At 47.0% G+C, this 144,179-nt stretch overlaps 1 protein-coding gene across 2 annotated transcripts; it reads left to right on the plus strand.

Annotated features, from left to right (window-relative positions):
* Nucleotides 1–772: 772 nt before the first annotated feature.
* Nucleotides 773–110,919, plus strand: SH3GL1 (SH3 domain containing GRB2 like 1, endophilin A2). 2 transcript variants are annotated; one of them, XM_086947069.1, is made up of 10 exons: nucleotides 773–1,027; nucleotides 75,898–75,966; nucleotides 76,508–76,580; nucleotides 77,354–77,497; nucleotides 78,476–78,609; nucleotides 86,157–86,315; nucleotides 87,116–87,219; nucleotides 88,692–88,816; nucleotides 97,306–97,359; nucleotides 106,576–110,919. In XM_086947069.1, exons 1-10 carry the CDS (start codon nucleotides 983–985, stop codon nucleotides 106,770–106,772), a joined length of 1,104 nt encoding a protein of 367 aa, XP_086803195.1. In that variant the 5' UTR covers nucleotides 773–982; the 3' UTR covers nucleotides 106,773–110,919. The 2 variants fall into 2 exon arrangements, with proteins under 2 accessions (XP_086803195.1, XP_086803196.1); XM_086947070.1 differs by lacking the exon at nucleotides 97,306–97,359 and having other exon boundaries at nucleotides 784–1,027.
* The last annotated feature ends 33,260 nt before the right edge of the window (nucleotides 110,920–144,179 follow it).

The following is a 144,179-nucleotide window of genomic DNA, read 5'->3' on the forward strand; positions in this document are numbered from 1 at the left end:
TAACTTCGTTCTTTGAAGAAGAGGAAGGACTATGACATCACCAGTATTATATGGACTATCGGACTGTTATGTGATTCGACTGTTGGTGGCCATGGTTACTCCTAGTGTTCAAGGGAGTTATAGTTTCAGTGATGTGTATTTTACTTTATCTTTGAACGTGCTGTTAATAAAGAGTGAAGAAAGTAATGCATCATCCTCGCCTCTGCCTCCTTAATAGAATTGAAACTTTCCTTCATGTGAACAAGTACATTTTTAATTTCTGATTAATTTTATTGGTGGTGACACAGCAAAATGTGTGGCTGTGTGCATGCACCCCCAGATCTCAGTGACACATGCAAAGCGAGGGTGAGTGGATAGGTCTGAATTATCCATGCAGAGCTCCAAAATGACCCAGTTCCATGTGTAAGTAGGTCATCCAGTCCTGACTTTATTTTTGTATTGCATACTGGGCATCGTAGTCCTTTTCAACCAGTTTAAAGGCACTCAAATAAAGTTCGTCGACAGGATGTACTTTTCAGTCACGGAACTGGGGTCGCTTTGGTCCCACGGCTTGTCGTGGCTGGTACATGTCGCTAATACAGCCGCAGAGCTCTAGCAGATCAGACTAATGTCTCTCATCTACCATCCCTGCCTGGCTCGAACATGGCGTATGACGTAACTTCCCTGCCTGTCCTCAATATGGGACTCGGTGAAGACACTGCACAGGATGTGACCTGGACTGTCAGTCCTCCGAGGCCCGCCCCCCAGTTCCTGACAGCCGCCGGAAGTGTGTGGTTGCCATGTAACTTCCTGAGAGGCGGGAGCGGGGCGGAGCGTTGCTTGTGTGTCCGTCCGTCCGGGGCTGTGTCTGTCGGTCCTGTCCGTGCCCCCCTCCCGTGATCTGTCCGTGCCCCCCAGTGCCGTGTGTGGGCCCCCCTCTCTTGTTTGTGACCCCCTGTCTCTGTTCTGCGGCCCCGGGTGTGCCCGGCTTAGGGAAGGCAGGATGTCGGTGGCCGGGTTTAAGAAACAGTTTTATAAAGCCAGCCAGGTAAGCAATGGGGCAGATGGCGCGGGGGTGCCATCCCTGGGGCAGAGGGGCTGGCATGCGGGCTGGAGGGGAATGCTCGCGAGCATGGGAGGCAGGCTGGGAGAGGGGGTGCCAGCAGGGGAGCAGACTCGGGCATCACGGAGGGGACTGCCGTAATGGGGTACAGGAAGGGGCATTCGTAGGGACAGATGTTATGAAATGGCAAGTGCGTCCAGCACGAAGATGAGACTGGACATCAGGAGGACGTATTGTGGGGCTGAGGGTGTCAGCATAAAATCAGCGGCCGGGGGCATCGCATGGGAAAAAGGCTCGGGGTGGGCAGGTCACCACCTTAGTGACAGTGTAGTGTATTGTATCTTGTATCTTGGTTACTGATAGTTCTATTCTAGCTATTCTATTTAGTGTGCACATGCCTGTGCATGTGCTCAGAATGTATTTATGTATTGGTTTAAATGTGGAGTCGCCTTCTGATGCCAGGTGTCCGTTGTGGAGTCAGTTACCGCTTGGACTCCTGGCTGACGAGACGCTCCTCCTGTGATTGGAAACCTACAATAAACTTATACTTGGAATTCATTCCTCTCTCAAGAGTTTCTTTAAAGACTTTCTGTCCTCTACATATTGGCGACGATCGGGATTTTGTTTCCATCACCGACCCCACGCAAAGGAATTTATTTTGGCTAATTTTTTACTTCGTCGAAATTGGATTACTTTGGTGTTCTGACCCAACGATTCATGGAATTTATGTTTCGTGTGGATTAATTGGTCGAGTTTTTGTTGAGGAGGAGCGGATTTGTGACTGTTTTCTCGACATTGCGTTTCATTGGAACGTGAATCGCAACTTGAAGATAACCAGCTGAATGTTAAAAGTCTCCTACAAAACTTTAAACTTGTGGTTGAAGTTTAAGTCGTTCTGAAGCTACAAAATCTGATTTTTCAAGGAGTGCTTTTGAATTACGCGCTTACCGGCCTGTTTGGAACTCCGGCATCGCGTCCTGGAGCGTTGGCAACGCGCCCTTCTCTTCGAACTTCCACTCGCACTTGCTGAGTCTTGGAACTCTGGGGCATCAACGTACTCGTCACGACGCTCACGTCATGACGCTACACACGGCGGACATCTTGGAGAAGTAAGATACCTCACCAGACACGTCACGACGCTCTCGTCTCGACGCTACACACGGCGGACATATTAGTGAAGTCGGAAGCTTCAGCTGGTGATGTTGGAATTTTATCGGCGTTTGTAGCGTCTGACTTTTCTTCGTGTGATCTCGGCGATTCACACGCCTTTCTTCAAGCGTTTATCTACCTGTTTTTGAAGCTGTATTTAAGCGGTATTCAAACTGTTCTGTAAATTTTAACGAAATTTTCTCTTGCAGCAAATTCGTTTTTACAGGTTTCATGTTTATTTGTGTTAAAGTTTTCACGCATTTATAACGTATTTGCATATTACCTGGGTACATATCTTGCTATTGTCATTGTATATTTTGTTTTAGCAATATGGCCTCGGTTAGGGAGGTCACACAACCCCCTCCTTTTCTTGAGAAACCTGGGAAGCCTACTTTACTATGGTCTGAGTGGTTTGGCTTATTTGAGAATCACATTTTGGCGATTGATGCTTCTGACTATTCGCCTCCTAGGAAGTTTGCTCTTCTTTTTGGCAGTCTTGGGTTGGCTGCGCAACGTATTTTTAAGAGTTTGGTACCCATTCCCCCTCCTGCTGCTCATTCAGGGGATAGTGAATGGAATGTTTACATAGAGGCTATCGCCAGGTTGAAAAAGCAATTTGAAGAATCTCCTAACATCATGCTGGAGAGGCACAATTTTTATAAAAGAAGACAAAAGGAGGACGAAAAAATTGACGAATATATTTCTGCACTGAGAGTATTAGCTATCACCTGTGATTTTGGTCCTTTACTTGACAATTATATCCGCGATCAATTTGTGTTTAATTGTTCTTCCACTAAAGTAAAGGAAAGAATTCTTAGTTGCAAGAATCCCTCACTATCCGAGGTTATTGACCTTAGCCTAAGTATCGAAAGGTCAGTAACCTCTACTAAGGCAATGGCGTTGGATACTGTTACTAAGGTTAATTTTATTTCGGATGATGTGTCTGAAGATGGTGTATATGCTGTTACTAATAAAGAAGCTAAAGAAAAGTGGCAAGCAAGTAGATCTAGTGGTAATACAAATAAGCAAAATTCTTGTTTTAGATGCGGGTCCAAATTCCACATTGGGAATTTTAAAGGGTGTCCTGCCATGAATAAACGTTGTGTTTTGTGTAAAAAAATAGGTCACTTTCAAAAGGTGTGCAGATTTCAGAAGAAATCTGTTAAAGTCAACTATGTGGATATGAATGACTGTTGTGACACCTTTGATAATCTAATGTTAATGGTTGAGTGTGATGATTCTGAACCTATTAAGGGACCTTTGTGTGAAGCTGTAATTGACAATATTAAATTACAGGTAATGGCTGATTCTGGAGCTCCCATTACTATACTTAGGGACTCTACATTTTTTGATAAATGGGGAAGGAATGTGAAGTTAAGTCAGTCGGATGTCAATTCTAAGGCTTTCGGGGAGAAAGATATTGACATGTTAGGTTTTTTCTTAACTAGCGTAGAGGTCCTGGGAAGGTCCATTATTACAAAAGTCTACGTGGCTATTAAAGGGAAAGATATCGTGGGTTGGAAAGACCTCGCCAAAATGGGCCTATATCTTGTCCCGGGAGATGAGAACCCAATTAAAGTACGTGACTTTCCCATTTGCTTTGTTGAGGAGGTAAAAATCGATAGAACTGAATTGCTAAATGAATTTAAAGATGTGTTCAGTAATAAAATTGGTTTGGTGACTGGCGCAGAACACAAGATTAGACTCATTCCCGGGGCATCACCCGTTTTTCATAAGGTTCGCCCAGTTCCCCTTAGTGTCAGGGCAGAACTTAAAAAGATGTTGGAGGATCTTGTTAGAGACAAGATTATAGAACCTTCAGAATCCTCCCAATGGGTTGCGCCCATCGTCGTAGCACGCAAGAAAAATAATGAGATTAGGCTATGCGCGGACCTCAGGGGTCTCAATAAAAACATCAAAATCGATTGTCACCCTCTCCCCAAAATTCAGGAGCTGTTAGCGAATCTGGGTGGCGCTAGGTGGTTTTCTTTGCTGGACTTAAAATCCGCTTACCACCAGATTCCCTTGTCCAAGGATTCTCAAGAGTTAACAACCTTTGTGACCCCGTTTGGTGCTTTTAAGTTTCTGAGGCTCCCATTCGGGTTAGCTTCAGCAGCTAGCGTTTTCCAAAGGTTGATGGACTCTTTGTTCGGGGATCTGATGGGGGTTCAAGCATATTTAGATGACATTTTGGTCTTTGCTAAGACAATGGAGGAACACAATGTGCTACTTAAAAAGGTTTTGTCCATTCTTGGCAGTAGGGGTATGACAGTCAGGGAGGACAAATGCAAGTTTGGAGTGTCTGAGTTAGAGTATTTGGGCCATTCTATTTCAAAGTCAGGCATTAGACCTAAGTTTTCTGTCGTTAGGGCGTTAATGGAAGCCAAACCTCCATGTGATAAGGACACTTTACGTTCGTTTCTGGGCCTAGCCGAGTACTATGCCAGATTTGTCGAAGGGTACGCTCAGGTCGTGGAGCCTCTGAGACTGCTTTTGAAGAAAGGTCAAAAGTTTGTTTGGTCAAAAGAGTTGGATGAGACTTTTGCTAAAATCAAGGACTTAATTGTCTCTGCACGTGCTCTCCAGGCGTTTAGAGATGATTCTATGTGCGTTATTGCAGTTGATGCAAGCATGAAAGGGCTTGGTGCAGTGTTGTGTCAACAGGTAGAAGGTAAAGAGCACACGGTAGCTTTTGCTTCTAGATCTTTGAAGGACTTTGAAAAGCACTACAGCACGATTGAAAGGGAGGCGTTGGCCTGTGTGTGGGCGGCCCAAAAGTTTAAAATGTATATCTGGGGTCGCAAGTTTATTATGCTATCTGATCACAAACCACTTTCGTTTATTTTCAGCAAAGTTTCTGGTACCAATAGTCTTTCGCCTAGGCTGACTAGATTGGTTTCTAAACTGCAAGAATTCAATTTTGAATTGAGGCACATCACAGGAGGTAAAAATTTCAGGGCAGATTGCTTGTCCAGGATGTTGATGGACAGGGATGATGAGGATGACTTGGTGGAGGAGGATGTGGAATGTGTCTCTTTGGTGGATGCTGTGGAGGAGTGGAGTTCAGCCATTTCTGAAAAGGATTGGAATGAAGCTAGTGAGTTGGATGGTGTTTTGTCACAGGCCTTGGAGTTTTCGGCTAAAACTTGGCCAGATGTTAGGAATCTGTCGGGGGACCTCAAGAATTTTGCTCAGGTGGCAGAGGAGCTCTCAGTCAAAGATGGGGTTTTGTTAAGGGGTGATAAGTTCGTTCCTCCCAGTGGTTTAAGGAACATGATTATCAAATTAGCACACGAGGGTCACCTTGGTGTGACCAAGACTTGTATGAGAATCAAAGCTCATTATTGGTGGCCAGGTATTGACTCACAGGTTAGAGCTACGGTGGACAGTTGTGAAGAATGTCTTTTGTCTGATAAGCATTGGAAGACTCACCAGGCCCCTTTACAACCTTCTCAATTTCCGGGGATGGCTTGGGAGAAGGTGGCTTTAGATTTCTCTGGCCCATATAAAGTTCTTCCGGAAGGGAAGAGGTACCTTATCCTAGCGATGGATTATTTTTCTAAATGGATGTATTATAGGTTTGTAGAGGCTCCAGATTCAAGTAATACCATTTCTTTCCTTGAGAGACTGTTCTTGTTGGAAGGGGCCCCTCGCACCTTGGTGACTGACAACGGGACCCATTTTGTCTCTGACAAGATGTGTAGATTTTTGAAATCACATGATGTGAAGCAATTGAAAGTGGCACTTTATTCGCCTTCATCGAATGGTCTGGTGGAGCGGGGCAATAAAGTTTTGAAAGAGGGAATTCAGACAGCCATAGCTTCTGGTGTGGATGTTTTTAAATTTTTGGAAAAGAAAATCTGGAACTATAACGTATCACCGCATTGTACAACTCAAGTGTCCCCTTTTCAATTGTTGCGGGGAAGGGAATTTCATTCTCCTTTGTTTCCGGCTTGGTTAAGGAAAGTGGAGGGTGTTCAAGTGTCTCCTGTTAGTGAGGATCTGGACCTTGCGGTCAAGCGGAAACAGGCTGTTATGAAGGAAAATTTTGACAGGTCAAAGGGTGTAAAGGAGGTTCAAATGTTGGTGGGAGATTGGGTTATGATCAAGAAACCCTATAAGGTCGCAAAAGGCTTATCCATGTTTTCAAGTCCCGTCCAGATTCTTAAAGTCAGTAAGAATGCAGTTTTTCTGGGGGACAAGGGTTGGTGGAACGTTAGACAGCTGGCAAAGCTGACTGCAGATCAAGCTGCCCTTATCTCTAGGAGGAAAAATTTATCCATTCAAGAGGGTTGCGATTGGTCTCATTGGCTCCAGCCAAAAATGGTTCAAGTTTGTGATGAACTCCCCTCTGCTACACCTGTTATTTCTAATGTTCCCTCCCCTGTTCTGGATTCTGTAGTTTCCCCTGCTGTTCCGTCTTGCAGTCGTAGTGGTCGCATTAGAAGACCTCCTGCAAGATACAACGAGTTTATTTCCTTTTAGTTTTGGGTTTCTTTGTTTTTCTGGTTCTGTATAAGGGGGAAGGTAATGTAGTGTATTGTATCTTGTATCTTGGTTACTGATAGTTCTATTCTAGCTATTCTATTTAGTGTGCACATGCCTGTGCATGTGCTCAGAATGTATTTATGTATTGGTTTAAATGTGGAGTCGCCTTCTGATGCCAGGTGTCCGTTGTGGAGTCAGTTACCGCTTGGACTCCTGGCTGACGAGACGCTCCTCCTGTGATTGGAAACCTACAATAAACTTATACTTGGAATTCATTCCTCTCTCAAGAGTTTCTTTAAAGACTTTCTGTCCTCTACAGACAGCATCTGGGATTATGCCTGAATAAAGGCCTCAAGTCACTGGAGGTGGCAAGGCACTAAATGTATCTAGACAGCTGTGGCCAGCTGTCTGATGTGGTTTTAAAAAGACAAGTGTGTATCTGGCCTTCAATCGAAATATCTTATGAGTCGCTCAACAGGTGATGTATCAACGTATGACCACCTTTCTGGATGCCGCTTCTTTTAAATTTGAGGACATGTATTTTTTTTATCAGTTTCACTTTCCATGCATTCGACTAAGTGGGTGCACTGAGTGGCATTCACTAAATGTATACACTTCGATTTAATAAAGGAAACTGTGACGGCGTTGGCATAATCAAGGCAATAGGCACATTTATTTTATTGTCATCCTCCTAAATGTTTGTAGTAGTACAGTTAGATGCGAGCAAACCTTCTAGTCCACTAATCTATATTTGTTGTTACTATAGCGTGCATTCTGATCAGAATCACTTCAACCCGTTACTAGGTTCAGGAAAACGATCCACTTTAAGTTAAAGTGGTTTATCCAGAACGGCACAGTTTGGCCAAGTGTGAAGCTGGTAGTTCAGTGCAGGTTCCCAAGTTACAAAGCCAGCTACTAAGGCAGATTTTTTTTTCCATGTGTCTAGGTTTACAGGAAATAGCGATGCTTTGTGGATAGTTTGTCCCCCGAGGGCTTCCTTGCTGCACTCTGTCAACAAAGCCGGTTGGCAGTGTATAGAAATCACTTCCTAAATCTACTTTAGTATGCGAAGGGGAATTTTGTCTAAACGAGTTGGCTAAACCGTATGTGAATCAATTGTGAAATGGGGCAAAGCGGGCAAAAAAGAAAATGAGTATCTGTAACTTTAGTACACATCACACTACTTGGATTAAGCGGGCGTCACTTCGTTATTCACAGTACAAACATGAGTCTAGAGGCCACAGTCGTGTCAGTAAACTAGAAAAGCCTGTGTAACGTCATTATGACACCGACGTGTAGCTGTCCTGCTATCCTTCGACTCGTTATCTCTTTATTAGTCTGTTGGATTTAAATGCATTATTACAGTAGAAGCAATAAGACATGTTTTGAGGTGATGTATGCCTGTAATGCATTAGACTAGAGGGTCTCTCTTTTCGTTAACAGGAGTCTGAATACGTATCAATGTTTACAAAGCGGCATTATGGTGGAGGGAGGGAAGGAGAGAGAAAGGGGCAGTTGCTCTTCAGTGGTACCCGGAGCCTTTCTTTGCTCACCCACTTATATTGTTCACCAGCGTGTAGAGACATAGGTTGTTGAGCGCCCGGGTAGGTGGAGAAGAGGAGGTCGAATGGTATCATGACTGGGTCCTTAGGAATAAGGCTTGGTGGGTGGACAGAGGAAGTTGGTCGGCGCCAGCCTTGGATGGGGGCTTGTATCCATATCCAGATATGAGAAGCTGAGGTGGGCTGACAAGAAGGTGGCACGGGGTAATGGCAAGGAATAGGGCTGGCCTGAAAGCATCGTCTATAATGGGGTCAAAGCAATGCCCAGCATTTTGCAGTGGGTGTGTTTAGTACCTTGTTGAGGTGGAGGTTAAGGGTGATGCCAGGATAAGTCAGTAGCTGAAGTGGGCGTTGGTATGGAAGATGCTCTTTAGTATACTGTTGGCACATGGACTGCACAAGCGTGCTTTTGAGTGGAGACGTGAAACTTCTTTATGATGCGATTGTTTGGAAATCAGAATCCAAGAGAATGTTTAATAGAGGTGGGATGCAGCAGCATAAACCGTAGCTTGATAGGCATGTGCCAGGTAGTTGTGGTGGCTTTGTCCTGGAGGCAGATGTGGTGGACAGCCTACACCAGGGTAGCCTGAAAAGGCCAATAGCCACGTTTCATATAGACTGGTGCGGTGAACATTTGGACTTGTGCCGCTTGGGCACAAGAATGGGTTCAGCTCTTTTCTTAAAAGAAAGTGAGCTGAAAATATATATTTTTTTCTATTTTATCTATTTAAAGCTCAAACAAAAGTTAATTCCATTGTCGCTTTGTGAATCTGTTCGGCCGTCAGTAATGCTATCTTTTAAGTTCCTCTAGTGAGCCTTTTCTCAAACATTAATAATTGAGTGCACACTGGTTCATGAACCTTTGGGTTCTTCAGCAAAGTCACGTTTTTTTATCTGAAAAGCAGCCGAGCAACCTGACATCGTATTTAGTGCTTCCTCTTTCTGGCTTATTGAATGCCTCTATTTAGCGTGGTGTCAGTCCTCCACAGTTCTGGTCGTTAATACAATTCATTCCTATAGTTTGCGTTTAATGAATTATAATCAGTGACATTATTATTGTGTGGTCTTGATAGTACATTCATTAGTTTATTTAGGAACTCAATGTGCTGCCTGTCATAAGAATGGCATAGTAAACATCACTTATTTTTTTAGTGGAACATTAGCATGCCTTCGCATATCTTGGAATTTAAAGGAAGAACATCAAAATACGTGCCTGCAATTATTTCATTCATGTCTATATGTCCCTTAGTTTTTAGAGTTGACATTTAGTCCAGGGACTTTTCAGATGGGTACATGTGGTTTAACAAGGCAGCAATTTGCCTTTGAAGATAGAATGTGGTCAAGTTGCAAAACCAGTATTAGATTTCTTATGTTCTGCTTTTATGGTCATCAACATTATGATCATGTCTGCATACCATATTCATTCTTTCTAAATCTACCCTAAATGTTAACATGTTTCGGTCGCTGAATATTTTTAAGCTTCCGAGCCTTCTTAGCAACAAGATGATCATTTGCTTGCCATTGTACTATTGTCTTTTTATATCCATTCCCCAAAAATATGAACTGTGTTAAATAGTTTTTTTAAAATGGAGGACATGCTTCGATAAACACTGTTCACAAATCTTCATAGATATGCTGGTGTGGTGCTGTGCTGGTCTTTACAGCAGAATCTAAAACTGTAGTTGGGTCTCACTGCAGGTGGTTTGTTTATTCGGTTTAATGCCAGAAACCGGTCCTGGGAAGACATAGCTTGGCAGTTTGGGCTGGACTGTTCCCATGAGGCACAGGGTCAGACTGATTTGCATATGGCCATGTCTGAACTGGGGTGGCAGAGTGGGCTAAAGAATGGTGATGGATTAAACCCAGATCAGTTGACTGGGGGTGAGTGTTTGTATTGTCAACGCTCCGTCCATCATTCCCTTTTGGTTTTTCTTTGTTCGCCCTAAGTTGGCAGGGTATGCTCAGACGTGAGTCCCTTGCTCACTTTGCCACTGGATTCAAGCAAGCCCGGCTGAAGACGGCTGTAATGCCAGAAACCGGTCCTGGGAAGCTTGATTCCGGTCCAGGTAAGACATGGCTTGGCAGTTTGGGCTGGACTGTTCCCATGAGGCACAGGGTCAGACTGATTTGCATATGGCCATGTCTGAACTGGGGTGGCGGAGTGAGCTAAAGAACGGTGATGGATTAAACCCAGATCAGTTGACTGGGGGTGAGTGTTTGTATTGTCAACGCTCCGTCCATCATTCCCTTTTGGTTTTTCTTTATTCGGTTTTACATCCACAGATGCATGCTAAATCCCCCCCCCCCCCTCCCCCCCCCAAAAAAAACTCCTCTCAATATATTCCTATAATCCTGCATGGAAAATTGGCCTTGACATATACTTTGTAGTAGTGAAGTAGTGTGGCTCACTGGTTAGAGGCGGCAGACCCGAGAGCAGAGGACGGCCCGGGACTAGGGTTCGATTCCCGGCGCGGCAGGTTTCTGGACCAGGGTCAGCGGACTCGATAATTCTCTCGCCTCGGTGCCCACTCTGATCAGCGATCACACTCGGCAACTCTGGGCATTAGCTTGCCTCATCTTCACTAACGGCCCCACCAGACCGCCGGGGATGCCTGGTCTCACCCTGGAGATACCCATTAAGGGACCATCTCTCAGGGAAGCCAGGAAGGTATTCGCAGCGGTCGAAGCGCCTTGGGACCCTCCGGGTAAGTAGTGCGCTATATAAATGCCTATACATTACTTTAAAATGTTCCTTCTTTATTTGTTTTGAATGGCCTTCTTCTTCCCTTTCACCTTCCTCATGCTTCCTGAGTATTAGTACATGCCTGACTGCCTTAACTCGCTATCTTTGAATCCACATCCCTGCAACCAAACAATATATTCATTCCATCATTCCGTTATAGGTTTGGGCTGTGTCAAGATGGCTCGGCAAGTTAAGCCCTCGTTGTTGACATTGCATGTGATCGGTGTAGTCGGAGCTTCAAACCCAGCATACTTCATCCTTCTGAAGTTGGCGAACTAAGTGCTGTCAAATCTGCTTGTTCCTTCAAGTATGAAAACCCAGTAGTTATCTTAGAAAGGCATGGAGGTTTAATTAAATAGGGTAGGCGCTACTTATTCATACGACTTCCAAAGCTTGTGGAGTGTGTTTTAGTTACAGCTTTTTAAAGAGAGGTGGCATGCTGTGGAACATTTACTGCAGATTGCAGAGGTGAATGTAAATGTTCAGGTTTGAGGTTAACCGCTGTATTTCTACATGCCTTCCTCATTTGTGCATACAGAAATTGAGTCAGAGTGACTTCTAGAGAATTGCCCAGGCTCACACAGTTGGTCATGTGGCCTAGCTGGGACTAAGCCATTGCGCATTTGGCACTGTAGCCTCACAGCCACATATTGGAGAACTTGTTAATGTTGCACTTATCAGTGCTTTTGGTTACCCATCCAGTGTTGATTTTGTGGTACTGAGTGAGACCCACAGAGGTTCCTCTGTCTGCCTGATCCAATTGGTCATCAGATCAATATTTGTGTGTGTGTGTGGGGGGGGTTTGGTCTACGAATAACAAGAACCGGATACTGATACTAGTGAGATATACGCCTGACCTAGCCCCGGCCCCGCAGCTCTCTGTACGGTTTCCACCGGAAGGACGGTCTCCCATGCTGCTGTAATATAGACAGTTCATTGTATGTGTCAGGAGCGCACCGAGCCGCGCCAACGTGCCTGGCCTTCACGATAAGCAGCAGGCACGGCTGCCAGGGGTTGCAAGAGGCCCCATCTGCCGCCTTCCGGCCACCTCCTGCCTTTCCCTCCTAAACATCTGTCTCCCCTCCCCCAGCCGGACATCCACACGGGAGGCAGCCAGGCCAGCGGCGTGGACTCATTCAAGCGCTGTCACGTGAGGCGTTGCCACATTCCTTTTTTTCCAGCCTCCATTCCCGCGCTCGTGGGTGGATTTCTCGAACGCTGAACCCGCAGCCCTCCAGGGATTCTTGAGCTGATGAGATAGCTCAGCGGGTTGAGGCCCGCGTGTAGTCTGCATGGCTTTTGCCGAGATCCGACTCGGGCTGACTCAGCTCTTTTGACGCCTATAAGCTCGCAGCGAGTTTGTAAGGCATTTGGGGCTGCGGTGCTCGACGTATGCATGGGAAAGTAATTGATGCTGTTATTATTAAAAGCTCCCTGACTTAGGTATTCTCTTCATGGAGACGGATCTCAGCTGCCTCTCACCTGTCAGTAAATGCCTGAACTCTGAGCCGGTGAAGAAACTGGATCAACATTGTAGCCCATGGGGATACGTTTTTACAGACTGGACTGCGTAAAAGCCAACTTAAGACACCTCAAAGTCATTAGGCATGATAGTGGCATTTAAACAGGGAATGGGAACTGTGATCGAAATTCGCCAGCTAAGCAGAGAAATCTGTTTTTCTTCCTTTCCGTGCATAACACTGCATTCTTTGTTAGTTCTTGAGCAAGAGTCCGCAGATCCAGTCGAGAGTTTGGGGCGGTGTGAATTATCTGTACGGGTTCTTACTCAATCTTGCTATCATGGCACATCCATCCGTTGTTGCCACTGTAGGCCAATCCTGGTCAGATACCCTTGCCCGCTACATCCCCAGACACCCTGCCAAGTTGAGACTCGCTCTGCTGTGTCAAGTTTTTCTCTTTTTCTTTTGCTGTGTAAGCCTCTGTAAGAAAGTCACAGGCCTTCCAAGAAGTAACACAATCTGAGAACATTCATTACTTTCTCTCCTCAGAAACACATCGAAAGTCGTTGGATGCATTTTGCAGAGCCTTGGTGGAGACACAAAGCATTGGGGGCATCACCAGCGGCTGTTGATTTGTGGGGGATCTTCTGTTTGATGAAATAAAAACATTTAGGAAACTGAATGTCATTTAAGAAGTCTCACAACTTAGGTTGTAAGCCTGTGTTGTGTAGTAAATACTCAGGACAGCAGGCTGGTGAAGACCATGTCATTTTACAAAAATTATTTCTATAATGTTACTTACGTGTAGCTTTTTAGCCAGCACTCCTTATCCTTTGGCCTTTCGTTGTGTCATTCACATGTTTGTACGCCCGCTACAGCATCCCGCTTGGGGTAGTTGGCCAGCCCACTTCAGTAATTGGCTTGGTCAACTTTACATTCTGCTTTTTCACAGGGAGCACCTTCAAACACAATATAACTCCATTCTGCGCCACGGTGTGGCTTTTGAAACCTCGAAACATTTGTGCTTTTATCCAGCGTGTTCTCTATTGGTGGGAGGACCACAGACCCCCCCCACAGTACCATTTTACAAAAGCCATGACAAATCAAGCATTGACAAAATGCCAAATGGCTGTTAGCCGACGCCAGACCTATTGGCTTTGCCAGTGCTTGTTTACTCCTGTGTTTGCCTTGCTGGTAATTTTTCTATTGGGGTAGGAGGCTGCATGAATCATCTAATGGTGGGAGCTGGTTCAGTCTCTCCTTTGGTCATTACGGATGGTCTCTGCCTAAGAGATGGATTCCTGTTACAAACCTGGCCCGCATCCTTAGAGGAATGGGTTAACTGCCTCTTAGGACGCGCTATCCTAGGACCTAGTGCCTAAATGTCTATTAAAATAGGCAACACTGTGCAATTTCCAATTTTTATTAGGCAATTAGTTGGTGCTAAATAGGCCATTGACACCTAGGCAAGATCACCTGGAGCTTATCCTGAAATCTTTGCCAAATATTGTTTTCAGACTTGCATTGCTTTCTCACTAACTTACACAAACAATGTCAAACCTAGACAGCGTACAAGCTCTTTATAAACCACATCCAACAAATCGCTAGCAAAATAGTCTCTCCAGTTCCATAGTAGGCCTTCCCAGCTTTGCGGACAAGGGTGCCCATATAATTAATGATTTATGATGTAGTAAGAATCGTGACTGCTGCTACAAAAATGCAAATATTATAGCATATTTTCGGCCTCCCGTTGATCACCATAGGTTGGAGCAATGCGACCCCATCAGTTTTCAGAATCTCATTCATTCCCTTTCAATTTCACCCTGAACCACTGAAACAATTCTAATGGAACCCAGTGGGCAGGGGGGATATCGCAGTCACGTTCTGGATTGTACTGCCTCTTTAGTGCTAATTGTTTATATATTAATTAGTTTGCTTGAGTACAGCACATCACCTGTCACACGCTTCCAAGCGATGCCGTTATTCTGGTTTCTGTAATTTGGAAGGAAGGATACGTTTGTCAGTTCAGTGGCGACTAAGCCTCAGTCTGGAATCCTTCATTAACGCTCTCTGTTTGCGTAGGAGTTGGTTGTAGACAAGCCTGAACAGTTCAGCTTTAAGGTTGTTTGTTGAGCGAATATCCTGTGGTTCGGCCCACAGGTTGGGTTTAAAGCATTCCTCCCCAAGGGTTCTGCCTGTGCAGCAAGTTTCAGACATTTAAAGACTTGTTGGGTGAGGTAGGGGGTGTGCCATTGATGAATGAAATGCTGAGAGGTGGATTTGTAGATCCACCACTATCGGCCCCCTGTAGATTGCCTCAACTCTCGACTGTCCTTCTACACCCCCTCCCGCCAACTTCGCTCTTCCAGCCAAGCCTTCGCCACTGTACCTCGCATCAACAAGACCACCATGGGAGGCAGATCCTTTTCTTACCTGGCTGCCAAAACATGGAACTCACTCCCCGCTTACCTTCGCCTCACCCAGAATCACCTAGCGTTCAGAAAGCAGCTTAAAACGTGGATATTTGACAAATAATCCTCCTCCCCTTCCTAAGCGCCTTGAAACCCTCTGGGTATGTAGTGCGCTATACAAATTTTAGGACTTGACTTGACTTGACAGAGAGACATTTCAGTAATTTCAGGTCCATGCTGCCTCGGGTTCAAGCACCATCTTTTCCACCTTGTTTTGGTGCTTATGTAGTCTGCTGAGGAGTTTCTTAAGGAGCGCAGTATAAATGATGTTACAGTAGTCCAATCGTGTTACGAGGGGTCTCACCGCTCCATTCCTGTTGTGAATTAGGTGCAGCAGAAGGATATTCTGAACGATAGATCCTCGGATGTATCTGCTTGATAATTGACGCGGGGAGAGAAGGGAAGCTGACAGTCCAGTGGGACTCTGAGGGTCTTCACTTGGTGGATGGTCAGAGGTTATTCTCTTCTATTGGGCGATATGAGTCTTATCTGCCCGCACTGCGATCTCAGTCTTGGCTGTAGTTAATGCCCATGCTGCTGCCTTTCACCTTTGTTATTACACAGTCCTGGTGTCGGAAGTTGTTGGCTGTGGCCACATCCTTGATCACTGGCTGCTACTTAGTCATTTCATGTGTCACCCGCACGTCCGGGGAAAAGATGTAGTAATTTCCCAAAACTTTTACCAGAAGCGCCGAAACATGTTGTGTGGTCAATGAATTATTTGAGCATTGAAACAATTTCTGTAAAACATTGATCCCATCAAGTCTTCAAGCCGCATCTCTGCGCAATAAGCTGCTGTTTCTATAGGCATACATAAGCATATGGATTATTGGTGCCTAAGAAAGTTTTGCGATGCACTATTAATAAGCAGATCATTTTTAAATGTTAAGTATTCGCTGTTGACATGATATTATTTGAGGATATAAAGTCTATATATAAACTATGCTTTTCATATTGTAAATGTGTGGAAGGACCAAAACAACACAGCTTTCGAAATCTTGAGTAGTTTAACTAATGGAATAAGATCTACTGATATTATCTTTAGTCTTGCAACGCCCAGCTCTACTTTAAAATAGAAGCAGGGTCAGGATGTCACCAACAGTGGCTGATTGCCTGATAAGATCTCGGTTACAGATACTGAGGGAATTACTATACCTTGAGACCAACATGGCATTATTTTGGTTGGACTTTTAGATCCGAATCCCCTAGAATATGCTGACCCTCCTAATTGCTACATCCTAAAGCAGAAATCACAGGAGCTTTGCGATATATATTATAAAGTTAGCAAAGAATCGGTGTATTTAATATCAAATTGTACTTTTTATAAGCAATTAAAAAATCTTTCTTTGGCTAGCGGGTATCAGTTGTTGACCAAAGACCACGTTTTGAATAACCTCCTTAAGGTTTTAGAGGATGTATACATGAACTTTGGTGATTACCAGTCTAGTGGCTCATAGTTTTGTTTGGCAAGTCAATTTTCGGAACTTTTGAAAATGTTATGTAGCTCAAAACTTAATGCTTCAAGTATTTCTAAATTTGACCTGCATCAACGTGTCTTGGTGATGCAGCCTGACATGAAGCTTAGTTAAATTAATGTAGGCCATTAAGCTACCACTGAAAAAAGTCCTCTTTTGAAACGTTAAGAATTACTGTTTGAGAAACAAACTTTTTTTCACAATAACATATTTTTTTGGGTAAAACGACGGTGTCCCGTGTTTCCAATTTATTTTATGCTGGTTCGCTGCCCTGGAAAAGAATCCACCCCAGAATGAGCGAAATTTGGCACCAATGTTAAAAAAACTAAATTGAGGCAAATCCCCAGTTCCAGTGTTTTCTTTGCCATCTCAGCGCTCTGCTTCAGTACATATGAAACAGGATGAATTATGTTGCCAGCTGGTGATGACTAAAAGTTTGCAGAATATCGTATCAGCCTTTTTTAACAGCACTTTATTGTGCTTGGTCAAGGCTGACTCATCCACAAATCCTTAAGTTCACAAAGTTCTCTAAAATATACATATTCTAAAGTGAGCGTTTCTTTCATAATCTAATACACAGTTGATGTTGACCTCAAAACGGAAATAGTGTGTCAAGAGCACTGCTGGTTTCCTTCCCGTTATTGCTGTATCCTCTGACCATGTTAAACCGAACGGTTGGGGCCGAGGACAGGAAAGGACATGGGTATGTTCTGTGATCCTACCTGCGTCAACATGTTTTCGTTGGAGAGGGTACAGCCTGTTGTGCTGTTTCATGACTATACTGTGGACTGGTGTTGCTAGACTGTTGATGGCAGTGGCTTGGAAAGGCCTCACTCATAGGGGTGGGATGGTAGCATCTTCGCCTGTCGCATCTTTAGCTGTATCTCAAAAGATGCCACCTTGCTGGATACGTTTTGGCATAGTGGACCAAAATAGACTTGTGGACTTACAGTGAGCGATTGGGGTGACTTAACCAGCCCACAGTTTAGAGCCAAAACGCATCTGGAAAATGGCCTGTTCCTCAGTCGGGCTAGCTGCATTCTGTTTTCAGCCTTGCTTTTATTAAAAAACCCAATTTTGAAAAATGACGCGCATTTTACTAAAATTAAAAAAAGTAATCCATGCCAACAATCTATAAACTGAACAAAATGTACTAAGTTGAGGGGAATGTTATTAGCTGATTGTACGAGTTTGCAAGATTAGTAATCAGTGGGGTGAAGAGTGCGGAAGATCCTTGCATTTATAATTTAAGGGAAAGAAGACTGAGTAGTCATTAGGGATTTAACCATACTTAGAAATATTTCATTGCAATTACGTGTATTTAATGTAAGCTTTTGTAATGCTACCCTAAAACCAGGAGCGCCAAATTATGAATTCCATGTTGTAGCTTGCAGCAAACTTTAAAAGCGAAACAACGTTAGTCCGTCATGTGAACGGGATCCGATTAAGACTTTCAGATTTGATTTTCACTTTTCCTCTCTTGCTAACATAAACTGTCTCTACCTGCTTTCTACAACTCTAAATTCATTGCTTAAGGAAGACCAGTTGGCTGGGGTAGGCCAGTGTCTGGTGCTACATCTACTTTTTATCCCTCATGAAGCAGTGTGTACCTGAGGAGTGGTGAGGTATGCTTGTTTTACCTATTTCCTCCTCCTCAGATGCCTAGATTTTCTACTTGGACCGGTATAATGATGGTTTATGAAGACCGTCTTTCTGGTCCCTTGCAGAATGACGTAACCTTTATTTCAAAGATGAGCTCCAGCTGAAGATTTTTTTGTAATTCTGAACATCTTCAACCATCTGTTGGTGATTTAGTGAAGTAGGCGCTTTGAGGACACGTCCTGGTTTCATTAGGACACACGCTCCCGCCGTTTCATGTCCTTGTGTTTTATTTTTACCAAGCGTCTTCCTAGTATAGACAAACTCCTCCTTCTGATCCTGTTGCATGCTGTAGCTGTGTAACCGTGCAGTGCCTCTTTGCAAACGTCATCGCTCTTCGCTTGTGACGTTAAACTTCAAATGCACTTCTTTCACTTCAGAGCGATCTTGGCTGTCTGAGCCAACACACCGTATCCAAGTGCAAATAGTAGGGTCATGGATAGGAATCTTTCAACTTCTTCTCAAAACTAAGGTGGTACTCGGTGTAAGGGGGTCGGTGCCAGTCTTGCTCAAAAAGGACAGTTTGCATGGATTGGTTCTAGCTTGTCCTTTCTTTGGCTTTTTCACTCTTTGGCGACCGGGGTGCATCTTTTTCATTTTCCCTAAATGGCTAAGGGAACTGGGAATTATGCACTTTTATAAACCAAGGTAGGTGTTATTCGTGAATCAGTTATTTGTTGGGGCCACTGCTGGTTTAATAGGGGATGTCTTGTGCGAGGCTGCACGGGGGCCAACCCTTGAAGATAGCACTTTGGCCTTACCACAGAAACCAGCAATGCCCCAAGACCCACAAGCAGATGCAGTGCCTGTTCTATTTTATAAGTAGCATAATATCGACCCGTGATTTGTATCACATCAAAAAAACACACCGAGCTACCTGAAGGTCTTTGCCTAAGGAGCTCTGCTATTCCCTGACTGAGTGGTACTCCTTTCATCAGCTGCATGATGATACAAGCATCTCCAGGGCATGGATTTCTATCTGTGATCTTGGGGATCTGTGCAGACCTTTGCAGCTCAGTCCTTTAGACGGTGAGCCGCCTTAATGACTCGTGGGGGTGGGTGGATCCTGGAGATGTCAGCCTTGGCCTGCTCTCCATCAGAAGATTGTTAGGATTAACCCACACTGCCCTGCCCCAGTTAGGAGCCTCTGATGGAATGGCCCCCACTGAATCCCTCGCCTCTGCTCTTCTCTCAGTCCACATTTCATTTTCCCTCCGCGGATTCTGCCCTTGTTTGGAGAGAGAGAGAGAGAGAGAGAGAGAGAGAGAGAGAGAACGGAAGGCTCCCTGTCTCCTCTCCTGCTGTAAATGCTGATTACTCATTTCACAGGCAGAGCTTGCAGTCTGGAAAGAATATTTCTGTTGGCTCCCTCTCCGCAGCTCTGCTCACTTTGCTCCACTTGCACTTCTTCTCAGCCATTAGGCACCATGCCTTGTAGGAGAGCCGGGTCCCAGTCAAGTGCATTTGGGCTAAAATACAGGCCAGGAAGTTGCCTTCCCATCCCATCAGATCCCATCAGCTTTTTCCCAACACCAGCAGCTAAGGGCAAGTTAATCAAAAGGAGGTGTTTTCTAGTTTATTCAGCTATCTGGTTGAGCTGATACTGCTGAGCATAGAGCGCGATTCGTGCGTTGTCCTTCAAAGAAAAGTTTATTTTATCTAGAACGGCTTTCTCGTGGGTCTGCATTTTGGGAAATGCAACCTTTTGATACATCCTGGTATTCTGTCCTGCCCAAAACCGGCCGATTGCCTTTTTGTTCACGAGGCAACAAAATGAAACTTCTGTGTTTATCAGCTGTGTGTCTTCATCTTTCTATCATTCTTTTCTGTCAATTTGCCATTTCAAGAATTTAGCATGTTGCCACCCTTAGGGTTTTTGGGGACGGTTGGGGTGAGAGGAGAGACATACAGCTGCTCTGTTTCTTTCTCATTTTCTGATATCAAACCTCCCCTCCCCCCCCCCCCCCCCCTCCCCCACACACACACACTCTCCCTCCACTGCCTGTGGGTTGGCCAGTGTAGAAAGAATGAAAGCATGGACTTGGAATTGCTACAAACAGTGTTGTTATTCATAAGTATTTTAATACATTATTTAAAAAAAAGTATTGAATAAAGAAAACCTATCTGTGTCAGAATGTGGCTTATAACATTTTGGCAGTTAGTAACAAAATCCACGGTCCGTGTTAAAAACCAGCCTTTGTGGCAGATTTGGCACCCAAAAGCAACCTTGATGCTTGTGCAACATAGCTCGCTTTGTGTGTCTATTTTCGAGGTTCTCTGACCAAAGTTTAGCTTGCGAGGCACTCTTCCAATGTTGTGGCTTCCAGACATTTCCACCCCAGATTATGGCCTGATGTGTCCTCCAAATAATCTTGAGCAGTGTTGGTTATGACGCCTTTGCTTAACCCTGTCTGTCCTGCAAGGGTTCCCTCTAATTTGCTTATCGTCCCAGCTTTCAAAGCTAATCGCCCCAGCTTCCTTCTCAGAAAATGGGATCAGGGACTTACGCTGCCATGGAAGACCATCACCCGAGAAAGATGCCCTCATTTGAACCAGCACGCTGAAAGCTGATTTTAATTGTGCTTAAGTCCTGTCGGTCTAAGAAAATGAAGAAAAATGTATGTAGGTACTTAGAAATGAGCTTCTTGCTGCTGGCCGAAACAAGGGGAGGGGAGTCGATAACCTTCTGAAAGCCTAGCCAACTATTCCGATCACTGAGCTACATGGAGCTACTTGATATTGTTGCAGGAGGCAGATATTCTGTGCACTGAACTACACTGAGAGATTGATCTGTACACTTTGAGACGGTTAATCTATGCACAGAGCAGCTTGAGCAAGCGGGCGGAGACAGATCATCTGTGCACTGAGAAGCTTGATTTAGCTGCTGGAAACGTATGTTCTGTGCACTAAGCTGCACAGTGAAGTTTGATCTATCTGCAGGAGACAGACATTCTGTGCACTGACCTACACTGAGAACCTTGATCTAGCTGCAAGACACCGATCTATGCACTGTTCTGCGCTGGGAGCCCAGCTCTAGCTGCTGGGGAAGATGTTCTGTACACTGAGCTGCACGGAGAACCTTGGTCTAGCTGCTGCAGACAGGCATTATGTGTACTGACCTGCACTGAGAACCTTGCTCTAGCTGCAGGAGACAGATCTATGTACTGTTCTGCACTGGGAGCCCTGCTCTAGCTGCTGGTGAAGAAGCTCTGTGCACTGAGCTGCACAGAGAAGTTTGATCTAAGCTGCTGGAGTCAGTTAATCAATGCAATGAGCTTCATAGAGTTTCTTGACATACTAGCTGGAGGTAGATATACTGTGCATTTAGTTGCACAGCATGATATATCTTCCGAAAATAGATCACTTTATGCAATGAGTTGGGCAGAGCAACTTGATGTAGCTGCTGAAGACATATATTCTGTGCACTGAGCTGCACAAAGAAGCTTTACATATCTGCTGGAGATAGCTACTAAACATATACCGGTGTACTTTCCGAAATGTACGGATAGTACACTTGTCAATCTGTATTCTAGATACTGGTGAAAGTGAGGCGGGTGAGGCCGCACTTGGATTTAGCATCCAAAGACCCCACAGGCACATCAGATGGCTATAATCCAACCTTAAAATCCTTTGGGTGCACTGATGGTTTACAGAATGGTGAAAACTAGTTTGGGATATCGTTTGATTATCATTGCAGGATTTGTCGGAAATCCACAAAAAGACAGCATAGAACATACTGACAATACAGCCGCACTGTTTTAGACTAGGTGGGCCGTCTGTTAATCGCTTAGCACAAAATTCCTCATCCTAGCACAAACACATCTTGCAAAGGCCTATCATTAGTAACAATGTGGCCAGTATGATCGCCATTGGCTGAGGATTTTGAAACATTGGAAAGTGGTCACATTTCCTCTTTACAAATGGCTTTCACCACACCCCTGCTTACATTGGCACAGTAGCATGTGAGAACGTTTGGAGAAATTTCAGAGAGGAGCTAATTACTTGACTTGTATCATGCACAGCAACTCTGAAGAGTGTCCCGGGGCCCAGCACAGGTCAGATGTGATAAAAGGTCTTGGCATTTTAATCCTACACAAAAAAGCCAGGTTTTCAGCCTTTAAAAAACAAGCACTGGCGTTGCCAATAGGTCTCGCAGTAGGAAAGTTTGAGCTATTGGTTTTCTAAATGACATTTTATTTTTTTGTTTTGTGATTTACAATGCCCATACTTTTAACTTTTCGCATTAGGAAAGTTTGAGCGATTGGTATTGTAAATGACACTTTTTTAATTTATGTGTTGGTTTTGAAAATAGCAAAATTAATAGCTTTGTCAGTTACAATGTCAATAGTTTTAACTTTCGCAAATGTGACACCTATAGCATTTGTAATGCAATGTGTGTTGTATTTACGTGACTTAGATGTATTGATATTACAAATAACAATGGCTTTTAATTTTGTAAATAATTAATACTTAAATAAAAGTTATTGTAATTTATAATGGCAATAGCTTAAACGTTTGTAAATAATTTTTGTGAAGATTATGTTCAGTGTATTTTATTGTGACGAAAATCCAAGAACATTGCATTTGCACCTACACACACATATGTGTTGTAGCACTGAGTGGTGTGAGGGTGAGGGGGTGTGAGGGTGAGTGGGTGTGTGAGTGTGTGAGGGTGAGTGAGGGGGTGTGAGGGTGAGAGTGTGTGAGGGTGAGAGGGTTGTGAGGGGGGGGTGAGGATGAGGGTGAGTGAGGGTGAAGGGGTGTGAGGGTGGGTGAGGGTGTGACTGTGGGTGAGGGTGAGGGTTTGTGAGGGTGAGAGGATGTGAGGGTGTGATAAATAAAAAAAATATAAAATAAAATACATTTGTATGCGCTTGCACAATGGCAATACAAAAATGCTCAATGCATAATGGCACGTTTGCATAAAGCATAAAGTAAAGTCAGACATCAGCGAAGTAGCCATCTTTAAAGACAAAAGTATAGCCTTCTGATAAACGTAGTAACAACCAAAACATGCAGTTTTAGGAGGAGGCCTGTAGGTCTACCCAACCTGAGCACAGTATGGACACACATAGCAGAGAATTTAGAATCTGTCAGCGGACCACATGCCAATGAACTCCTCTTAACGTTAAAAAGCACAACAATAGTGCCCACATATAAAGTAAAACCCTCATTGCTCACAAAAACTCCCTCTCTTTTAATACACAACCCATCAACCACTGTATAATATTGTGGTGATGTGTAGTTTCAACAACTACAAAATGTGGCATAATTGGTATGCATATGCTATTATTAGACCCCAATAAGCCAAATTTTTTTGGTTATAGGCAATCATACCTACAGAGCCTATTAACTGCCCATAAAAATGCCTGTAAATTAGCCATAATACTGCAAGACATTTTGCAGCCCACTTTCAATGAGCACCAGGGTGTGTGCAGTGGACAAACTACACACCTCCATTGTGCACAACCACGCAAGACCAGCCTTGGTCAAGACGAGTGCTATGAACAACAAAGCTACTGTTATCCCTGAAAATTGGAAAGAACAAAAGATGGTGCTATGCTTAAGGAAATCGGCAAAAAATGAGCGTGCACTCACCTAACCGTCGGTACCTCGGGCGGTCATCCAAGCCGTCAAGGGGGTACCGATCTGTGGTATTTGCGATGTTTATAAGGTGTCAAAGTCCTCAATACTGCCTTCTCCCACTTCCTCATTGTCTCGAAAGCTGCGCGAGATCACGAGCGTGATCACGCGAGAAACTACTACCGATCCCTAAGGCTCATGGGAAATGTAGTTCCTTCGTTCTTGCTTCATCAAAATAAGCTTTTACCAAATATATGGAAGCCACCTGATAGGGAGAAAAGATGTACAATGACTATTATTAGAAGGTCGCAAGCCTACAGAAGAATTATTCAAAAATCGCCCCGGAATAAACAAAGCGGACCTGATCTCGAACAAAGTCTCGCTAGACCACGCGAGAAACTACTGAGAATGCCCAGAGTGTTGGGGCATGTAGTTTATTCAGTAGAATGTATTCAAATCTCAAATGGTAGTAAAGTAAACAGAACGCCAGAAACTGAAAGTACGGCCGGAATGCCCAGAGTGTTGGGGCATGTAGTTTATTCAGTAGAATGTATTCAAATCTCAAATGGTAGTAAAGTAAACAGAACGCCAGAAACTGAAAGTACGGCCGGCCACCGGCCATCCATGAATAATTAGGGGAGGAGAAGCCGCAGAGCACACGCTGGGAGAAGCCCTTTGATGTGGTGGCGGGCGTGAAAAAATGCAATTAGGAGGGAGGGAGGGAGGCTGATGCGCGTGCTTGTTTGGTCACGTGATTCACGTGAACTCGAAGAAAACCGCACCAAAAAGCCCTTGGTTTCACGAGTATTTTGAGCACTTGAATTCTCTCCATTTCCCATTCCTTCGGAATGGAAAAGGCGAGACCTAAAAACACTGCAACGTTGCTTACTGCGCAGAGCTCAAAAGGAAGCTTATTCCCTGCTGCTGGTACTAGATGCGCAAGTGACCTACCTCCCAGTCTAACACTCTGAATTCTGGGAGTCACTGCTAGCAAAATATTGGCAGACCTCAGGAGTCTTGGCGGGGTTCGTTCTAATGTAGACTGCACCGGCCTAGTAAAGTGCCCCGTGAACTAGCACTATTGCCTTGAACAAGATTTAAAAGTATGATCTGACTGCACATTTCCTTCTAATATAAAGCTCTTTATTGGCAGATGACCTGTCTGCGGCGAGCCCAAAGTGGTTCAGATTCCTGTAGTTGTTGAGTCATGAAGTCTTTGTTTGACAAGATCATGTCTACATGTTTGCAGTTGAGGTTGGATGCCAACCAACCTCTAGTTGTGACCAAAACTATCTTGATGGCTTGACCCCCTGCCAGAGAGTTTCTGATTTTTGAAAACTTTGGGTGTAAATGCTACATGGACGACACTCTTGGTTCTCATTTTCTAGACATTACAATGCAGATAGCCTGACTGCGCCCCAGCAGGGCCTGGCAATCTCAGCAGCCAGTGCACTGATCCACTGCGCTACCTCATCCGCTGTTGATTCACCTAAGGATATTGCTCCTTGGCATTCTTGGCAAACAGCCCATGTTGCAAGGGGAGACTTGCCATACAGTCTAAACAGGCTTTCCAGCAGAGCCAAGAGAGATTTCCTGGAGGCAATCTGTATAATTTGACACAGTATTGTAGTTTAGGGAAGTAGATTTTCAGTACAGAAAACTAGCTCATTGGCACCTAATACATAACTGAGCTTGGTTCTTGTCAGAGAGGGAAGTCTCATGTGATTACCCTCATTTATGGAGAAAGGATATCTGCTTTTCATTTCACATCAGGAAACATTTTGGTCACCAATTTGCACTAGACAAAGCCCTTCATGGTACTGAAGGGCACATTCAGAGAGGGACGTGTTCCCTGGCTGCAAGGACCAGCTTTTTTCGTGGTTTCATTATTTTTATTCTCCAGTTTTATTTGAAGTGCGTTGACGTAGCTTGGCATTGGGCAGCTGTACTAATCAACAGTAATTCGTGGTAGTTGAGAATAAAAAAAAATATAAACTCCATGTAAAAGTAAACATTTTTCAAAGGAAAATTAAGATTAAGTCAGGAGACAAAGTCGAAAAACATTAATTAAACCATACATATTAATGGAGAGGAGCTAAAGCATGCACCAATTCCCTCCGTAACAACCACATTGTATCCTGCCTTCTCTTTGAACATATATCTGTCTTCAGTAACCGGCCCTTCCTCTGCACCCCTGATCCGGTTACCAGTTTGTGGGACCTTCATCTCCTTCTAATGTATGAAAATGTTCCTGTGAGCCAGTGACAAAGAGCAGTAAACTTAAATCTCTTCTTGAGTTTCTGGTTTTTCTTGAATCCTCAAGATATGAGCATCTATCTTTTCAACTAAGTCACCCACCACTTCAGTCATCCTGTTTAAAATGTCTTCCCAGTAGTGCTCAACCACTGCACAATGCTGCACGACCTTCGTAAAGTCAGCTATTGGCACAACATACGCGCTCCAGTCATCGTCTCACTGGCACATCACTCCACGAAGAGTCTGCCTTCATGGCTCTTTAGTGTATAGACTGGCTGTGTGTTACCAATTGCTCCTTCGTCTAGACAGGCAACGACTGGACTCAAGTGCCTGCCACGGAAAGCCAGGTCACTTTTTCCTACCTGCGTTCGCCAATTCAGCATAAACTTGGAATTGACTCCATTGCAGTCTTAAGGGTTTCTGAGTTGCACAAAAATTGAAAGAAGATTCCTTTATTGTTCTTATTTCAGCACATCCACCCTGAATCCAGTGGGTAAGCATCGCTTTGGTCAGGAACTCATAAATATGCTGCAATCCCCAAAAAGGCTCAGCAGTGTTAAAAACCATTTTCCTGCCTGAATTTGGCCGATGCTTTTCATCATGAACATCCCAGGCATTGAGCCCTCTCACCCATCTTTCTCCTTACTGCCAATGTCCCTGCAGCCCGCCTGTTCTTTTGGGTCTACACAAGTTCTGACCATATCTTTTTACATTGACTAGAACGTGATAGGCATTCATGACTTGTGCATACATCAAACTTACCAAAGTAGCATTATAATTTTGCTCCTTACCAGGAAAGTCAAGAGCTCCTTACATACTCTAAAGTGAAATAGCTACGAATTGCAATTTCTCACAGTTAATTCAGAGCACATGTATTTACCTTCCCACTCAGAGAATTCTTAGAACACAAACAACATTTCAGGTCTTTTTTACCAAGATAGTATTCAGGAAAAAAATGGAATGGGAGAAAGAGTGTGGCGTGCACACGTTTCCTTTATAGTTAAAAGATTCTTTGTAGCCTCCTGGTGCGAAAGACTTACTAATTGGCCACTTGTGAACTTTCAGAATAAGCTAAGAATTGAACTTTTTGATCTCCAGATAATGGGTTTCTTGACAACGTAGCAGAGATTTTTAGATTGACCCTACCAGCCAACGCAAGCAGCCTGTTGGGTACAACAAATTGTGACCTTACGGGTAACTTATAGCCTGCCCATTGCTTATCCTTGGTTGTCTTTGTCACGCTCATTTACTTGCTTCTTATTCGATGGCCTGCCTCTAATTTTGTTTGCCCTTCCTCTAGATCAGTCTCTTTGAAATCCTTTTGATTCTCTGATTTGTATCCTTCCACTACTCGCATCAAGAAACTACCTTTTATACATTTGGCACTCCATCAGGCACATGTGTTTTCGAACTGTCTCCCTGGTGTGCTGTTTCACCTTTCAAATTTCCCCTTGCTCTGTGTTGCATGCCATTCCTCCCAGGTGATCTGTACAAGGATAGCAACAGGGATAGTTTTGCTGGAACTCGCATAAGAAGCTGGCAAATTAGTGTGACAGGAAAGCCAACCACTGGTAAGCAATGGGCATGCTTTAAGCCCCATTATTTTCCTTAATATGTCTCGCAACAGATAGTACAAGCCCTGCCTAGTAGGCAAGACCTAAAAATGTTGCATGTGGAAGTCATTTAGAAGAACCTTGTGCTATCTAGTGGTTAGGAGCACTGCATTGTAGGATTTTGCGATTTGATGGCACCGCCCATAAACTGGGAGCCACTAATAACGCTTTGTGTATTCCACCCAACCAATTAGAATTCTGAGTTGAGTATCTTCATGTCACAAAGCATCCACTAGCTACAGCATTGACGATGTGAGATTTAACCCAATTTTTAGGTAGATTCTACAAGACTGCACAAGCGCTATCTGTTGCGAGGCATTCGGCATTGTGTGACTTACCATGAACATAAAGAGGCTTGGAACCTGCCCATTGTCTACCATTGGTTGACTTTCCTTGTTGCTCTCTTTTGCTTAATTCTTATTCACGTCCCAGCTTGTCCATCTTATATGTGTCCCTCCATGGAGTATTATTGCCTTTTTAAATGTGTGCGTTTTTCTGGTGTCAGGAACTATTATTTGTTTTTTTTTAACCACTCACCGAAAGTGCATGTGGTTTGGAGCGGTCTCCTTTGTGTACTTCTCTCCCCTCTCGTGGTGCTGCCTATCCTTGCGTGCTACTTCTTGCCACCCTCCCTGTTGTGCTCACCAGTGAGCTTCTTCATGTTGCTTTAGGGTCCCCCCGCTCTCCTAGATGTTGCTTCCGTGACACCAATCTTCTCCCATGTTGCTTCTGATCGTCCCTTTTTGCTTCGTCTCCTCTCCTTCCCTCATGTTCCACTTCCACCATGCTTCAGCTCCCATCTCCTGCTTTACAAAATATGAAAAAACCTGTCTTTGCACTTTTTTCAGGTCGAGCCTAGGCAGCTTGCATATGCATTCAGTCAACATGCTGTAGCGACTTCTGTGGGCTTTCCCCACGCCCATCACTTTAATTCGTTCGTTGGCTTGCCTTTTAAAATTCCTTTGGTAAATGATTTACGTTTGTCCCGCCTTTTGGCTGTTGTGTTTCCGCCCTGGAGACTGACCCTGTTACATGGATTATTGCACGGTCGGCCACATAGGTTAGTGTTGGCGCACTACTTTTTCTTTTGCCTCGGCTTCTTGCGTTAGTTTCCTGCTCGTGATCTGAGCTCTGCTCCATATCTTGGAGCACCGCCTATGTCATGCTTTTCATTCGCCCGTTGTCTGTTTTGCCTTTAGCCCCTCCTTAGGCTGTCCGTGTCGTTAATTACCTGTTGTTGACCACCTCACTTCCTCACTCCTCCTCCCCTTCCTGGCTGTGTGGTGTTTTTTCTTTATTTACTAAATGTTTTTTTTAATAAGAGACGCACCAACATCCACATTGATCTCCTGTCTCCACGGTGTGATAGTGAGGGGGCGGCAGCTGCTGGAGGTCTCACACGTTCCTCCTGATGCAGAGCTCACACAAAGACAGGGAGCAGAGAAAAGTGCGTTCACCTGACAGTGCACATTCACTTCACAATGGCAAGTGTGGGGACATTCACAACTGTATCCCTTGAGCCGGGAGCCTATGGTCTGGCAGGCAACAAACAGCAATGGCTGCTTTTGTGAAAACCCTTCTACATAGTCCAGCACTCTGTGTCTGCATGCAACAACATCGCAGAATATTCTGACGGAGGTAGGGCTGTCATGGACGCCTCCTCAGAGGCGAAATGTCATTCCTGACATCACAAACGGCTCGTTCCCTATTTATTTCGTAATAATATAATTGGTCTGGCAGATCCCCACGCTCGCAGATCCCCACCACCTTCCGAAGAGCGGGTTAGTGTACCTGCCTGTGATTATTAGGAGCATCTCTTTGCATTTCTTGGGTCCGGTTTCCATACTCATGGCCTCTGGATCCGCTAGAGATCCATCTTTTACTCGCAGGCATTTTAGCTTCCAATGGTTTAACCCTCACACCTGACAGATAGCAGCTCAGCAGATGTGTCGCACCACAAACTGCACTCCTATCATCATCATCATCATCATCTGGCCCGGCCCCCCATACTCTTCTCATAGGAGACTGCCAGTCTGAAGCTGTTCAATGACTCCTCTACTGCCTCAAATCCTGAACTAGAATGACAACAGAATCACTTTGGTAGCCCGCAGGTTATATAGGTAGGAGGGGAGTGAGGGAGTTAGTTTGGGGCCTCCAAGTCACTCCACAGCCAGCTAGTAGAAAGGCATTGTGTTTTTCACACACATTACACCCTTGGAAATTGATAGGTGAAAGGCGGATGATGGTTAAAAAAACGCTTCTGTATTTTATCCTCACACTAAACACAGATGCCTACATCTGGTTAAATCTTGTGTTTCTGGAGGTCTGTTGTGCTTCTGGAATAACTTACGATGTGTGAGCAGCACCATCTCAAAATAGTGGTATATTATACAGAAACGCATTTTGCAAGTCCAGTCTGGTTAAAAGCACATGAAGAAAACCAGAATATGACGAGGATGTTAGCAAAATCTAATTATTATAATAATAGTAACAGGCCACTAGAATTATGCAGCAGGGTTGGGCAAAATTATGTGGCAGGTTTGACTAAATTGTGCCAAGTTATGCTGCATAATGGTGCACATTTTATGGTTTTATTACTTATTTGTTTTACATTTTTACACTAGTTAAGTGTCTGGGAATTGGTTGCACCTCATTAGTACCAGTTTAACACCCAAATAAAGCAATAAGCAACAAAAAGGTAACCAGTCAACCTTTGCAAATGGCATTCCATTCACAATTCCACTGCCCCCTCTTCTCTCTGTATGCCTGCTTACACATGCTACCTTCCTGTACCTCCTTGTGCTGTGCATTGCCTCAAATCTCGCCTCCCCCTTGCCGCTTCCTCTTGTACGCTCTCTCACCTCTCACCCACTTTCTGCCTTTCTAATATTGGTTAATTTCAGGTCTTCGAGCACAGCTTCTTTCTCGTGACTTTTCAAGGTTTCCGTCCCTTAAACTAGTGCTCTCCTTCTGTTCATGGGGTGTCTTTTACGTACACAGGCGGTCCCTCTTTATGCGTCTGTGGCCTGCTCTCCCCTTCTTTCTCACACACTCTTTCTACTTCTCTGTTTGGAGTTACTTTATCTCTTCCTGCACATACTAGCTATCCCTCTCTAGCTTCCTTTGTGTCTTGTTCTGTGCAGCTCTCACCCCTATTTCCATGCAACATGATTCCACTACACACCACACAAATCCACCCCACACAATTCCACAACTGACCATCCCAATACAGCCCACATAATTCCACTCCACACAGCCACTCCACTCCAAATCAAAGCACATGGGTAAAAGATATTGTCATTTACAATGCCATTGGCTCCAACTCTCAACTGCAAGACCGATTGCATTGCAAATGCTTGTTATTGGCAGGTACCAATGAGACTTAGATTGGTAACTGAAAAAAAGTGCCTGCCTTAATTTGTAGGTGTGCCCATGCGTGGTGCAAGCACATACATAATGACACGGGCATTTGCGTAAATGTTTTTTTGTTTGTTTTACTTTAGCTGTTGCTACATAGCGTCTTGGATGCTGTGTAGTGTGGCTAACAATCATTGTCAAAGGAGCTCATGGTCGCAAAGGTGAGACCAATTGGCTATGCCAATGCTTTTTACTCTTCCTTGTGGTTTACATGGCTGTAGGGCCTTTGAAAGGTAAGCCAGCTGGAAGAGGTCTCACTAGGAGAGGTTGACATGCTAATATGGTGCGTTTTCTATCGCACCGTTCAAAACACTCCTGGAGGGAAGTAAAAGGACCCAGAAAATGTCACAGTGCATGCAAATCATCTTGCACACAGGCAATCAGTCACACCGCATATAATTTGCAAATACCACATCAATAGTGGTAGTTGGAGTTAGCAAAATGGCGCTGAAGCAGTAACTGATTGAATATGATTGAGCTGAACAAATTCTAAACTACAGTGACGTTCCCATGGGTTAAATGATCCTTGGTTGTAAAATAACTTTCTTTTCTGCATGGAAGGAATGCAAATCCCTTGCCGCTTGCTACGCTTCATTAGTTCTACTTCTACAGCGGTTCAGCATGGCTGCCTGGATGTGCTGGGTTGAAATGCAGGTTATTGAAATCCTTTGCAAGGGAGTCATCAATAATACTCCATAATATCAGATGCAGCTGCTGATGAACACATTGTAATTTCCTTATAATCTATTATTTGCGCGTCACTTGTTGTTATTCTGGTGTTATTAAGAGAAGGAGTCGTGTACACTGGATTCCAGGGCATGCCAGCAGACATCCCTGTGTCTATCTTTAATTGAATTCTCTCTTAGGGGCACTAGTTTGGGCCCCTCCTTCAAGGGTTGTGCAGACAGTTGGTAACCCCTCAGCATGATGTCTCTCTCTCTCTCCCCTCCAATCACAACATGGATTCCCCCTCCTTCCCTTTACAGTACAAGAGCTCCCGTCATCACAGCTCTGTGCCACCCTTCTGCTCCTGCCGTCTCAAAATTGCATTCATTAGTGCATGTTATTTTTCTCTGTACACTTCTGTGCTCAGAGCAAGTATGTGTGTTTGTTTTTTTTTTTTTTTGTACTTGTATAGCGCACAGCTACCCGCAGTGGGTTTCCCGGCGCTTGTACGAATACCGCAAGGGAACCCTTCCTGGCTTTCCCTGTGAAGTGTCCACTCCTGGGCACCCCCATGGTGCAGACCAGGCACCCCTCGCGTTGTGGGGGCCGTTGTGGAGACTAAGCAAGCTATTGCCCAGAGTTGCAGCGTGGGAACCATGATCAGAATAGGCACTGAGGCAAGAATATCTGGTATGGGGAATTAATGAGCCCAAGACCCGCCGGGGCAGGAATCGAACCCTGGTCCCTGCCCAGGGCTCTGCATCGAGGTCTGCCTGCTCTAACCATTGAGCCACACTTCTCCACTGTAACATTTATACTGCACGGAGGTGATGACGCTCCTGTGTGTGGTACTCCTCCATCTGGGGAACCAATATATCTTAAGCTACTTCCTGTAGACTGGAAGGTTTCAGGGATCATGGAAGCTGGTTCATGGTAGTGGCCAATTACTGGAAGGCAGTGGCAGCTGTTGTGATCGTGGAGATCCAGGCGATGTAAATGTGTTTGTATTTATATAGCGCCTTCTACCCAGAGGTCTCGTAGCGCTGTATTCATACCGCTGTGGAACCCTTCCTGGCTTTCCTGTGAGATGTCCACTCCTGGGCACCCCCAAGGAGAAGCCAGGCATCCCAGCGCTGGGCAATAGCTTGCTTAATCTCCACAACGGCCCCAACAGCGCTGGGATGCCTGGCTTCACATTGGTATGTCAATACCATGTAGGGACCTTACAAAATCTCTGTTCATTGTCCAGACAACACGAGCTGCCCTGTTTCCCTTGATTCCTTGTTAATTTAGGCTATAAAGAAGTCTCCTGTAATGTTCTGGGCATCATTTCTTGTAGTCACTGTGCATGGGCGAGGCAGGCAAAGTGATTTCTGTTGTCTCCAAATCCATTGTATGGCCAGTGACCAGCACATAGAGAACCACCATTTCTGGTGGGTATTTTCATTAGGCATTTGGACACGTAAAAAATATACTTGTCTTTATTAGATTTACCTCTCCACTGTGACTGTTATTTGAAGCCAAGGTTTGTTTCCAGTACATGGGCAGAGATAGCCGGGATGGTAGAATATGCACTATATCACAATTGAGTTCAGGCCTTCTATACACAGGTTAGCCAGGCCCAATCCCAAACATGGATGCTTTTCAAGTAGTAGATCTACAAGTCAGGCTCCAGAAGTACCTTGCCGTGTATCAGATTCAGCAGGGTCAGCCATGTGTTGTCAGTGGACTGCAGAGAGAGTTTGTCTTAGACCACCTTCGAAGAGTCTGCTGTGGGTTTCAAAAAGTGGTATAGTGCAGGAATTAATCTCAAACCTTGATCCTTTACCTTATTCAGAGTTAGAACCTTAGGAGTGAGGCAGGCATTTTAGTTGCCGAAATCCTTAAGCTATGGTTCAGATGTTTATTTTTCAATAATCTTCTTTTTATTGGGTACAACGTTCTGGATAAAACAATGGTTGTAGTTCAATAAAATATTGAAAAATCCCATTCTTGTCCCCATTCCAGCATAGAAACGTCCAGTCACTTACTGTAAATGGGGGAAATGATTAAAATTCAGTTCACCGCTCCTGCAGGACCTGGCCGCCTGCCCCACCCTTACCCCGCGGTGGCGCTTGCCGCCGAGTATCCTCCGTGACCCAGCTGACGTGGATAGCATACGTGCCGCCATTGATTCTTACTTTGCCAATAACGATATCCCGGAAACGCCGTTTCCCGTGGTGTGGGATGCCTTCAAGGCCACGATACGCGGGCACATCACCTCTCTCTCGATGGCGCGGGAAGCTCGACATCTTGAAGACACTCTCTCAAAGGACATAAAATTATCTGACAAACAGGATCAGGAGCAACCCTCGCATACATCCCGGCGGCAGTTGGCGAACCTCTGGGGACAGCTCCGCCTCTTGCGCACTAATAAAGCATAAACCTCCCTACCAGCACTGAAACAGAGGTACTTCGAAGGGGGAGATAAGGTGGGTAGGCTACTGGCGAGACGTTTGCGAGCGCGGGCGGCCATGTCCCATATAGCTAATATACAGTTATCGAATGGAGCCAGGGTTACCACGGAGCGGGCCAAATGCGAAGCTTTCCGGGCATACTATTCTGCCCTCTACACAGCAGAGGAACAATCGCCGGATCTCCTAACAGAAGTGCTGGACAGATACACTTGGATCCCCACATGCCTGGTCTGGTGGATCCGGACCAAGTTGGCTTCATCCGCAATCGCCAGGGGGCAGATAATGTACGAAGAATTTCACACTTGGTGGGGAAGGCACACCACTGGAACATCACGGCCTGCCTCCTATCGCTTGACGCGGAGAAGGCATTCGACCGGGTGGATTGGGGTTTCCTCCGGGCAGTGCTGCAGAGAGTTGGGTTAGGGCATAAAATGGTGTCTATGATCATGGCGCCATATCTTGCCCTACAGGCACGGATTAGAATGAACGGGCAACTTACGGAACCTTTTACTATTTATCGGGGTACCAGACAGGGTTGCTCCCTGTCCCCGCTATTTGCCCTAGTGGTAGAGCCCCTGGTGGAGCTAATCAGGCAGGCACCAGACATACATGGCATCTCTCTTGGGGGCAGACAGAGCAAGGTGGCGCTCTTTGCAGACGATGTCATCCTCACGCTCTCACGCCCTCGGGAGTCTCTCCCAGCCCTGCATTCCCTGTGGCAGACCTTCGAGCGGGCCTCCTGTCTCAAAATGAATCATGACAAATCCTAGGCGCTTAATCTCACGATTCCACAGGAGGAGATACCGCTTCTAGAGGCTCTCGCCCCTTATCAATGGGCCACTGGTCACATTCTGTATCTGAGTCTGCAGTTGACTCCCTCCCTGGACACGGGGTCCCAGGCGAACTGGAGAGAGTGTAAGAGGGCTGTTCTCGAGGAGCTGAGGGGATGGAAACCCTTGGTGATGTCCTGGCTGGGCAGACCTAATGCCATTAAGATGTCGGCACTCCCCTGGCGTAGACCGCGGTTTTCTCACAAGATTCTCATGCTACAGCTGGACAGGAGGGCTGGCTTGTCCCAACCTCATGGATTACTACTGGGCTTCCCATCTCCGCTTTGCGACGGAATGGACAACAACTGAGAGTGAAAAGGTTTCTCTACACATGGATAGAATGGTAACTGGGCGTACCATTTGCGACCTCACCTGGCTCCACCGAGAGGCACGCTCCCGAAGTGCCTATATGGCGCTGCCCACCAAAACGGTCCTGAATATCTGGGACAGGGTGGCGGTGCACAGAGGCCTCACAACATTCCCCTCCATGCATACCCCCATTGAAGGGAATCCATTATTCCCTCCAGCCTATCGCACGCAAACATTTACCAAGTGGGCGCAAGGGGGATGCAGAGTGATTGGCGATCTATTTGAGGGAGGCGCTCTCAAAACGTTCGCTCAGTGTAGAAGAAGAGTTTTGACTCCCAGTTGCGGCAGGGCTGCAGTACGCACAGCTGCGGCATTGGGTCTCCTCGGCAGAGATGCATCAGGCGGCTACCCGCCCATTTACTCCCTTTGAGCGGCGGTCCACTCCTTTGATGGCTTGAAGGGCCTGGTTTCTCGGATCTATCCGATCCTGCAGCATCCCCTGGAAAAGCCTTCCCACCCATACCAACGTCAATGGCAGATGGCGTCCGCTATGGAAATCACTCCTCCACAGTGGAGTCACCTATGGCTAGATATCCCCAATGTCTATCGCAGCGCGCCACTGCAAGAGAATGCTTATAAAGTCATGACGCAATGGTACTATACGACCACACGCTTATATAAGATGTTCCCTGCGGCTCTCCCCCTGTGTTGGAGGTGTTCGACTGCGCCTGGAGATTTTGTACACATTTGGTAGGCCTGCCCACTACTGACCCTGTTCTGGAAGGAGGTCCTCAGCCATATTAAAGGGGTGTTGAGCTTCCCCCTGCCTGAAGCCAAAAGCATGATTATTTTGGGCATTAAACCTGCCAACCTGAAGGCACTCGCCCGCAGCGATTGGATTCTAGCGCTTCAGATGCTCGGAGCTGCTAAACAGCTGATAGCGATATACTGGAAGAAAGCAGAGCCCCCTCCAATTGCTGCTTGGTATGTGCGCTTATGGCAGGTTCTTACTATGGAGCTCTTTACAGTGCGGCTGCAAGCACGAGATACTCGTTTTAAAGCTGTCTGGCAACCTCTGATTAAATACCTTTGCGTGATAGAACGTGCACGTTACATGCCCACTAAGCTTAGAGCGCTGTGACTTTTTGAAGATGCTATACTCCCGCCTGCTCCTGACAGATTGCTTCCGCAGGTAGAACCCCTAGTAGCGCAACCCCCCCCATGTGGACGACAGGGCCTGCAAGGGGCTTTAACGCTGTATTCCCTCCTCCTGCACATGCCACTTACTCTGACTCCTACTTTTTTAGGTTTTGCCTGGCGATCCACTGCGCAGCAGCATTCGCGCAGGCGACAACTTTTGTTTACCAGTATGGGGCTTTGTCCCGTCCCTCTGTTCCATTGGCTAGCTCCATAAATGGAGGCTAGCCTTTGGAACAGAGATGCGTCACTCATTCCCCGAGCAGATTCCAGGGCGTTCCGGTGATTTTTTTTTTTCGCTCTCCGCCCCTTTGTGATCGTCATTGAGGCGGTGGGCGGATGTATTTTTTTTTTTTTTTTCTTGGCATGTTTTGGCCATTTTCGACGTGTCTTTGGAAGGGGTGGGCTGTGCACTGAGGCCGCTGGCCGATGTCGGACGAGCTTCAGACGGCAGGAGTCACTGCAGCGGGGGGTGTACCTCTGTCCTTGCCTGGCCTCTACTTCTGTGACTCTCCCTTGTCTGTGGATGACTGAGCTTGTTTATGTTGTCGTGTTCGTGGCTGCAGTGAGTTTGTTACAGTTTCTGAGATATACGCAAACACGGATGGAAAATGCTCAGCATTTTAAAGTCCTATCTATCCGCCGTTAAATAACACGCTGTAGTGTTGGACGGCCTCTAGCTCAAACAAGCACTGGCGTTGCCAATAGGTCTCGCATTAGGAAAGTTTGAGCTATTGGTATTGTAAATGACAATTTTTTTTATTTATGTGTTGGTTTTGAAAATAGCGAAATTAATAGCTTTGTCATTTACAATGCCAATAGTTTTAACTTTCGCAAATGTGACACCTATAGCATTTGTAATGCAATATGTGTTGTATTTACGTGACTTAGATGTATTGATAATACAAATAACAATGGCTTTTAATTTTTTTAAATAATTATTACTTAAATAAAAGTTATTGTAATTTATGATGGCAATAGCTTAAACTTTTGTAAATAACTTTTGTGAAGATTATGTTCAGTGTATTTACGCTATAATGTTTCGATTCGTGCAAAATCAGGGACATACAAAGTGAAAAATAATCCTCATTTGACTAGACTTGGGGCCACTTGGATAGTCAAATGAATAAAAAGGCTGGTGTTACACACGCAAAGGGGGCAGCGTGCCTGTGTTCCTTCTGTGAGGCCAACGGATCATAGATTGTTTTCCCTGCACGTGAAATATGTCAATAGTTCACTTGTGCCAGTCATGAAGAGCACAAGTGCACTCCTGTATGTGTGACATTTCTGACTATTTTAGGACCCTAAAGCTAAACGAATGGCTTGGGTAGCAGTTATTGGTCTTTTTTTAAAATGTTTTTCGAATTAATAGACGGGGTGCATGGGGAGTGGGAAAATGGGCACGGAAAGGGATTAAGGAGGGGGAACACACGCAGGTGAGGAGGAACACGCGCATGGGAGGGGTAGAAGGGGTGCATGTGAGCGCGACACGTGCATGGGAGGGGAACACACACTTGGGTGGGGAGCATGTCTCGGGAGGGGTAGACGAGGTGCACACGAGGGTCATATACGCAGATAGCACAAGTACATCCGGAACATCAGCAGTGCAAGCTTGTCCGTGAAGAATACTTGGGCAGAGCAGAGGCAACAGGAACGGTAGTGCACATTTGATTTCCCACAGAAAACTACAGCAGAACGCGATGCCGCAGTGTATCTATCCATATAACATATAACGTAACATTACGTTCCTGCTTATAAAAGTTTGCCTTAGTAGGGGAATAATGACAGCCTAGCTTTAAACATCCACACAGGGCAGTCTCCTACGAATGCGTCTTTGTAAAAGGAGAAACACAGAAAGGGAATGCGGAGAATGAAGGGAGGTGGGTGGGAGCATTGTGAACATGAACAGCGGGTGGGCGGTGGGGGGAAAGCAACAAAAATGTAAACAAGCGCAGCATGTGAAAGTGAAAGCGGCTGCGTTTGTAGCAACAATACACACAATTTAATCAAATATGTATTGCTATCTGTGGTGAAAGGCTGGTTGGGCTGGGTGCACTCTATTACATGTTACGATGCTGTTTATAAAAGTATGCCTTAGTGGGGGACTGCGGGAAACTAAAAGTACGGCCGGCCACCGGCCAGCCATGAATAATTAGGGAAGGAGAAGCCGCAGAGCAAACGCTGGGAGAAGCCCTTTGATGTGGTGGCGGCCGTGAAAAAAAGCAATTAGGAGGGAGGGAGGGAGTCTGAAAACCGCACCAAAAAACCTGTGGTTTCACGAGTATTTTGAGCACTTGAATTCTCGCTCCGCTCAATGCGCATGCGCATTGATAGGTCGCGAGACCTAAAAAATCAGAAGGGGTTAAATCCATACAGTGAGCTACAATTTCGTCACGCAAACGTGAAGGTGGGCGTGTTATTACAGACCCTTAGCGTGATCGCCAAGGAGGAGCGCATTCTATGCATACATTGTGTATGTGGTTTTAGAAGGCGCTTCTTTTTTTGTGATCAATGAGCGCCTTGGCATATCGTTGATTGCTTTGCGTGTATGTTTTGACCTCGTTCCTGCACTGTGCGGTATGTGGCTGAAATTTGAATTGGGTGTCTTGTTTCCAGCCCCACAACGTGCCTAAGAATCAGTGTGATACGATCATGTCGATGTTTTTCTTTCCGTTGTTGTCCTGCTCATTGCCAGTGTTGCTCCCTCCTGTTATCTGTACTGCTGCTTCCCTCCCTTGCTCCCTCCCACCCTCCCGTTGTCCATGCTGCAGCTTCCCCCTCCCACCATCCCGTTGTCCATGCTGCAGCTTCCCCCCTCCCACCCTTCCGTTGTCCATGCTGCAGCTTCCCCCCTCCCACCCTTCCGTTGTCCATGTTGCAGCTTCCCCCTCCCACCATCCTGTTGTCCATGCTGCAACTTCCCTCCTCCCACCCTCCCGTTGTCCATGCTACAGCTTAGCGTCCCTCCCACCCTTCCGTTGTCCATGCTGATGCTTCCCTCCCTTACACCCTACTTTAGTCCATGCTGCTGCTTAAATCCCCCCACCCTCCCGTTTGCTCGTTCCCGCTCCCCCCTCCCGCTGTCAATGTGCCCGTTCCTGCCCCCCTCCCGCTGTCCGTGTGCCCGATCCCGCCCCCCCTCCTGCTGTCCGTGTCTCCTGGATGTGCAGTTGACTGCAGTTCACAGCACTTGCCTGGCCCAGTGCTGCTTCCCTCCCTTGCTCCCTCCCACCCTCCAGTGGTCCATGCTGCTGCTTCCCCCATTCCTGCTTTCCCTCCCTCCCACCCTCCCGTTGTCCATGCTACAGCTTCCCCCTCCCACCATCCTGTTGCGTGTATGTTTTGGCCTCGTTCCTGCACTGTGCGGTATGTGTCTGAAATTTGAATCGGGTGTCTCGTTTCCAGCCCCACAACGTGCCGACAAATCTGTGTGATACAATCATTTTTTTTTTTTTTTTTTTAAATAATTTTTATTGCAGTCATGCCTGTACAGGCTCATACATGTGCAAGTAGTTTCATGAAAATGAGCAGATACACAATATTAATCGGTGGTCAGTACACAGCCGTTATGCCCACAACCCGGGGGTCGGGCGGCGATGATATCTCTGCTCTCACATGCCCGACGTCCAGATCAAAGGAGTAATCGGTCTCCGGATCGTGTGCATGACTACTTTTACAGTCCTACTTAACTTATGCGCTAACCCCCAACTCCCCCCCCTGCGCAAAACCCTAGAACTCCCTCCCCTTATCCCACCCCATTCACCACCACCCATCTAAAGCACTCATAGCGATCGTCCCTGGAGTACCAGTGCCTGTCCTCCTGTGTACCTGATGCTCTCGGGGTCTCAGCTAGTCTCTGTCTCCCTTCCTGCCTCGGGGGCCTCTTCCTCCTCATCTGCCTCGTTGTCCCGGAGTGCCTGTACCATTACTTCCCAAGAGGTCGCCGTGTCTGCCGCTGTCTGGCTAGGGGACCTGCGCGCAATCTGGTATCTATATGAGCTGTCAGCCGCCGCCCACTTCAAGAATTCCTGCCGCCACCTCCGCGGAGTCGGCCCCAACCTCGCCTTCCAGTTCCTAGTGATCTCCCTCTTAGCCACCATCAGTCCCATATCAATGAACTTGCTCGTGAGTTTGTTTTTGGGGGTATGGGGAAACCAGTGCAGGATGCATTCCGCTGGTCCATAGTCTATGGCCCTTTCAGTTACCTCGTTCAGCACCATCCCTATTTCCTGCCAATAACTCCGCAGGGCCGGGCACGCCCACAGCATGTGCACTAATTCGGCCCCCTCATCTAGGCATCGGGGACAGGACGCTGTTTCCGCACCAAAATATCGCCTGATTCTACCCGGGGTCATATATGCCCTATGTAATATGTAGTAGTGGATTAGTTGGAATCTAGCGTTTCTTGTGCTGTTGCGGGCCCTTCGGACCAGCTGTGCCCATGTCGTGTCTGGCATGTCCTTACCCAGATCCGCCTCCCACTTGGCTTTCAGAGATGCAAGAGGAGGAATGTTCTCTCTTAACATCCGATTGTAAAGGCATGTTACTGCCTTGAGTGTTCCCGCCGCCATCATAGTGTACTGACACGCTGCCGCCGTCTCAGGCTCCTCAAGCCCCGTGCCCCAGTGGGCCTGCATTGCCCTGGTTACCGCCGCGTGAAGCAAAAACCCCCCTCTTGGGATGTCAAAGCGCTCCATTAACTCCTGAAACGGGAGCAGCGCGCCGTTTTCGTACAGGTCCCCCACTACTTGTACTCCCGCTTCTTCCCAGCCTTGCAGACGTGACCAGTCCCCGCCATGCGGTAGGGCTGTTAACATGCCCAGAGGGATCTCCGGTGCGTACGGGCGCCGAATTCCGGCTCTCGTCTGCGCCCGGTTCCAGCATTGGCGGTACGTGCGCTGCTCCAGCGATAAGTCCCTATTGTCCAGCCGCTGTTGGAGAGTGATATAAGCCAGGACGTGCCTGGGCGTTCCCCGCAAGATGTCATCCTCCGGACCCCGAAACACCCTTGCCACCTCCTGCGTGAAGACCTGCAGTTGGGCCGCTAGGTAATAAAGCTCGAAGTCTGGGACCGCTAATCCCCCCTCATCTTTCGGGCGAGAGAGCGTGGCTAGCGCCACTCTACACCGACCCGCTCCCCAAATGAAAGTCGTGATCAGAGATTTAAGTAGTCTAAAGAAGGAGCCAGGTAGCCAGATCGGGAGCGTCCGGAAATAATATAATAATCTTGGCAGTGCAACCATTTTCAGCAAGGAAATCCGGCCAGCCACCGATAGCGGCAATGTGGCCCAGAAGGTCATGCAGCCCCTCAAGCCACGCACACAGCGCCCCAGGTTGCCCTCTAGCAAGTCTTCCGTCTTATGGTAAATTTGGACCCCCAGGTACTTAATACAGGCAGGCCCCCAAGCTACTTCCGAGCGGTGGTGTGGCTGGGCAGCGCCCTCCCGCAGAGGGAACAAGCACGTCTTGGGCCAGTTAACTTTCAGGCCCGACATCTCTCCGAAACTCTCTAGCAGCGCTTCCGCTCCCTGCAAGTCCTCAACGCCGTCCTGGAGGAATAGCAGTAGATCATCGGCATACAGCGAGATGAAATGTTGCCCGTCTCGGGCCTGCACTCCACGGAAGTGCCGCCCAGTCCGGGCCTGAGCCGCCAGCGGTTCTATAGCCAGTGCAAATAGCAACGGCGAGAGAGAGCAACCCTGTCGAGTGCCTCGTTCAACCGGGTATCGGTGGGACACCGTTGAGCCCACCCGTACTCTCGCTATTGCCTCCGCATAAAGGACCTTCGTCCAATGAATATAGCCGGTCCCCAGCCCGAACCGTTCCATTACTGCATAGAGGTAGTCCCACTCCAGACTGTCGAAGGCTTTTTCGATGTCAACCGAAAGGATCAGTTCCGTCCCAGCTCCACTGCGCAATCCATCCATGAGGCGGACAAGCCTTCTGATGTTGATTGTGGTGTTGCGCGTTGGTATAAAGCCATTCTGGTCCTCGTGCACGAGGTCCGTCATATGTGGCAGGAGCCTCGCTGCTAATATGGAGCTCAGGATCTTATAGTCTGTAGTGAGCATGGAGAGTGGACGATAGGACGCCGGGTCACTACTCTCCCTACCGGGCTTCAGCAGTGGGACCACCAATGCCTCCCGCATTGACTGCGGTAAGTGGCCCGCTGCCTTGGCCTCTTTATAGACGGTCAACAGTCTTGGGGCCAGGATATCTAGATACTTGCCATAGAATTCTATGGGGAGCCCGTCTATTCCCGGCGACTTGTTTCGCGCCATGCGTCGCACCGCCGACCTGATCTCCCCTAACTCAATGTCCGAGCCCAGGTCGTTCGCCTGCTCTGCCTCTAGCCGTCGCAATGGTAGACCCGTCAAGAAGGGTTCTGCTAGACCCGGCCGGTCTCCTGGGGCACTCTTATATAGGCCCTCGTAATACTCCCGGAAGCCGTCAACTATGCCCAACTGAGTGTGCTGTACTACACCCGACGTACCCCTCAGTTGGAGTATGGGAGTGTACCGTCTAGTGGGGTTCGAAAGCCACGCCAGAAGCGTGCCCGCCTTGTCGCCGTCCACATGGGAACGCAGCACATACCTCTTGAAGTCAAAGGCTCGAAGCCTCTCCACCTCGACTGCCACCGCCTCCCTAGCTGCACAGAGTGTCTCCTGAAGTTCAGGGTGTCCGGGCCGTTCCCTTTCCGCTTCTCTCAGCCTAGTATCCGCCTTACCCAGATCGCCCAGCAACACTTTTCGCACCCCTACATAGTCTTTGATGCAGATACCCCTCACCACTACCTTAAAGGCGTTCCATTCCATCGCCCTGGAGGACGCCGTCCCTTCATTTACCGCGAAATATGAGGCCACCCCCTCCGCCAGGGCCGCCTCGAATAGGGGGTCTTCTAAGGTCTCAGGCCGTAGTTTCCAGATCGGGATCCTGGGTTTCTCCGCCACCCAAGCCAGCCGGATCAGGAGTGGATTATGGTCAGAGATCGTTCTCGACAGGTACTCCGATCCCGTGACGCATGGGAGCACCCCCCGGGAGCAGAGTATCGCGTCCAATCGGACATGCAAGTCGTGCAGTCCGGAGAAGAATGAGTAATCTCGGTCCGCCGGGTGTTGCCCTCTCCAGACATCCGTCAGTTCCCAACTCTCTTGCCACTCCCTCCTACCTCTAGATAGCCTGTGTACCGGGGAATCGTGTAGGGGGGGATGGGACCTATCCAGCAAGGGGTCCGCAATGGAATTGAAGTCACCCCCCAGCAGGACCGGGCCCGCCAGTGCGTGTGCCAGCGTTCCAGATAGTGCCGTGAGGAAGGCCAGCTGGTCCGAATTCGGGGCATAAATGCTAGCTAAGACCACATCTCTACCTCCCAGCTTCCCTTCCGCCACCACATACCTCCCTTCCTGGTCCACCCATTGGCGCGTGAGCTGGAAAGGTGTGCCTGCTCTAATCCAGATTAGTACCCCCCTAGCATATGCAGAGTAGCTAGTATGAAAAATCTGTCCCCGCCACCTTCGCTGCAGCGCTGCCCCCTCCTGCCGTGTAAGATGCGTCTCCTGCAGCATGGCGATGTGCACTCCCCTCCGCACTAAATAGGCATGTACCTTGTGCCTGCGCTGCATGGTGTGTAGGCCCCGCACATTCCAGGTAATACAGTTCAAGTTATTCACATTAGCCATTGTCCCAGCGATCTGGTCGACACAGTTCCTCCAGTTCCCGCCCTTCAATGGTGGTGGTGTCCCCCCTTAACAAAACAAAACAAATCAGCAGGCCTACCCGTGGTGTACCCAGGGTCAATGACTTCAACAAGGTTAAACAATCCCCAACTGTGGAACCCCCCCCCTCCCCCAGAACAGGCCCCAATACCAAGATATCAGTCCCCATCCAAACTCCCACACCTGAATGACCCAGGTCCTAACTACACAGCCGTAGCCGTGGGTGCCTTAAGGGCCTACGGAGTGCGGCCTCGGCCAGAGGGGGGCTACGCCGCCCAGCTCCTCGCTCCCTCCCCAATTCCCCATGTCCTTCCTGCCACGAGTGCCCCGGTGTGCCCCGGCGCCCGCTACAGACCCAGGCATGTGTCTCCCTCCCAGCTTTCCAAACATTACCCATAGTCTTCTGCCAGCAGTTCAGACATTCAGGATCTCGTCCGCCGTCTGCGGTGTCACCAGCGGCCCTCCAGTCCGATGAATCCCAGAAAGGTCCGATTCTGAGCCTGAAGCCGATAGAAGAGTGTCCGAGTCCATGGCCCCCCCAGAACCGGGGCCCTCCGCTCGACTCAGCTTTCCCACTTCCAGTAGTGCGGCCTGCCGTTCTGCCTCAGTCTGGGAGGCCGTCGGTCCCATCTTCCCCTGCCCTCGTTTCCTCAGCCTCCTCGACTTCCGCTGCCGCTGCGGCGATCGCTCTCGCTCCTTCTCCCGCTCCTCCTGTGCTCTGGCGCCGTCCGTCCCAGCTTTGTATGTCTCCCACCAGTCCCAGGCCTCTGCTGATGTGTTAAAGAAGCTCGCCTTGTCGTCCACCACCACTCGGAGCCTGGTTGGGAAAAGCAACGAGTAGGCTATCCCCTCATTCCGCAGTTCCTTTTTGATGGTAAGGAAGGAGGCCCGCTGCTTCTGTGTCTCGAAGGTGAAATCCGGAAAAAGCGTGACCCTGCTGTTCGCAATCTGGAAGGGGCCATCCTCCCGAGCTTTCCGCAGGAGCAAGTCTCTATCCTTGTGATGAAGCAACTTGGCTATGATCGGTCTGGGTGGAAGTCCGGGCTTGGGAGGCCCCGAGGGGACTCTATGCGCACGCTCCAGTGTGAAGAATGACGAGAGCCCTTCCGGCGCCACCACCGTTTTCAGCCATTCCTCCATGTAGGCAACCATGTCCCTCGCCCCCTCCGTCTCCGGTACGCCTACGATCCGTACATTGCTGCGCCGGCTTCTATTTTCCGCGTCCTCCGCCCGCCTTTCCAGGGTGCGTATGCGGTCCAGGGCGTCCGTTAGCTTCCCCTCCATCACCTTGTGAGCCGGCGCCAGGTCCTTGATCACCGTTTCAGCGTCCTTGACCCTGTCTTTCAATTTATCGTGATCCACCCGGAGCAAGCCCAGTCCCGACGCCACTTGCGCAATATCGTTGTGGAGTGCGTCTCGAGTGGCCGTAATGGCTTCCAGTATCCGGTCCTGTAACCGCTGCAGGTCCGTCTGCCCGGTGGGGCCTCCCTCCGCCGCTTCAGATGGCACTGCCTCCTCCGCCTTGGTCCTCGGCTTCCCCATTGTGGCTGACTTCGTCCTGTTCGGCCTGCCCGGTTGGCTGAGAACCCCCCGGGTCACGGCCTCGCGGCCTGTCTCTGTGCGCTATGGGGTCGCGCTTTCTCAGATGTCGCACCCCAGCAGTGGCGCCTGTCGTGGTTCTCGGCCCCCCGGGGGCCGTGGATGATTTTACTCTCTTCCCTCGGGCCTCAGCCACGTGGCCGGCTCCTGTGCGCCACGGGATCCCACTGCTCTGCTGCGGCTCTCCAGAAGCGGCGCCTGCTGTGCAGCCCGCCCCCCGGGGGGGCTATGGTGTATCGTCTTCCTTCACCTGGGCTAGCGGCGCAAGTGTGGCGCGCTATCGGGAGTTTGGCGCCGCCGGGGGACCTCCGCTGGCCTGTAGGGCGTCTCCGCTATGCCTCCAACCACCAATCGCACTTTCGTGGCGGGGGGCGACGAGAAAAAGGAGGCGGGGGCGGGGGGGGCCCGGGCCGTGCTGCAGTAGGTCCCGTTCCTCGTGGCCCACCTCTCAGGGCTGCCCCTGCTCACCCGCCATCAAGTTCGGTGCCCAGGGCTGGGCCGTAGTCCGTCGCTCCGCTCTCCTGGCTAATGGAGCCGCCTGGGAGCTCCGCTTGCAGTGGCGTACCTGGCGGCCCTTTCTTCTAGCGGTCGCCGCGCACCGCAGCCGAGGGTCAAGGAGCTCCTTCCGTTGCGGGGGGTATCGCCGTCGGGATCGTCCGAGACGGCGGCCGCGCCCCCACCGTGTGCTCCGGGTGTGAGGACCGCAGCGCAGCCCTCGGTCAGTTAAGGCTCCGTCGCGGCCGCCATCTTGCTCGCCGCCGTCCCTCCCTTCACTTAGGCGGTCGCCGCGATCGGCGGCCGATCTCGGCGCTGCAGTGCCGCCAGCAGCTCCGATCTCGCCCAGCCAGTCTCCCTCAGGTCCGCAACCGGCTCCGGGGCATTTGCGGGCACCCTGGCCCCGTTTTCAGGAGTATTGAGGGGAAAGAGGCACGGAGCTCTGGGCTCACGCCGCCATCTCCCTCGGCGCTCAAGCCACGCCCCCCTCCTGTGTGATACAATCATGTTGATGTTTTTCTTTCCGTCGTTGTGCTGCTCATTGTCCGTGTTGCTCTCTCCTGTTGTCTGTACTGCTGCTTCCCTCCCTTGCTCCCTCCCACCCTCCCGTGGTCCATGCTGCTGCTTCCCTCATTACTTCTTTCCCTCCCTCCCACCCTCCCGTTGTCCATGTTGCAGCTTCCCCCTCCCACCATCCTGTTGTCCATGCTGCAGCTTCCCCCCCTCCCACCTTTCCGTTGTCCATGCTACTGCTTAGCGTCCCTGCCACCCTTCTGTTGTCCATGCTGATGCTTCCCTCCCTTACACCCTACTGTAGTCCATGCTGCTGCTTAAATCCCCCCACCCTCCCATGTACTCGTTCCCGCTCCCCCCTCCCGCTGTCCGTGTCTCCTGGATGTGCAGTGGATTGCAATTCACAGCACTTGCCTGGCCCAGTGTACTGTAGTGATGACTGTGTATGGTGGGTGACAGCTGGCTGTGTAATTGGACTATAGGTGACAGCTGTACTGTGGACGGGCGGGTAAGTGTGCTGCTTATGATGATTGATTGTGCACTGTTGGAAGCTGGTTGGGAACAGTTACTGTAGGCAACTCCTAGTCGTACATTTTACAGGTGACCGCTGGCTATGCGGTGTACTAGGAGTGACAGCTGATTGTGCACCATTAGTGACATATGTCTGCACAGTGGTTGTCATCCAGCTGTGCATACTATGATATGGGTGACACATGGATGTACATAAACTAAAGTAACAACTGCTTGCAATGTACAGTGCATAGCAGGTTCCTGTGCAAAAATAGTAACAACTGGTTGTGCACCGCGTAGAAAATTTAGCAAGAGCAGGCTGTAGTTTGCTGTAAGTCACACCTGGATTTGCGTGTATCATGTATGACAATTAGATTTCGTCAGTTTGCGACAGATAGCAAGCAGTTTACTGTATGTGGTTGCATTCTGTTTTGTACTCTAGGTTGATGTGTGATGCCCCGTGGCTGTAAGCTGAGTGCTCAGTATGACACAGATGTCAGCGTGCTCAGAAAAGTATTGTGGTTGGCAGCTAGGTTTTTGTTTTCCAGCTGGTGGAGCTGATTTTGCACCGTGTATCATGGGTGACGGGCCTGGGCATGCAGTGTGTTTTGGTATAAAGCTTCATGTTTAGGGTATAGTTGTTGAACTGCACATCATAGGCTACATAGGTGGGTGCTTGCAGTGTATTTTGGTGACATAGGTCTGCTCAGTATAGGTCACATAGCAGAGTGCTTACAATATGTGAACGAGCTAGGTTGAATATATATGTACAAAATAAGCATGCATTCTTTACAGTGTGCAGCTGCCTTCAAATGTGTACTCATAAAAGAGCGTTGGTGCACAGTCCTCAACTTATTTTCTGAACTGTGTGTGTTGGGGCTCTGTGTGCGTTGGGGCTCTGTGTGCGTTGGGGCTCTGTGTGTGTTGGGGCTCTGTGTGCGTTGGGGCTCTGGTGTGCGTTGGGGCTCTGGTGTGCGTTGGGGCTCTGGTGTGCGTTGGGGCTCTGGTGTGCGTTGGGGCTCTGTCTGTGTGGCTAGCTTTTTTTTGTAGGTGGATCTATGTGTGGGTGGCTTTGTGTGTGTGAGGGTGGCTCTCTGTGTGTGTGCGTGCAAATGCAATAGGTCTCGCATTTGCGAGAGATTAAGCTATTGCATTGTAAATGACAATGCCATTTATTTATCTGTTTTCAAAACCAACACATACATAAAAAATTTGTAATTTACAATGCCAATAGCTCTAACTTTTACAAAGGCGAAACCAATGCATTGTAAATGCTTGTTTCATTTCTCATCTATCTTCTCTTCTGGCATCTCTTGATCTTTGTTTGCCCTTTTAGGGCCTCTTGCCCGTGAATTCAAGTTCTGGTTTCCTAGAGGTTGTGTCCATTCCTGCTCCACTTCGAGATAGCACAATCTAATGCACTACGCGGCCGGCCCCACAGGGGTTGTAGGCTGTGTTGAAACTTGTCCCTTGTGTTGCATTTCCTGTGAAACAACTGAACCGCTTGCAAACGCGGCCGGCCCTGTATAGGGTTGTAGGCTTAACGCTGTGTACATTTAGACCTGTGCTTTGTTCCCCTCCCTATTTTCTTTACCTTTCTTTTCCCCCTAAAGTTGGAAAAAAAAAGAGACTTTGAAACAAAAAATTCAGTTCACCGTTCCGAACACACGGACGCGCGAGATTATGTCTGTTCAAAGCTTAAAAAGTGGCCATTACAGTTGCAATAACAGGTCTTCTTGGGTGTGCAAATGCTATATTAAAATGGAGCTTCTTAATGTTGGGATTATCCTGTTCCCAAGTTTCACTATTTTGGTTTAAGGAGCTACAGTAAAGACAGATTGATTTGGCCAGAATCACATAGTCTGTTTAAACTGTGAAGCTGTGATTAAAACAACGAACTTCAGTTTTGACAACAGACATCTTAGCCTAAAGCCACAGATCAGTCTTCAAAGCTACCGCTCAATGTGAGGAGGACAGTTCAGTCCTTAAACGTTTCCTCCCCCATTATTCATAAGTGTGCTGGGCTTGATGCCTCTGAGACAGAGGTCCTCTGAATTCCCCCTAGTATCTCTTCCTCAGCACCTCTTAAATGGCCATCCTGTATTGGTTTACTACTGCATCCGTTTCAGATAGTATGCAGATAGGGAGGGGTTCTCTTCAGCTCCACTCTGTTTATGATCCAGCAGGTGAAACATTTCCCAAAAATGTAATTTGCTGTCATCCCATGGGTGCTACATTTCGTCCATCCTACCCCGTAGATAGTTCTTGTCCAGCAGTGTTCATCTCCAGAATTGACTATTGCAGAGGTTTTCATGCAGCAGGAATCATTGACAGGATAATGGTCAAGCTTCAAAAAGTACAAAAACAGGCGGCCCAAATGAGGTGTCCCCTCTTATGTCGCTTCTATGGCTTTTGAACGAGCAGGGTCATTTCAAACCCCTTTACTCATGCATAAGGCCTTCCTTGGCTGACTGCTTTATTCTCTTTCTCCACCCTGATGACACCTTACTTGCCAACAGATGTATGAGGTGGCCCTCCTAAGACAAGCTCTTCGCACACTTGGCGAGACACCCATCTTCTGTGTCCATGGCTCCTTCTCTGGGACATTTGAATCCTCCTCTTTGGCTTGCTTGCACTGTTCCTTACGCTTCTGCTTGTGAGAACTTTGTCGTTTAATAGTGATTACTTGAGGAGCACTTTGTGTAAAAACAGATCTCAATTTATCGTGTTAACAATAAGTACAAATCCTCTTGACGCAAAACAAATTCTTCCAAATAAAGGTACCTACAATAGTTAACTGACGTGGGGCGGACTCAGACAGGAACAATCCCTGAATTGCACAACCTGCTATCCTACACTGGCTCTTGCAAGACGTGCACAACTCCTTTGCAGGTGTGTTTCTACAGGGACCGTGTACTCTGAAAGGAATGAAGAGGGGCATGTGGCATCCTTAAGCAGCAACTTCTGCCTTTTTGAGGCAGTTTTTCCCTTAAAGCTTTCAATCTGAATGTAATGCTTTTATCCATCTTTTTCATCAGGTATTGTTAGGGCCACTGGAATTATGCGGCAACCGAGGGCCAAATTTATGCAGTAGGGTTGAGTAAATTATGTGGCAAGAAAAGGCAAATTATGCAGCATAACGCGCCACGTTTTGTAATAGTATTACTTCATTATTTTGACATTTTTTAACTATGTAGACTATCTGGATATAGGTTGTACCTCATTAGTATCAGTGTACCACCTAAATATAGCAATAAGCAACCGAAGGGTGACCAGTCCAGCTTTGCGAAGTGCCTTCCATTGTGTGGCAACATTTATCGTTGCATTTTTAGTAACTTTTGAACCTTTCGAACTAGAAACAATTTTTGGGTTAAAATTTGCTGATAATGCAGCAGATGATGGATAGCGTGGCAAATGCAGCACATCTGTAATTGTGCGAAAATCACCATGGCCGCACAAACTCATAATTCCAGTGGCCCTGGGTATTATGACTTTAACTCAAAGGCTTGGGCTTGGCTGATACAGAAACCAGGCCCTTGCGGCGCACCGGGGGATTGCCCGGTGCCCGCAACGGCCAGTCCGGGCCTGACAGAAACTACTTAACTGAAATCTGACCAGCCCATACCAGGTGAGATCTAGCATTGCTACCTCCACCCAGGAGTCTCGTCAATCAACAGGGGGGTCCCTGCATCCTCCTGTTACACGGTACCTTACGGTCAGTAGCAGCTGTTCCCAGATTTGATTTGGCTTCCAGCACACTCTCTTAAAAGGACGCCATGTCCTTGAGTATCATTAAAAGATACATTGTAGATAACTAAGCAGTTTTATTCGAAGCAGTGCTTTCCTCTATGTACATGCGCACAACTGAACCCAGTCACTTTCACTCTCTTCCTAACCTGAGCCCAAAAATGGACATGAATCGAGCCAAGAAATCTATCACTCGGCTACTATAGATCGTGGCTGGAAGGTGAAACTAGCTCTTAGTTTTCTTGGCTGATTGGATGGTGGGGGTTTCTAAGACAATGCTGCATGCAGAAACCCTGGTGTACCAGCAGAAAACTACGTGGATTTTGAGTTTTGCAGCTTTGTCTCCTCTAGAGAAATGCAGAATTCTCGTCCCACAAGCAGGATTTTGAGTTTGATAGTGTCCTGGAGTTGGCCTCCAAGGGAGGACTGGCTAACCTGTTTAATATTTGACTCTGCTGGCTGTTCCAAGGCACTTGGCGTTGAATGCTTGCAAATTATGTCTCCCACATGCTCCATCGTGTCTACTGCCTGCTTCTTTTCTCTTTTGCGGATCAGGCAAAGTTTTCCTACCCATTTAGCATTAAGCTGTGGGTACTCAGTTACTCCCAGGTTGATAACCTGCCAACGTCTCAGGAGTCAGACTGTTCAAGTTCAGAGACATCAGTGCCTGATGCTGCCTTTGTCACAGAGAGCACAGCCCAGGTTTCTGCCACATATCCTGGACAATGACCTGAGCTCAGTATGATATTCCACGCGCAACCTGAATTAATTTATAATTTACAGAGGCTTCTGTTACATTAACATCATCACCTAGAGGTTATTTTGGACCTCGGTAGCATTGTGATCGAAACTGTGAGCATAGATACAGGGAGATGCGTATTACTTAGTTTAATGCTTGTATTAAAAACTCAGTTTTTAGGGGTTTCTAAATCGAATAGTGTTTCTGTCCTGAGAGTAGGTTTCATTTTGTGCTAGAGTTAGGGAGGTTTAAACTCCCAAACCTATTCCTCCATGTTTTAGGTTAGCTTCTGTAAGTTTCATATAAACCTCCTGCTCCAGAGGAGATATGGGAGCTGTTTACAGAGTATTGATGTGTAAAGCACTGCAACAGACCGGGATCCCCTTTACCAAAAATGTACAAGTACTGTTTGGAGTCTTTAATAGACTAAGATGGAAGCCAATATAGAAAATGGGTAAACGTCGATTTTACAGAGTACATATGAAGGGGGCGGAGAGAGATTGGTCTTAGTTTAAGTAGATGATAAAGAAGGATTTTAAGTTTCACCTGCGTGTGATGTCTGTTGCGAGACGTACTGTTCGCTTACAGTGGGTTCGAGTCCGCCCATTGCTTAGCATTGGTTGCCTTCATTGTCACTCTAATGTGCTTGCTTTGTATTTATTTGCTTGGGTGGGTTTTCATTCCTCTTCATGTGTTTGTTACTCCCCCGGAGCGTGGATGCATTACTAGTGTCTTTCCACTGTTCATTTTTAGGTGCTCCTCTTTTCTTTTTGTTTAAGCTCAGGAGTACATGCATGTTCCAGCTTCTCTTCCCGATCCGCACTCTTTGTTGCCCTCTGTCGTTCTCCCTGTCTGCTTCCAATGCTCTTGGGCACCTTTACCTTTCCTTTCCACTGCTCCACGTTGCTCTCTCCCCATTGGTTTGCTTCCCTCCTGCAGTCCTGTTGCTTCCCCCATCTTTTGTGCTCTATGAATCCACATCCTCGCCCTCTGTATTGCTTCTACCTACCCTCCATTGCCTTCCACGTTGCTGTCTATCGCCTGGATCTTCAGCCTTTGTGCTCGACTCCCAGAGAAGATGAGTGCCTTAGGTTCCGCTTGTCATGGAAGGAAATGACCTGCATGACTTTTTGATAACACTTCGTCAGGGAACCAATACTGTGGCTCCATTTCTCAAAAGGCGCTTTGGCTCCAAGAGCCCTGAGACCAACAATCCATGACCTTGGGTTTCATGGTGGACGAGTTCCGGGCCTCTGCTTTCTTTCACTGAAGTTCACTGCTATTCCCACTGTGACGGAACACTAGCGGTGGTCCTTCCGTCCCAGAGTCGCTGCTCAGTGGGTGCTCCTTTCTGGGGCATATGTTTTATATTTGATTTCAAGGACTTCACAGTTGTGTAACATCAAAACTTTTAGGTCTTGCCTGACTGTCCGCTTTTAGCCTTCTTTAGTGCATCACAGTGCATTAAGTGGCCAGCACTGACCAGCATTTAGTTGCCTCTTTGTACATTTTCCTCTACTGCATACAAAAGTATCACACAACACCTGACACATGCCTAAAACAAGCCAGGCCTGTTGACTTTGAGTGTGTATTAGTATTTTGATATAAATGAGTAACAATGATTTTATTCTAAATAATTCACATTGGTAATTGCAAGAGGCTGTAGATTGAATCAGCATGTAATCGGAACACTTTTGTAGAACAGTGCCTCACACAGCTCCAAAACTCTCAGTCATGCCCCATTATAAACACGCTCTTACAACCAGAACTCACCTGGACCACAAAACTAAGCTCAGCAAGCATGGGCAAACTCAATAGCTCATCCTTTTAAAGCTGAGACCTCTTGGCCTTGCCAATGCTTAGTAAAGTGAATTCTAGTTACTATACAAAATTGCATTAAAGCAAATGGTTCCCAAATGTTTACAATGGCAAAGTCTTTACTTATGTATATGCAGTAACATATTGCTAAAAACCATTGATAAAGCCAATCGTTCCAAAAGGCGAGATCTATTGGCTTTGCTAATGCATGTTTCAGGCATTTCTTGATTGCGAGAAGAATGAGGTTAGTTATATCATCAATGGGCCGAGAGTTCCAAGCAGATGTCACTTCTCCAGAAAAGGATTTTTCTGTGTACAAAAATTTTTATCGCAAGGAATTTCAGCTGTAGGAGCGTCCTAATTATTATGTCTTGAGCCACCAGGCATGGCGATATAATTAGTTAAATACGTCGGTACCTTGAGATATAAGGCTTAATGTGAGGCAACAAAGTTTTACTACCTCTTCCTGCTGCATATAAATTCAGGGTAGATTGGGGCAAGTCTAACACATGAGTTTACGAGGAGAGGAGGTTGCTAAAATAGCTTTCCTGAAGTCTAGTCTGGTGATGACTTGGTCTTGAGGGGCACTTTGCATGAGATTATATACTTAACCCTTTTCAGTGCTTGCAGGAATAGATAGTAGAAAAGACTGAGAGATGATATCTCGTTGGACAGTTATTGTACATACCTTGGACATTTGCCCCAATAGGCTTTGGGAATTGTGCTTATAACTTAGACGATTCGTTTTGTTCCCACAGGGACCAGCAAAGATCTTTCAGTGCTAGTTACAAATGACCTTCTGTTGCTGTGTTAGAGGGAGGTGGTCGCCTCATTCTGCAACTCCTTGTGAACTGCCAGTGAGTTTCTTGGCCAGGCTTGTGCATATGATGTTGTATTAAAGGATTGGTTTCAGAACATTTGTTGCATAAACCAGGTGTCCTGAGAGCCTCTCCACTGAGGTGCAGGGTGCTAGCGATTCCTCCTTTCACAGCCCCTCTTGCCTGCTTCTTTGAAGAGTCGCTTCAGCACTGCAGCCCATCTCATCACTTCCAGACTCCCTTCATGTAGCCAACTCTCCCTGGCCACAGCTCCCACTGACCTTATATCCATTTGTTGTGGTTGGGGAAACCTCATAAAACAATCTATTTAGAGTGTCGGAACAACATGGATTGTTGTAGATGCATTTGTGGTATTTTTAGAGTGAAAGAAAGCGGGGGAGGTTTGTGTGGCAGTACAGAGACCATCTAAACCATATGTGAAAGCCGATTTAGTGACAGACTACCTGCCAAGAGACCGTGCTGTATTTAATATAGTGCAGATATTGCTCTAGGAGCAGCAGAGCCCTTCCAGAGCACACTGTTTTGGAAGGTGACGGGCATAGGACAGGAGGATGTGTGGGGTTCAACAGAGTCTCGGTTGCAGAAACCAGGCTGTTAAAGAGGAAGAGTACCCCCTACTTGTTTCTAATATGGTGTTTCATACTGCACAGGCCGTTCCTACGCGCAGCAGATGACCTGTTTTAACAATTTCCCAATTTATTGGTATGTTGAACTTACAAGATTCATAAGGGTAGAAGGCTGCAGAGGACTTGCTGAAGTTCAAACTCTTGACTGCCGATCACAGAAGATGACGGCAAGGGTTTAATTCACTGATACATCCTACACGATTGAATATTGACATGCATCCCGTCACTCTGCATGGGTGATGACAAAAATTAAACCAAGGAGTATGCACCTGGTTTCTCAGGAGCTTAGTAGATTTTGGATGAGGGTGTCAAGTCCGTAATTTATGATTTATTTCAAATTTTGTGTTCAGCAGACCGTTTTGGATAACAACCGAGCAGTCAGTACTGTTCGAAGCGCTTTCCTTCAAATTCATTGGCACTGTGCCTATGTAATTGTGTTGAGATTTTGAAGTAGGCAGCTTATGCAGGTCATCTTTAAATAGTTGTTTTCGAGGTTGGCTTTGGCAATTCAGCACCACACCTCGAATGCTCCGAGATTTTAGGATGGAGACTTTTGGTCTCTCTTTACTTAGCTATTCTTTACTGCCAGCAGCTATTCTGCCACTCACCTAGATACTGTTAAGGCCTGTCCCTCACGTGAACTTAAAACATCGTGAGAGAGTTGTTTGGCAGCCATACTTCATGTGAACTGATTGAGGTGAGAGTCTGACGACAGTCTTCCTTCACATAAGTTGATGAAGGTAGGCGAGTTTGGTGGCATGCCTTGGGCAACCTAACGAATGTAGGTGGAAGTGTATGATGAAGATGTTTGGGTTTCTGTACGTGAACCTATTGATTTGGAAGAGCTTGATCCCGGGTTCTCTCCTGATCAAGTGATTGAGGTGGGAGAGTTTGATGACTGGGGATCTGCATGTTAACCTATGAGATGAAGGAGTTGGGTGACAGAGTTCCTGAAGCTTCCTTCTCATAAACTGAGGTTAGCTAATCTAATGATCAGGTTCCTGCACATGAAGTAAGTGAGATGCAAGTGTTTGGTGTTATGATCTGCCTGTTGAGCTATGCATGTGCTACAGTTTGATGGCCTCTTTGCACATGAACTGGGTAAGCTATTGAGCAGACATTTCCGCCCTGCTTCTGCATACAGCTGCAAATCCTGCACTAGGATTGCAGCGGTGAAATATGATGGGTCTGTAAAGAACGAAAGCACAGGAATATTGTTGGCTTTGTCCCCAGATTCCATTCCGACTACTCAATTCTTGTATCTGTTAATGATAAACAGAGTCCAGGCCCAGTGCCTTGCTCGTGGACGACGTGTGCTGCTGATCATAACTTACTCAGCCAGTTCTTGGTGCACCTCTTCCACACCCTCACGCCAGACTTAACACAATCTTCGAGATCACTGTTATGCTTGCTAAACCCCCTCTTGATCACCTTGTTTTTGGATTACTCCTCTCATGCTCTTCCACTAAGCATGATCATCATGGCCTGCCATGCACTTCCACTTTCCTTAGCAATTTCACACCAATGAATCTTTTCCACTTTGTTTATTCTCGTTCAGGTTTTATTCTGTTAGCTATTCACATGGTTCCCAAGTTGTAGGATTGTAGGACCCCAGAAGTTCTTGGTCAAAGACCCGGTGTCACATTAGTTTTCTTTTCTGCCAGTGAAAGAGCATCATCTAATCATGGCTGTTTTTCAATAGGGCTCTTCTCATAGACCAGGGGCCAGTCAGGCCTTTTTATGTTGCACCCAGAGCTCAAGGAGGACGGGTGGTGGGGGGAAGGATTAGCTTGTTCTACGCCCTCAATCTTTTTTGTGCCTGGTATGAGTGCTATTCATATTTATTGTCCTGTCTCCTGCCACTCATTATTTTTTATGTACGCCTTTCCTTTTGAATGCCGCGAGGGACTTCCTTTATATGGTACATCGCTTGATTTGAGTTCGATTACTTAAGCATGAAACACACTAATTCTGCTTTGCCTTGTTTTTTTTGTTATGTTTTGACTTTAAGCCCTAAAAAGACATGTTAGTACAAAACACAAATCAACTGTAGCAAATGCAAAGCAAACTAAAAGTAAAATTGAACTTGCAGAACTGTAAGTGTGTGCCTCTATCTTTTTCTAAAAAAACAATTGACTCCCGCTCTTTGACTTAGTCTTAAAGATAACGGGGAGTAGAGCCATAGCGCAGACAAACAAACCTTCTCTGCGTGTTGGGCCTTCATCCATTAGAGAGCCGTAAGACGCATTGCATCTTTACATCTTGAGTTCTTCTCAGACCGCGGAGCGATGCAGACCTACTTAGGAGAGTTACCCTACAATTCTGGTAGTTTGTGTGCTCATCCTTATTTCTTTATTTACAAAGCACTGTATTAACTGAAGTGTGGCAAAACCACCAGGGCTTTCTTTGACAAAAACGACAGCGTTCTAACAGAGGTCTATAAAGTGAAAGTTTCTTGATTGTCAATGAGAGGTTCCATTACACCCCTATTATTAAGGTTAGTTCTGATGATTCCATGCTAGAAGTTGCTGAACGGAGAGGGATCCATCACCTTCTGGTTAGCTCCCAGGATAGAGTCGTTATAAACTCTGGCGTCCACTGACCTGTGGTGAGATTTACACTTGGAGACCATCAGTCGGATTTGTTTGATGTCGTGACTACTGTACATTTCATTTTTAAAATAACCAGAATGGACTTTGGTGGTTGCAGAGGGTTTCTCGAAAACCCCATAAAAGAAAGTTGAAACAAACTGGTGGGACGTGTCCCCGATTATCAAGCTAAAGGTTACACAGAGCCTTACTCTTGCTTGTAGTGCTGAAAATTCTTATCTGTAAAGGTAGTATTACCTAGAGTGTTTTAGGGTATTGGAAGTTGCACCTTGCAGATTAGAAACAGTGCATCGACAAACTACCAGGAAATTGGCAGTTACTCAATAAGGACAAGGATTTTTAGTAATTGAAATGTATATAACTTGTTAATAGGAAACATGTAATTCCTTCCCTCTTAGACAGTTGGTTGCTGCTTTCTTTCCTCTGTTGAGTCAGCATCCCATGCTAGGCTGCCCACGTTGCACTCACTCCAGCTGATGTGATACTTTTTGGAGAAAGTCATCCCATTCGCCAAGCTCCTTCCTTTTCTCTCTCACTACCTCTCTTCCTTTCTCCTGTGCCCTGTTTGATCTCATCTGTTGTTTTTCAGAACTTTAAGGTGACCGTAGAAGTGTGGTAATGTGCTGTGCAAATAATCACAATAGGTGTTGTGATGGTAGTCTTGCAGTAACTTGTTTAGCAGGTGGCCAGCTCACTTTACCTCAACACTCTGTTTAACCTTCATAGTGGTGCACACGGACATCCTGCTTTTCAGGCGATATCCCTTAAACTTTTGTTTCCCTGTTTGGACAGAACATTGGTGTCTGCCTATCTTTGACAGTTCTCTTATCTGTTTGCTCCTTGAATGATGGATAGTACATACAAATCTCTAAGAAATAACTCAGTCATTACTTTTACTCAGTTGACCGAGGCAGCCACACAATGTCCTATAAATAGAAGTTCTTCTCCTGCCTTTTCCTTACCCTTGCTGAATTAAATATTCAAGAGCCTTGCTTTTGTTACTGAGAAAGTCTACGACTGGCCATTAGGCCATGATCGGGCTAACATTGCTGTCTTCACAGCTAGACACATGCACTTTCTATTATTCGAAATGATTGTGTACTTGGAATTCAAACCTGATCATTAAAAATGGATGAAACCCCTGACACTATTTAGCCTAACTGTTAACATTTTACCATATTGCGAACCAAGCAAATGTCTCTCATGAGCATTTCTCATGTGGTAGTGTTTACCTTTGTATTTTGTATGGCACATGGTATTGGCTGAAACGCCTTCTCCCAATTTTAGACCGGATAGAATTATTTTCTAATTTATTAGGAGTCATTTTGTCCCTCTGTGAATGATGAATTACAGTGACTGCCTTTTTATGCATCCTCTTTTGGATCGTAAAACGCTACTAAAGAAAAGGTCTACATCCTGGCCTTTTGTTGCATCTTTAATTCGCAAGATATCCAACCCTCAGTATGTAAGAGGGTTTCCCCGGGTGAGGGTCTCCACTTCTGACTTATAGGAGGCCTTGCTCCTAAACTGGTGTGTTTGTGGTGTGGAGTGGTGTGGCTCACTGGTTAGAGGCGGCAGACCCTGGAGTGAGGACGGCCCGGGACCAGGGTTTAATTCCCGACGCGGCAGGGTCGTGGACCAGGGTCAGCGGACTCGATAATTCTCACCTCGGTGCCTACTCTAACCAGAGATCACACTCGGCAACTTTGGGCATTAGCTTGCCTCCTCTCCATAACGGCCCCCCACATACGCCGGGGATGCCTGGTTTCACCTTGGAGATACCCAGTAGGGACCATATCACATGGAAAGCCAGGATGGGTTCCCCAGCGGTCTATTGCACAGAGATACTCCTTCGGGAGTCGATTCTAGTGCGTTACAAACCCGCAAATTAAATTAAATTAAATTTGGTCTTGGATGTCTGTGGTCCCAGGGAGCCCCAAGTGCCCTTTTAATTTGTACATGAAGAAGTGGAAGCTTTTCTACCTTCTTGCCTCCTAAATTGATTGAGCCATCCCTCATCCTCCCATTCATAAAGCACTGAATATCCAGTGACTATCATTCGTGGAGTTTCTTGGCTGGTTATCTGCCTGTTTCAGTTTTCAGGACTTGTATATGACAGTCTCAGGGAGTGCAGGTGTTGTAGTTTAACAACTTATTGTCTGTAAGTTGAAATACACCCCCCCCTTCACCATCTCCGTGAAACAATAATGGAAGTGGTGTGAAGTGCAAGAAAGCTTTCATCACAGAAGGTTCATAGATTGCAGTTGAGGGCTGGACAGTGCCTGTTGATTGTATTTTGGCCTTTTATGATTGTGAATTTAATAGAACCAGGTTTTGTAGGTGGAGAGACAAGTGGCAAAGTATCCTCAGACAGCTACGGTTATCTGTGACTCCTGCACATGTCTGTATTTGCATAAGCTTCCATTGGCAGCAACTAATCAATGTTGGACATGAAGAGTGGTCTTCCAGAGAGGTCAAGCCGCTCCCTTGTCCAGCCCCCTAGTTTGCATGAAGCGGCTTTCAGACCCATGTGCTTGAGTTTTTAGTCGAAAAAGCTCAGTTCTCTCACATACTGTATGATTGTTTCCAGCCACAGCCTGCATTGTTTCCCACCACAGGCTCCTTATTGTTCCTCACAAGTGTGGGCCCAGAAATGGACGGGTGTACAGTAACATCACTTGTACTCTTCCTTTGCTCACTATGAGACTTTTTGTCCTGTTACTTCTTTGGCAAGAGAAAAATGAATGGCACCGACTGCCACAAGGATGCTGAATTCCAGAATCTTTCCCCGGTCCCCCTGGACACTGGGATGGCGAGGCTCATGATTCACTTTTTACAGTATTGGACATTGAGATGGAGCCCCTAAAATGTTGTTACTTGGGGACCCCTCTGCACTACAGAGGAAGTTCTGTCTTGTATCGTCCAAGCTCCTGATATAATCTTTGTCTTATAAAAGCATTTTATTGTTTTAATCGAGTTTAACATGTAATGTAGACCAATTGAATGTTATCCAGCTGTAACACAGTTCAGTATCATTAGATACCACACAGCGGATAATCATCAAGTATGTGTGTTTTTTAACAATGCCCTCCACAGTGAACTCCGTCTTCTAACCAAGACCTCGATAATGTGTCCCAGCCCTCCCTGCATATGTTTAGTGTTTCTAGGCACATCCCATGCTAAATAAATTGGCAGCTCTAGCACACGGCAGTAGTCCTTGGCTGCTTTCCATTTGTTAATCTTTGTCCTTCCCGAAAAGATTTTGATGTGGGAATATTTTAATTACTGAACTTGAGTCTATTGTTCCTTAAAGTAGTAAAGGAAATGTAATTGGCATGCTTGGCTGAAGTATTTTAGTAAAAGTAATGATATGCCTAACCCCCTTCTCTACTAGGGTGCACGGACACCCCCATGTCCTCTTTTATTAAAATCACCTGAGGTAGCTCAGACTTTGTAAGCTCATAGGGGAATACAGATCCACATCTATATCTCCAAGTGGTGCTGGTTTTGGTTGATACCTCATGGGTTGTAACTTGTGCTGCAATAGGAACAGCGTATGTACTGCAGAACAAAGGTTTTGGGGGATTGATCCCCAGTAAACTTCAAAGCCTGCGGGATGAAAGGCTTTTCAACCAGAGCAATCCAGACTGTAGCTATGATACACAGATGTCAATTGTTTTGAAAATTTGGAGGACTGGCCTAAAAATGTCATTTGGACTTTTGTAATGGAATAAGGGAAAGTCAAATCCGTGTCCCAGAGGACAGGGGTGTGGTATATCATCCAGAGTGTGTCTGATAAAGATGTCACAGACTGGAATGCTCTCCCATCAGTCCCCTTTTTGCATCCCAGATCCTAGGGAACCCCAATCCAGTTTGCTGTATTGCTGTCCTCACATGGACCATTTTTGATATTAGTGGATTGCCTAGTACACAAGCTGAAATTCAACAGAGCACCACAGAAAAATGTACACCCATTCTCCCTTTTTCTAAAGTACAGGGTACATTTTACACGTTTGTTTGCCTCATGCCCTTCGTAAGTTCTTCATGTCGTGAAATTTCATGAGATATGCCACTGTGGGTGCAGAAGGCTTAGCATTGCCTGCCCTTGTGCCTCAATCCCTTTCAGAATCTAAGATGGAACAGTGAAAGAAAGAATTGAGAATATGAACCAATGTGACCCCTGTTGATTAGAGCAGGGAAGGCGGTGCTTTGGAGATGCTTCGAAATATATGGTCTAGTTATCTAGTCTTAGGCTCGATCTATGTGCAATCACAAGCATCATTTATTATGCTGATTGCAAGAGCGGTTTGCTGCCTGGATAAACTATATGCAATAATGATTCAAAATAGGCTTAAATCTCTGACTGACCAAAATTAATCGATGATATTGGAGCCTGAGGAACCATTTTAAGAATCTTATTTTGCCTGTGTTAGGGTTTGAGGTCCTTAAAGCTTGATACACTAACTTGATCACTCTTGTGGTGAACACTGTTTTTTCACAACTCCTTGTGTCCTTATGCTTAGTTCCGGTTAACTCAGTAAAATCACTCTGATGCATTTGTGTTGATAAGTTGGACTTTAAAAACGCCACATTTTCTGAGTTGCAACTTCGACTTTTCAGAAGTTACAGCTTGTGCTGAGTGTGGATACTAAAATTGCTTCCTTCACGTTTACTTTGAGCACTGTCCTCCCAGATTTTGTTTCCGCTTTAGGTTTCAATGTTGCTTCATGTCCAATACGGACTGCACAACTCTTGTTATTCACCAATATTTGCAGTTCTACTTGGCAGCTCTCAGTCAGCAGAGTCTACTTGTCTTGTCTTCAGATAATTTTACTTCAGACCAAACAGATTTCTGGATCATGCATTAGCAATCGGTTCTTTTGCATGGACATTGCTAACAGAAAAGGCTGCAAGAGCTGCTATTTAATGCAGGTATTACTTTTGCACCTTACTTGTAAATATGCCCAACTGAAAATCAACGCAATCTGGAGAAAGATTTTAATATTTAACTAAAACATCATTGTCTACTTTAATTTTATTGCCGTTATCTTTTCAATACCATGACTCCTAGAAAATCACTTTTATACCTCATATTGGGCCATGGTTTGTAAATGTTTGAGGTAATTTGGTTGGCAGAACCCATGATCCTTGGCTAGACATTACCTGTGCCATAGCCCCACAGTTTGCATCCCCTTATGAATCATGTGATTTAAGGCTTAGTTTCTTAACCTCTGATTCAGCCTCCTTGTATTGTCTTTTTTTTACTTCTGGGGTATCAGTCTATTGATTGTGGTGGCCTCTCTAAAGAGCCACCCTGTTCTTCCCTTGGTCCTCTACAAAGTCATTGTTAAGGGCCTTAAAAGTGTGAACTCCTGCACTGGTCCTTGTAGCGCCCTAGTGCTCCTGTCCTCATTTCTTCTGGGGGAACTTAATTACCTGTTTTATGGATCTTTTCCTTTGGGTAGTTTAAAGCTCATCTAAGAACTCTTTGAGCACACACTCTGGTTGCCTTCTGTGTGTTGATTCCTTATGTAACTGCTGCAAAAGCTTTTCTGACATCTAGTAGACTTCATATTATTCATTTTGTAGAACATGGTCATTGAAATGACTCCGTTACCAAAGAGCTTGCAGCTGAAAAATATAGAGATACAGGAATCCAACCATTGCAGACCGTTGTGGTTTGAATACATTGGTTGCCGTTAAAGTGGGCATTAGGAACACCCACTAGAAAACTGCCTCACTGCAGACACTGTGTTAAAAAAAAGACACTTCTACTGGTTGACTTCTCATATATACATTTACCAATAGGGCTTCCATTGATGAAGTCCTACTTCATTGGATCCTCTAATCTGGTGCTTAAACATATTCCACTTGTCCTTTACCATGGGCTTCCTATTAAGTTGTCCATTACCAAGGCTGATATTGTTAGACAGCTTCCTCCCACCTTTCAGTATTGTGAAGTGAGAGTACCCCCTCTACTCCGCTTCTCTTGGCGATACAGTTGCTCCCTGATAAAACAATGTGTTTACTTGGCTTCTTTACCTTTATCAAGTATGTGTCTTTTTTACGTTCCTGTTTCTGTCCTAGTTCAAAATGAACAGCATCTCCCATAAGCTCTTTGTGGCTTCTGTTGTTGAGTAGCTAAAAGCTTTAGGGAGAACATAAACACCAAGTCATACTGTTGTGATTAAATCCTGGCAGTTGCCCCTAGTACCTTTAAAAAGTGCAGAGACGCTGATGTTGCTAAGCACCCGAACAGTTTGTGGTGCTTCAAGCTTTTACAAAGAAACCTATCTATACTTTGGAGGAGCCCCAAACTGTCTCTTGACTGTAAAGCTGATTCCTTCTTTAGCAGTCAACCCCTTCCACCTCAGTGGAGGAAATGCATCAAGATAGTGTGTAACACTTGTGACTGGCTTGGGCCAATTCAAGATGACACCAGAGATTTGAAAGTAGTATACCCTTCCTGATAGACCTAAATAAGCAAACTCATCTGTTTGCTTTGTTCGTTACACAACTCTTCCTTAAGAGGACCCAAATAGCCCGTATACATTGACCTGAGGTTCAGAATGGAATCTTCACCTGCTCAGATCAAGGTAGGCATTTATCTCCATTTGCTTCTAAGGTGATGTGAACCATTTCTAAATAGATATTTGTGTCTCTGTGTGCAGATCTGTGTTAAGGTGTTGGTGCATGCTTGTGTCACTGCACCTTCATGAGTTTGTACTTGCACTTGTACCTCCTTCACGTGTCTTCATTTTAGAAAGCTGTGAGTAAAGATCAGGTTACATTGTTCCTGTTCAGTAGAATCACCCAGGCCTGGCTTCCTTTCTTCTGCTTGACTTGTTTATGGCTGTAGGCCTAGGAATTCATGACCGCGTTGATAAACGTGCTGAGCTACGTAATTAGGTATTTATTTAATCCTCTAAATACTTAGATTCAAAGAATGTTGTGGTTACAATTTAAAAAAAATGTAAACCTCAAATTTGCCTAAACTGTACCTCACCCCAGGGGCTCCTCCTCACAATTTACTTTGATGGCATCAGTTCTCACATCACCATTAACCTCATTGATGGCTTCACTAAAACCACTTAAGACCGTCACCCTACAGCCCTTTGGATGTAAGGCTTGACTTCACCAACTCCAGACAAGCTCTGCTGCTCCTCTCCCACGCCACAGAGCCTCCAGGGCCCTTAGAACAGCGCTTTTCCATTGGTTATGTCCTTCCTCAAGTCTTTCTGCTTCCAGCAGTCATACCTGGTCTTTATCCACAGCGTGTATGTTTGGCTGCATCATGCCAGTTCTTGCTACAATGTATGGAGTCTGGGCTAATGACTGGGCGCATGGTGCTCGGGTAACATGTTTGCTTATCAATAATTCACAGATACATTTTCATACAACTCCTTCCACCCCTTGATGAACCTGCCTGCAAATTATGATCCGAGCTCAAGGGGACATAGTTTAGTTTTACAGAGATTCATACAGAGCCACAGTCCTCTGCAATCTAAAACAAACATATTCTAAAGCTACAAGTTGAGCAGTACACACTGGGCTAAAGTACAGGGTACATGCAGCATTTTTAGTAGTACTTTTCACATATCTGTGCAATGTTTGTCTCGAGTTTAGGATTTGAGAATAGAACGGCATTAAAGCCATCACTTCCAAGTTTGCTTCTCAGAAACACGTTATAATCTCTTAGCAGTTAAAAAAAGTTTTTTAAAAGTATTTTGGAAGGACCTGTGAGCATATTGCAGTCACCCCGCCGTCTTTAAAGAAGAAAAAAAACAAAGCACTTTTGTGCTAGCTTTTTAAAAAATGTTTGTTTTTTACTTGTCCATCTTGGGCCAGTACATATAAATAAGGCACTTACAAAATGATACACTTGCGTTATCTGGCCTTTTTTCATGCTTTTCTTTTACCAGTGCTGCCATTTTACCGATGCTGTACAGCAGCGCTAAAAGGCATTGGCAAAGCCAATAGGTACTAAGGGCGGGGCCATTTGACTTTGCCAGGGCTTGTTCTGCTGTAGGAAAGGATATTTTCAAGTCTTTCAGTATGGCCATGTCTTCTTGTTGTTGAGGTTTGCCCCAACATGGTACCTCAGATTATTATTTTTCTGCAGCATGTTTTTTCAAACTTGTGCGGTTCACACACTTCTCCTTCGTGTAATAGCAGGTTGAGCAATCATGTTCACGTTTTGCTCCGCAGTCCGGGTTTAGAAGTGAAGTGCTGGTTCCAGTGGTTTATGAACTGCAGTCTGCGTGATGTAACGCCACTACCTCAGCAGATTAAAGTTGTTGTTAGTTTCAGGTTTGGGTTTCGAATCTGCAGTTTGTGAATTTATTAATCAGGGCATCTCTAAAATTAACCCTTCAAAACATTTCCAATATCTTTTATTCTCACAATTTCTTGAACTGGATGGATTTACACCAAACCAAATAAACAAGTTCTGTCTTCATGCCATATATGGTGTGAATCTTTGTTGACAGTTTTTGTTTTTAGCAAAGAGCAAGTAGTCCTTTGTGAGTCGGGGAGGCAAATGTAATTTTTGTAATCCCTTCCTAAAGCATTACCCTAAATTTAACAAAATGAAAAGTTTTATTGATGCACTTTGGCCAGAAAGGCCTAGTGGCTATCAAATTTCGTGAAGGTGGGTTAAACAGGACCATTTTCATTCGCAATCAAAAATGCCTTTCTACGTTGCTTCTCGACCATTTCTTGCTGGCATTACATGTTGGTCGTTTTGTAGAACAGCCTCATGCCCTCTTAAGAGCATTAGCTCAGGAGGTGGGCAATTGAGAGTTTGGGAGTAGTAATGGAGTATTTGTCAAAAGGTGGCTTCAAGCACTTCTGCAGATGGTTGCTGTCCCAGCCTGGGTGCTTAAGGGGAGAACACCATGTCTCACTTGATCTGTCTGCAAGTTCTAAACTCTAGCAGACTTAAATTGCTCGTGCAAAGTACTCGGTCAAAACGTATCTTTATAGAGCCTGCTTTAAAATAAGGGTCAATTGGACCGGGGCTCGGCTTTTCCAAGAACGAGCAAGTGGAAAGAACCCTTCTCTGTCGTTGACTTCAGAGCAGTTTTGGCGTCCTTATAACAGTAAACTTTGTGTAAAAGAGAAAGCGTGTTCTCAGCTCCCAGAAGAAGTAGGTGTTAAGCTTCCGTTTAGTGATTCATTTTAAAAAAGTGTAGGAGGTAAACATCCCTCAAATGGACATGCTTTGATGCCAGATGCCTTCTCCCTTAAACTTACATTCTTGGTTCCTGATTTTCGCAAAGTGAGATTGGTGAGGACAAGGGTTAGAATTCTGATGCAAGTGGAGGTGAAGGGTCTGTTTTTGTGGGCCTCCATGGGAATTTCAGGGTCTAGTATGCCATTTGTCGACGGCTAAGATCAGAATGTCTCCTGCTAGTTCTCATAATTCCTTTCTCACAGGGTGTATCCAGACTCTTGCTAGCTCCCTTCCGCGGTCTTTATATTTGTTCTGTGTTCTGCAGGACCCATCTAGTGCTCAACCACTCCCTCCACTAGGTGAGCAGGGTTCCCTCTCCCAGTCAATCCCTTTCCTTTCTCTTATTGCACTGGGTGCTCGACCTGCTCCAGTCATTCTACTCACCTTTTATAGAACTGTTGGTGACAACTGCTTTCTCCTGAATGATCCCTTTGCTTTCTAAACTTGGTGTTTCTGGCTAGCTTCTATCGCTTTCCCTTGCCTTTAGTTGTTGAGACCAGTGTGCTCTGCAGGTCCCGGTTCCATATTTGCCTTCTCTCGGTGTGCCTGGGTCAGATGGTGATCTCTTGATTTCAGAGTGCACTATCTCAAGTAGCAGATGCTTTGTGTCCACAGCTTAAGGCCGCACCCTTCTCTTGTTTCCCAAACCGCTGTAGTTGTACTGAGTTGAAGCCAATGCCCTGTGATTGAAAGGAATCCCCACCCAATTATGTTTTCATTCCTTTCGCTATTACACAGCTTTTCTACAGCGGATTAGGTTTATCATACTTCACTTCAATATTCTTTACGCAGTGGGGTCACATGCCACCCATGGCTCTTTCTGTAGTTATGAGTACACAATTTTATTTACAATTTGGCATCTCCCCTTTGGTAAATATTTGACTGGCGAAACAAACTGCAGCATGTAGTTCATGGGAGGGAAGCAAACGAGTGAGGCAGTGACTGATTATCTTCTGATCCATTCTCTCATGCGCAATTTTTAGATCATACCAGAAAAGGGAGCCCCTGGATCCTGGGCTGTAAGTAACTCCACATTGTGGAGTTAAGGAGGCAGCACCTTTCTGGGTCAGAAGGATTGCATAAGTGCACAGATAGTGGTCAGAGAGGATGAAAAGCTTGTGAACAGTGCATCCTTGGGTGTGGGTCCAAGAAGGACTGAGGCTGAGTTGTGTTTTTCAGGAGTGTGGCGTGAATATTTATGGAGCTGTAAAAAAGACGAATCAGTGCATGTACCTGCAACAGCATAAGGTATATGGGTGCATGAAGATGTTCAGTTACAAGTTGTATGGAGCTGTAGCAGTGTGAAGTAAAAGGGCATTGAGCTGCACTGACGTGAGAGAGCTGGTGTGTATCGGTCAGCAGTAAGGGCTGATTGTCGACCTGCCCATGAGTATGGTGTGCAAGGAAATGGATCTGCACATTCATTAGTTGATATTGCAGTGGTCTTGTACTTTATCAATTAAATGTACACAATCCACTGTGTTCTGATATGATGGTTTAGTAATGGTCCCTTGTTGGATTCAATCCCTGCAGTGAGGGATATAGGGTTTTTTAATAATGTGAATTTTGTTATGTTATGTGAATTTGCATAGCATGGCTAATCACCCCTGAAGGTATCCAGGCGTTGAGAGGGGCAGGCCGGAAGGGGAAGGAGGAGATCATGCCTGTTTCACCTGAAAGAGGTTCCTTTGGAAGTCCATGAGCGAGGGGGAAGTTCTGAGGTGTTTTGGGAGGTCGTTCCAGGTCTTGGCTGCGAGGTATGAGAAGGACCGTCCTTCACTTCTGGTCGCCTAGATGCGAGGGAGGTGTGCTCATGCCTGGAACGCATATTTGAAGGTATCTGGTGGGTAGGTAGAAGTTGAGGCTTTGAGTTAAGCTGGACCAGTTTTATGGAGAGATTTGTAGGGGTGGGTGAGTAATGTTAACATGCATCTTTCCTGGACTGGGAGCCAGTGGAGAGATGTGGTTATTTCGTTGGATGTTCAGGATGAGCCTGGCTGGGGCGTTCTAGGTGGTTTGGAATTGGTGTAGGACATGGGCTGGGATTACGATGCAAATGGTGTTTCCGTAATCGAGTCTACTTGTGATAAGAGCCTGGGTGGCCAATCGTCCTGTGTTTAGTGAGATCCACTTGAAAATCTTGTGTAGCATTTGCAGGATGTGGAAGCATGATGAGGAGACTGGTTGATCTGTCTGTTGATGGAGAGTTTGTGTCAAGGATGGTTTCTCATCTCTCTCTATCGCCACTGCACCCTCCGCATAGGCTGCGCCTTCACCTGCACTATGTTTCGGGGATCATGTTTTTTCGATGCCCTCTGTTCTCCTACCTCTCCATTTGCCCCTCGGCACCCCACACTCTTGGTGCTTAGTACCAGTGACCTCTTAGTTTTGATTCAAACAGTTAACTGCATCTATCCGAATTTTTAAATTGGCAGAAACAGCACAGACTTGTTTACTTGGCTGAAAATCCATTCAGATCTGTTTAGTTTGTTGCTAGAAACCACATCTCCCGGTGAAAGACTAAACAGAAATGAGGAATTACCCAAGGAATCTGACCTGGAATGACTATTTTCTTTGGCTACCTCCTCATTTCTTGGCGGACTCAAGAGGTCCACAGATACAGTGCTGGAGTTTTGCTATCCCCCTTTTGGCATCTGTAGCTCCGAGGTGAGGGGGTATGCTGTCCTATAACTCTAGTGACTCCTAGTGAGGGGCAGAGAACCTTCCTGCATCTGAAAGCAACTATGTTGTGTTGGCGCCTTGGGGCTAGCTTGTTTTTTTTTTATTCTGTTCCCCAGTCCCCAATTTGCTTCTTAGTTCAAGGGGACATTCAAGCGTTCTATAGAATTCCAAACATCTGTTTTTAAGGTCTAATAGCTTGAATGTTAACATACCTGTCAGTGCTATACATCCACCAAGCATGTGTATTGTAAAATACTGTTCTTAGTGGTAAGAGGTGCAACAAGAGGCCAGGGCGTGTAAACGCCATACATCAGAAACTGAAGCAGTATTTTAAAGTAAAGTACCACTTGTAAAAAGCACTTTTGTTATAAGGAGAGTGTACATGTAAGCATGATTTCTGCTTAGTACATTGTTGTATATGTTTTACACAAACTTGGCTCTGGGAGGAAGGAAAGAGACCGTTAATCTGTCTTCATCGGTTTCCAATCAAGACAGATCTCTGCATGGAGCAATTTGAATAGGATGTGCTCAATGTGTACCTTCTTAGGTCTCGCCTCTCAATGCGCATTCGCATTGAGCGGAGCGAGACTATAGGGGTTTAAACAGACTTTAACTAACTGGCGATTTGATGCTGTGCCCGTGCGGTTTTAGTTCAATGCGCAAGCGCATTGACCTAAAATGCGCGTGCACAGCATCAAATAGTCAGCCATCTGTTGCCCAGCTTGGTGCCGCTCCACCCTTGCGGCATCAAAGGCTTTCACGGCCGGCCGGCCGTGCTTTCAGTTTGCCGGCCGGCCGTGTCTCGTTTTCTATTAACTTGTTTCTTGGTTTTTTTCTGCCCCTGTTGTGCCGTCCGTCCGCCCTCCATCACTGGTAATCTCCCCATCTCCTGCCCACAATGAATGGATAACCCAAATGTATAAAACCGCCTCATGAGAAATTCGTACGGTCCTAGACGGACTGAAAGTTTGCTGCAGACTTGGTAAAACCCAGGAGTTTTGATGAAAGAATGACATCGGAGTGAATGTATTTATTATACGGCCTCTGCTCTCTCCCCCTCTTTTCCCCTCCCAGCCCCCACCTATGTCATCCTGTCACCCCTTCCCATGCGTCGGCTGCCTCCATGCCCCTCACTTCATTTGAATCCTGGACACGGCAGACACACATAGATGAGGTTACGTTCCAGTTACTCAGTCTGTTTCTGCTTATTCAGTTTCTTGCCTTCCGTTCTGTCATTGCGCCGTCCGTCAGCCCTCCGTCACTGGTAATCTCTCCATCTCCTGCCCACAACGAATGGATAACCACAATGTATAAAACCGCCTCATGAGAAATTCATAAGGTTCTAGACGGACTGAAAGTTGGCTGCAGACTTGGTAAAACCCAGGAGTTTTGATGAAAGCATGACATCGGAGTGAATGTATCTATTATACGGCCTCTGCTCTCTCCCCCTCTTTTCCCCTCCCAGCCCCCACATATGTCATCCTGTCATACCTTCCCATGCGTCTGCTGCCTCCATGCCCCTCACTTCATTTGAATCCTGGACACGGCAGACACACAGAGATGAGGTTACGTTCCAGTTACTCAGTCTGTTTCTGCTTATTCAGTTTCTTGCCTTCCGCTCTGTCATTGCGCACACTGCCCACACTTTTCGGGATTCTTCCCGGTACCTTGGGTTCTTAATGTTCGGTGTGTGATCTAAATACAAACCCAAGGTTGGCTCAGGTGACACGCATCGGACCATTTGGTGAATATTTTATTTCACAGAACTCCCTCAATGAGCTACTTCCGACATCCATCATTCAACATCCACCCATGCATCGTTTCACCCAAGCATTCACCCACCCATTCACACTTTCATCCATCTACGTATGTTGCCGGAACATAGACCATGGAGGAACTATCCCCCCCCCTAGCCCCTGTGCTTGGTATCTGCTTCAGCGTCAAACGTTCAAAACAATACCTTTATTACATGTATTTGCTCTTTTCATAGCTGCAGGACTTGGTTCGGATGCAGTTTTATTAACTGAATGTTTTTCTCGACTCATGTCACTCTCCCACTGTGGATAAAGTGCAGAGAGTCGGCCCGGGAACCTGCACAGCTCGTTAACGGAAGGGTTTCACTTCGGTGTGACATTCCCATAGTTCAGCAAACTTAACTTGACATCTAGAGAGGTGCAGCGTTGCAAGCTCTGCAAAGCGCCTCTTATTATAAATTGTATCTGAAATTATCCAGTTTCTATAAATCCACCCATTCACACTTTCATCCATCTCCGTGTGCTGCCACTCCTACCCATCCACCCTCGCATGCAGGCACGCCCATCCAACCATATATTCATCCAAGTATACACCTACCAACTATAAACATATCCATGCATCCATTCACCCACCCATTCACACTTGCATCCATCCATGTGTGCAGCTACCCCTACCCACCAACCCACCGCTGCATGCAGGCACGCCCATCCAACCATAAACGTATCCATGCATCCAACGCATTAATACTATGTGCATGTCCTCATACAACTGTGGTTTGTCACCATATGTATGAATGTGTGTGTGTGTGTGCATACTATTGCCTTTGACTAAAATAAGCTGGTCCTATTGGCTTTTTAATGCTTGTTTTATGTAATATGCCTTAAAGCGCTCAGAAGACCATACATTCAGTTTAGAATAAGATACAGCCTCGTCATTCATATTCTTTGCCTTCACGAATTTAATAAAACCTTCATGAGCAATAGAAAGACGAAGTCAGCAATATTCACTCGTTTAAAGTTTCTTAAGGGTTCACAGCACAACTCACTTCGCTGTGCGCTCCGTGCTGCAAAGCCCACGGCCCCCCTCCCCTCCGACAAACTTTAAGAAATCCAGGAATGCTGCTGATTTCATCTGTCGTTAAGAGCCCGCAGCGTCTCAGAACCAGCTTGCTTTTTTTTTAGTCATGCCATACGTATGCGCTATATCCACATCCACCACCACTTCCACCACCACTTCCACCACCACATCCACCACCACCACATCCACCACATCCACCGCATCCACCACCACCACATCCACCAACATCACCACATCCACCAACATCACCACATCCACCACCACCACCACACCCACCATCACCTCCAAATCCACCTCCAAATCCACCTCCACATGCACCACCACATGCACCACCACATGCACCACCACATGCACCACCACATGCACCACCACATGCACCACCACATGCACCACCACATGCACCACCACATGCACCACCACATGCACCACCACATGCACCACCACATGCACCTCCACATGCACCTCCACCTCCACAATCACATCCACCGCCACATCCACCACATCCACCACACCCACCACACCCACCACACCCACCATCACATCCACCACCACTTTCACCACATCCACCACCTCCACATCCACCACAACCACCTCTACCACATCCACCACCTCCACAACCACCACATCCACCCCCACCACCACATCCACCCCCACCACCACATCCACCCCCACATCCACCCCCATCACCACCACCACCACATCCACCATTACCACCACCACCACATCCACCACCACCATATCCACCACCACCACATCTATATATGTGTGGCTCTGTGTGTGTGTAGGTGCAAATGCAATGTTCTTGGATTTTCGTCACAATAAAATACACTGAACATAATCTTCACAAACGTTATTTTCAAACGTTTAAGCTATTGCCATTATAAATTACAAGAACTTTTATTTAAGTATTAATTATTTACAAAATTAAAAGCCATTGTTATTTGTAACATCAATACATCTAAGTCACGTAAATACAACACACATTGCATTACAAATGCTATAGGTGTCACATTTGCGAAAGTTAAAACTATTGACATTGTAACTGACAAAGCTATTAATTTTGCTATTTTCAAAACCAACACATAAATAAAAAATGTCATTTGCAATACCAATCACTCAAACTTTCCTAATGTGAGACCTATTGCATTTCCAATGCTTGTTGTTTTCTTCTTACAAACCCTCTCTAGTCTGTATTATTGTATATGGCTGGGACCACTTTTGCATTAGTGTCCCTAACCAGGTCAAGTAACTAGATTATAATGCTACACATTGCTCTGTAGTATTTCTTATGGTGCTTAACTTGTCCACAGTGCCTTATAATTCGGTCCTCTCTGTCTCATCCTTCAGTGTGCTTCTACATTTACCTTGGAGTACAGGGCTGTCGAGAGGTCAGAGGAGCTCTGTAGAATTGTCAGCGAGGTTGGTCTAACTGGAAAGATAGGTTAGGATGATTCACTGAGTTGTTTCCAACATTACCATTCATTGAATGGAGAAGCAAGACCTCTTGTTAGGTGGAGAGGGCCATGCATAGATGACAGAGAATGTAAGAGGGGACCAGACCAGTATAAACACTACAGAGCAAGAGCGGAGGCGCTCCTGAAGCACACACTTCCCTGTGAGCCTTTTAGCTATGAGATTAATGATTGTAATTATGACCAGGAGTAGTGACTCACTCTGGGTGGAAAGCATTCACCGCTAGCACCACCTGGCACTGTGATGATTAGGATGTGGTCAGACATTCCATGAACACACGTGGCACATTTGTACATTTCTATTAAGGTAGACGGGGAAAGAGGGAAACTGTATTGGAACACGCGTCCTTCTTCCTTCCTCATATGTTCTCTTCATGCCCAAGGGTGGCTTAAAACCAGTGTGTGTGGCTGGTGGATGGCTTCCTATGTGCAGGATCCTTCTTCCGTGTGTTCCTTGATTTGATCTGGGGATGCATCGTTGACGCGGATCAGTATTCCTAACATTTGGGTTCATAGCCATGGAGTGTCCATCGGTCCTCTCCTCTAGATGTAAACCCAAGATCTTTGGAAGGAGCCCATCTCCAAGAATTCAATGCTGAGCAGTTCCTTATGTTTCTTATGCACAGGCACTTAGATCAGTATTCGAGGAGATCTAGAGTACATGGGAAAGACCCTTCTTGCTTGGAGGATTTCAGTTCTGGTAATGAATGGTTGTACTCCTACCCAACGGCTTTTCTAGGAATTTAGCACGTGTGATTGTGCTCACAGGAATGCATATCACAGGGATAATGGAAGAGGTGCGTGTGCATGTGCGAGTCATAGCAGTGACAACTAAAGATACACTGGCACCAGTGGCAATTGTATTTTGGGGGGGACGGGGGGTTGGCACGTTCCCTACAGCCAGTAGCCACTGCTTCAGGTGAGCTGCATTGAGATGGAAGCCAGCCCTGCTAATTATGGGCTCATGGCTGTGGCACAAGCCTTGATGGAAGAAAGGCAAGAATATAGGTTACAATTTAGTTGTAAATCTAAGATCTGCAGCGTTCGTGTGCGTTTTTCCCATGTGATGTTCGATTTGAAGATGGTGTTATTGGACGTTGTGCAAATGATCGAAGGCGAGCTAAGGTCACCTGTGGTTTGTTCCATTGAAAGCCCTGGCCTCTCTTCACTTTAAAAGGAGCGTTGGTTGTAATTGTATTCTCCCCACCAGCCGAAGGGTTGGCATTATCTGTGGAGTAGATTGCCCACGCCAAGCATGCATGGTGTCTATGCAGTTCCTTTTAGAAAGACTTGCAATAAACGCAGCCCCCGAATAATCTAAGTTTGCTCTGCCCTACTAGAACTCCGAGTAGGATAGGAAATACTGTTTCTCTTTACAGCAGTGTTTGAGAAAACACACATTCACCTGTTGCAGCTGGGTCAAACTCTATTGTGTGAAAAGTCCTTAAACGACCATCACTAAACCAGAGACAAATTGTGTGCCATATTTCACGCAATGAAAACGAATAGACCTGTTTTAGAAGTGCAGCGCTTGTACATTGCAAAATAAAGCTGCGTCTGAGATTACAGAGCCATTAAATGAGATGTGTTGCAGACACATGGTTTTTGTTGTTTAGATCCCACAACCCATTGTTGGAAATAAATGTTCTCTTACTCGGTCACTGTTTTCAAGTGTTTTATCTTTTGGCTTGCTTAGCCTGTATAAACTGAGCCTCTGGGAAGACAGATACACCAGCCGGGGAATCTGGGAGCCTGCCCCGGCACGAGGGACCACCGTCCCAGGCACACGGACCCTCGGCTGGCCGCCGGACATGGGTTCCTCATAACTCCGTGGAGCTCTGCGTAGTGGCACTACGCACTACGCCAACTCCCCTTGCTTACGCTGTTGATGTTTGCTTTTCGAAAAAGATGCGAAGCATAAAAAACGTAGTGACGCCATTAGGAGCACTGCTTGAAGGTGAAGCTGCTCTTTGGTCTGTTTCGTAAACCGTTCAATCTGCTTGGGTAGAGAATCAATAGGGTTTGGGTAGGCGAAGCATAGAACACAGGAACAGACAATGGCCTCACCCTCATATTTCTGCTCTCTACAGCTCGTCAGTGAAAAGGTTGGAGGAGCCGAAGGGACCAAGCTGGACGATGACTTCAAAGAAATGGAGAAGGTAAAGATACCAATCGCCAGTACTGGGACTATGCCCCCTTCTTGGGGTTCGTTCTTCAAGAAGCTGCCTTGATACCTGTTTACTGTTCCCCATCGTTCCTTGACTCTAGAGCCATGAACATTGTACAAGGGGCCCCTCATGGTAGGAGCCTTCGAAGCTGTATATAGACTAAACATTGCTTGGGTCCACATAGTTGCAAAAATAGACTTGTGCACCTGTTACAGGAACATTTCGAGGCACATGTCTGTAGGTTATAGTCACTATCCCCATACATAGATTTGATTCAAACCTACTTCATGTTCGGCTCGCAGTGCCTGTAATCATGTAGAACATCTAGTTTAGTAACGTGTATGTTTAACATACACAAACAAGATTTACGAAGCGCATCCGTGACACCTGTTGAATGGGCCACATTTTAGAAATTTCATAACGGAAATGGTTTCTGTCAATCTGTGTTTCACTAACCTATGATATAAATATTTAACATACGGTTATAAGCATGTTCTTGATAAAAATAAGAATCTGTTGCCCTCTGTTGTAGAAAGTGGACCTGACCAGCAAAGCAGTGTCTGAAGTGCTAATAAAAACCATTGAGTATCTCCAGCCAAACCCAGGTAAATACTTCTTACACGTTCTGGTGTATCTTTGGTGGGGAGTGGCCCTGGGGTGCATTTAAGTCGAGAATTCTCAAAGTTGGGGCCTAAAGTTCATTCTCGCACGGAGGAGGAAAGGTGTGTCTCATAGAGTGGAGTCCTTTTAATTTGGGATTAATTATATAGGTTTGGGTTTTTGGGTATTGGGAAATTCTTTGAGGGGATTAGAGTATATCTGAGTGGTCAAAGTCCTCTGTGGGGTGAATTTTATTATATGGTGATTTTTTTTGTAGTACTGTAGCCAAGCACGAGCCAAATCTGTAAGGGGAGCAGGTTGTTGGGGTACACCCATTTTCTAAACTGAGTGCTAATACTGCCCGTCGGCTGGGGGAGGTTTGGGGCAGAGTCTTCCCTCTGACTCCTATAGTTTATGCATTTAACTAAACTGAAGGGAGTTACAGAAGTCTGGAAATGGATTTCTGCCTTTCTAGTTTTGCTTTCCACTGTATTTATCTCCCTTCCACTTTGTCTGAAACATTCTTTGTTTCTCACTGTTGGGTCCCTATACCCTCCCTATTTCCGATTTGCTCGTTCACTCCCTCTTCCTGACTCCTTTTCACTCCTACGTTTCCCTTCTTTTTGGCTCGCTCTCACCTGTACTCTGCCTGTCACTCCCTCTTTCTGACTCCTTTTCACTCCTACGTTTCCCTTCTTTTTAGCTCTCTCTCACCTGTACTCTTTTCTGCAGGATAATGTAGCATCTCACATCCTAAATGTGACTCTTTTTTTGGTAGCATCCAGGGCTAAGCTCTCAATGCTAAACACGGTCTCCAAGATACGAGGGCAAGTGAAGAACCCTGGCTATCCTCAGCCCGAGGGGCTCCTGGGAGAGAGCATGTTTCGCTTTGGGAAGGAGCTGGGAGATGACTCCAAGTTTGGTGAGTACCTTCCGTTCCTTGTCCTGTTTGGTCAGACTGTGGCACATCTTTGGGGAAGTTTGCTGTGATACTGGTACCCATAGATCCTACTACCACCACCACCCTTGCATCCTTTGCACACACTCCTATGTTCTGTCTCACACTCTATCCTTTTTCCACACAACATTACGAATGCAGATTTCCTACTCCTCCAGATCAGACTTCCAGACAGTGTGAGGGTGTCTAGAGAGCTCCTTTCCCGATATTCCCACTTTAACATATCGGATTTGATTGGATTTTTCAGATACCGAGACAATGTACCCCTAATGCCCTTTGTCAATGTCCTTCACATCCGGTTAACCGATCATTCTTGTAATTCCCACTTTAGAGCATCTTTGTTCTTTCTTTTTACATTTAACTTGATAGTATTCAGGACAGTGCAAGATTTACTTCTACACACTACCACGCTCTTTACCAGAAACTTTCCCCAGAAAAAAAAACTGTTCTTGAGAAGAGATGAGGGTTCATTCTCTGTTAATCCTTTTGACTCTTGCATAAGTTGGCAGAGATGCATTTTTGATCTGTGGATAGTGATACTTATCCAAACTGTTCAGCCTTCCTTACTAAAATCCTACCTTTGCCTAATAACGGATCCGCCTTTAATGGGGAGCAGGGCTCCAAATTCTCCTTACACGCCCCTGGCATGTGACTTGGCCTTAGCACAGCGCCTTCTATAAATATGGAACAGATCCACCCTGTGCAGTAGAAAGGGCATGACTCACGGTTCTACCTCTGATGGCACGTGAGTCAGAAACTAGAAATATGCTACCTACCTGGCCACACCCACTGTCCTTCCTGACCTGAAGAACCTAAGGGACTCCTAATTCTGAGATACTTCTGTAATCTGGGCTACATCCCCCCACTGTTAACAAACTCCACATGTAAAGCTGCATTTTCTTTCCAATGACCTAATTTCCCTTTATTCCCCCCCTCCACCAGGCGATGCGCTTTTGGATGCTGGTGAGTCAATGAAGAGATTAGCAGAAGTAAAGGATTCGTTGGATATTGAAGTCAAGCAGAACTTTATCGATCCACTGCAGAACCTGTGTGACAAAGATCTTAAAGAGATACAGGTAACTCAGCAAGGCTTCTCATTGCAACATCCTCCCTGTACTCTGAAGTCTGCCACGGGTTGCCTTTGCTGTGGTAGTAGCCTCGTAAGTGCACCTTGTGTGCCAAAAGTAGGTGAGATAAGTGAACTGGGGCTGGGTACGTGCTTCATGGATTTTGCAGCTGATTGGCAATAGGTTGGCAGTGTTAGGATGGACGCACAAGTACGGTTATATTCAGTACTTTTGAGGTTGGCATTGTCTGGACGGATGAACAAGTAGTTATATTAAGTACTTGTGAAGAGAGTGAAATACCTAGCACAGTTGCTGTTAAGATTACTCGTGTTGGGTTCCAGTTGAGATGGGGCATTATTTATTTCAAACTTGCAGTGGCTGAAGAAGAAAGAATCCCCATTAACTAGCAGGTTAGATCTCTAACCTGCCTCGCTTTGCAGATTTCTACATCTTTCTAAGGGCTTATCTTTGTGAATATATGTTCTATATGATTTAATCTCTGTATGCGGCCATCGTGTATGATTTAGGATTTTCTTTGGTTTAACTCTTTCTTAAATCTCGTTACTACTTACTGATTTTAATTTTTTTGGTCACTAATTGGACATCTGAATTAATAAAAAAAAAACTCTACTATTTATGTTCAAGGGATTCCCTTGTTAGCAGTTTACCTTACAAAATTTTATGAAAGGACCAACAATATAATGTTATCTCTACATTGATTTTCTTTAATTGTGTTGAAGTCATACGGGATCCTGAATGTGTGTGTAGATATTTAAATGTCTCTGATAGACCGTGGTACGATAGGATTCAGGCTATCCCAGTGGAACACATCTTGGAAATAGGATACAGACAGTGCTGGACATCTTCAGACCTATGATGCACGCCGTGCAGGACATGGGGACAAGGATACAGGCTTTGGGTGCAGGAAGTCCTCAAAACTAGAACATAGGCTGCAGGTGCATCTCGCAAGCTCGGTCACGGACTAGAATAGTGCTGGACATCCTTACCAAGATAATGACAGGGCCCTGAAAGCGGTGAGCATCCTTGGGCCTCAAAATCTTCCAGTCAGCCAAGGGCCCTGGGCTGTAGGGATTCTGGTACAAGGCAATATTGTGACTACACTGTTACTAGGCACTTCCTGTTGGTCGCTGGAGCGGTTAGCGCTCTAGTGCTTGCTTTTTCTGGGCTATTTATCCCTCGCCCCCTCCTGAGTGCGCAGCGGTCGCGTGCAGGGGAGCCGAAGACACGCCAAAGAGCAGCCAAAGAGTAGCCCGTCTGCGCCCGTCCGCGACCGGACGGGGCTCGGAGCTATGAATTGTGCTCGATTGAATATGGATGCTATGAGAGACTGCCGCATCAGGTATTCAGGCTAGACCCTAAAAAGCTTTCAACTAAAGCCGCTAGTTGGTTGTGCACGTGGCTCCTGGCCTTGCCCAGAAGGCCCTTTCTCATGCATACACTGAAGGCTCCAGGCCTCACACACCGGCATATCAAACCGATATATTACGGGGGAGACTTCAAAATCAAAAGGTCTGAAATGTTTTCTCCTGAAAACCCGTTCCTTACCAAAGCACCATTCTGAACTTTGTGTGAGAAGTTGGCCTGATATATAATGCTCACTAATTCTTAGTGATCACTTTGTATCATGCCAAGCAACCCTTATGATGATGGTTGTAATTCAACCTTGTAGACCAGTTATCCTAGTGGTAACGTGGACAAAGCAGTCTTAGGCTAAACTCTGAAAGGCATGTGAAGCCAGCTGTTATACCATACACAACCCCCTTGAATACCAAATGAAAGGGACACCACACAGATATATATTGAAAATATATATTGATTTATTAACTATAAAATCCCCTGAACTCTTTATGAGCACAGAAGCACAAGCGTTAAATCACAAGACAGTTTAAAATACACAAAAGTTGCACAATATGGATGAGCCCTAGGGGCCACCTAAACCATATACTAAGAAAGTGGTATAAGAGATACCAGGAGGAAAGTGAAGAGGCCTAGGGCCTTGGGAATCGCTGGAGCTATTCGAGACTGGCAATGACTAAGTCGGGAAAGGCCCACGGGACTCGGGTGCAGTGTTCAAAGTGCACGCACTTCTCAATGCAAAGTCTATGGTGCGTAAAAAGCACAAAGTTAGAAAGTTAGGAACCTTCCGAGTGACCTACGGAGCTGAAACTTAAAACACAGGCCCTTGGGATGTGTACCAGTGCAGGAGCACCGGCGGAGCTGAGTTACCTCACCCACAGGAAGCGGGTGCACAGGGTCGAAGTTGTGTCGGGTTTCGTCACGCTGGTCGATGGTGCTTGGAGCTGAAGATGCTGCAGGCGGCTCGGTGAGAAGAGTTCCGGTGGATCCAAGGGTGGATCTGAAGATGTGAAGACCTGAAAGCAGAGGGGACAGTGTTCAAAGTCACTAGCCAGTGACTACCGTGGAACCAGATTGGAACCAGGCGATGTCGGGTGCAAACAGGCGTTGTCGGGTAGCTTCTTTCTGCAGCCACGTGGATACTCTGGGTCGAGGACGTCCAGGAGTCGGTCACGAGCTGTCCCACGTAGGCTTCTCGCTGTTGGCGGTGTCGGCGACCTGATCGGAGCAAACAGGCCTTGGCAAATGCAAGCCACGCAGAAGTTGAAAGATGCTGTTCACTCGGACCAGCAAGGTCAGAGCGGGTGCTCCTTTTCACAGGAGCTTGGGTAGGTCTGGAGCAACCAGACCTGCTGTTTAAATCTTCGGGTTCGTCGCCAAGATGGCCGCTGGCCGCGTGGCTAGTGGCCGGGATGGCGCGTCGAGTGGCACAATGCAAAAGGGCCCCACGCAGATCGTGGAGATGCTGGAGGGCTGATCTTCGGTGCAAGGGCTGCTCGGTGGTGGGGGTTCTCAATCCCCAAAGCACAACGTCGAGGATGCCTCAGAAGCTGCGCAGTCAGCTTTTCGAGTGTCTTTCAAGAGGTCCGGTCCCACGTCACTCGGTGCCTCCACGGGTCCCTTCTTCGCAGGGACTGTGGATCGGGCTCTGAGAGGTCTGGGAGTCTGGTTCTTGTCGGGCTCTGGGCTCGGTCTCCGGCGGGAGGCGGCGGCCAAGCAGACGTCGAGTTGCTGGTTGGTACCTGTGTTCACAGGGTGGCCACTCCTAGGCCACAAGGGAGATTCTCTTCAGTCTTCTGTGCAGCAGAATGTCGAAGTCCAGTCTTCTTCTTGTTTAAAGTTGATTTCGGGATGATCTGCTGTGCAATGGCACTGCTCCCCCTCTTATTCCCATCTGAGGGGTGGATCTCCTGCTAGGTCCCTCCCCTATGGGTGGGACCAGGAAGGGGGGTGGTTACACCCCCTCTCCTTTGTCCAGCTCCTCGCCAGGACTGGGGCTGGAAAGCCCCAGAACCGGTTTGGGCTGGCTTATGCACAGGGACACCTTGTGTGCCCCAGGCATGTCTCAATCTATTCAGCCCTGTCCTACCCAATACACAAAACCCTGTCTGGGGTGGTGCTCGCACCTCCCCAGGCAGGAAACCCTTTGTCCAGGCCCTCCTCGCTGGAAGGACTCCCAGCAGCAGGAGGTCAGACATGTGTCTGTGGTGGCAGCATCCATTTTGTGATGCTGAGGCTCTGGTTAACTTTAACCGGGGTTAAGGCTACACACATGTCGTGTCCCTCTAGAAGGGTGGAATGCTATCCCCGTCGCCAGAATTGGCGAGGGGATAGTATTCCAATTCGTATGACACCTTACTCGACATGTTTTGATAAAGCCAAACCAAAGATAGCAAATAACCGCGAGGATTATAATGCACTTAAGAGTATATGGTATGGCAATATCCCGGAACAGCTTAGGGAGTGGTTCCCGACAGCTGCAGACAGGCTCAGCTCATGCTAGAGCACCATCTCACATATTTCCAAGCACTCTGCCTCCAGGATTGATGAGGCCTTCCATAGGAGTGGCTGATAGGAACATATGTGTCCAGTTTAGGGTTAGGCACAGGCATACTGTACCTAAGTAAGAGGTGATTACACCAACTTACCCCAGCTGAGTGATCAGCCAGTTGTGTCAAATATGGAGGCCAGGCCAGGGGTGGCACAATACGTGCTGCAGCCCCTGGCAGGCCTTGGCTACACCTATGCCCTGGGTACCTATGGTACACTGTTACAGGGGCCTATAAGGTGAACCAATTCCAATTGTGTTATGCACCTAAGGTACATGGAGTCCATTTTAAGGAGAGAGCAATCAGCCTGGGGCCCTGAATAGCAGGATCCCAGGCCAACTAAGTCAAAAACCAGCTAAACACCAGGCAAAAAGTTTGGGGGTAACCATAGTCAGATATCCACCTTCCTACACTTTGGGACCTGATTATTACAGTCAAACCTGATATATGTTTCTTAACTGAAACTTGGCTAAAACCTCACACCATCCCCACTATCACTCTTGGGATTCCTGTAGGATATAAAATCCTAAGGCTTGACCGCCCGAATAAAATCGGAGGGGGCATTGCCATAATCTATGAAGAAGAGCTGAAGGTATCTATAATAGAAGAAAGAAGCAGCCCCCTCATGGAAATTATGATCTTCAGGATTAGCGCAGGCTCCAAAGATCACTGGAAGGGAACACTGGTCTATCGTCCGCCGGGGTCAGACACTGGCTTCACTTTGTCCTTAACTGAGATACTGGCTCAACATTTTAAAGCCAAGGAAAACTTTCTTCTCCTTGGAGATTTTAACTTTCACGTAGATACCCCGAATCTTCCTGAGACGGTATCCCTACTGTCCGACCTCTCTTCACTAGGGTTGGAGTTACAGAATAGTGGCCCCACTCATACAGGAGGTCACACCTTGGATTTAATCTTTTCTAATTTCCCCAAGATACGGTGTCGTCCCTCCTCCCGAATAAGTTGGTCTGACCATCTTATGATCGAATTCTCCCTTCTTGGCCTGGAAAAACCTGCTAAACAGCCCCCCTCCCCTCCCTGTGGCGCAGACAATGGCATAAGGTAACATTGAATGAATTACAGGAAGTATCGAGAGAACCCCCCCATTTTAGACACAGACAATGCAGAGTCCGCCCTATCCAAATTCAACACTGCCCTTTTGGCGGCGGTTGATCTACTGGCTCCTATGAAACTTTATAAACAGTACCCCACATCCAAACAGGAAGTTTGGTACACAGAACAACTTAGACTGGAAAAACAGGAATGCAGAAAACTGGAAAAAGCCTGGAGGAAAAAACACTGAGGAAAGTAGGAAAGAATATCACAAAACCTTTTCCTCCTATCATAAAAACATCAGGCTGGCCTCTAAGGAATTATATAAGATCCTACAGACCATTGTGAAACCTACTGCCTGCCAGCGAAAGCCCGGATGACTTTTCCCAGTCTCTTTGTAATGACATCTCCCTATTTTTCGAAAATAAAATAGAGGCTATTTACGAAAAAATTACCAAAACCACTAATCTAAAGGATAACACTGCTAACCCCCCCTCAAGCCCTTCTACTGGCAATAATGGTACATTAACCGCCTTTCCAGAGGCCAGCCAGGGAGACATAATCTCCCTAATGAACCACATCAAAACAGGGTCCCCTCTGGACTTTCTTCCGGCCAAAATGGCTGCCTCTCTAAGCAGCCTACTCTGCCCTATGGTACAAACAATCGTGAACCTCTCTCTTAAGGAGGGTCAGGTACCCAAAGACTGGAAAAGAGCGATAGCAAATCCAATTCGGAAAAACTCGGCCATGCCATGGACAGACTTATCCAACCTCCGCCCCATCTCTCTCTGCCATATTTGAGTAAACTGACCGAGAAACATGTGAACACCCACCTGTCTAAATACATCGAGGCAACGGGAGGTCTTGACCACACCCAATCTGGGTTTAGACCTAACTACAGCACTGAATCAGCGCTCCTTTCTGTACCAGATAACAGAAGGATGGCACAGGACAGAGGGAGCTCTATGATTCTGGTGCTGTTGGACCTGTCCGCTGCCTTCGACACGGTGTCACATGATATTCTACGGGATCGTCTGCAGAAGGTGGGGATAGGAGGTTTGGCGCTGTCCTGGCTTGAGAGCTTCCTCTCCGGACGCTCACAAAGCGTCAGTTTAGGCTCCTATCGCTCGACATCGGGGGAGCTCACCAAGGGGGTTCCACAGGGCTCATGTATAAGCCCAATATTATTTAATGTGTATGTTGTCCCCTTTGCTGATATTGTGAGAACATATGGATTTACGCCAGTCTCGTACGCTGAGGACACTCAGCTCTTGTTTCCATTCCACACCCTCACCCCAGCAATTAAACACTCCTTTGCTGAGGGTATGAGAGCAGTATCCAGCTGGATGGCCTCCAATTGCCTACAATGCAATGTGGGCAAGACCGAGGTCATGCTTTTTGGGGAGGCCCCCCTCCTGTGGTCACCGGACTGGTGGCCTTTGGATTTGGGACCCGTTCCCATCCCCAAGCAGACAGTAAAGAACTTGGGCATACGAATGGACCAGGGACTGCTACTGAATGAGCATGTGAACCAGGTGACTGGCTCATGGTTTCGGACAATCGTACTTCTGAAGAGTGTGTTTCCATTCCTGCCAGATGTCCATAGAAAAACCCTTGTCCAGGCCCTTGTAGTCAGTAGGCTGGATTATTGTAACGGCCTACTGATATCTGCTAATGAAGACGTGCTTAGCAGACTACAAGTGGCTCAGAATACCGCAGCACGACTGCTCCTAAACGTTCTGCCTAGAACACCCTCCTGTCCGCTCCTGGATAAACTTCACTGGCTGCCTATCCGTCAGCAGACGAGGTTCAAAATTTGTTGTACTATACACAAATGCCTTTATGGCTTAGGGCCACAATATTTGACAGAAAAATTGAAGTTTTACAAACCTGCGCGCTCTCTGCGCTCTAGCAACCAATCCTTGTTGAAAATCCCATCTATCAAAAGAGCAAGGCAAGGTGGCCGAGCACTCTCATACATGGGCCCCAAGCTATGGAACAAACTTCCCCTCAATTTGAGACAAAACCCGAATCATTCAACCTTTAGGAAGACATTAAAAACACATCTGTTTCTGACCGCATAAACCTTTCCCGCACCTCTCAAAGCTCTGTTCTAGACATATATGGCGAACCAAGCGCGGAGATACCCCTACGGGGGTCGAGTCTTGCGCTATATAAGCATATAAATAAATAAATAAATAAATATGTCAAGAAAACATTTTGCTGGTGTGGATTGAGTTGCAGTGGTTTCCCCTGCCCTTGGGAAATTGGAAGCAGGTTTCCCCTTACCTGTAACCCTTGTCAACTGACTTGTTATTTGCATTGTCTACAAGCGTCTACTGTATCATAGTTTGTCTCATTGTCCGTTATTCTATCGCCATAGGCACAGACTTTCAGATGGCTAGCGGCAGATGCTACACGAGGGGCTGTGGTCTACAGTTAGTTGTTCAGTGACTGTCCACAATGTGCTTCCCCGTGGCAAAGACAGACTGCATCTTTTCACAGCTGCTCTGTGACTTCCTATACTGATGTGTGTATGTTGATTGCGTATTGTGAATCTTGACTATCTTTACACAGCACCATCTGAAGAAGCTGGAGGGTCGGCGCTTGGACTTTGATTACAAAAAGAAGCGGCAAGGGAAGATACCGGAGGAGGAGCTCCGACAGGCCCTGGAAAAGTTTGAAGAATCCAAAGAAGTGGCAGAGACCAGCATGCACAACCTGCTAGAGACTGATGTAAGGGAGCAGTAGACAGAAGCCACAACTGTGATAGAGGATATGCCCACAGTTTGGGGGTATGATGTGTAGCCATTACCTTTGGAGGAGAAATATATGCTAAAAGATCCATGTGGGTAGCTTTGCTGTAGTAAAACTGAGGTTTAATGAGCACACATCCTCGTGGCAAGTGTTGAGGAACAGTGGAGCAGGAAACTGTCCAACGAACAACAGATGTGCATACTCGAAGGGTTACTGTTGACAGTCATTTCTCCCTCACATGGGTTGGAATAATGTTTCTAATTCTAAAGAGCTATTAAGGGAGAGAAATTAGATGTGTTTGAGGGAAGTGGTTTGATCAGAAGGGTAACAGAATTTTGAAGTTGTGGAAGGCGTTCATTGTGTGTAATGAGTGAATTGGCAGGTCTGTTGTGTGAGGTTTGCTGAGACAAAGATTTGGAGATGTGAGGTGATATATTATGAGGTTATGTGTGAAGTATAATATTGCGTGAGAAGTGACCGGGTCATCTGCAGTTTATGCCTTGAGAGATTGTGAAGCAAGGAGTTAGTTTCACTGCGAAATCTAGCAAGCAGTAGAGAAGTCGGTGAGGAGATCCGACATTGTTGGTCAAAAATGTGCATATGAATATAGGTTAATGCGATGGCATATCTCCTTTGCGTGCTTTGAAGACTGATAGGTGGGACTATAACGTAAGTATGTTGGTCAATGCAGGGTATGAACGAGACAGTGCGGAAGTGCAGGTTGTAAGCTACACTGCTGTTGCTTTTTTGACATATCATGATCTCATGCCTTCTTACAGATAGAACAGGTGAGCCAGCTGTCAGCCCTGGTGGATGCGCAGTTAGACTATCACAGGCAAGCCGTGCAAATCCTGGATGAACTTGCGGATAAACTGAAAGACAGGTGAGAGAAGGCTTGTTGGCTCAGACTAAGTGGATTCTCTTCGTAAAATACACACCTTTGAACCTTAACACAATTTCATGTATATTTGGTCATACTACAAAAATTCAATTGACAAGAAGGGAGCAGAGCCAAAAGAGCGTTCTTAGAAGAAATTAGTCAGCAAGTTTTAAAATTAAAATAAACCTAATGATCGGCATGGGGTTCTGGGACCATACGCTGGAGAAGGATTGCACCTATGGTTTGGAGGGAGGTGAAAACAGGGTTAGAGAGAAAGTAAACACATATACTCCGTAGAAAAGAAGAGTCAACTCAGGCATGTAGTGAAAGGACATAGCTTATCCAATGAGAACATTGAGAGGGTCTTAGTCAGAACAAACACAAGAATCACCATTGTATCAGGAGCTGGGAACTGAGATGGATAACAAAGCCATCCCTTCATGAGTGAAGGGCTGACCCAGAACCCACTCAATGTGTATGTAATGTATTGGAACAAAAGGTCTGGCAAGCAGACCGCTAAAGCTCTGTGTAGCTGAAACCTAACAGAGGTAAACATTAAGGGAAAGGAGGGATACTGCTTCATACTTAACTCGTAAATTAAATAAGAAAATAACTAAATTGAACTCTAAATTGTCAAAAAAACAAAATGATTGGAAAACCGTAATAAAAATACAGACCATTGATTAATCATCTACAATTGTCAAAGAAACTAATCCGCCTGTGAAAAAATGTCATTAATCGTTTTCATCTGCACTGGAAATCAAGGACCAGACAGATGGAGGTAAATGGTTATTTCCAAATTTACCAAATCAAGGCGATTTGTTATTTAAGAGAAGATTTCAGAGGAAGGCTGATGTCAAGCACAGACGTTCTTTGGGTGGAATGGTAGCATTGTTAATAATCCGTGTTGAATTGGTAGCTGAAACCAGATGTGTATTACAGGTTTCCAATGCAGATAGTGCTTTTAGGGGAGGGAATGAAATACCTTGGGTCTGGACCATGAAACACAATGGCTAGAATATGAGGAGATGCCGTTGATGTCTGCGTGAAGGGGGGGAGGGGATGAAACATTGCTGCGCATTCTTTGAGCATTACAAAGTTGGTTCTGGGAGTGTGTGTGTGTGTCAGAAGTGCAGCCCCTGCCAGGAAATTGAAGAACTCCTATTTTTCTGTAAACTTGGCAACAGGGAGATCCTTAGAGGTTTGAAATAGCTGGCTGAGTGGAAAAGTGAAAGCAAAGGTAATTTGGAATGGAAACTGGAAGGACGATCAAGCAGAAGGGTTACTCGTTCAGCAGTTTGCGTATGTAACTTATTGTCTAAAAAAAGACCCACTTTCTTTCTTACCCTCCTGCCTCGGTATATTCACAAAATACCGTCTTGGCCATTTTGTGTAGGAGCATAGACTGGTATGATCAGACTGTAAAAATAATTTCAATTTTATTCTGTTTTAATGAGTATTTTGTTCTTTTCTAGGATGAGAGAAGCACAGTCCCGACCTAAGCGAGAGTACAAGCCAAAGCCCAGAGAAACTTACGACTTTGGGGATGCGGACCAGTCCAACGGGGGATTCTCCTGCAACGCGCCCAGCAAAGTCCCAGGTAGCTGATTCTCACTTCTGTTTCTTGTGAACCAGTAGTTTTCCAGGAGAAGCGGTTGGGCTTTGTAATGGATGTGCCTTGGCTTGAAGAACATGCTCTGAGATTGTCAATAGCATTGTCCAGGAGCAGGTGACTTAATTTTCTCTTAACAGTAAGGAAGTATTTAGGCTTTCTCCAGGGCAAACGTTGAGCCCACACTGAAGGGGTGTTATTGTACATCTCTTCAGAGACTTTTTAACAGTGCTGGGAGTCTTGTAATTATTGGATGAAAAGTGTCTTTTTGGTTGTAGCTTACGCCTCCCTTGTAAAGTCACTTTAGCTTATGTTTGTAGAGAAGTATGTGCTCGGGAACAAGCTTGGGTATTAATTTGATACTCACTCTAACATAAGTGTTAGTGTTTGTGCAATCTGTTTACCAATATGTATATATTAGGATTTATAAACAAACAGTAAAAATAAGTTTGTCACCACTGACCCTAAACTTCAATCTTCTCACACAAATCAATCCGTTTGCAGAATTCAACAAAACATCAGTACATTTCCCCAACACTACGATTGCCTGTAGGGCGGTCCTTAGGATTGTTCATTGGTCGTTTCTATCTAGGCACATATCTTCTAGACATTTCTTTAGCACCCCAACGTCTTGATGCCCAAAGCCACCCACAGCTTCAAGTATTTTGGGCCTTTCCCTTTTGTGCAAACTGACACTTCGAGTGGGTCACTGCAGAGTGGAGCCTGTCATACCAGAGTTAATCAAATCATTATTTCCAAGCTTAGAAGCAGAGGGATGTGGCCAAAAGAGCAATTCCGCCCTAGAGATGTCCTTTGCACACCGTGTTGAAGACTCCTGGTCTAAAGTCACCGTGGCTATGGTGATAGGTGTTGTACTCAATTGAATCATGCCTGTATCTATCATTCTCTTTTAGTTGACCAATTTGTGCCTGTCCTTTGATCATCAGCCCATTCATGGTCGGCGTCTAACACCTTGGACCATGTTTTACACTGTATGAAACCAAATACAATTAATTTGGATATCTTATTATGTAGCAGAATCATGTTTAACCAACTACTGCCATTCCGTTGAATGAACTAGTTAATTTACTTTGTTTTCCTAAAATAATTCCCAACTGTAAAATGCCTCAGAGCGTATGTAAGCCACAAATCATTTTTACTACTTTACTGATTTAGATGTGTGAATTCAAAAATATTGCAGCAAATGAGTACTCGGCAACCACAGGATCAAAGTAAAACCATGTACATAAGATCAGAAAGCATAGCCTTGTCGTGAAGGTGTTAGCTGACTAGAAGAGCTTGTGTTTTTTAGTCCTGTTTTTGGTGATGTGATACAAAACCTGCCTACGTGCACTGGGCCTGCTATAGCTTGCCAAAAGATGGTGTTAGGTAACCATGTTGGAAGGCGAGGCAACGTGCAGATAAATTGGTATTTCATTGAAAGCAAGTCATTTCAGACAATCAAGTGCACACTCCCACTTGGTGCCCATTTTTAAGAAGGTAGAGTGTGCCCTGCTATTGTCAGTGTACGCTACAAACCAACATACCCTGGGGAAACAATAAAATACAGTATTTCAGCACAAAAGTAGGGGAAATAAACATAAACTCTAGGATATAAATATGCTTCCAACAGCCTTCAATTTTGTTATAATTTTGAATTTAAAATGACAGAACGAAATGTACAAAAAAGTTAATAACTAACATCTTTTAGGTTGCTACCTAAATTCAGTTAGTGAATGAAGGAAGAGTGATTATTGGATCAGGGAGTTCTGTCCAGTAAGGAAGGACTACGGAAGAAAAAAGGGATTCCTTTAAATGTTTAGATTAGTGCAGTTCTGATTTTTATTTTTCTATTGCTTTATGGTCTCTCTCGCCCTTTAATTTTCCTTCTTTTGATAAGAGAAGGCAGACATATTAATGTATTTCAAGGTAAGACACGCCGGTGAAAAGTAAAGTTTTACTTCTGAATGAAGTAAATGGAGCCCTTCAAGGATAAGGTCACTTGGTCAAATGTTCTTGCTTCCCGTACTAAACAAGCTGCAACGTGAATCACAAATTCCTGGGTGTGCAAGCTAAAGAAAGATGTAAAAAAATAAATGTGTCGATCCATAGGGGAATAATGCTAAAAGATCCTTATGATGGTACTTCTAACTGCAGAGCCCAGACCTTAGAATATTCCCCAAGTGCCAGATCTCCCTCGATACACTATGTTGGGGTGTGGGGCTCTGAGCAGGCTCTCTGCTGTACCAGAAATGATGGAGTGGAGCTGCATATAAATGCCACCCCTGTGCACAGACATCAGTTCCTTTCCACTCTTTCTGACATGTATCTGAAGCTCTGCTGTCTAACTTGTCGCTTTTCTTGTGTCTTCTAAAACTTGAATCCAGTGTACCAGTGAACAGTGTCTCCTCCTAAAATTATAAGTTTCAAACCATGCCTTGACTGCTAGAAACAAATGTTGGTAACTGATCTGCATGAGGTGTCTCTGGGTGCAGGCCATGGCTCGTTGTGCAACAAATATGCCAATGTGCACTCGAATGTGATTTGAATCAAAAAAGAGTGCTGTACGTCGCCGAACATAAGTGGCGGCACTCGCATATGTCTAACTCCAAGTCATGGGCATGGACTCAGTGCTGCTCCCACTGCTGTTCCTGCGAGTAGGCTACCTCCTGAAAGTTGAAAATGTAAAGTCCAAATGTAAAAACAATACACGAAGTAGGACTCAACCCTACCATACCACTCTGTGTTCAAAGAGAAGCACGATTTAAGATTTCTAAAGAACTCTTTATTCAGCTTGACTCTGAACCAGTGCATATACCAGGGCAGACGCAACAGCAGAGGCTTCATTATCTTTTTTGGCTCTAACTTCGAACAAGGTATGCCCCAAGAGGGAGATTATGATGGGGATCTTTTTAAGGGAGATGATTTTTTTTTCTCCCTCCTCACTATGCAGATGACCACTTTGACACAGTCTTAAAATGGCGAGTCGGCCTGATACCTCCACGGAATCAGAGTTTGACCTGCCACTTGGACCACCCTTGGAAGAGAGCGCATCATTTTCAGTAGTGGTACAACTGGAAGCTGAGGTCCTCGATTTGCATCTGTCTTCAGTCAAAACCAAAATGAACGTCCTTATGCAGATGTTGCAGCCTGGCCAGCCAAATCTGAGCCATTGCTGCCCTTTTTGAGGCACAGACCAATACTTTTTTTTTTTTTTTGGAGTTTTATATAGTGCGAACTAGACCCGGTATCGAGTATCAGAACGCTTTACATAGCACCAGTTGCATTACATGAGGACACATTCATTTTTGTTAGGCACGGGGAGAATAAGGGATTTGCCCAGAATCACAGGAGGTTCAGCGTTATTGCCGAGACTCGAACCGGGTTCCCCAGATTCGAGGTTGACCGCCCTAGCCATTCGGCCAACTCCTCTCACCTTGATGGGCACTTGGTCAAAGCCCTGTTTCTGCCCGCTGGTAAATAAGGAGGTGTCCAGGCATCACAGACCAGTTCCTGGTAATCCAGATTTTTTTCACTAAATATCCTACTCCTGTGGAGAGGCTTCAGTCAGCAAGAAAACTCTTATTTCATTCCCCCACAACTCCTCTGGACTGGGTGAATTTGGAGAATAAGGTGAAAGCGGCTTTCCGAAAACATATGTTCTCTTCTGCTAGCCAGACATTTATATCAGTCAATGTTGTTTGTTTATAAGGTCGCTACACGCATGTTCTCTGGGACATGGCCATTGGAATCTTACTGGCGGTCCTGGAAAACCTTAGGACCTCTCTTGCTTAGACAAACTATTACTGGCGAGACACAGGCAAGTATGTGATTGATGCCGTCCTAGATACTTCTGATAACTGGGAAGGGATCTTGGCATCATGTTGTGCCCATCCGATATGCGTTCCACAGTGTACAAGATTCTCTTAAGGATATGTCCTTTGATGGCTTACACCTTTTTGATGAAAAAGCTGATTTTTCCTTGGAGCGCTTTTAAATATAGTGACGCTATGGTGCTGCCTCTTAACTTCTGGCAAGCAGCTGTAACATCATTTCCGAAAAATCAGTGGCTACTCCATGGGCTGGTGTACAGGCTTTGATGGTCTTTGCAACCACTGCATCAATCACCTCTGTCCTTCCGAGGCTGGGGATATGGGTCTGGCATGCAACACGCAGGTCAGCAGGGCCTCCCGTCCACCTAGTCCCCTTCTGCTGTGGCAAAAGCCACCAATTACTTTAGTTCGGCTTAGTGGCACACACCTATCCTGCGAGGGTCAGGTTATAGCACTTCCTCCCAAAGCGGCAATCCATTATATCAGACAAATGTTCAGCATGGCTGTGTCTAACCCTTTATATTTTTTCTTGTCAAATCTCCCCCCCCACCACCAACCAAATGACTTTCAGAGAAGCCCCTCTCAATTCTGTCATCGGAGGTGCAATTGTAACTCGCTGGAGGTACAATCAAGAGGGTTCTGGACTCCAAAAGAGAAGAGGGTTGTTACTGTTGCTATTTCTTTGTGCCAAAGGAGGACGAGAGTATCTGACCTATTTTGGACCTTCGACTAAAGTGCCTTCCTGCTGAAGGACCAATTTAAAATGCTCACCGTGGCCAAGATCCTGTTTGCTCTGTACCCTGGGGGTTGGATAGTAACCTTGAACTTGCAGGATGCGTGTTTTCGTACACCCATCCTGCAGTCCCACAAATGTTACTTGTGATTCATAGTAGGCCAGGAGCACTTTCAGTTTGTCATGCTCCCCTTCAGCCTCACCAGTACACCTGTTCCCTAAAGTGGTGTTCATCACTACCCACCTTCAGAGTTATTTGAAAACTGGATTCCCTGAGCTTGGCCACTGGATGGTGAAGATGGGCTTGCCACAGTCAGTCGTAGACCACCTTCAGACTAAGGTGAACTTTCTGATGTCATTGCCGTTGAGGTGCAAGAAAACAAAGTCTCACCTGACTCCTTAGCAGAGGCTTCCATTATTTGGAGCAGTCCTGGATACACTACTGGTCATGACCATCTCTTAGCCGTAACAGGTCCAGGACATTCGTGCTATGATCCCAATGTTTCAGCCTTAGTCCCAGATGTCAGTGAGAGCAGCTCTGATGCTGGTTGGCCTCCTCCATCCTCCCTGTTTATTAACCCAGGTGGCACATGCAGGCTCTAAAATGGAATTTGAAATGTCATGGGTCCCAGCATCTGTGAAATCTATTGAATGCCATTGAGATTTAAAAGGAGATGGCTCTAAATCTGCATTGGTGGCTGCTTAAATAAAATTGGTCCATCTGCAGGTCCATTACTCATTGAGAGTTGAGGTGACGGACGCATCTCTCCTGGGCTGCTGAGTGGGGTGGCAATCGGAGACCTTAGGTCTCCAACAGTATCCCGCTCCATTTAGTTCAGTTGGAGTTGTGAGACATTTCCCAAAATCAGTGGACTTTCCTTTCATCTTTCAGGAGGAGGCTGGTGTAGGTTGTCAGGGACAACACCACTGACATATGGTATTGCAACTAGCTGTGAAAAGTGGGGTCCTGTGCCAGGAAGGTCTGTGGCTGTGGAGCTGGTTGGCGCATCAGGGCGTTTTTCTGTTTGTGAACAACTTATTAGAATCCTTGAATGCCAGGGCGAATGAGCTAAGCAAGTGGGGAGAACCCTGACTAAATATTTTCCACACAGCCAAGAACATGCGTGTTGGAGTTACTAAAAGAACACCAGCCTGGAGATGCATTCCAGCAGGAATGGAACAGAGGACTCCTGGATGCCTCTCTGCCTATGCTTTTCATTCTCCGGCTTTTTAAAAAGATCAGATGCGACTGGGGCCAAGTCATCTTAATGCTTCTTTTGTGGTAGGGTTTATAATAGGTTTGACACATTTCTTCTCGGACCTTCTGTAATCCCACATTGGGACCCTAATTTGGTCTGGTGCATAGGTACTTGCTGTGTCTCCTGGCTTTAAAAACTGTTCTCCTCTTCATAATTACTTCAGCTCATCAAATGAGTGAGCTTCTGCCACTGTTGGTGTAACTGCCCTCCTGCACTGTTTTCCTGGGCAAACTAGTGCTGAGGACTTGGGTGGCCTTTTTGCCCTACGCCGTGGCTCCGTTCCACATTGTGCAATCCGAAATCCAGCCAGCGTTCTTTGCTATTGGAACCCCAGAAGTGCTTTAGTCTTTTATATTGATCATATCAAAGATAACCGTGGGTCCGATCAGATTTTTGCAGAGTTCTCCGGGGTGAAACTAGAGAAATGCTGTGGAGAAGAGGACTCTGTCGATGGGTATAGTTGCATTACAATCTACTCTATTCCTGCTGAAAAGCAACTGCCAGAAGGTTTGAAAGCCCAATCAACCAGAGCTAAGGCTGTTACCACTGCGTTAGCACATGGAATACCTTTCCTTGATATCTAGAAGGCTGAGAACTGGGCGTCTGTGCATACATTCACAAACCACTACTGCCTTGACAGTATGCCCGGCGGGAAGGACATTTTGCCCGCTTGGTCCTGCTGGACTTCTTGTTAGGAGCCCACTCCACAGACCCTCTACCTAGTCAGGTATTGCTTTGGTATCCATTTCAAGGGGATTAATCTTTGTTAAGAAGTATTCCTCAGAAGAACTATTTACCTTTGGCAATGCGCTTTCTGGTGGATACTCTTTCTAACTGCATATTCCTTATTGTCCTTCCTCCTCTCTGTTGTGTGGAGTGGCCTCTTTTTAACATCTTAAAAGGTCCCAAATTGAAAACCAGCACACTAATACCAACAATTGTTAACGCTCCACAGCTGAGGATGCAGAAGGAGAATTTTTTTAAAACTGAATTAAGCATGCATGGGTGGTGCTTATATATAGCTCCACTTTTAGCACTTCAGGGGCAGTATGGAGCCAACGCAATGCTGGGCGGCATGCAGGACCATTACTGGAGAAAACTTTCATGATCAGCTTTGTCTTGTACAGTTTAAATACTTACATGGGATCTACCGGTCTCCTTAGACTGGCATTTTCAGAAAGGACCAGGGCCAGCACGCTTACATTATCAAATACCTATAGGGGATTTTATACACACAGTTTGGACCTGGCCGTATTTGGATCACTTTTTGTCAGAGATTTTTCTTACATCCCAGTCTATTCTGGGGCGGCCATTAAACCAAAGTCCAAAATTGGCTTTGCTCAGTGTCCTGGGCGATGAGGACATCACAAGTGTGGTAAAGGTATTTTTGAGACCTATTTTAACATTGTTGGAAAAGTGGCCTCTCTCAGAAATGGAGAAGTCAAGCATCCTTAAATGCCACCGTGTAGGAACATGGCCTTGATAGATGCCCTAGCCTCGAGATTTCAATATACAAAGCTAGATATTGTCCCCAAAAGCATAAACAAATGCAACCAATGGGATACATATTTTCTATCTAGGTTGAACCATACACCGCTTAAAATGAAGTTAGCAATAGAGATCACTAGATATGCATACGTAATTGTAACTATACCTTCATTCCTGAATTTGACTGTATAACGGAAACCGTAACTGTACAGCAAATGAAGCATAGTTTAAAGATGTGGTGTTTGCATTTGTGATATAATATTAAATAAAAAATAGTAAAGCCTCAAAGAAATTTATTTAAAAAAAGAAAAAGGTTGCAGAAGCCAGTCGGGCACCTTTGGAGTATTCAAGGATGAGAATTCAGTGGTTGGATAGAATATCTGCCAGAAAGAGCGAGACTGAAGGTAAGCGACTTGTAAAAACAGATATGCAGTGTGGGTCCCAAGTGATCTTTCTTTTGAAGATCTCATTTTCATGGGTGGGTGTATAGGATAAGAAGAAAAACACACTGTATGCTTTTCTTCCCGTTGGCCGATGATTACAGATAGACATGCTTTTTGGAGATCCAGACTTGATCAGACAGATCAGTGATTTGCCCTCAATTGCCTCTTGACGTGAAATGCCCATCCCTGTCAGACCTGGTCTTGCTAAAGGATGGAATATAGTATTGCTGAACCTGTGCATCCTGGCTTGTATTTTTGGCATTTCTGTATTTCATAGGACATTGTACTCTTTCTATTTTAGAGCCATATGAAACCCCCCCCTTCACCAGAATCTGATTTCAACCATGGTTTTGATTCATCTAAAAGAAACTAAAAGGGCGCCTTATGGCACTTTATGGTCTTAAAAACCTGGGATGAGATCTGTTCAAGTCCAATATAGTTAATCATTTTTTTAAAAAAAAGTTCCTTTAACAATGCTAAGCAAGTTCATCTGTAGAGTATACCTATGCTGGAAAAAATTGCATTTAGTGGTAAGTATGTTTTTTCTAATGAATTATTGTTCACTTGTTTAGTCCTCTCCTTTAACCCTCTGGGAAGTTTGTAGACTGGTGATGGTTTGATCTGGACTCATCCCTCCTTTTGTTATAACAGAGTTTAATGTATGTTTTAGTTTCTGTTTAACCTTGTCATGTATTATGTTTTCTTTTTTGGGTGATGTTAGTGTCTTCCTCCTTCCGGTCTGACAAGCCTGCACGGACCCCGAGCAACAGAAGTTGTGAGTGTGCCCTCCCACACTCTGCATGCGTGTGTCTTGCTGTCCTCTTTTTCATACGCAGCCATGTGTAACATTAAGATATGACCACATGCCAGAATATCCCCAGGGGTAGCTTGGATGTCCAGAAGTGTGAGGTGGAAAGTACCATGTGGGAGTCATAAAGAACTGTCATGCTTGTTGGCATACCTTGAGATGGAAACCCCCTTGTTCATGTAGAGGACTAAAAGAACATGCTGTGTTCTGAGTTGAAAATGGTTGTGGTGTGGAGCTATTTAAAGCCTTGGTCTACTAGTCTCTTGTATCCAGCAGCTGATCTGCTCAAACTTCAGTGGTCAACTAGTGTTTTAGGTAAACAAAAGATGCAAAATTCAGTTGCACTGGAGGAACAAAAAACTAAACTGAGCATACCAATAAACTCCACTGGAAAATAGTGAAACGTGCTGCTGGACAATATTTTACAAGCAGAGCTAATACTCTTTATATGCAGGTTGGTTTTAGTCACTTGAATGCCCATCCCAGAAGATGTCATTCAGGATAGACACAACCTTCTTAAACTCGTTGGTGGAGGCATTCAGTCACATACTTTACAAGTGATGCTAAAGTCGATATTTATGTAACACAGACCTTGGAGTTATGTCCCATGAATAAGTAAGTTCTGTCCATTTAGGGCCATCACAAGTGAGAAAATCCGATGTTCTGAGCTTTTGTTCAGAGTGCGCTGTATTTTAGCTATGAATGGAAGTCCGCTTAGAGGAAAATCCAAATGGTTCATATCCATAGGTGCCATGAAAAGGAAATCGGTGTTCAGAAGCTCCTTGAAAGAATCATTTCCACAAATTAATTTACCTCCTCATTTGTGTGAATGTACGCCAACAAACTCCTTTGAGGAGTCCCAAATTCCATAACCTTGTTCTAGGGCAATACAAGGATACCACATCTCCTCAATACAGTGAGCTTGGGTCCTTGTAGTGCGCCAACATTTTACATCTCCTGTATCTGGGGTTTGTGTGTCTTGATGGCAACCTCCACCAGATCATTACTTTTGTTAATGTATTTATGTTCTTGTATCTTGACATTGCCCTGGAAGAGAATGTCTTAAATAATTTCTTATGAAATCCTCAATTGGCCATTTCGTCTTGGAAGAGCATTGTTCTTGGAGAAATACACCTCATTTTTATAAGCAAATTCTTTTTGGGACATCCATGTCCTTGGTAGATTCCACATTTCTCCCTGTGTTTTGTGGCTGTTAAGGTGCTTGGATGAGATCCACGTTTCATTATTCTTTGTGCTGTTGATGTCCACAGTAGATAACCACATTTCATCACCTGTCTGTTTTGTTGAGGTCCTTGAATGATACACACCTAGTGGTGGTTATCCAACTCTCTTCAAGAATACAATATTCTCATCACTGCTGGTGGGACATATCCACTCCTGTCTGGAGTACAGGATTTAGGTTCCTCAATATATTGCGGATCAACAAGGCGCAGTTCAATCCAAATAACCTTGAAAGAACACAAACTTGGTGTTTATATGAAGATCGTTGGAAGTCCTGAAGTGGGATGGCTTGCTCGCTTGCATGATCCATCAATGGAGTAGACACAACTGAGCATCCAAATTTTGCTGCTGTGACAGTGTATGAACCCAGCATTCTTGATCTAGAGTTAAAAGGCTGCCTATCAGACCACTCTCACCTGGGTATCTTTGTGCACCTCTTTATTCGCTTTTTTGTACCATATTAGTTTGAACCAGTGGGTTGTCAGCCCCATGCCTCTTAGGGTTCTTAGCTAAAGCAGTTCAGCCCAGCAGGTGCTGTACTGTGTGCAAGTCAAAATTCACATCCTCAACTAATGTAGTATTTATAGCTTTCAAAATATGACCCTACATCTAGATTATTATTATTATTTTTTTTTTGGAAAACCTTTATTTAAGAATCAAGGCACACAGCTATTTAGCCTTACATCCCTGAGGCTAGGCAGCATTATAGGAGAACGGATATATGGTGCACACAATACAGGTTGAAAAAACGTACCAGGTTTAATTTTATAATATGGTAACAATAAACCTAGAAGGTAACAACCTAAAGAAACACTAAGAAAGGGTAAATAGGCAAGGAATAGTACGGAAGCGACAACACCCAATTCCGGGAGGTAGGCAGGGCCATGCGCCCACAAAGTGCAACTAAACTGTATAAATTAAACGACTACGGGGGGAAAGAATCAGGATGTCAGTGGAATAACAAGTCGGTTGGAAGTGAGGGCTAGGGGGAAAGACTAACTTCCAGCGGGTCAGCATCGGGAGGTAGGCAGATGTCGCCCCTATATTCATTCCAGGCCCCCCAGACTGTTCTCCACCTCCTAGGCTTACCCCTGGCCACATAAACAGTCTTCTCGCGGACCATGCACCAATCCATATTGGTCTTCCATAATTCCACAGAGGGGGGCGATGAGGCCCCCCACTTCTGGGCGATGTCCCGCTTCGCCACCATATTCCCCAGGGCGACCCATTGGGTTTGAGCATTGTTGTAGTCCGTGGGGCCCCACACATTCAAAAGGCAACGCCGGGCCTCCGCCGGCAAGTCCACACCAGTCACATCACGCATCACCTCATGAACTCGCCTCCAATAAGAGGCTATAGCATGGCACTCCCAGATAATGTGCATGAATGTGGCCAGTTCTCCACATCCACGCCTACAAAGACCGTCCACTGAGTGTCCCATATGAATCAGCCTGGGACCAGTCACATAGACTCTATGGAGAATCTTCAGCTGGACCAGACGTAATCTGGCTGAAATTGCCACTTCCTTAGGGGAAGACACCGCACACTGCCAGTCTTCGTCGTCCAATTCGACACCATCACGCACCCACTGGTCCCTCACACCCAACAGGAGATCCGTGCGAACGTTGATCAATTTTTTATAGATCAGTGAGATGGCACTGTCCGGCATATGGCCATCCAGTACCCTGTCTTCCAGCGGGGACGATTCAGGGACCTTCTCTCCCACCGGCAGCACTGCCATAAGGGCATGTCGCAATTGGGCATATCTAAAGTATTCTGTAGCTCCCAGTTGAAACTCCGTTTGTAAAGCGGCAAAAGACACATCGTCTACTTTGGAAATTCCAATAAGGTCCCACCGATCAAACCCCTTCGTGTGCCACAGTTTGCCCAGCAAGTCAGAGTCATAAAGTGGAGTAGCCAGTGTAAGCCTACCCTGCCACCCCTGCGCCTTCGTAATGGCCCTCCAAATATGTACAGCTGTCTTGGTGGGACCCGTCATTCTTCCATCCCGAGATCTCGAGTATAGTGCTCTATAGTACTTCCCATCGTCTAGGAGCCACCGATCCATGGCATACCCTGGACTATCAGCCGGTCCGTAGAAGCCATGGTTAAGGGCGGCCAGCTGAGAGGCCCAGTAGTACCTCCGGATATCCGGCAAAGCGATACCGCCGTCGTACCAAGGGATCGTCAATTTGGCGATAGCAATACGCGGCCTCCCCTCCCAAAGGAGGGTCCGCTGCAAACCTTCAACCTCCCTAAAGTTCCCGGAGGGGACACGGTCCTGTGTATTCTGGAGAGCGTACAAGAATCTGGGCAGGGACATCATCTTAAACAATGCCGCACGTCCGAGCAGGGACAGCGGTAGCCTGCGCCACCCCTCCACATCACGCCGAAGGCGTGCAAGAGGGGGAAGCAAATTATTGGAGTATCGCGTCCGGGCATCAGTTGAGATATAAATGGCCAGGTATTTGAACCCCTGCCTCGCGATCTGTATAGCGCAGCCCCTGGGAAGACGCGGAGTCTCCCCGCTAAGTACATAAAGGTGAGATTTCGACCAGTTAATAACCAGGCCCGAATATCTACCGAAAGTACACAACACGTCAGAGGCCACAATCAAGAATTTACAAGGGGAGGTGAGGTAGAGCAGGATGTCATCCGCGTATAACGACACGCGGTCCTCAAAGCCGGGCGACCACTTCATCCCACAAATGTCTGGGTGGGTCCGTATCCAAGCGGCAAGAGGCTCAAGCGCCAGTGCAAAAAGCAACGGCGACAAAGGACATCCCTGTCTGGTGCCTCTACGCAGAACAAAAGAAGCTGACACTCGTCCGTTGACCGTGACGTTGGCCAATGGGTTAGCATACAACAGTCTGACCCATCTGATAAATTCAGGGTCAAACCCAAACTTAACCAGCACTGCCCACAGGTAATTCCATTCAAGGGAATCAAATGCCATCGTCGCGTCCAAGGATGCCAAGACGGACGGCTCACGAAGCGTGCTGACTCGTGCCATGACCGCGTGGAGCCGCCTGAGGTTGAGGGCGGTGTTGCGATGAGGTATAAAGCCCGATTGGTCCGGGTGAACCAGGTCGGCGATCGCACCCACCAGCCGATTGGCCAATAACTTAGCCAGGATTTTAGGCTCGGCATTCAACAAGGAGATCGGGCGATATGACCGACAAAGGTCTCTAAGCTTCCCATCTTTGTGAATGACCACAATAGTGGCCAGTCGCTGATCCGGAGGGAGCTCACCCGCCTCGCGCGCCTCCAGGAACATGTTCCGCAAAGGTACAGCAATGGTGTCAGCCTTTATTTTGTAAAGCTCTACCGGGAGACCGTTGGGGCCGGGAGCTTTTCCAGACCTCAAGGAGCGTATCGCAAGCGCCACCTCGTCAGCTGTAATACCCCTGTCCATGTCGTCGCGTTCAGCATCCGACAAGCAAGGAAGTTCAATCCCTTCAAGGAGAGAGGCAGAATCCGCCTCGGTCATGTCAGAGGCCGATGTGTATACAGACTCAAAGTAGTCGGCAAAGGCTGTGACTATAGCGCTGGGGTCAGTGACAACCAATCAGTCATCACCCAGCACCTCGGGAACCACTCGGGAAGCCATCTCCTTCTTATCAAGCCACGCAATAAGCTTGCCTGCCTTATCCCCTGTGTCGTAGATCCTCCCCTGCTGTTCTCTGCCCATCACCTTGGCAGCATCAGTAGCAGTGGCTCGGTAGTCCGCCTGCTTGAGCGAGAGAGCATGTAGCAGGACAGGTGCCGGATCAGTCTCCAATTGAGAACCAAGGTCCTCAATCTCTGACTCCAGCCGCACCACATCCTCATCTCTGCGTCTGCGCGCCTCGGCTATTAAGGAGAAGGCTTCTCCTCTCAGGACAGTTTTGAAGGCCTCCCATAGGGACAGGGCCGACGTCACAGAGCCCGTATTTTCGGAAAAATATAGGTCAATGGCTTTAGCCAGGAGGTCACGAGTTTTAGGGTTACGGAAGTACCACGGATTGACCGGCGCTACTCTAGAGGCTGCTACGATATCAAAATCAAAGGACACCCAGACCGGGGAGTGGTCCGATATGCCTCTGGCCATCAAGCGGGCCTCAGAGACGGCTGATGCATGGGCAGCCAAAGCCAAAACATAGTCAATCCTGGAGAGGCTGCCGTGCGCACCCGAGTGAAAGGAGTATTGCCGCCGAGCGGGATGGAGAAGTCTCCAGCAATCGATAAGCCCCATGGTGTTCAAGAAGTCGGGAAGCCAGGACTGCGCACTACGAAGATCTCTGGATGGAAAACGGTCTAGGGTCCCAGATCCAACTGCATTGAAGTCCCCGCCAACTATAAGCAAGCCCTCCGGCAGGCCCAAAATGGCGCCCCCAAGATCTTGAAAAGTCGTCGTTTGTAGGCCAGGGGGGACATAAACAGAAACCAAAACCAGGGTACGTCCCTCCCATCTGCCCGTGACGGCGACGTAATGTCCCCTATCGTCAATCACACTAGTCTCCACCTCGAACGGGAGAGACATGCGCACCATGATCCCCGCCCCTCGGGACCCCGAGGAGAACCCCGAGTGTGCCACCATTTTAAAGCCTTTTCTGTTGAGTGCGTGGCATGTATTGCCAATGAGATGAGTTTCTTCCAGCAAAATGACATCGGGTACCCATCTTTTAAACATTTGCAACACGACCCCTCGCTTAATGCGATCACCCAGCCCATTAACATTCCAACTCAGAACATTTAACTTCTTACCCCCCCATCATCAATGTACGGGCCCCCGCCACCCCCACAGGGAACAGTCGCCACTACATAATCAACAGAAGAGTAATCACCTTGCCTTGGGAAAGAAAAGAAAAAGAAAAAGCAGAAGAAACAGTTAGCCCAACCACCCCCACCCTGCACCCCTGCATTAGACTAAAGAGCCCCCCCCCAACTAGCAGTGTGCCTGTCGCCCCAAAAAACTAATCTACGAAAAGCCCCTAGAGGAGAAAGGAGTCAGCCTATCCCCCCCCCGTTTCCCCCGTTCCCTGAGAAAGAAAATCAACAAAGCACAATAGTCCGTGACTGACTGCCTGAGCAGACTCATCCTCCGAAGACGGCCCGAAAGGGATCCCTCACTCCTGAAGATCTGGGCCGCCCGACGCCCCTTCCGACTGTTCCTCGGGCGCACTCCGACGTTGGGGCAAAGTGTCCAGCCAGTCCACAGCCGCTTCCGGCATGTCAAAGAACAATGCCCGGCCGTCATGTTCGATCCGCAGTTTAGCTGGGAATAGCATAGAGTACTACATCCCCAACTCTCTCAGCCTACGCTTTACACCCATGAAACTTTGCCTACGCTTCTGCACCGCTTGGGTGAAGTCCGGGAAAAAGTTGATATCAGCGTTCTGAAACTTTAGCGGCCCACCTCTCCTCGAGGCCTGCAGGATAGCGTCTCGGTCCCTAAAATTGAAGACCCTGGCAATAATTGGGCGCGGAGAGGCCCCCAGTTTCGGCCTGCCTCCAGGTAGTCTATGCGCCCGCTCCACCGAGAAGAAGTTACTTAGTCCACCGGGAGCTAGATGATTCTGAACCAGGTTCTCGACAAAGAGATCAGTAGCATCCTCCTCAGCGCCCTCTGGAACTCCGATGATACGGACGTTCTGGCGCCTGGCCCGTCCTTCTAAATCATCGAGCCTGCGGGCAAACAACATGTTCGTGGCTTTCAGATCCCGAATCTCCGACTGTAGGTCTGTCACGTCAGAGGTTAAACTCGACGATTTTATGTCAAGTGACTTGACTCTGTCGTTAGTCTTGCCGAGATCGGCTCTGATGAGGTTAATCTCGATGGCCAGCGTGTCGACCTTGTGTGTTAGCACCTCATGTTGCGTATGCATCTCAGCCTTGATGCCCGCAATGGCTCCCATGACATCCCGGAGGGTGGGTTCCGAGTCATCCGGCGACACATCTCGCTGCGTGTCTTTAGTACGTCCTGTGGCTCCGGGCGATCCCTTTGGGAGGGTGTAGCGATCGGAGATAGTGGGTTGAGAAAGGGACGGTTTTCTGCTGACTCTGGGTTTCCCTTTGTCCGGATCGCCCCTGCCCGCCATGTTGGGTAAAAGGGTCGCTCAGTCAGGAAGATTTCTTGGTCGTACTTGAAGCTCCAAGTCGGTAGGCGTTAGTATCCGCCTCCACCGCTCCTCCAGCACTTCGATCCGCAGAGGGACCTGGCCGATACTTCAGAACGGGGCGGCCTCCCCGGACTGCCACCGTGCAGCAGCACTGCCGTCGCCCACGTAATTCCGGGCTGTGATGGCGTCGTCGTCCCCAACCTTCAACACGGTGTAACTTCACCTAGAAGACTCGGATCTTCGATCGGAGAACGAGTCCCGCATCAGCAGCAGTTCAGCAGCATATTCTCACTATTGTGGGACAGGATAGGTGGCAGGATTAATTCGGAGGATCGGAGGGTCTTCGGAGCTCCGAGCTCACGCGGCCATCTTGGTTGCCCGCGAAGCTCCTCCGAGATTATTTTTTTAATAAATGCAAATAACTAACATAAACTGCAAGACTGCATAGGTGAATGTTTTCCAGTGGAGGTGTGTTTGAGTGCCTCTGAAGATTGATAGTTTTCTATTTTCAATTCTTGAATTGAGTTGTGCCAGCCAAATACAGGGAAGATTCTAGGAGACGCTTCCTCGTATTCGAAAATATGAAACTACCAGGGGAGTATGCATTCAATTGTGCAGATTGCCAGTAATTCATGTATCCCTCTGCTGGGCCATGCTTTCCACCGTTTTTGAGAAAAACTCTCCTGTCATATTTTGCAATTTCGTACATAAAAGCAGAGAACTGCAACATTCAAAATTCCCTATTTGTGAGAGCCTGGACATTTTTAATAATGTTACACAGGGCAACCGTTCTAAAAGACTACTTCTCGGTCCATTCTTTCACCTTCTTTGATCTGTCTTGTTGTTTGTTTTTTTCTCAGTATTGAGAGATCTCAGGATTGCGGTCAGGAAGCTGGTAAACCTGGCAAAGAATATGATTCTGTGGTTCATTGTGAATTACTCAGGATAGTGATACTTAAGTGGGCCAATTTCATGGTGATCTCCCATGTCCCGACAATGACCATTTTAACCTGTTGGGTGGGTCTTTGGACTAATCCAGCACCTGATGCCTTCCTGCGATTCCTCAATTTTGACATTCAGCTTTAGGCACTGAAGGACTAACCCACTTTCACAGCTTTCTTCTGTTCTCTCTTTTCAGTACTAACTGCTTTTATTTGCAAACCATGATGGTGTGCAGCCTTCGGTAGTATGCTGGTATCGTTGATGCAGTCTGCTACAACACTTGTAGCTGTGGAGTGGGGTTGGCTGTTGGAAATTGGCGGCAAGGGGTTGCCAGCATAATATGATTGCGAACCAGGATGGGTGGATAAACGACCTTGTCATTTAACCTTAAGATGACATTATTTGGGATGTGGGCATTCGGGTGAGCCATACAGATATGGTGTAGGGAATGCAAGACCATGTCATTCTATGTCCTAATCTGCTATTTGATTAGAGCATGCACTATGCAGGAGCAGTTTTAAATCGCTGCAGGGCAACTGAAGAAGGTGGAAGGAAAGGTAAAATGAGGAATGGAGAAAAACAAGAGAGAAGATGGGGGGAGGCATTCCGGCTGTGCCATGTTAGTTACTGGATTTAGGGACTACCCTTGTTCTCGAGGATCGATCCTTGGTGACTTTACTAAGGGGGTATTAGAATGGCAGAAGTTTCTGCATAGTCATCCGGACTCCTTTTTTGAGTCACCTCTGCAGTTTTCTGGACCATTTCACTTTTACCAGTGTGGGTTATTCTCCTTTCGTTGTGATAGTGTAGGTTGTAGTTGGAATATATGGATGCATTTATTTGGCCTGTCGTACTCTGGATACTGGTGTAACTAATCCTTGTTTACTCTGTCTTTCAGCACACCTTGACCAGCCCTGCTGTAAGGCGCTGTACGACTTTGATCCTGAAAACGATGGGGAGTTAGGCTTTAGAGAAGGTGACATCATCACCTTGACCAACCAGATCGATGAAAATTGGTATGAAGGCATGATCAACGGCCAGTCGGGATTCTTTCCTCTGAATTACGTGGACGTGCTGGTCCCATTACCTCAGTGAAACAGTCCTTTTCCTACAACCTCATCACAACCATCGACAAAGCGACAAGCTCTACCAAGCAGAACCCAGAGTGAGGGGTGAGCTTCTACATCCCCCCACAATTGGTCTAAATCCGGATTCCCCCCTGCCCCGAGAGCTACCTACGTTGTTCATAGCCCTCTTCCAAAGCCATGCAAGAGAGGGATTGCTAAGGTGTCAACTTATGCATAGTTTTCACAGACAGTGCTGAATTTGCCTATCCATTGCTCTGAAGAGGTTGCCTGTGTAAAATTTTCACTGACTGAAAATGCAAGAGCTAACTTGTCCCTATTCTAAGTGGACAATCCAGAAATGTGATCTATTAGTTGCCATCAGAAAGGGCATAAAATGGTCAACTAAAGAGGGGTGGCTGCTTGAAGTCCACGCTGGATCCACTGCTTCTGCTTGACTCAAATGCTGCAAGACGCCCCAACGTATCTAGGTCTGGCAGAGCAGGTCTACTTTCCCTGCAGCATCCTGATCACTGAGAAGCAAGGACGCTGGCTGTATCTGCATGGGCACTGCCCATTATGGGACCAAACTGCAAAGGGCTTGTGAGATTTCTTTTCCAGGGCTCAGAAACTCAACGAGGGACAGTTTCTATTTTTTGTTTTGTGCTCCCAGGGACTTGCATGGTGCAAAGGGCGAAGTGGGCAACTTACGAACCCCCACGCTCTGCGTTCCTATCCGGTAGTGCTTGCCTTGTGAGAGGCAAACATTCTCTTTTCTGTGCAGAAACCCTGTTGAAAGTGGGAACACTACATGCTACAATGAAAACACTACATCCTTTTCAATTCCTCCCTGTCCGCCCCTTTTTTCTTGCTCACAAATGATACACATAGTTGTGCTTTTCAATGTGTACCATTGTATTCTGTGTGGGTAGCACAGGTTCAAATGTGAAACTTCCTATACCCAAAAAAAACCAAGATGTAAACTTTCCAATGTGGAGGTTTCCAGTCCCAGAATGAGGATTGTCGTATAGTTTTGTTCCAATGTTGCCAATCCCGAAATGATCAGTGCAGTAGAATATTGTCCTCTTTGCAGTCATGATTGCTTTGGAAAGTGTGCATCATGTGATAATGTATTTTGTTGTACACTGCTGTAAACGCCCTCCACCTGTAGAAACGTGATTCTTCTTCTTGTCTTGAAAAAAAGAGTCTCCTGTGCTGTGTATCTGTTGTGTGTGGGTCAGGTAGGAGGGTAGCAGTTTCTGGAAGCATGCATGCAGTCTGTGCCATTTCCAGGCAGGACATTCTCATGTGGTCATTGACATCTCAAGAATGAAGCGAGAAGCATGCATATGCTGCTTAGGGTTCCCTTATTGAAGCATAAATCATGTATGCCATGGTTAGGACTCCCAGAATCACTGGTTGGGGTGTGAGGATTGCCAGTACCAGAGTGAGGCAGGATTTTACACCCCTGTCCTTTTGCACAGTCATCCTTGACATGCAGAATGTTGCAATGTGTTGTTTCCTGGAAAGACCCTGCTTTTAACCCTGTCCTCTTACATGCACCTTTCCAGTCTCTCATATTCTGAAACCCCTGCTTCTTTCACTGCATCCCAGTTATATGCTTGGGTAGCAGGAGTGTAGATGTACTATGTACCAAATCCAGGATGAGGGCTATAGCTCATATTGGCATGCAAGTGTTGCCTGTGGTACAGGTGTCGCCGGGCCTATAATAAGGTGCAGGTTTGGGAGCGAGGGTTGTCAGTCGTAGAAGGAAGTGGTATACAGTCCCACCACGTCCTCTTGGACAGTCATGAGTTTTTCAGTGTGTGCATATTGTGACAATGTGTACTTCCCATCTAGTGAACCTTATTGCAGCATTGTTGCATGTGATCTTCTCAACATGGCATGGGGCATGGAAAGGATTGTGTTCCTGAAGTTCATCTGCTTTGTTGGGATACACCTTTCAGATGAGATTAGTTGATGTGGTTTCACTGAAAATTTAGCTTGCCAACATTTATTATGTTGTGTTGTCTACTTTCTAAAGGAGATGTGAAGTTCACAAGAGGTTTACGTACAATAATGATGCTTAGCGGCTCTTTACACAATCCTGCTTTGGCAGGGACCGGACATGTCTGGATCCTCATAAAGCCTGCCTCTATCGATTTAAAGAAATTCTCTTACTCTTAGTTTCCACTGATGCAGATTGTGTAAAGGTCTTCAGAGACTCATTAGTCTCTGTCTATGTATGCAGGTTCAGCTGCTCCATGAGCATCTTGCTTTCTTAAAGTATAAAAGTGATTAATTACTCTTGGTATATTCTTTATGTGTACGGTTTAAGGACGTGCAGTTGCACTTTGTTTGGCCTGCACGTTTAGAGGATATAGATGCTATGTCGCGTCTTGATCTAGCCTGTATCACAGCCCTAGAAAGCATTTTGGTGGCCTGCATATAGCATATATTGGCAGTCTTTGGAGAAGGGCAGTGTTTTCTTTTTTTATAGCACTTGCCTCTGTAAGGGTTAGGACTGCTTAGGGTTGAATGTCACATGCACTTTGTGTTCATGAGATGTAATCATAATATATGAACAGACTCTTGAGATAGGGTGAGTTCTTATGCAAAAGGTATAAAGATGTTTAGGAACTGAAAAAGAAGTGTACTTAGATAAGCTGTGGAGGAGACTTGGTGCCCTTTTATACACAGAATACAATAAAGGATGCTCTGGCATGGTATTGAAACTCTTAAGACTTGAAGCTATATACTGTGATGTGACTTCTTTATACAGAAGATCACTAAGGGGCCGGAGTGCGTTGCAGTGGTAGCTGCATAGGTTTTACACAGTAAGTATTAGCAGGCAGAAACACTTGGGCTCCTGCGGCCTTCATACTCGCACTATCTGTTGGTTATGTATAAGCTTCTGTGGCAGTGGCATGTTATAGCTACTTTCAAACACTCATTGACGACATTTAGTAGCAATTGAATGGATTATTGGATATGCTCTGAATTGTTTTGTTTTACAGTACTCATTGTCTCCCTGCCAGGAAATGCTCAAAGGCTTTCTTTCTGCATTCTTACTGTATATCTTCTTCATATATATTTTAAGTGGCGACTCTTCCATGGTGTCCCTGTCAAGTCAAGTCAAGTAATACCATTGTGCAGGGACCTTTCAAATCCTACATATTCTGGCTTGCAAAAAATTGTTAGTGGCGCCTGGCCCAGCAATTGTGCTTTTGAGTGTAACAGCATTTTTTTTACCTGTGTCCGTTCCTCCCTGCAAATCGGGAGTTAAAGTGAAGGCAAAGGCCCTGCTGGTGAATGGGAGCTCTGACCACACTTGCCTTCTACAATTTCCAGGAGTACAGCAAAGGGAAAGAGCTGGCCTCTTCCCCAGTCTCCGCACTCACATAGCTTTAGGTATTGGTAGAAGCAGGATACATGCGGGTAGTAAGCTCCCTTTCATAGGAATGTACTGCAACCCTTGTGAGCTTTATGTATTTGAAATTCATATGGAATAAGGGAAACAGATCTGGAAGGAGAGGCCCTATCAGCAACTTCACCCTCACTACCTTTTCCAGACGCACCTGTAAAATTCCAAGTGGTCCGTAACAAGATTAGTTGGAAGACCAAATGCACTATATTGGCCTGATTTCAAATCATGCTTTTTTCAAAAAAATTTAAGAAAAAAGCATCTTTCCCTGCCAGATTCACTGTGTAGATATTATGTATTCAACATGTAAGCAATTTGTTATACAGGCTCAGTATCATGTTACATATTAAAAGTGTACCTTTTTAACCCCGTTTTTTAACCGTGCATGTAGAAATATCTTTATTACTCTTCGAGGGAAAGAGGGATTGGCAAGACCTGGGCTCTCCTGAATCCACACAGCTTCACCCTCCAGCCTCTAAAATTTTGAAGAATGGGATGGCTGTGAACTTCCGTCTTTGAAAGACGAGCTAAAAATATTCTTGAGCCTGGCCTATGATGTCCGAACCAATAGATGTATGTCTCTCTCCCGAGAGCCCTGCCCCTGCCAAATCCCTGCCATGTGTCATTAAAAGACAAATTATATTTGCGATTTGGGGTGGGGGGAAAAAGCTCTTTTGTTACAGTCTCTTTCCTTGTTTAGCAAAAAAAAGAATTTTGGTTTCTTGTAATCTTGAAATAAAAAGTATTAAATGTTTCCTTCCCAATTGTATTTCATTAATGATACCAATTTGAGGTTTATTGTGACAAAATGGTGCGCGAGCACAGAATGTACAATGGATATTTCATATTACTAGTGGCAGGGTTGGTGAGCACTGAATTAATATTTCATTACTGATGGATATTTATAACTGATTACATTCCTAGAATATCCCTAGGTTCCAGATTGGATCTGGAGAATTCTTGCAGCAATTCTCCCAGTTGCTGGCAGGTGGTGCTGTGTAGTTCCGCAGGCACCCCATTCTGCTGTGGATGTTTTGGAGCTGAGACACGCATAAGCGACACCTCTGTTTGCTGATATTTGTTCCTTTCTTTACATGCCCTTAGACATGGATCAAGAGCTCCCCAGATATTTTAACAGTCTGCCAGTGACTCCAAATACTGTTCACTATCCGCTAGAAAATTTTAATTTTAAAACAGGATTTAAGCCATGCCAATACTGCAGGAAGCAGAGTTCTGTTGGGGACCCACATAAGGTATGCCTATGGTGCATGGGCGCAGGCGATGAGTCGGAAGTTGTTCAACAGGTGTGCCCTCAAGCACCCTAATGTGTAAAGGCACCAGGAAGCTAAGCAGTATGTCGCTAACCATCAGAGGTCACGGTCAAAGTATAGGTACACCCCTACGCCAGAGTCTGTTTGTTCAGGCTTCAACCAGTAAGGTCAATCCAAATTTCTTCCTGACCAATCCTCGTTTAGCAAATCAAAAGATTGGATGCTTTTAGAAAGACAAAGCTTTTTTGTTTAGACTGTTGATCTATAAATGTAATTTTCTTTGGTAGGTACACCCACGCATTATGGGATATTGTCTGCAACATCTTACCGGTGTCCCCGAGGACCTCAGGACCCCTTCGGCTTAAGTGATACTTGGTCAGGATGTTGACAGGTATGTGCTGTGGGCTGGCATTGACACTACAGATTGCATGAGCCGAGTTACGGACACATGTCGTGCTCCGAAGGCATGCCTGAATGAGATCAACCAGGTTTTTTTGCAGCTCTACTGAAGTTCCAAATGGCCATGCCCTTCAATGACTTTTGGCTCTTAGTAGAAAAATTTCAGCGCTAGAACTATCCAAAGACAGTCACGGCACAGGATGTTTTCTGTGGCTATTGACACCAGCTAAACCATTTCCCAGCTCATGCAGACAATTCAGAGGCAATTCCAGTGGGCTAGTTTAGACAGCAGCCCATCCATCCTTTAATGCAGCAGCAGACCCAGTCCATTTGTGGCAAGGTGCCCATTTATTGATCATGCGTGGCAGGTAGGAGGCAGAATATAGCATTTCCTATGAGGAACAGGGTCAAGACTGATTTGCATATGGCTGTGTCCAAACTGAGGTGGCATGGTGAGCAAAAGAACAATTGGTTGGAGCACTACCCCAAACTATTGCCAGTGATTAGACTTATTGCGAACTGCCGCTCATCACCTTTTGTGTGTTTCAGGAAACAGAATATAGCATTTCCTCCCTGGCTGGACAACCATCGCTTTAGACAGGTGACTCATACAAATTGTTTCCAGGGGCTATGCCTCGCCCTTTTTCTCATCCCCAGCTCATGTTCCTCCCACACCGGAGCGACTCCACGAAGGGCACTTCTGTATCTTGATCTACAAAAATCAACCTTCTGTTGTTAAGAGTACCATTTAGCGGGTGCTAGACTCCAAGATAGGGGAAGGGAGCTATTAACATTACTTTCTCACTCTGAAGGAGGATAGGATGTCTAAGGCCTATTTTGGACCTCAAACCACTGAACACCTTTCTGATAAAGGACCGGTTGAAATGTTCATTCTAGCGCAAATCCTGTCAGCTGTGGATGCAGGGAACTGCATCACATCCTTGGAATAACAGGACATGTATTTATTTATACCTATCAAACAGTCCTTGCCTGATGCTTAAGTTGGACCTGGAACACTTTCAGTTTATTGTTCTCCCCTACTGCTTTACCTTGACAGGTTACAAAAGTGTTGCCAATGGTCGTTGCCCTTCTTGGAAGGTTGGGAGTACACATAATCGCACAAGTTACTACTTGTGTAACGATATATCTGTAAGAGACATTAGTTAGTGATAGATTCCTTACCTTAGAATATCCCCAGGCGTCAGACTGGATCCGGAAAGTTTTGCGTAGCAGTACCCTTGCGCGTCGGTAGGCGTCGTCTGCGGCTCCGCGTCTGTCGTCAGCGTCGTGGGCGCCGTGATGACGTCGTCGGAGTACTTAGACGCCGCCTCCGCGTGCTGACGTCAGTTCTTAGCCACAGCTTTTCCGCGCCAGAAGCGCAGAGCCATGACAAAAACCGACACTGGTGCCAAGAAACTAGGGCCCTGAAAGGGGATGACCGTAACCCTAGATATCGGTTCGCAGAACGGGGAGGATGGGTGGGTCGGTAAGGAATCTATCACTAACTAATGTCTCTTACAGATATATCGTTACACAAGTAGTAACTTGTGCATCTGAAAGAGACACGTTAGTGATAGATTCCTTACCTTAGAATAGATACCCCAGCAATACCATCCCCGTGGTGGTGGGTCTGCGAACCAATATTTACACCAGAAAGTCCTGGAGAACGGAACGGCCGAAGTAGCCGTCCCTCCGGACTTGACTGTCCAGGCAGTAGTGCCGCGCAAACGTGTGCAACGAGGCCCACGTAGCTGCCTGGCAAATGTCCTGCAAGGGCACACCTCGGCCCAAGGCAGTTGTAGTGGCCGTGGCTCGTGTGGAATGAGCCCTCAGCCCAACAGGGGGTTCCTTCTTAGCCAAGGAGTAACACGCCTGGATGCACATGATAATCCATCTAGAGATGGTCCGTTTGTGCACCGCTTTCCCTTTCTTAATGCCGGCGTACCCAACAAAGAGTTGATCATCCATCCGGAACTGGCGTGTGCGATCCAGATAGAACGAGAGCGCACGTTTTGGGTCCAGACGGTGGAGCCTCTCCTCCTCTCTCGAGGGGTGCGGAGGCGGAAAGAAGGTGGGCAATGTGATGGACTGCCCAATGTGGAAGGCTGTGACTACCTTAGGCAAGAAGGAGGGCCTAGGCCTCAAAACAACCTTGTCCGGATGGACTGAAAGGAAAGGAGGCTTACAAGAGAGAGCCTGGAGCTCACTCACTCTCCTGGCAGAGGTGATGGCTACCAGGAAGGCAGTCTTCAAAGAAAGAAGGCGAAGAGGACAGTTGTGAAGTGGCTCAAAGGGAGCGCACATCAGAAATGTCAGAACCAGATTCAAGTCCCACTGAGGCATCACGAAGGGAACAGGAGGAAAGGTATGAGTGATGCCCTTCAGGAATCGATTTACGATAGGGGACTTGAACAAAGAAGGCTGGTCAGGCAGCCTCAGAAAGGCTTAAAGAGCCGAAAGATAGCCCTTGATAGTGCCCAGAGCAGAGCCCTGCTGGGCAAGAGAAAGAAGGAAGAGAAGAACCTCAGAGAGAGGGGCATTAAGGGGATCCACAGCCTTTGCTGTGCACCATGCCACAAATCTGTTCCACCTGCAGGCGTATAACGTCTTTGTGGAGGGACGCCTGGCTGCCAGAATGATGTTGCAAACTTCAGGAGGCAAGTCAAATGGCCTCAACTGTCGCCGCTCAATCTCCAAGCATGGAGGTGGAGACTGGACAGGTTCGGGTGGAGGACCGTCCCCTGCTGCTGCGACAGAAGGTCCTCCTGAAGAGGCAGACGAACCGGGGAATCGACTGACATACTGAGTAGCTCGGGATACCAGTACCTTCGTGCCCAGTCTGGAGCCACAAGGATGACTTGTGCTCGGTCGCGCTTGATCTTCTTCAGCACTCTGGGCAGAAGAGGTATAGGCGGAAAGGCGTACAACAGACCACAGCTCCACTCGCGACGAAAAGCGTCTCCGAGCGAGTGCCGCCTTGGAAATTCCAACTCGCAGAACCGATGACATTGTGCGTTCTCTTCGGTGGCGAATAGATCTAACCAAGGCTCTCCCCATCGCAGAAAGAGGCCTTGCGCCACGTCCCAGTTCAGACGCCATTCATGATCCATCATCCACCGGCGGCTGAGTTCGTCCGCCCTGGCGTTCAGAGAACCTGCCAAGTGTTGAACCACCAGAGTCACGCCCTGATGTTCCAGCCATTGCCAGAGACGCAGAGCCTCCTGGCAAAGGGTCCACGACCGCACTCCGCCCTGTTTGTTGCAGTACCACATGGCGGTGGTGTTGTCCGTGAACACCTGCCCTGCACTCCCTCGGACAGACGGGAGGAATGCTTTCAGTGCCAGACGAATCGCCCGCAGCTCCAACAGATTGATATGGAGCCGGGACTCCGCCGGAGACCAGAGTGGCCTCCCCAGCCCTGGAGGGACGCGTCCGTCACAACTATGTGCTCCGGTTGGGGAAGGGAGGGGGATCTGCCGTTGACCCAATCGCGGTCCGTGAGCCACCACTGCAGCTGTCTCGCAGTGCCCTCCGAGATCAGGACATGGTCGGACAGGTTGCCCCGGTGCTGGGCCCACTGAAACTTCAGGTCCCACTGCAGAGCCCGCATCCGCCACCGTGCGTGATGCACCAGAAGGATGCAGGAGGCCATCAGCCCCAGAAGCCGCAGCGTCAACCTGACCGAAACCCGGGATAACGGCCCGAAGATCGGAATCAGAGCCTGTATATCCCGAACCCGCTGTTCGGGCGGGTAAACCCGAAACTGCGCTGAGTCGAGAACCGCTCCGATGTAAAGGAGCTTCTGAGAGGGGCACAGGTGTGACTTCGGGACATTGATGGAAAATCCCAGCGGGTGCAGAAGATCCGCCGTAGTCTGGAGGTGGCTGACGACTGTCTGGGGCGAGCCCGCCTACAACAACCAGTCGTCTAGGTAGGGAAAGACTGAGACCCCTAACCTGCGCAGATGAGCTGCGACCACCGCCATCACCTTCGTGAACACCCGTGGGGCGCTGGTAAGGCCGAAGGGGAGCACGGTGAACTGAAAGTGCTCGAGGCCTACCGTGAACCGCAGGTAACGCCGGTGGGCCGGCAGGACGGGGATGTGGAAATATGCGTCCTGCAAGTCCAACGCTACCATCCAGTCTCCTGGGTCTAGGGCAGCCAAGACCTGAGCCAGTGTCAGCATTTTGAACTTCTCCTTCCGGAGGAAGCCGTTGACGTTCCTCAGATCAAAGATAGGGCGTAGGCCCCCTTTGCCCTTCTTGGGTACCAGGAAGTAGTGGGAGTAGCAACCACGTCCTACTTCTGGCCCAGGAACGCGCTCGATGGCCCCATTGGCCAAGAGGGCCGAAACTTCCTCCTGCAGGAGCCGCAAGTGATCCCCCGATACGCGGTGGTGTTGCGGTGGCATGGCTTAAGGGGTCGTCTCGAAGGGGAGGGAGTAGCCCCTTCGGACGATCTGCAGCACCCACCTGTCCGAAGTGACTGTGCACCAGTGAGAGTGGTAATGGCGAACCCTGCCCCCCACTGGCATCACATGGGCCGAAAAGCACGGACTAGGAGGGTTTAGAGGCGGATGCTGCGGTGGCAGGTGTGGACTGGCTCTGCTTGTTTCCCCGACCGCCTCCACGGCGGTTTCCACGGCCGCCGCCGCGCTGGCCGACAGTTTACGGCGAGTGGCTGGCGGCACGTGTGGGGGCGCCCCTTCCTTGGCCACGAAAGGAGCGAAAGGCACCCATTTGCTGGCGCGGGCCGAGAGGCCCAAGGACTTGGCCGTAGCCCTGGAGTCCTTAAAGCGCTCAAGCGCGTGGTCTGCCTTGTCGCCAAAGAGGCGACGGCCATCGAACGGCATGTCCATGAGTGTATTTTGGACGTCTGCCGAGAAGTTGGCAGATCTCAGCCAGGCGTGGCGTCGTATCGCCACCGTCGTAGCCATCGCTCTGCCCAGCGAGTCAGTAGTATCCAGTCCGCACCTGATTGAATACTTTGCTGTGTCCCGGCCCTCCACTAGGGCTTGGCCGAGTTTGGCCCGTACCTCCAACGGACACTCTGGCAGCACTTCCGCCACCGTTTCCCACAGAGAGTGGGTGTAACGGCCCAAGAGGCATGCGGTGTTGGAAGACCGCAGTCCCAAGCTAAGGGACGAGAATACCTTCTTGCCATAGGCCTCGTACCTCTTGGACTCCCTGTCCGGCGGGGCCGTCGGGAAGGCGGTCTGGGAGTTAGAGGCCTGGATAACCAGACTCTCGGGGTGGGGTGGGTGGACAGGAAACATGGGTCGCCCGGGGCCGGGCGGTGGCGTCTGGCCATGTTCCTATCTACAGGCGAACCTGTAGCGGGCCTGGACCAAGTGCCCAAAAGAACGTCCGTCAAGGCCTCATTAAACGGCAGCAGAGGCTCCATGGAGCATGACTGCGGCTTAAGGACCTCAGTGAGGAGGTTAGTCCTCACGGCCGCGACGGGGAGCTCAAGGCCCAAGGCCTTAGCAGCCCTCGTCAACACCACACCATAAGTAGCACCCTCCTCCGAAGCCACGGTAGGAGGAGAGACAAATCCAGTGTCTGGAGAGGTGTCCAGGCCACTGGCCTCCCCAAGGTCTCCTGTCCTGTCCAGTCCATGTTAGACTGACACTCCCTGGTCAGAGGGTCCTCAGACCCCTCCCAATTCTCCTCTTCCCCCATCTCCTGAGAATCAGGGTCGTAAGTGAATGGGGTCGGTTCATAGAAACTAAAATCCCCAAGGCGCCGGCGGCGTCGAGGCCGAAGCACCCGACGGCGTCGGGGTCGTAGCCCCCGACCCACTAGGGCCCCCAGATGGGTTCACTGGGCCCGAAGGCGCTGCGGAACCCGTCTGGGGAGAAAGGGACCTCATGGCCATGAGGAAACGCTCGATATCCTCCGGCGTCGCGTTCAGCCCAGGGACCGGGGGGGTATGGGGCCGAACGCGGCACCCGCGACTCCCGAGGAGCCGCGTGGGCGGTGTCACCCAAACCCCCGGCCGCATCGCACGAGCGTCGGGGGGAGTCGGAAGAGCGATGATGTCTCTTCGACTTCTTATGCTTCTTACCTGACGACTTGGACCCGGAGGAGTGGCGCCGACTCCCGGAGCTGTGACGGCTCCGTCCCCGCGACCTGTCCCTCGACCTCCTGTGGGACCGGGACCTCACACGGCGCGGGGCCGACTGGCGGATCTCGAGTCGCCTGCGGGACCGCTCCTGCCTGGCCTTCCTCGAAAGGGCCCGACAGTCTGAGCAGGCCTCGTCGTCATGGTCGACGCCCAAACACATCAGGCACAAGCGGTGGGGATCCATTACCGACATGGTACGGTCGCACTCGTCGCAATGCTTGAATCCGGGCATCCATAACGGCACCTTTGGAGTCGTAAAGACTTCGAAATGGATCAAAAGATCACAAAAGTTTAGTCAAAAAGTGACTAGGGAACTGCTCTTTCCAGATCTGCGCTGGCTGGCGCGGAAAAAAGAAGAACTGACGTCAGCACGCGGAGGCGGCGTCTAAGTACTCCGACGACGTCATCACGGCGCCCACGACGCCGACGACTGACGCGGAGCCGCAGACAACGCCTACCGACGCGCAAGGGTACTGCTACGCAAAACTTTCCGGATCCAGTCTGACGCCTGGGGATATTCTAAGGTAAGGAATCTATCACTAACGTGTCTCTTTCAGATACATAACTCGGCAACTTGTTAGGGTAGATTGGCTATACAACTGAACTGACATTAACTTCAATGAGCCAAAGTCTCACCTGAACCCTATACAAACGATTCCAGTCATGGAGTGATTATAGACACAGTGGCATTAAGACCCTATCATCCTCTGCAGCTAGCCTGGAATAATTGGGATATGATTCCTATGTTTTGGTGCGATGGCTCTGAGGCTTCTTCTTTGCCTTCTGGACTTTTGTACCCTCCTTATCCCGAATGTCAGGTGACCGACACGTGCTGTCCCTGCAGAGGATCCTCTGATCTCAGTGGAACTCTGCAGAGGACCCTCAGATCTCAGTGGAACGAACAGGGCTGCCTCTAGACTCCATTTAGGTCCAAAGAGGACAGGATCTGCAATGGTGGTGGCTAGATTCCAACCAGACCTGTGGGACCTCTAGCCATCTAGACTGAAAGCCTTCCTACCCTCCATTTAGGGGAGGCAGGTTTGACTCACTTGTTTACCCCCCCTCAAACTCCCTAACCGTTTATTCCTCGGAGCGACCAGATCTTGCTTTTGATCGTTATCATGTGCACGCCATTCAAGCCAATGCGCAGCTGGTCTTTACAACTCTTAATGGTAAAAAATTAAAATCTTCTCTTTGTAATGACTTCACTATGTTGCATGAGTGAACTACAGGCGCTCACAGTACAACAGCCTTATACCATTTTCTTTCCAGACAAACTTGTACTGAGGACAAGAGCAGCCTTCCTTACTATGGTTGTGACTCTATTACATGTTGGCCAATCATATATTGTGCCAGTATTTTTCCCCTGCTTCATCCCCTCAAAAAGGAGGAGAGGCTCAATCATTGCCTCTGGGAGGTCTGTGAGATTTTACATCAACTGCACAAAAGCCCATGGGATGGATGATCAGCTCTTAGTGTGTTTTTCTGTGGCAAAGAAAGGGAAGGCTGTGCAAAAAAGGACCTTATCAAGGAAGATGGTGATCTGTATTAAAATCTGCTACACACTGCCCAAGAAACCATCCTCAGTGGGCTCCTTCATCCAGGGCCAAAGCTGCTTGCAAAGCTGTGAAGCAATGGGTGCCAGTTGTAAACATTTGCTTAGCTGCAATATGGATATGTATGCAAACAATAATGCCTAACAGCCAGGTCTGACGGTAAGGTCCCTTTGCTGGTTTGTTTCTGCATGCAATTGTCATTTGAATCCACTCCCCAGAACCTTCACCCTTGGAAGGTACTGCTATGCATTTAATCTGCAGTTAAAGTCTCCACCAGAAAAGCGTTACTGAAGATAATTAACTTTATTGTTTGGTTATATTTGATGTCTGATATCAAATGAAAGCATTGAAGAGGTGTGTGTGTGTAAACGTTGTTACTTGACTTCCAGTCCTTCTGATTGTACATTTCAATTTCATTTAGTTATGAAGGAATGTTTTTTATATTTTATCCCTCAGGTCTCTGCAAAATCGCAAAACATTTGTCTTCAAATTGTCTTCGTTTCTCCAACGTTAAAAAAAGAACCCTGAAATAATGACATCATTTGAAATATGTTGGAGAAACAGTTGCTTTAACACCTCTGATACAAGTGGGCTAAGCAGCACTGAACACAAGCAATACATATGTGGAATTTGTCTAATCTGAGACAAAAAAAAATATGAAAACCTAAGAATAGATATCCGCTCTAGAAGCCCTCCATTGGCTCCCTGTGAAAAAAAGAATAATGTACAAAGCCCTCCTAAAATGTCATCGGATCCTGTGGCAGAAAGCTCCCGGCTATCTGGCAGGTCTGGTTACCTGGTATGAACCACGCAGATCGCTTAGATCGGGCGGCATGGGCACGCTGGTAACCCACCGCTATAGGAGAGAAAAAATGGGAGGTCGGTCCTTTAGAGTGGCGGCTGCCATAGGATGGAACTAACTTCCCATCAGTCTCCGCCTGGAGCCTTCGGAAACTATTTTCCGACGTCAATTGAAAACTCCTCTATTCTCCTCATAGTCTACTTTACTGTCCTCTGCCTCGCTCGATCTTCTCCCCTGGAGAGTCTTTCTTCTCTCTTTTAGCGCGGGGACACGCCGGGATGGCGTAATCCATGCGCTCTATAAGTGTCTTTATTATTATTTTATTATTATTAGCATAATAAACTCTTAATTTATGTAAAGAAATAAAAGTGCAGGGTATGTACTTTTTTTTTTTAACCCAGGCTCTCTAGACTTGATGCCATGCTGTGTCTGTCTTTTAAACTCCCTATTTTGCCTCCACTTCGCTTACTCTTGGTCTCACCTTGTTAGACATAAAGTGCTATAAAAATGCAAATAAAATACATACAAAATACACATTTGCATACAATGAGCCCACCTATAACTATTTCACATGATCACTGGCCATCCTTAACTTCTGGTTTGGATAGAGCCCTCCATACCAACTCTGAAGACCACTCTTTTAGATTAATGATCCTCATGTCTGTTCTGGCTCAGTGTTTGCTGAGTGTCATTGGCAGCTGTGCAGAGGAACCTAAAGTGGGGTTCATGGGTGAATACTACCCTCCACACATTGATCCTTAACCTTTTGATGCCTTCTTGAATGATAGCTACTTCAGGTGGTAGGTACACAACTATAATCCCACCCACATGGTCACAACTAACAATTCCAAAACAAACCACATAATTCCACTGCCCAACACATAGGTAAAACCCCTTATCTGAAAGAAACACGTTACTTATAGATTCCTTACCTTAGAATTACCCCCAGGCGTCAGACTGGATCCGGAAAGTTTTCGTCAGCAATACCTCTGCGCGTCAGAAGGTGGTGTCGGTCCGCTCCGCGTCTGTTGGCATCGTGTCGCTGGGAGGACGTTGCAGCAGCTACTTGGATGCTGCCCTCGTGTACTGACGTCAGTTCTTTCTTTTTCTGCGCCAGCCAGTGCAGATTCGGGAAGAGCGGTACCTCCAGTAATTTTTTAGGTCTCGCCTGTCAATGCGCATGCGCATTGAGCAGAGCGAGACTATAGGGGCTTAAACAGAGTTTAACCAGACTGGCGATTTGATGAAGTGCATGTGCGCTTTTAGATCAATGCGCAAGCGCAATGAGTTAAAATGCACGTGCACAGCATCAAATCGCCAGCCATCTGTTCCCCAGGAGCTCTTCCCGCTCCGCCCCACAAGCTTCCCCCAGCGTGCGCTCTGCCTCAGCCGCACTCCTCCCACACATTTGAAGTGAAGCTTAGCTTCACTTCAAAGGCCCCTGCTGCTTCACACTATTCACGGCCGCCAGGCCGTGTCTCTCCCTCATCGCCGCTCTCCCCGCTCTGCCCCCTGCTGCGGCCATGTCGCATTTCTCCCCCCCCCCCCTCCCCACAGCAATGCCCTCCGTCTTGTTGTGATAAACTACCCAAACTCTAAAACCCATTCAAGTGAATTGCATTTAACTGGGCGAATACACCTCGGTCGTAGCAGCGGGAAATAGAAAGTTTTCACTAAAATAAGTGCCACCAGAGATCTTAGCTGCCCTCTCTTCTATTTCCCACATTGTGCCTCTCCTCTCTACTTCTCATCCCTCATATATCCCCACTGTTGCCCTTGCAGTCTAATCATCTTGCTTCTGTTTCTCGTTAACCTCCTTCCTCCATCTTTTGACACTGCCGCTCGCCCCGCCCGCTCCTTTCTTGTCTACTCGTTTCCCCTTGCCTCTTCTCTCACTCTCTGATAACGCCTTGTGCCCACCATCTCTCTTCTGCTGCCCTCACCCCCGTTGTTTTCCCGCCCGCCCTTTCCCCACTGCAGTCTTCGGGATTCCTCTGCTCTGCCCCCGCTGGTAGCTGCTGCCGCTCTCCTGCCTCCGTTTATCGTGCTGGCGTGAGGGAAGCCCACATAGGCTATCCTGGGCTCGCACGGAGGCAGGCACACACCCACGTGCAGAGGCGGCACCAGCCGTGCTGCTCCTGTGCCACCGGAAGGACCGAGAAAAAAAAAATTAGTGAAGTAATTCCTGGTGTCCACGCAGTGCGATGGGCTCAGTACTCGGTACGGTGGATGTTGCTGCAGCGCCCGAAGCAGGCTGGAAAAAACAGCGCGGTGTCCGGAGGACCGTGCAGGCTTAGAAGGGAACATCGAATGGTCCTGGTTGAGCAGTGATGATTAGGTACAGACTGCCCTGGCTGTAAGCAGGGAAGGACACCAGAACTATGCAATTCTGCTGTCGCTGTGTTTTCCGCACAGTTACAGATTTGCCCCAGTTTCCACTTAATCCATAATCTGCTGTATAATCTGCAGATTTGAACCCCAAAAAATAGTTTGTAGCTCAGTCCCTTCAAAGCAATACTTGCCGCATCACGTAGAATTATTTACACTTTCTTATCACACAATTTAGTCAACATTGCCTCATAATTTGGTCCTCCCTTGCCTCATAATTCCAGTAGCCCTGCCTATAGGGCAGTCTGGCAGTGGCCAATGGGGCTGGCTTGTTTTTTTAGGGGACTTGTTTGCATGTTTTGACGTGGCTGCATTTTCGTCACAATAAAATACACTGAACATATTCTTCACAAAGGTTATTTACAATAGTTTAATCTATTACTATTATAAATTACAAGAACTTTTATTTAAGTATTAATTATTTAAAAAAATTAAAAGCCTTTTGTATTTGTTATATGAATACATGTAAGTCACGTACATACAAAACATGTGGCATTACAAATGCTATAGGTGTCACATTTGAAAAAGTTAAAAGTATTGGCATTGTAAATGACAAAGCTATTAATTTTGCTATTTTCAAGACCAACACATAAAAAAATTGTCATTTACAAAACCAATAGCTCCAACTTTTCTAATGCGAGACCTATTGCATTTCCAATGCTTGTTGACTGACTTTTTCTCGACTTTTGTCGACTTTTTTTTTAGTCTTCGACTCCTGGTGCACGAGGGATGCCCGGCTGCAAGGCATGCTGTTACTGTAACCGACTGATGTTGGTGATGGATTCACATCGAGTGTGCCTAGTTTTCCAGGAGCGCGATCACGACCCCAAGTCGTGCTCCGACTGCCGGCCGATGGCAACAAAGGCTTTGCGGGAGCGGTCCCGAAAGCTGCTTGTGCGACGGCAGTCGGCTCCGTGCCGTTCAAGGTCCCCGTCGCTAGGGAGGTCAAGGGACCGGTCGCAGAGCCACCACCATAAGTCCAAGTCCTCGAACTTTTCGTACTTGTGGTTGGGTAAGTCGAAGCATAAGAAGAAACCCCCCGGCCAGCGTGGACCCCGGCCTCGATCCCGACGCCGGATCCGGCGCCGAGAGGGGTCTTTGTGCCCCTGTTCACTCTTGGGTTCCTTTTCAGCTAGATTGGCACCCAGAGTGGTCTGGATACCTCCCTTGACCTTGGCATGTTGTCTCCTCCTACCGTGGCTATGGAGGAGAGAGCTTCGTACGCAGTGGTGTTGCATAGGGCAGCCGAGGCTCTCAACCTCGAACTCCCTACCGTGGCAGTCAGGCCTAACCTCCTGACAGAGGTGCTTCCGCAGGCGGCGAGCTCTTCGGAGCCCCTCCTTACGTTCAACGAGGCCCTTACTGACGTCCTTTTGGGCACTTGGTCCAGGCCCAACACAGGGGCTCCCATGGATAGGATGATTGCCCGATGCCTCCGCCCGGCCCCGGGCAACCCCACTTTCCTTGCCCAACACCCCACCCCTGAGAGCTTAGTGGTCTAATCCTCTATGTCCAAAAGCAGGCTCCCTACCACCCCACCGGAAAGGGAATCCAAGAAGCTGGACCATCTTGGGAAGAATATTATCTCTTCCGCCAGCTTGGGACTACGGTCGGTAAACTCTGCATGTCTATTGGGCCGTTATTCACACTCTGTGTGGGACACGGTTGCGCAGGTGCTACCTTTCAGGAGGAGGCCCGGACAGTGCTCTCCCAGTCTATTGCTGCTGGGAGGGATGCGGCGAACTTTACCATCCGTTGTGGGCTGCAAACCGCTGACTCTCTGGGTAGAACGATTTCTACGACTGTAGCTCTTAGAAGCTACGCCAGGATGAGGTCAACTGTTTTTTTGGGGGGATGTACAGAACACACTGATGGACTAGCCATTGGATGGCCATCGCCTTTTTGGCAACAAAGCAGACCATGCTCTGGAGCGCTTCAAGGACTCACGGGCTACGGGCAAGTCTTTCGGCCTCTCTAACCGCCCTGTGCAGTCTGCTATTAGCCCCTTTCGTAACTACGGACGGGGTGCCCTGCTACGTCCCGCCAAGAGCCAAGGCCGCAGCAAGTTACCCAACCTTCGCGCTGCCGAGGATGTAGAAACAACCGTCGTGGTTCATGGGTGCCAGCGGGCGGGCAAGTCCACCCCCTCCCTCTTCTGCAGCCTCCAAACCTTCCTGGTCCGACATTTCAGGCCCATCGAACGCCAGGATTCGCCATCACCTCCCTCACTGGCGCACCATCACGTCGGACAGGTGGGTTTTTGGCCGATAATGCGAAGGGGCTACTTCCTCCCCTTCGAGGCTACCCCTCCAGCCATGCCACCGCAATACCACTGCATGTCTGAGATCACCTGGCCCTTCTCCGGCAGGAAGTTATGGCTCTTTTGGCCAAGGGAGCTATAGAGCATGTTCTCGTCCCAGAAGTAGGGCATGGTTGTTACTCCTGCTACTTTCTGGTCCCCAAGAAGGACAAGGGCCTGCGTCCTATCTTGGATCTCAGGAACGTTAACCGCTTCCTCCAGAAGTAGAATTTCAAGATACTTACGCTTGCTCAGGTCTTGTCTGCCCTTGACCCGGAAAACTAGTTGGTAGCGTTGGACTTGCAGGATGCTTATTTTCACATCCCGCCGGCATTACCTGCAGTTCATGGTAGGCCACAAGCATTTTCAGTTCACCGTGCCCCCCTTTCGCCTTACCAGCGTCTCTTGGATGCTCTCGAAAGTGATGGCGGTGGTCGCAGCTCATCTGCGCAGATCAGGGGTTTCAGTCTTCCTGTCTTCCCTTATCTCGACGATTGGTTGTTGAAGGCGGGCTCGCCCCAGGCAGTCGTCTCCCATCTCCCGACTACGGCGAACTTCCTGCATTCACTGGGTTTCTAAAATCCAGCCCTGTTTTGCGAGCTAAATACAAAACGCTCTTGGCAAGTTACAAAAAAGCCATATTACGAGCCAAAAACATCTATTTCTCGGAAAGAATATCCCTTTCAGCCAATAAGCCCAAGGAGATTTTCTCTATAGTTCGCAATCTTGTTGCATCCGACAGAGCCAATTTGAACATTATCCCTTCCCAAGACCTTTGCCTTTCTCTCAATGACTTCTTCCTGGAGAAGATTGCCAAGATCAAATCTAATATTCCCTCTGTCTTTCCGTCCCCTCCTCTTTCTGTCCCCCCCCTTGTCCTCCATTACTCTTAATCAGTTTCCCCCTATCTCCTTGGAAGTGTTCTTGGCTCTACTCCAGAAAGTGAAGTCCGGTTCCCCAGCCGATTGTGCGCCAGCCCGCTTTCTGAAAGTATTCTTCACCCATTTCCCAGACCCTCCTCTCTCTCTTCTTAATTCTTCCATTTCCTCCGGTTCTGTTCCTAAGTTTTTCAAATCCGCCATAGTTCGCCCTAATTTAAAAAACCCTGGCCTAGACCCTTCCCTCCCTCCCTTCTAACTTTAGGCCTATTTCCCTTCTCCCCTACCTCGGAAAGATCTTGGAGAGCTACATCACTTCTTGTCTCTCTTCCCACATCGAGGACAACCACCTCTTGGCCTCCCACCAAGCAGGTTTCCGACCGGCTCACTCCACCGAGTCTGTTGTCCTGTCCGTCTTGGACGAGCTAAAGAGTAAGGCAGATTCGAACTTGCCCCAAGCCTTGGTGCTTCTCGATCTGTCCGCTGCGTTTGACACGGTCGACCATGCCATCCTTCTCGACCGTGTCAGCGCAGTGGGCGTCCGGGGTACTGCCCTCTCTTGGCTCGCCTCTTTTCTTAAAGATCGAACTCAGGTGGTTCATCTTTCCTGTTACTCCGCCCCTTCCCGCTTGGTCCCCTGTGGAGTTCCCCAAGGCTCCTCTTTGTCCCCTCTTCTTTTTAACCTTTATATCCGTCCTCTTATTCTTTCCCTTCTTGATATGGGGGTCTCCGTGTATAACTACGCGGATGACCTCCAGTTCGTATTTGATCTTCCTTCTCCCTTGCACTCCCCACCCAAATTTCACTCTACCTTGGCCTTTATTTCAGATTGGATGAATCGGAATCAACTGAAGCTTAATCTGGACAAGACGGAGTTGGTCCTGACTGGCTCCTCCTCCCCTTGGTCGACTGCCTTTTGGCCCTCCATCTCTGGCCCTCCACCTCTACCAGCGGCCTCGGCAAAGACCTTGGGCATTAGAGTCAGTCGGGACCTCTCTATGCATGCCCAGATCAGCTTGGATGTCTCCTCCTGTTTCCTTTCCCTCCGAATCATCCGAAAGGTGTCCCGTTTCTTTTCTTCCGATGCCCTTAAGCTTATTATTCTGGCCATGATTCTTTCCCGTCTCGATTACGGGAACAGCCTGTATGTGGGCATTCCAGCGTACGAACTTCGCCGCCTACAGGCTGTCCAGAATCAGGCCGCCTGCCTTATTTTCCACCTCCCAAAGTCCTCCCACATCACCCCTGTCCTGAAAACACTTCATTGGCTCCCCATCTCCCAGAGATCGCTCTTTAAGATAGGCTGTCTGGTCTTCATGGCTCGTGCCCGCATCGGCCCAGTCTTTATCAACTCTCTCATCACTCCCTATGTCCCCAACCGTTCCCTCCGCTCCTCTAATCAGTTCCTCTCCAATGTACCTCGGTTCCGTAAACCAAAACCGAAGGCACCAGATTCTCTGTTTTGGTTCCCTCCTTTTGGAACAGTCTCCCTCTACCAATCAGATCCATTACCATTTATTCCCAATTCCGTAAGGCCTCAAAAACCCACCTGCTCCCCACCTCTAGCGCCAGGAAGCCGTTGGTCACAGTGCGCTCTATTAAGATCCTTTTTCATTTCATTTCATTTCTCCATCAATGTGCCGAAGCCACACCTGATTCCCTCTCAGAAGCTCCTTTTCATCGGAGCGAGTCTGGACATGACGCGGTTTCGGGTCTATCCTCCCGAACAGCGAGTCTGAGATATTCGGGCTAGGGTTCTGATCTTTCAGCCTCTATTCTGGGTTTCAGTCAGAATGACTCTGAGACTGCTAGGCCTCATGGCCTCCTGCATGTCGATCATGCCAGGTGGCATATGCGGGCTCTGCAGTGGGACCTGAAGTTCCAGTGGGCACAGCATCAGGGGAATCTGTCCGGTTGCGCATAGATCTCAGAGGGCACTGCACAAAAATTGAAGTGGTGGCTCACGAACCAGGATTGGGTCAACGCAGATCCCTCTCCCTTTCCCCACCAGACCATACAGCACAGCTTTCCAAACTGTGTGGCGCGACACATTACTGTGTCGCGCCCCAGCCATAAGTGTGTCGCGGGATGAGATAAAATGACTTCTGCCGGCAATCGGCAGAGAGGAGCTGCAGGGGCTCTTAGAAGGGGCGAAGCAACAACAAAGCCTCATTCACATGCCCAAGGTCTTTAACGACCTGTGAAGTGCTCGGATGCGGCTGTGAGCGGGCCCGGGCTGCCACACAAGACGGTGGGGGGGGGGGGGGGGAATGTCCGGGTTTCACAACAGCGTCCGGGTGTAAAATGTTTCACTCAATCTTACACTTAGTAAGTGCGAGCCTGCCTCACCTTTCCTCCACACCACAGAAATTTATTTACAGATCAACTAAAATGGGTGAATGGAGATTCATGCTTCTTAGGGACATGCTTTTATGATCCTCTGTTCACAGTAAGTAACGCCAGCAATCCTTTGACGGACTAGATTTTAGTGAGCCAGTGCAAGCTGTTAAACGTATTTAGTTTATGTGTATTTTACATCAACATATTTCTCGTCCCAATTGCATGAGATAATGCAGTTGTTGTGGAGTAGCGTAATCAAATAGCGCCACCTTCTGGAGTGTTGCAACTGATGTTTAGTTTTATCAAAGTATAATGAAATGACTACGTTTCTCATCAACCTTTCGTGAAAATGTTGAGATGACATGAGATGAGGTGCAGTGTTTCCATTGTATCTACAGGCCTGGGTTGGCAAACACCAGCATAAGCAGCACTGGGTAGTGTTTGTTTATTTCCTGCTCTGGGCTGGGAATATACTACATTCAGTGCTATGGTTCCTTTTGTGCAAGAAACAACCACTCCCTCACTCCACCAAACCTTTCTTTTAGAAGTTGGGGTCACAGGTTTGCTTTTCACCCTGGTTTCTACTGCTTCATGATTATCAAATTTCATGCGCCCCCACTTTGCAGTGGGAAATTAATTTGATGTAAGTTTGTTTGTGGATGACTGCCTCCCATCTGGGACTGGATAAGTGAAAGGTCGCACTGCCACTGTTTGCAACATCGCACATCACTATCATATGTGGAAAAAGTAGCAAAATGTGTTTGCACTATTTTTTTTTTTAGCACGAGTACAATGTTTTCACAGTACTACCTTCAGTCCACATCATATCTTTACATTAAGGGCCTTGTGCTAACAGGGGCTATCGCCTCTTCATGCCATGATAAAAGGCCATGTCTGCATACAGCACCCAAAAACCTTTATCCTGCTCAGGGCCTCGTCAGAGGAACAAAATCTTCCTTGCAATTAGAAAACCCTTGCTCTTAACTGCATCGGGGGAGAAGGAAGGAGTGAGACAGATAGGGAGGGCGTGAGACAGAGTGAGGGAGGGAGACAGAGCGGGAGGATGAAGGAGAGAGAGAGGGAGACAGACAGGGAGAGAGACAAAGAGTGAGAGAGAGAGAGAGACAGACAGACGGACAGTCAGTCAGTCAGATGGAGTGAGCTAGAGAGGGAGTGAGCTAGAGAGGGAGTGAGCTAGACAGGGAGGGTGACAGAGAGGGAGAGAGACTGGGAGGGAGGGAGACAGATGGAGGGAGACAGTTGGAGGGAAAGGCCACCTCTGCCACTGATTACCTCACTAGTACCCTTTAACCGTGCAATTTTGAAGGGGGTAATGAGTGTGTTTGGTGTCAAGTCTTAATGTCCTTAGGCTCAATCCTTGCTTGTATAGTCAGTCAGAAGTCCCTATTTTGTAGAAAAGTTGCTCTTTATTTGTTTAGATAAAAACATGAACAGCCGACACGTGTTTCGCCCTTATGGCGATTTGCGCCAGGGCTTTTTCAAGGCTATTTACAATATATTTTGGTCTTAACAGTTCTTCATCGTTGTGCAAAAAAAAATTCCAAAATAGAATCAGGTTTTTCAATTTGTAAGGGTAAAATCCCTGGAGTACTACGTCGACAGTCTGCTGGGGCCCCAGACTTCTGACTCTGACTATACAAGCAAGGATTGAGCCTAAGGAAATTAAGACTTGACACCAACACACTCATTACCCCCTTCAAAACTTTACTGTTCAAAAACTCAAGAGGTCCAGAGTTTTTTTGAGTGTGTTACCATTACAAAAACTATGTGAAAACTGATATGGACTTGGATTCTCCTGTGGACCACTCTCTCTCTGTAGAAAACCCTTTAACAGTGCCCCTCAAGTCTCTGGGGCCGAATCACAGAACTAACTTAAGACCAAATCCTAAACTTACATCTTTTGGTATTCACAGAAGTTAGGATTTTGTCTTAAGTTTATTTTAAGACAAACATAAGACAGACTTGAGAAAAAATCCTAACTTAAGTCTGTCTTAAGTCGGTCTTAAGACAAAATCCTAACTTCTGTGAATACCAAAAGTAGTACGTTTAGGGTTTTGTCTTAAGTTAGTTCTGTGAATTGGTACCTCTGTGTGTGGGGTGTGTGTGTGTGGGGTTGGGTGTGTGGGGTGGTGTGTCTGTGGGGTGGTGTGTGTGGGTTTGTGTGTGGGGTGGGGTGTGGGGTGTTGCGCCCGAACCCACCATAGGTGGTTCGGGCTCGCTCGCTGCGCTTCCTCGCGTTACCATGTCCCTAAAAAAATTTCACAAATGGGTGTGTCACCAACATGAAAAGTTTGGAAAGCTGTGCCATACAGTTTTGCCGGACGCGTCCCTTCTGGGATGGTGTGGCCACATGGAAGAGGCAGAGATCAGAGGCCTCTGGTCACGGGTGGAGTCCAGGTTCCACATCAACCTTCTGGAGCTATGGGCGATTCGTCTTGCACTAAAAGCAGTCCTCCCCTCTGTCTGGGGGAGAGTAGGGCAGGTGTTCCCGGACAACACCACTGTCATGTGGTACTGCAACAAACAGGGCGGGTGAGGGTCATGGACCCTGTGTCTGGAGGCCCTCCGCCTCTACACATGGTGGAACATCAGGGCACATCCCTGGTGGTTGAACACCTGGCAGGTTCCCTGAATGCTAGGGCGGACGAACTCAGCCGCATGTGAATGATGGATCACGAATGGTGTCTTCACTCAGAGGTTGAGCAAGGTCTCTTTCAGTGGTGGGGACAGCCTTGGTTTGGTCTATTCGCCACCGAAGAGAATGCGCAATGACAGCAATTCTGCATGTTGACATTTCCAAAGCGGCACTTGCTAGGCGATGCTTTTCGTCACGAGTCGAGTTGCGGTTTGTTGTACGCGTTTCCGCGTATACCACTTTGCCCAGAGTGCTGAAGAAGACCAGGCGAGACCAGGCCCAAGTCATTCTTGTGGCTCTAGATTGGGCACGAAGAGTCTGGTATCCCGAGCTGCTCAACATGGCCATCGAGCCTTCGAACAGACTGCCTCTTCGGGAGGATCTTCTGTCGCAGCAGCAGGGGACGGTCCTACACCCAAACCTGTCCAGTATTCACCTCCTTGCATGGAGATTGAGTGGCGGCAGTTGACGTCTTTTGACCTGCCTCCCGAAGTCTCCAATGTAATCTTCGCAGCCAGGAATCCCTCTACTAAGACGGTATATGCCTGTCAATGGAACACATTTGTGGCATGGTGCACAGCAAAGGCTGTGGATCCAGTTGCTGCCCCTCTTTCTGAGGTTCTCTTGTTCTTCCTTTCTTTGGCCCAGCAGGGCTCTGCTCTGGGCACTATCAAGGGCTATCTCTCCCAGATCAGCCTTCTCTTTTCAAATCCCCAGCTGTAAATCGTTTTCAAAAAGGCATAACTCACCTCTTTCCTCCTATTCCTTACGTTAATCCTTAGTGAGACTTGAATCTTGTTTTGACATTTTTAATGTGCGCTCCGTTTGAGCAGCTCCACAACTGTCCTTTAAGGCTTCTCACGCTTAAGACTGCCTTTCTGGTTGCCATCACCTCTGCCAGGAGAGTGAGTGAGCTCCAGACCCTTTCATCTAAGCCTCCTTTCTTGTCTGTCCATCCGACAAAGTGGTACTTAGAACCCGTCCATCCTTCTTGCCAAGGTTGTCACTGCCTTTCACTTCTGGAAACCATCACTTTGCCCACCTTTTTCCCGCCTCCTTCGAAAGAGGAGGAGAGGCTCCACCGCCTGGACCCAAAACGTGCGCTTTCCTTTTATCTGGATTGCTCCAAACAGTTCCGGGTGGATAACCAGCCTTTGTTTGGTACGTGGGTGCACAGAAAGGTCGGCCGTATGCGAACGAACTATCTCCCGATGGGTCGTTTTGTGTATCAAAGCATTCTAATTTCTTGCGAAGAAGGAGCATCCAGTGGGGCTGTGTGACCATTTTACCAGGGCGGCTGCAGCAGCAACTACTGACACGGCGTTCCTCTAAATGACATCTGTCAGGCAGCTACGTGGGCCTCGCTGCACACATTCACAAAACACTACTGTCTTGACGGTCCGGTCCAGAGAGATGGCTTCTTTGTCTGTTCTGTTCTCCAGGACTTTCTGGTGTGAGATTAGTTTGCAGACCCTCCACCAGGGTTGGTATTGCTGAGGTATCTATTCAAAGGTAAGGAATCCGTAACTAATGTGTTTCTTTCGGATGAACCAGTTACTTACCTTTGGTAAGGATCTATCAGTAAGAAATATTAGTCAGTTATAGATTCCTTACCGCCCCACCCATCCTCCCCGTTCTGCAAACTGATTTCTAGGGTTACAGTCATCCTTTCAGGGCCCTAGTTTTGTGCACCAGTGGTAAGTGTCTTGCATGGCTCTGTGTGTCTGGCACGGAAAGTCGTGTAGAGAACTGATGTCAGTGTGCGAGGGTGGCGTGTAAGTAGCTGCTGCGACGTCATCCCAGCGACACAACGCCAACAACTGACGCGGAGCCGACCAACACCACCTTCTGACGCTCAGAGGTACTGCTGACAAAAAAAACTTTCTGGATCCAGTCTGATGCCTGGGGCTAATTCTAAGGTAAGGAATCTATAACTAATGTTTCTTACAGATATATCATTAACGAAGGTAAGTAACTTGTTCTACAATGCCAATAGCTCGAAGTCTCACAAATGAAAGACCTATTGGCATTGCCAATGGCTGTAAATAATCTGGATTTCATCCAATTGTTTGAGTCTTTGAGCACAGGATGTTGAATGTGCTAACAAGCTCTTGTGACCCGTCCTCCGAACACACCACATTCATACAATCCACACTACACCACAAAATTAAACTGCAATATATATAACACTCGTAACAAAAAATACAAAACCACATAATTACTCTCCATAACACACAATCCCACTCCCCATAATTCCAATACACTAAATATCATATAATTTTTATTCACATAATTCCACTACACACCCACTCCAAAATATGCAAGTAAAAAAACATTTACAATGCCAATAGCTCTTATTCTTGCAAATGCGAGACCTATTGCATTGATTCACAGGAAAAAGTTGCCAAAATTCCAAATAAAAAAAACATGAAACATTTTTTTATGGTAATTATTTTTTAGGTCTCGCCTGTCGATGCGCATGCGCATCGAGCTTGCGAGTCTATGGTGGCTTATCCACTCTTTATCCAACTTGCAAGGAATCGTGGCGATTCCTTGCAGTGCACGAGAAATTTAAGCTCAATGCGCATGCGCATTGAGCTTAAATGCGCGTGCACATGCCCCCCAGCCACGGCCGCTAGGCCGTGCCTCCCCTACTCTCCTCCTCCTACTCTCCTCCCCTCGCCGTCTGTTCCCGCACTCCTCCCACACCCCCGCTCCGCCCCCTCCCCTGCCCGCCGTGTCGCATTTCTCCTCCCCCCTCCCCACAGCAATGCCCTCCGCCGGCCGTACTTTCACTTTGACGGCCGCAGGCCGTCTCTCGTGTTTCTCCTCCCCCCTCCCAGTGTACTTTTTTTTTTCTTAAACTTGTTTTCTTTTACAATTATAAAACACAGTCTTTAATTTTCAAAGCGCAACATGCCGAACTTTCACTTAAACAATTGTGGCTGCGTGCCTTTTCTGTATCCGCGGCTCTATGTGTTCACTTTTAAAAAACATCAGGTCTTTATTAAAAGTTCCACTTTCACTTTAGGCATGCCTTTATTTTTCATAATTGGTGCCCCTTGCAGAGCTGATCACTGCTCGTTAACACGCCTTTACTTCTGCACGATGTCTTGCAACTCCTCCCTTGTTAACTGCTTCCCATTCCGAGCAGCTGCTCTTCGCTCCCTCTCCTCGGCCACAACTGCCTCCTCCCTATGCTTCTCCTGTGCCATTGGAGCTTCAAAAGGATGTGACGAGAAAGCTGGTAATTATTTTTTTATCAAGTTTAAAGGCACATTCCTGTCACAATGACAACATGCCATACTTCCGTTTCAAAGGTGGAGCGTGTAGCAGGCCAATGTCCGCAACGTAAATTTATCGAAGCGTCTCGAACAATCAGCGCCCTATTGACTCATAATTAAATGCACCCTATACAGAAAGCGCAGCTGAAATGAGCACTAGTAAAACATTTAATTAGCACATGTAAATCAGCTGCACCCTTACGAGGCTCTGCCATGCTACTGGATTGGACTAATGAACCAAATAACAGTAATTTGTAATAAAAGGCCAGACTCGAGACCTGGAATCCAGATAACAATCCCTCCCCTTCTCTCTCTTCCCTCCGCATTTCTCCTCCCCCCTCCCCTTATCTGCCTTCCCTCCGTCTGTTCCCTCTCCCCGCTCCGCCCCCTCCCCTGCCCGCCGTGTCGCATTTCTCCTCCCCCCTCCCCTTCTCTCTCTTCCCTCCTTTCCCCCACCCTACAGCCATTAACACGGTTTCGTCTTTTTAGTAATTACAATCCTTGCATACTGCAAAAACTGTCCAGCACACTCTAAACGTCTCGCAGGCCTCCTGAGGTGTTAGGAATTCCCCCAACCCACCTCCTCTCCAGGTAGACGTCTTTCAGTATCATGTATCCCCTTCCCTCCACCACCAGCCGATCACCAACATGCCCTCCACGATGTGTTGCACGCCATGAAAGTGCTTGCTTTTACCAGCTGTCTCCCTTGTGTACTTCTCTCCAGTTGCTCTGTCATCCATGTGCTTCTCCCGGCCCCTTTCCATGTTGCGCTCTCCCTCGTGCACTTCCCTGGTTCTATCTCGTCTGTGTCATTCTCCCAACTCGCTCTATGTTGTTTTCTCACCTATTGCTTCTCTTCTCCACCCGCACCACCCCTTCGCGCCCATTGGCATCGCCAGTGCTTGTTTAATAAGGGATAGCAGGAGTTTGAGCGCAATGTCGCAGGAAACTGACTTGCAGGAGGACATCTACAGGAAGCCATGAAAGACAACATTCCTTGTAGCAGGACGTTTTCTCAGGTAGACCTCCGGTATGTGAGCATGGGTGTATGTATACCTGCCTTAAGTAGGGTTTAGAATCTCTGCGTTTGTCTGCTTTACGTTTGCGATTAATTGACTTTCTTTTTAAAATGTATAAAGGCTTAATTAGACTTATTTCCTTTGTCGCTTCCTTTTTTTAAATTTTATTTAAATGTGTAGTTCTTAGATTTCATAGACCAGACCAGTGTGTGCAGGTTCCTTGCTGTAGGCCAAGTACACCCGCCGCCCCTCCCACACAAGCGCCTTCAAATTAATTCGGGGTGAAAACCCATCAGACGACACACTGGCGAACCGTTTCGCATTCAGCCTTGCAGACATGTCGGATATTGTTCGGCGCCTAAATGAGTGTTGCCATGGACTCGGCCGTGCTGCTTATTAATCCAGACGGTGCCCTTTGACTCCGGGGCCCAGCTGACGTCAGCCCGATGTCACCCTCACTCACCCTCACTCACCCTCACCCTCACTCACCCTCACTCACCCTCAACCCCTCACCCTCAACCCCTCACTCACCCTCAACCCCTCACCCTCAACCCCTCACCCACCCTCAACCCCTCACCCTCACTCACTCACCCTCAACCCCTCACCCACCCACCCTCAACCCCTCACCCTCACTCACTCACCCTCAACCCCTCACCCTCACTCACCCTCAACCCCTCCCCCTCGACCCCTCAACCCCTCACCCCTCACCCTCAAACCCTCACTCACCCTCAACCCCTCACCCTCAAACCCTCACTCACCCTCACTCATCCTCACTCACCCTCAACCCCTCACCCTCACTCACCCTCACTCACTCACCCTCAACCCCTCACTCACCCTCACTCTCACTCACCCTCACTCAGCCTCAACTACTCCCCCTCACCCTCACTCACCCAAAACCCCTCACCCTCACTCACCCTCACCCTCACTCACCCTCAACACCTCACTCACCCTCACCACCTCACCCTCAACCTCACTCACCCTCACTCTCACTCACCCTCACTCACCCTCACCCCCTCACCCTGAACCCCTCACCCTCACTCACCCTCACTCACTCACCCTCACTCACCCTCACCCACCCTCACCCACCCTCACCCTCACCCTCACACAGTGCAATAGTTCTCAGACCATTTCAGTTAGAGCTTTTAGAAATGTTTATGGCTTTTTTTATTTGTAATACTTTAGCATTGGCTACAGGAAACAAAAATGCTAAACATTTACAAGAAAAACCCATAAACAATTCTAAAAGCACTAACTCTAATGGTGCGAGACCTGTTGCATTTCCAATGCTTGTCTAATAAGGTCATTCCGTTATACATAATCTCTTCTTAATTATAGATAAAGTAATGCTTAGATAAAAATGCTTTAAACTCTTCTTTATTATTAACATTTGCAACTAACTGCAAACAAGCCACATTACTCTACAACATTCGTTAAACACATTGACAAAGCCAATAGCTCTGGCTAAACACTCATAAATTTCCGAAGGCGAGACCTATTGGCTTTGCTAATACTTGTTTTAGATTGAGAAGAGCTTGGCAGCTTCCCTAATGATAAAGGTTTACAACTATTAGTCCTACTCATCAACTGTGTCTGTGTGAAGCCATCTTATCCCCAGCTCCAATCTCTACATATGTCTAAGAAATAAAAATTAGTTATTACCATCAGTGGCGGCCAGCACGTATTGGGGGTGTTGGAAGAGGAAGGGGAATGTGAAGAAAAAAAAACACTTACATTGTCGCTGCATCCCTGCTGTGGTTATCGTCCATGGGATTCTGGGCAACCGGGAAGCACACCAGGCTCACCCGACCAATCACAATGCTGCACTGCTGTGATTAGTCGGCTCTCAGCCAGGGACTGGGGGCCTGGGCATGTTGTCCACGTAGGCTGTACTGCAGTCTGCATGGAGAACATGCAAAGTGCGCATAAATGTTTGGCCGGCAAGCATTCATGCGTACTTGGAGGGGGCAAACCACTCCTCCACTCCACTCCCCTCCCCTCCTCTGAGAGCAGAGCAGCCCCCGCCTGCCCGCCGGAAACAATAAAATCATAATAAGTTATTATCATTGTATGTTTCGTTTCCTCACACTGCTTAAAAGCCTGAGTGGAGGAGACGCCACTGATTACCATATTAGTTTGAACTAATCAAGATCTATTCACTCCACCGCATTTATTATTGGACCATCTCACTCATTCAGAAAGCAAAATTCTTTACATGCTTGTGAAAACTGTTTGATGTCCCACTTTCATCGGGATATTGACTGTTCCCGTGGGGGGAACATCCATTACAACGCAACTTTTACCATGCAGTGCCTTTATGATGCAACTATTACAACGCAAACCATTACAACGCATTGCGCTGAGGGGTGCTCTAGGATAGGGAATAGATTTAATTTACTATCCAACACCTTCCCTAGTGTCCACGGGGACTGGAGTTGGAATAGTAAATTAAACTATTCACTATCCAGCACCCAAAAGCGCTATGCGTTGTAAAGGTTTGCGTTGTAAAAGCATGCGTGGTAAAAGCCTTAAATCCTCTATCGCCAGCATTAAAAAAGTCTACTGTCCTACCCACACACATTCCTGTTAAAAAAAGTATTGAAACCTATGTAATCACAGTGTGATATCAATAATTAAACATCATGTGCTGATAAACCCCATGGGTTGTGAATATCATCTGGTGCTCCCAAGCAGATGTTCAGGTTTCGATTGGTTCACACATCGGCCAGCAACAACTTGTCTGGCGCAATGCCTTTCTCGCGGTTCTTGGCTTTTCCCACTTGCCACAAGTCTTTCACACATCTGCGAACTATTATAGAATTTGGCCTGCAGCTGTGTTACTGTCCTCTATAGTGGCACAATCCAGAAAAGAAGGGGTTGTTCTGCAGCTTGAACCAATTATAAATTCATTTGTCATATATATTTCTTATTGTCTACTTGGTGGAAAATAGGAACTTGTTTTGTGCATTCAAGATAGGTATGTGTAAATGGACAATTTATATTTCATCCTAAATCTAATTTTGATAATATTAGCCCTAGGCCGGGGTGGGGGTGGGGGGTGGGGGGGGGGGCACATGAGACAAAGTTAGAGGATACTAAATATAGCATATTTACAGAGATTCCTTGAGATAGGCAGGATTGCTTGTATTACTTAACGCTGTGTTTCCATTTGTCAATGGGAAGATTTTGTTTTTAAACACCTATGGTAGGCACATGAAATGTTTTGGTGGCAAGAAACTGAGTGGCTACATCTCAAGCCTAGAATTAGAATAGGCCTATACTGTTTTTAGGTTAGTGGTCGGGTACATTGGAGCAATGTTTTGCATGTAATTGTGGAATGTGTGTGCTATATTTTATATAATACTAGGTTCGTCTGGAAACTAGTGCTGTTGACCTCGTGCATTAGGATCATGCTGATGGTGGAGGCTTTCCCGCATTTTGTTCCTTTTATTTGATTGAGGAAGAACACCCGCTCACGATACCGACATGGAGCCCTTGCAGCGGAGTCTGGCTGCAAAAAGTAGCTTTATATGCCGCTGCCCCACTAATGCATACTGTCAGAATCTCGAACAAAGGTGGTGAGGGAGTGTTAAGACCTTTTTCTGAGATGTCTGACTGAAACAGAAGCTTGACAGCAAACCCCTACTCTATCTCCTTTCTTATCCAACATGAGCAAGCGTACAAAAAGAGTCCTAGCACTGGCTAGGCAATTCCCTATAAGGTATGGTTGGTTAAGATCTGGTTATCTTTATCTGAGATTAGACAAGTCCCTAAAAGTGTTTTGTACAGATCTTGCTATCTTTATCTATGACTAGCAGCCCGCCCTGGCGTTGCCCGGGGCACAAGGGGGCTGGGGGCAGCATCGCAGCAGGAGAGGCGCAGCAGAGCGGCCGGGAGCAGCAGAGCGTACTTGCAGTGTTTCCTTGCTCCCGTTTTGTTGGTCCTGGCCGCTTCTGCCCACGCTGGTTCTCCGCGCTCGTTTTCTTGGTCCTGGCCGCTTCTGCCGACTCTCCTGTCCGCTCTTACTTTGCGCTCCCCTGGGCATGGTGACGCTCCTCTACTCGCTCCGGACCTTGGAGGGTGTTGCTTCCGCTGTTTCTCCGCGCTCGTTTTCTTGGTGCTGGCCGCTTCTGCCGACTCTTCTGTTCGCTCTTACTCTGCGCTCCCCTGGGCATGTCGACTCTCCTCTACGCGTTCCGGACCTTGGAGGGTGTCGCTTCCTTTCTCCTGTCCTCTTCTCACAGGGTGTTGCTTCCGCGCTCCCCCGTGATGTCAGCACGCATGTCGTTAGCTGGCGCTACTTCTAAGGGACTACTTTCCCTTAAAAATTACGTTTCCCTTCTAACATATATATTTTGTTTTTATATAGCCTATGTCCTTCTGCTTGCCCTGACGTTTTCAAAGATGTATTGGGTGTTTGGATTGGTGGTGTACTTTGAGTTTACCTGGCTCAAAGGACACGGTTCTCTCTTTATAATAATAGTATAGATTAGACTAAACATCTGCTGTTGTGGGTCCTTTTCCCATGGCCTCAAATTACACAACAGTGCAGCTGGATGAGTAGCAAAATTAAAATGGCCGACACCTTGGTAAATGAGTGAAGAGCTTAAATTCTTCCATACATATGTTCCAGACTTCACAGTGAATTGATTATCCATCATGGAGTGGCAAACTGAGCAGGACCTGCCACTGTTGAGATCATAAACACTGGGATTTTGCAGATGTTATCAGGAAAGTGTTACGATTATCACCCTGCAGCGCCCACTTTCCAAAAATGAAAGTGAGAATTTAAGAGAAGAGGGGGGTTTACTGCTGGAGAAAACCTGCTACATGTCTGACTGGCAAAATATCTCAGACCAACGCTAAAAATTAGGACCAAGAGACACGTAATTTATGAGTATATGTCTGTTTGTCTATATATATATATTTCTATCTGAGGCAGAAATGTTAAACTCACACAGCAGGTATTGGCAGTAGTCTGTTGGTACTATCTATGATCCCATGACCCGCACAATCACCTGGGAAGGGGTGCGCACTGTGTCAAGCACTGAATAAAAAACTCTCCAAACGTTCATCACAAGACAGAGGACTACTTTTCTCTTTCATGCTCTCCTATTTGGTGGCCATCTTGACTAGTCTTCCACAGTGGCGGCCATCTTAGACTAGTCATCCTCATCACAGATCACACTGATGGTTAGTCCCAATTTTTATTTTATTTTATTTCTATTTTACTTTATTTTATCTCATTTGTCTGTTCCCATAACCCTGTATCTACACCTACCTTCACACACCCCTCCTCATCAATTTTTATTCTATTCTTATCTTACGTCATTCTTATTTCATTTATTCCTATTCATATAACCCTACAACTACACCTACCTCGCACACCTCCCCCCTCATCAACCCACCCCACCTCCTCTAACATGGAACACACGGGCAAGCACACATACAAAATTAACTACCCACCCGAGCTCACCCAAAAAAACGCCAAACGCTTCAAACACCACGTACTGAAGGCCCACCCTGAAACTCCTTTCGTGGACTCCTACTTCTCACTGATCAATGGAGCCACGAGCACCGATATCATCTTCTACAACACACGTAGAGCACAATGGAGGAAAGCGTTCCTCTCCCTCCACCACCAGGAAATCCGCTCGTGGCAGAACAGTCTCTTGCACACCATCCCAACTCTTCCCAGGCAGAGCTACCATCACTATTTACAACAATGGGATCATCCTATTCCAATCCACTGATAAGAACCTTGACCTACTCGACAACTTGTTCCCCACCTTCAAAGAATATATCTCCAATAGGCAGACCTCCAATCCAAGCACCATCTGACCCTCCTAACTGTGCACAGCATCAGAACGACATGCACCCCCACCCTCCCATTGTAGCTACGTCAAACCCCACAATTACAGACGTAGATCACTCCCCCCTCTCACAGCCCCCACCCCCCTACCCCCCCACCTTGCACCTCCTACTTGCCCCGCAGAATTCCCCACCCCCTTAACTCATCTCCCCCTCCTCGCAACATGACCTTCTACCATCCTATCCCCCCCCACTCTTAGCCCCTACTACACCACTCTCCCAACTAGTCTCTCAGAACACAACACCCACCTTACCATAACTCCTCCCCCTCTCTCTCCCCCCATTCTCCGCCCCCACCACCTTACCTGCACCCCAACCTTCCCTAGCCTACACTCATCCCCCAACTAGCCCTCGCCGCCTCCCACCAACGCCCTCACTTATACCACAATCCCCCCCCTTACTCCTCTCACTCCCATCACCCAGTTACTCGCTCACCGGCCGAATACCATCCCACTTACTAATACCGCAAAGCCCTGCACTAACACTTCCGCACCCCTCCCCCCACACTCCAGTTCCAGTTACAATCATCCACCATCGGCTCTCATCCCCAACACCACCTCCAATCCTACACTGGACATGATTATGTCCACCCTCCTCCAAGTCACAGAAGAACTTCGCACCATCAAAGAACTCCTCCTCATACACCCCCCTACAAACACCACTTCCTCGTCCAACAAGTCCCACAGCGTCCACACTGCCCCTCTCACTCAACACTCCCCACATTGGCCCGTTATCCCGGCGCGCAACCACACCAACTACCCCCGCCGCGCCCTCAATCCTCTTTCGGTCCACGACATTCACACCCTCCTCCGCTCATATGGCCCAGTTCCCATTAACCACACTTCCACCACACACCTCTCCATACCCACGATTCTCTCAAATCCCCTTAGGCCCCCCACTCAAAACAACAGAAGCTCCGTCCTAGATAACCTTAGAAAAGTCCCCCTCTCTCTAGAACCCTCTACCACCCTTTTCACCCCCCAGATTCAAATGTATCCTACTCAACTGCAGATCAGCCCCTAGACACTCCTCCGACATCGCAGATCTCATCATAACAATGGACCTTGACCTAGCCATTCTAACGGAAACCTGGCTATCTGAATCTTCCACACCCATAATGGACATTCTTGTCCACCCCAACTACCACATCATTAGACCCGGCAAGACGGGCGGGGGAATCGCATGCATTTTTAGGAGCAACCTGTCCGTTGCTCAAGGCACCTCCCCTTTCCTCACCTCCTGTGAACTCATCTGCCTCGACGTAAACAGTGAGGGCAAACCTGTTAGCTCTCTAAATCTCATTTACCACCCGCCCGGGGACAACCTCACGTTCACCCAACACCTCATGGACACGATCTCAGCCAATTCCGGACGACAGAACACACAAATCTACCTGGGTGACTTTAATCTCCACTGGAACGACGAGAAAGACGCAGTGGTGAATAGTCTTAAAACTTTCCTTAATGCGCTTGACCTCACCCAAATCTGCAACAGCCCGACACATGACAAAGGCTCTATCCTTGACCTTATCATCGCCAAAGGGGACTCTACCCAACTGGGGTCAATCCGACCCTGCGATTGGTCAGACCACCGCATTATCACATTCTACATCAACGAAAAAGTCCAACTTAACCCGGCTCAACCTATCAAATCCAAGATCTGGAAAAGGGACCTCAAGAAACTTATCCCCAACTCCTTGCCTTCACACAGCTGCAGTCTCCTCCTTCCCCACACCGGCGCATCAGACGTCCAATCTCTGACCGACCTCTACCTCAACTCTATGACTTCAATAATCAACGAAGTCGCCCCCCTGCAGCTGAAGAGAGTCTCCACCAAGAACTCAAACCCATGGTATGATGGCAGACTCAATGAAGACAGGCGTGCCATGCAAATGGCTGAGTGCACCTGGAGATCTGATCCATCAGCACTGCACCTTAAAACTCTTAAGAAGAAGAGAAATGCCTATTTTATGAAAATCAAGCGCTCAAAATCAGCTTTTTTCATCCTCCAGCTCGATCAGGCAAAAAATAGACCAAGAAAATTGTTTGAACTAGTCAAAACTCAAGCCAAGGAACAACCTCTACATTCAAACATCACCTCAAGCGATATACCAACCTGTGAAGAATTCTCTGCCTTCTTTAAGGCAAAGACCGATACTATAAGAAATAATCTCCTCAATGATGTTTGCCGTTACTCCAACCCCATCGGCATAACTTCCACTCAACCTAAAAACAATGCGACATGGTCATCCTTCGACACCTACTCAGAAGAAACAATTAACAAACTGCTGGGCACCTTGAAACCCTCTAACCTCCTCACTGACCCCTTAGCTGTGAATGCTGTAGAAGACTTCACCCCCCTGCTCCTCCCACTCTGGACTAAAATCATTAACTGTTCCCTTCAACAAGGTCTCATCCCCGACTCCATCAAGGTGGGGCAAGTCACGCCTATACTCAAGAAACCCACAGCTGACCCTGCTGACCTTAACAATTACCGCCCTATCACCAATATCCCCACCCTGGCCAAACTGCTGGAAAAATGCGTTCAACTCCAACTGACTAAACACATCGATCAGTTTGACCTCCTCAACCCACATCAATCAGGTTTCCGAGCAAAAGACAGTACGGAAACGGCCATGACAAACGAACAAGTTACTTACCTTCGGTAACGCTTTTTCTGGTAGATACTATATCTGCCTGTGGATTCCTCACCTTGTGAATATCCCCCTTGCGTCAGCAACGTTCGGAAATTTTCTTCGTAGCACGCCGACGTGGGCGACGTCACAGGAGCACGGCATCACGCGCGACTCCTTCTGACGTCACCGACCCCATATCAGGCCCACGCCGGCGTGATGACGTCAGTTCCGCCCTTTTTTCCGTGCCTTCGAGGCACACGGACGGACCAACGATAGCAAACATGCAAATATACAATGTACACAGTACATATAGAACTAAATCAATACAATAGTATAAACCATATATACAGAAAGACCAGGTATAGCAGAGTGGACAACAGGGAGGCGGGTGGGTCAGTGAGGAATCCACAGGCAGATATAGTATCTACCAGAAAAAGCGTTACCGAAGGTAAGTAACTTGTTCTTCTGATAGATACATCTGCCGTGTGGATTC

This window comes from Lissotriton vulgaris, chromosome 12 (genome assembly GCF_964263255.1).
Source record: "Lissotriton vulgaris chromosome 12, aLisVul1.2, whole genome shotgun sequence".
NCBI lineage: Eukaryota > Metazoa > Chordata > Amphibia > Caudata > Salamandridae > Lissotriton > Lissotriton vulgaris.

Bases quoted from the DNA above. Each gene is read 5' to 3' on its own strand.
- SH3GL1 (XM_086947069.1), top strand. From the start codon at position 983: ATGTCGGTGGCCGGGTTTAAGAAACAGTTTTATAAAGCCAGCCAG. The intron at 75,967-76,507 runs GTAAAGATACCA...CCTCTGTTGTAG, and splicing joins ACTTCAAAGAAATGGAGAAG to AAAGTGGACCTGACCAGCAA. The intron at 76,581-77,353 runs GTAAATACTTCT...TTTTTTTGGTAG, and splicing joins GTATCTCCAGCCAAACCCAG to CATCCAGGGCTAAGCTCTCA.